Source organism: Candoia aspera, chromosome 3 (assembly GCF_035149785.1).
Source record: "Candoia aspera isolate rCanAsp1 chromosome 3, rCanAsp1.hap2, whole genome shotgun sequence".
Classification (NCBI taxonomy): Eukaryota; Metazoa; Chordata; class Lepidosauria; order Squamata; family Boidae; genus Candoia; species Candoia aspera.
This window is the reverse complement of record NC_086155.1, coordinates 36,053,572-36,197,750: the sequence shown is the minus strand read 5'-3', so window position 1 is coordinate 36,197,750 and position 144,179 is coordinate 36,053,572. Positions and strand designations below refer to the sequence as shown.

General features: G+C 39.7%; 3 protein-coding genes across 5 annotated transcripts; 2 read left to right on the top strand and 1 right to left on the bottom strand.

Moving 5' to 3' along the window:
• Nucleotides 1-27,786: 27,786 nt before the first annotated feature.
• TMEM9 (transmembrane protein 9) lies at nucleotides 27,787-47,549 on the bottom strand. 3 transcript variants are annotated; one of them, XM_063297372.1, is made up of 6 exons: nucleotides 47,441-47,549; nucleotides 35,924-36,018; nucleotides 34,486-34,577; nucleotides 32,658-32,766; nucleotides 31,838-31,969; nucleotides 27,787-29,661 (listed from the first exon to the last, which is right to left on the bottom strand). In XM_063297372.1, exons 2-6 carry the CDS (start codon nucleotides 35,987-35,989, stop codon nucleotides 29,512-29,514), a joined length of 549 nt encoding a protein of 182 aa, XP_063153442.1. In that variant the 5' UTR covers nucleotides 35,990-36,018; nucleotides 47,441-47,549; the 3' UTR covers nucleotides 27,787-29,511. The 3 variants fall into 3 exon arrangements, with proteins under 3 accessions (XP_063153442.1, XP_063153443.1, XP_063153444.1); XM_063297373.1 differs by lacking the exon at nucleotides 47,441-47,549 and adding an exon at nucleotides 37,362-37,411; XM_063297374.1 differs by lacking the exon at nucleotides 47,441-47,549 and adding an exon at nucleotides 36,362-36,787.
• Nucleotides 47,550-48,468: 919 nt separating this feature from the next.
• On the top strand, nucleotides 48,469-74,940 carry LOC134493096 (uncharacterized). Its single transcript, XM_063297371.1, has 6 exons — nucleotides 48,469-48,629; nucleotides 66,941-67,058; nucleotides 69,976-70,035; nucleotides 70,799-70,960; nucleotides 71,661-71,745; nucleotides 72,392-74,940. Exons 1-6 carry the CDS (start codon nucleotides 48,469-48,471, stop codon nucleotides 72,646-72,648), a joined length of 843 nt encoding a protein of 280 aa, XP_063153441.1. The 3' UTR covers nucleotides 72,649-74,940.
• Nucleotides 74,941-75,125: 185 nt separating this feature from the next.
• On the top strand, nucleotides 75,126-119,715 carry IGFN1 (immunoglobulin like and fibronectin type III domain containing 1). Its single transcript, XM_063299819.1, has 24 exons — nucleotides 75,126-75,201; nucleotides 84,804-84,926; nucleotides 85,298-85,437; nucleotides 86,924-87,023; nucleotides 87,463-87,507; nucleotides 88,071-88,116; nucleotides 89,012-89,189; nucleotides 89,582-89,698; nucleotides 90,756-90,927; nucleotides 93,500-93,586; nucleotides 94,407-98,066; nucleotides 98,207-98,331; nucleotides 99,888-100,029; nucleotides 101,667-101,963; nucleotides 106,700-106,999; nucleotides 108,045-108,218; nucleotides 109,564-109,692; nucleotides 110,885-111,187; nucleotides 111,368-111,451; nucleotides 112,151-112,239; nucleotides 112,882-113,077; nucleotides 114,516-114,815; nucleotides 115,773-116,099; nucleotides 118,918-119,715. The coding sequence occupies exons 1-24, from the start codon at nucleotides 75,126-75,128 to the stop codon at nucleotides 118,929-118,931; spliced, it is 7,224 nt and encodes a 2,407-aa protein (XP_063155889.1). The 3' UTR covers nucleotides 118,932-119,715.
• Nucleotides 119,716-144,179: the final 24,464 nt, after the last annotated feature.

The window sequence follows — 144,179 nt, the reverse complement described above, 5'->3', positions numbered from 1 at the left end:
CTCAATGAGGTGATGAGCTGCCCTTCACTGGTTGTATTCAAACAGATAAGGATATTAATTTTCATACAGGTGCTTTTGTCTTTTAAAACACAGACTGCTGCAGAAAGAAGCCAGGTCAAACATAAGGTTAGAAACAGAAGAAATTAAATAAAATTGAAATTGACAAGATTCACTCTTCTTTTATTGTAACCCCAGAGTGCAGGACTGCTCTACCTGGAAAGTAATTACACTCCTCTTCCTGAATTCCTTCAGCACATCTTCAGTTGGGGTTCTGTTTTTCTCCAGCTCTGCTGGCCTTTCCTCTTGTTTATTAACCATGTAAATTCTTTGAACTGTTTCTAAGCCTATTTGAATTAAGCTGACTGATTTGATATGGATTTATAAATGACATATTTTCAAACTCCTCAATATGAATCCAAAACTGTGTGCTGATGTGCAACTCAGTTCAGACATTCTTCTCTATTGTGCCTCATTTTTCCACCAAGTAGGATATTGGGGAACAATCTTGAATATGGACTAACATCCTTCATTGAATAGGGTTTGGACTAGATAGTTTAGATCCCTTCCAATTTCCTGATTCTATAAAATAATGTACAAATGACTGAAAGGCAAAGCGCATTCTACAACTCCCCTTTCCTGAAGAATGTATGCTGTGAAAATGGAATCTCACAAAGGTACCATTTAGTGTGGTACCTTTTTCTGAATGTTCTTGTATATGCGGAGCACCTGAAACAGAGGATATAGCACATATATTATTCAATTGTAATTTATACAAGAAGGTGAGAGATCTACAGCTTGGCCCATACATTAAACGAATGGCCCATTTAGAACCACATATTAGAACAACATATTTTATATGTGGCCAAGACCCCAAAATAACACATAACACAACTCTGTACTTAAGTAAATCAGTACACCTGAGATCTGCATATGTGGGGTTGATCGGGATAAATTGCAGGGGTGACATGGAAATATAATTTGTATTTTCACTTATATGTATATTTATCCATTGTACTTTTATCTACCCCTTACTTGTCTTTTCATATTAATTTTACATAGAGTTTTATTAATATTCAGTGTTTAAATTTTGTATTTGATAAGGCCTAAGGGCTAATCAATAAACTTTGTCTGACTGATTGATTGATGTTCTGAATGTTCATCAGCAGAACTCAGAATAAAATCCCCTCATGCTATATCATCAATATATTGTGGCTTCCCTGTCATGGTGCCTGCCTTATGGAACAGCTTCTCACCAGAGATATGGATGGCCCCAAACCTATTGCCATTCAGGAGAGCAGTGAAGATCTGGCTTTACCCTGGGATGTTGATGGCACTAGCATGGGGCGATTGGTGGATGAATGTGAGTTTTCTCAGGGCCTCAACATTGTTTATTGTTTTAAATGGTCTTTTTAGTGTACTGTGTTTTTTCTGTTTGCCACCCAGAGTTCCTTCTGGTAGATGGATGGCTATATAAGTTTGTTTAATAAACAAATTGAAGCCATTAGTGGACAGCTAGGACCACTGAATGGAGCAGAGCTTAATACAGCAAAAAGACACACAGAAAAAAGAAAATTATCTAAAATAGCATTAATGAGCATGTTAAAGAAATATAGGTTATTGATCTTACACACTTAGCCCACCCAAGCATAAAGAATTGCACACTTAGACAAAGAAGTTTCAAAAGTAAGCAAAAGAAGGTCTTACTCATTTATTTGGTCCAGTTACATCCATCCAGAAAAATAATTCTTGTTCTTCTTTCTTTCCCTAAACTGAATTAACCCTTAGCCCTCATTGCTACTAAAGGCAGCATGCAGAAAGGGGGAACCTCCTGACTCCAGGCCCATGCTTGGTACCCAGGATGGAAGGAGCAGCAGCCACATGCTTCCTTCCCAGATGGTGGAGGAGGAAGGAACTGAGGACTGTGGGAGGGACAACAAACAGCTTCCTCCAGAAGCACATAGAGAATTGCATCCTAGAACAAACTCATCCACATGCTAATGAGGCATGCTGATTTGCTGGGACCTCCAACACAAATAAGCCTCATGATGATAGAGAGATGCATGCAGTGGGACACGTATAGCTACTATACATAGTATAGGATGTACTCCCTAGCCACTGCTAGAAATAGAAAAGTTACAATTATTTTAAAACTGGAGGCAGAACTCAGGGAGAAGCTGTGAACTAAGGCCAGGAAAATAATTGAAGTGGCCTTTGATCAAAGTTTGGAATTTCCAAGAAACTGGGAAGCTCAGTTGATTGAAGCAGACAGAACATCTGTTTCAAAAGGATTCTATTTCTGAAAGAAATGGGTAACAAGTCTAGTGAGGAATTTGGATTAGGCTGCAAAATATTTATTTATTTATTTATTTATTAAATTTATGTCACCGCCCATCTCCCACAATGGGGGACTCTGGGCAAACAAAATGACACTAACAACATATCCACCTAATTTATCATTAAAATATAAATAGAAAATGAATATAAAATCCAAGTGGAGATGGAACACAATCACTAAGGGGTGCTATGGCACCAGCAATCCCCAGGTGGAGCTGTCACTCTCCCCCTCCCAAGCAAGGCGGCAGAACCAGGTCTTCAGTTTCTTCTGGAAGTCCGAGAGCGAGGAGACCCATCTCAACTCTGGGGGCAAGATATTCCAAAGGGCGGGCACCACTGCAGAGAAGGCTCGCCTCCTGGACCCCGCTAGATGAAATTCATTTGCTGATGGGGTCCATAGCATGCCCTCCCTGCCTGACCGGGTGGGGCAGGTCAATGTTATGGGGATGAGACGGTCCCTCAGGTACCCTTGTTCCAAGCCATGTAGGGCTTTAAAGGTAATAACCAACACCTTGAATTGGACCGAGGAGCAAACTGGTACACAATGCAGCTCGCGTAACAATCGTGTCACATGGGCTGATTTTACAGCACCGGTAACTGTCCATGCAGCCACATTCTGGACCAGCTGAAGCTTCTGAATACCCTTCAAGGGTAGCCCCATGTAGAGTACATTGCAATAGTCTATATGGGAGATGACAAGGGCATGAGTGACTGTTCAGAGGGCATCTCGATCCAGGAATGGGCGTAGTTGGTGCACCACCCAAAGGTGTGCAAAGGCCCTCCTGGCCATGACTGCCACCTGTTCTTTGAGCAGGAGTCACAAGTCTAGGAGGACCCACAGGTTCTGCACTGGTTCTGAATGGGGAGTGCCATTCCATCCAGAACCAAAGAAGACAACTTCCTGGAACCTGAGGGGCCATCAATCCACAGCCACTCTGTCTTACCAGGGTTCAGTTGAAGCCTGTTGTTCCCCATCCAGACCCCCACAGCCCCCAGGCACTTGGAAAGGGTGGAGACCGCATCACTTACTTCACCCGGGATGGAGATACCTCATCCCATGGTGACGGATGATCTCACCCAGCGGTTTCATGTAGATGTTAAATAGGAGAGGAGAGAGTACCAAACCCTGCGGCACCCTACAATGGAGGGGTCAAGGGCCGGATCTCTCCTCTCCTATCACCACCAATTTGGAATGGCCCTGGAGGAAGGAGGTGAACCAGCGCAAAACTACACTGCCCACCCCCAACTCCCTGAGCCGCCCAGGAAGGATACCATGGTTGATGGTATTGAAAGCCGCTGAGACGTCAAGAAGAGCAAGGATGGATGTACTGCCTCCCTCTCACTCCCACCAGAGGTCATCCATAAGTGTGACCAATGTGGTCTCTGTCCCATATCCTGGCCTGAAACCTGACTGAAAGGGGTCCAGACCACTTTCTCAACCACCTTTCCCAAAAAGGGGAGGTGGGAGACAGGGTGAAAATTGCCCAGTATAGTAGGGTCCAGGGATGGCTTCTTGAGGAGGGGGTATACCAGCGCCTCCTTAAAGGCAGCCGGAAATACCTCCTCCCTCAAGGATGGAGCTATGTGGCTCTGTGGCTATGGAGTGAATATGGAGCTATGTTGGTAGAGAATTCAGCCCTTCATGAGAAGGGAGACTGATCTCAGAAGAGATAAACAAAATCAAACTTCATTGTAAAAAACAAAGAAGAAAGACTGGTTAAAATGGTTTTTATAATTGTAAATAGCAAAATGCAAACATTTCATAGTAAAGGAGATAAAATATAGAGCTGTACAAATCACAGGCAGTGATTTAAAAGAAACTCCATTAAAAAAAATACAAAAGAAATTACAAGGCTCCAAGCAGACTATGAGATGGTGCTGATCTGGTATAAATGAGCACTTTCTGACAGGATCTTAGAATAGATGCTGACAAAAGGTTCCAAATCATTATTAGAAATCACAATATTCTAAATAAAACAATACATTTCTTGTATTTAAACTTCATCTTGACATCATCAAATATGCTCATACCGACCAGGAAAACTGCTGAATCCCTTAATCCAGACAACTGCAGTGCTTCATAGTTTAGATATCAATATGTAGTAATTAATTCTACATATTGAACCTCTTTTTCAAGGGAAGCACAGATTCTCTTAATCACACAATTGGACTCAATTCCTCTCAGCTGGTGAATGCATAGTTGCTGGCAAACCCAGGTTTTTTGCTATGCGATGTGTGAAGCTGCCCTCAGCTGCAAAACAGAGACAATCTTAAAGGCTGTAACAGGCGCCTTTCCAGGGTGTTTTTCTATTTTGTTTTGCCATCTAGAGAAAAATCACTGAATGACATCATTCTTCTCATTGTCTTCTAATTGTTGGAACTAATTTTTCAGATTAAATTGCAAGGCATGGATCCAATGCTAAGCATTAATCGTCTAACACTGCAAGCTTTATCAGCAGCCATAAAATAACCCCCACAGATCCTGGCCAGGCAAAAAGTGCTTGTCAAGTCGTGCTACTGATGACTGATGTCAGGGCCTGATGAAAAATGAAGTAATTGTATTTTGGAGGGAAAGTCCTTTAGAAAATCCATGGTCCTGTCTTTATCCTTTGTCTTTCGTTGGACATATTGTCCAGTCATAATTTGGTTTTTTACTTTTGCTTCTCTTACAATGTCTTTTTTGTGCTTTACTAAAGCTGGAGATTGACAAAAATATAGGGCAAACCTTTCCCTATTAAAAAATGTTATTAATGATATTTGATATCCAGTATTTTGCTGGCATCACGTTGTGTTCAACAGTGCATTTATACTGTGGTTGTGATGTTTTCCACAACAACTGCAACCATTACTCTTTTTAAAAAAATTAATTTCTTCATTTATCTTAACTGCTATTATTATTTCTCACCTTTTTTCTTTAGAGTTCAAGCTGACATACATAGTTCCTTTTTCATTGCAACATCATGAAAAGGCTGTGAGAGAGTACTGATCAAAGTCATTGAATACTTGCATGGAGAATTCAGCTGGAGTCTCACCAGCTCTAGTCCAGCCCATTGGCTGTTAATATGAGAGTTCAAAGCATAGCTCCAGGGAAAGGGAACATACCACTTAATGAGTCAAAACCTGTTCTCCTGGTTGATAGCTCTTACTGTCAGGAAATAACTTCCAATACCTAATCGGAATCTCCCCAGTATAATTTCAACCCCCTGGTTCTGGTTGTGCTCTCCACAGTGACAGAGAACAAGCACACTCCCTCCTCTATGTGACAACCCTTTATGTAGTTGATAGCTGTTATTGTATCTCACCTTGTTCTTCTGTAGGCTCAACATGCCAACTTTCTTTAACCATTCCTCATAAGACTTGGTTTCTGACGCCTCTCAACCTTATACTCCTCCTCTGAACTCAGTTCAGTTTTTTAATGTCCTTTTTTGACTGCAGTGCCCAGAACTGACAACAGTGTTCCAGAGGGGTTCTGACCAAGGCAGGGTAGAGTAGGACAATTATTCCTTGTAAGCTGGACTCTGTACTCCTATTAATACATCCCCAAATAGCATTTGCCTTTTTAGCAGCTGCATCACACTGTTAGCTTTTGTTCATCTGATATGCAGATCCTTTTCACGTGCACTACTGCCAAGCCCAGTCTTCCCCATTCTATAATTGTGCCTTTCAATTTTTCCCCCCAATTTTACACTTTACAAATTTCACCCTCTTTATTTGGGGGACCACCAAGCTTCAAGCCTATCTAGGTAAGTTTGAACTCCTCTTTCTCTTTTAAAGTGTTCAGCACACCTCGTTTGGTGTCATCTGCAGATTTTCTAATCATCCTTCAATCCCTTCATCCAGGTCATTAATGAAAATGTTGAACAGCACAGGGCCCAGGACTTTACAGAAGGCAAACATAATAGTATACTTGAAACAAAGGCTGAAACAGTTAAAAATATGAGCATTTTTGATATCTGGAATATAAATTAAGTAAATTCAGCTCAGTTTTAGTTTTAGTACCAACTTCAGTGTACATATAAAAATAGCTGAGTTGCCAGAGAGGACAGCTAAGGTCCTTGTGCCTTTTTTCTGGCTTCTCAGACCAGAGGTGGGCCACCAGCAGCCTGCAAGGCATGTGCATCTATCCAATCCCATTTGTACTATCCTCCTAGCATCTCCAGATCATACTTGCAGAATTTGCTAATATTTTTGTTCATACTTTTTTTTTCTGCAAAACATGTGTCCCCCTGAAATCCTCAAAAAGATCCCAAAGTTAGGACTCCCTATTCCAGTGACATCATTGCATCACTGGTCATGCTCCTTATGGTCCTTAATTACCAAAAATGAAAGTGGAACCACCCAAATTGCAAAACTGTTGCCTCCTCACCCTGGCCTGGTTACCTAATAGTTCTCTATTGGGAAACAGAATACTGAAGGTATTTTGTCATTTCTTATGTTCAGAATTCCATTTATTTGTACAGTGATCTGAGTACTGTCCAAAACAGCCAGCAGTTGATATTGCTGAATAGACATCTGCAGAATTCTGGGCAAAATCATAATGAAATGTGTGATTATATTGTCTCCAGCAATTTTGCTGAATGTATATTTTTGCAATTTAGGTATGTTGTTTGACTTGCAAATATATACATTTGCTGTTAGATCTGATCTTTTTGCTATAGGGTTAGCTGGTGTTTATAGGATCTTCCATAAAATAAAAAACAATAATGAACAGCAGCAGGAAATAAATGTTTCCATTGCAGATAGCAAAATTAAACTGACATGTTAACAATATGAGCTGCCATATGAAGACCTGAATCTGATCTTTCAGTACTATATCTGTATTTTTTGAACTGCATTGTCCTGGGTCTGCCAAATATTTATTTGGCTCAGATAGAATCCAAGGCATTCAAAAATGTGATTGAATGCATTTAGCAAGGGCTTGTGAACAGCAGATGGATTGATTCACTGAAAGGACTTGCCAATTTCCTTGCTGCAGTAAATGGTAGCTGAATTAAATAAAGCCATTCTTAAAATCATACATATAGCCTCATATCACATAAAAGAGAATGAAAATAAAAGGTTCTGTAATCGATTCAGTCCATGTTCAAAGATTATAAGTTAACGAAAATTGATTATCATAACTGTGTAAACATGGAATACACAGGGACTGTGCAATCAATTTATTATTAAGTTTATTATTATTAATTAATACTTAATATTATTAATTAATACTTATTAATATTATTAACTATTAATGTGTAATTGATTATACAAGGACTGAGTTATTATCCGCCATTTGGATTCTATTTTTATCTATAATTATTGTTTACTTGTAACTGTATTTTTAGATATTGTATTTTTATATATTGTAATTTTATTGTATATTTATTGTTTTCTTGATTATTGTTGTAAACTGCCCAGAGTCCCTCTGGTGGGAGGAGATGGGTGGTGACAAATTTGATAGATAGATAAATAAATAAACAAACAAACAAACAAATAAATAAATAAATAACCGTTTGTAGTGACTTTGAGTTAATTCTGCATATCCCTAAAATGATTTCCTTCTAGTTTTGTACCACAAGAAATCTCTAGATTCTCAACTACTATGAATAAAACTGGTTTCCAGGTCAGTGAAGGCTGCAATATATGTAATTATAATCAAATTTCTTCAAGTGATATCCTGATATCTCTGGATTTGTCCTGAAGAACAACAATATATTACTCACACATTGAGTCTTGGTCTACAGGAATATGATGGGCATACAAAGATAAACTACTTTATTTATTGTAGATTAATTGATGTAGTTTAATTGATTAATTGATGTAGTTTAATTGATTAATTGATCTTTCCATTCTATTATTGCCATGTTACATACAACTAGTAGAACGTAAATGTTGCATCCTTGTTTCAATGACAAATGACATAAACATAACATTTTATGTGTGAAGAGGTGATAGTAAAAAGCAACTGTGAGAGCTATGTTTCAGGGTCAAAGTACACATTATTTTATTTGCATAGCTTTTATGGACTTGAGTATAATCCCCCCCATCCCCCATTCCCACAAACACAAATGGCTGATACTAAGACTGGTTTTAACATTAGGCCGAGTAAGGAAGTCAGCTCCGGTACAGCATTGGCAATGTCCGTATCTTCCTTCTAAGAGCTCAGATATTCTCCTCTGTTGGAGGACAGAACTGTATATGAGTTAGACGGCTTGTCCTAGCCTAGTCTGTTGGTTTCAGGTAAAATAATGGACCTCATTCCACCAGCAGTGTTTAAGATTTATCTCAATTCAGCTTGGTTTTCTACGTATGCGTGTGTTCTTATTCTTTGGTTCAGGAAGCAGGTTTAGTTCTGGTTCTGGCTTCCATATGAAGCTTTCTGGTCTCCTAGTTCCACTGTCCTCTGGAGATCCTTCAGACTAGGCTGGGCTACAACCATGGGATCCCACTACCTCTACTTGTTCATAAGGACTACATGCTAATTTTAAAAAATAGCTGCCAAGAATGCATGCTCATATGTTTGACCTAGCTTAACCTAATCCATAGAAGGTACCACTATGGAAGAAAGCACATACTTATCTGATGAAGGCCATAGCTACAGATATCCTAGTGCCCTGATGGCCTTTTATTTTTTTTAAAAAACACATCCATGTCATAGGTTTCAATGAACACTAGGTTTATATTATTCCACAGTTTATCATATAGTTTGTAAGAGAAAAATGTATCCCATCATGACAAATGCTAGAAGTGTAACTGCCCCCCTCCAAAAAAACAAAGGCAGCAGTTCAGCCTCAAACCGCACTATGCTTAACTCACAAAATTCAGCTGCAACTGAGGCCTAACTGTGGTCTCTGGACTGCAGCCACTGGCTTCCACTCTGTGCACACAAAAATGTTTACATATAAAGGACAGCATCTTTATTGTTTGTATTTAACTGCTATGTATGTAATATTTTCCATTATGGAGGGGTTAAGGCTTATGCTCCTTTAGGGTATTCTCTCAATGCTGTTTTTATGAAAAACATGGTGCTGATTGCCAGGACTGGATTCAGCTGCAGAAACACCACTTTTCAAGGGAATGTTCCTTTGAAAATGGTTTGGCCTATATTCAGCAAAGGTAACATTTGGAAATCTAATCATACACAATTCTTAAATTAAAACAACCACCACCACCAAAAGATTGAAAGCATATAAAAGGATGGTGTGAACCAAACTTTCTAACCTCAAGGGGAGATCTAGTTTTTACAGATCAAACCTCTCCAAGACATGTATATAACAGATGCATAACTTCATATAAAATATATGAAAATTCTATGATTTTATTAAACTCAGAACAATGATACAGAGAATTCCATTACAAGAAGCTAATGGGAAAAGGATATCAAGATGCGTGAGTGAGAAAAAAATATATTGCAAACAATTCCAGTAAAGGGGAAAATGGAGTTACCAGAAGAAGCCAGTGGATTAAATAAAAAGTAGGCACAGCAGGTGCCACCCAAAAATCTGTTGGGGACTTCAAAATCAAGTCCAGTATTTCCATGCTTTGAACAACCTGAGTCTGCTTCCACTCCTATTAGCTTCTTACCTAGTTGTGATTGGCAAGTAAGAACGGAGGCAAGATAAAAAAGAAATTCATCTACAGTTCTGTAAGAAACACTGCTCAGGCATTACGGTATACTAGAACCCCCTTCAACTGCTACTGAGTTGTACCAGTTTGCCTTAGCGGAATAGACCACAATGCATGACCCTGATTCAGATCTTCCTACAAGTCTTCTATGTGAATTATGTCTGAACTTGGCAGTTCCAAAACACTAAATTTGTTCTTCAACCATTCTCTAGTATACTTGCTTGTATGTTTGGGATCACTGTCTTGCTGCACGGTCTGCTTGGGCTTCAGGTTTAGTGGATATGCCAATGGCCCAATATGCTGCTGTAAAATTCTCTCATATTAAGTAGAATTCATGCTTCCTTCAATGATCGCAAGTTGTCCAGATCCTGAGGCAGCAAAGCATTCCTGTCAGAGTTAAGCCTGCCTCTGACTCGGAAAGCAAAGCCCTTTCTGAGTCAGAGGAGGAAATAGAAATTTACTGGGCTGAAACCAGGAAAATGAAACTCCAGGATGAGCCAGCAGCATGGGAAGAGTCCAAGGTGCTGACTGGCCAGGATTCAGGGGAGGATTTGAATCCTCCAATCAGCGCACACCAACAAAGAGCAAGCTGCTGGAGACAACTGATCCTCCAAGCCTCCAGCTTCCATGGAAGAGTCCCTATCTGCATCGGAGGCGGTGTCTGTTGCTGAAGAGGAATCAATGCCTTTGCTCCGCTCTGAAGAGGACTTGAATCCCGCTTCTGCTGCCATCGAGGCTCCATTGCTTGCTGAGCCCAGCAGTCTTAGTCTTGCTTCCAGCCTTGAAACTCTGTGATCTTCCAGGCAGCTTCTTCGTGCCTTGAAACTCCAGTGCCTCTGCGTGTCCTCAGTTCCATCCAACTGCGTTTCATGTGCTCAGCCATGTCCAGGTACTTCACACCTATCTTGTTCGAGATCTGTGCTCCAGCCCAGTCCGGGGCTTCTAGCCAAGTCCAGTCTTGATCAGAGTTCACAGCCTTGCTCCAAGTCTTCAGTCCAGAGAACTCAGCCTAGTCCAGGGTATCCAGCCAAGTCTAGCCTCGCTCAGAGTTCCAGTCTTGCTCCTAGCCTCCAACCTAGTCCAGAGTTTCCAGTTAAGTCCAGCCTTGTTTCCAGTTCGTAGCCTTGCTTCGAGACTCCAGTTACTGGCCCCCAGTTCAAGACCTGCATTTTCAGCTGTAGCAGCACTTCGCACTCCAGTGTCCTCCAGCATCTCAGTTCCAGTTAGAAGTCCTGTTCCTCTGCCTTGTTGTGGCCCAGTTGGGCTTGTTGAACCCAATTCTTCATATATCAAGGACTTATTTATTGTAAATAGTTAATTAATAAAGAGTGTTTTTGATATTACTCTGCCTGGTTGCATAGTCTGAACAGGACAATTCCCAAACTATGGCATTATTAACTCTATGCTTGATAGCTAGTATAAGGTTCTTATTGTGGAAGGCAATGTTTAGTTTTTACTGAGCATAATGACACCCACATACTCAAGATTTGATTAATCCATCCATAGAATATTCCTCCAGAAGTCTGGAAGGTCATCCACATCATTTTGGTAAATTTGAGATGAGCATCAATGTTCTCAGTGAGCAATGTTGTCTACCCAGTTATTCTAATTCCATTTTTACTCAGTGTTTTTCTGATGGTGGAGTCATAAACACAGACTTTAGCCTGGCAAGATCCTTGGATGTTGTTCCTGGCTCTTTGACACTTCCTAGATGATTTTATCTTGCAATCTTTTTTTTATAAAGCTTTATTAATTTTCAAGACATAGTTAAAACACAAAATACAGAATATAGAACAGATAGAATGCAAGTCTAATAAAGAAACAAGAGAAACTAAAACAGTGCAAGAACAGACAGAAAAACATACAAGACAGGTGACTTCCAACCTTCTCCAACACAGATATAAAAGCACATAAAAGTTAATCTCTTGCTATTAATTAAACACTTAGTAACATTATTTCTCTAAAATCAAACCATTTAGTCATCAAAACCCAAAATCAGAATTTCATTCTTTTTCATTACAAGCAAACAGTCCAAAAGCGGCTTCCAAATACAAACAAATCCAGTCACAGTATTTTCTCTTATCAATGCTGGCAGTTTAGCCATTTGCGCCAGTTCCATCAATTTAATCATCCAGTCCTCCATTGAGGGAATTTGTGGATCCTCCATCTTTGAGCATTTAAGAGTTTTGCTGCTGTTATCATATATAAAAACAGAGTTCCATGTTGCTTCTCAAGCTGTTGGTCCATCAAATCCAAGAGAAACAGCTCTATTTTCAATTGTAAGTACACTTTGAGGATCTTTTGAATAATAATACATATTTGATTCCAGAATTTCTTAGCATTTCCAACAGACATTTGATACCCCATTATACATTTTGGACAACTTTTCAGGAGTTAAATACTAATAGAACATCATTTTATAAAAATTCTCTTTCAAATTATAATTCAAAGTACATTTCATACCTGTGTTCCACATACTCTCCCATTGTTCAAGCATAATATTATACCCAAAATTCTTAGCCCATCTAATCATACAATCTTTAACATATTCATCTTCTAAATTCAGTTGTAACAACATTTATGTTTTCTTAATAAGATGCTCATCATTTGTACAAAGTTCCTTTGCAAATTGTGGTTTTTCATTAACAAAATTATATACCTTCTTATCCAAACTGTTCTGACAGTTGTGCGTAATTAAACCAGTGACAAATATGACCTTCCAATTCTAGTTGTTCCCTTGTTTTAAGTTTAGGTATCCCTTCTTCAAAATTCAGCAAATCTTCATATCTCAACCAGCTTGGTTTGCCTGCCATCTTTCTTCTAAAAAAAGCTTCTTGATGGGACAACCACATAGGTACATGAGGAGACAATATTGGCTTGTATTTATTCCAAACCCTCAGTATGGCAGACCTAACAAAATGAATTTTAAAATCTTTATTAACTTTATCTTTATCATACCACAAATAGGCATGTCACCCAAATCGGAGATCATGTCCTTCTAATTCCAATAATTTTGTGTCCTTCAAATTCACCCAATCCTTCATCCATAGCAAACAGCAGGCAACAAAATACAATTTCAAAATAGGCAAACCTAGACCTCCTCATTCTTTGGAATCTTGTAACGATTTATACTTGATTCTTGGTTTCTTCCCTTGCCAAATGAACTTAGATATATCTTTCTGCCATTGTTTAAATGGTAAATCTGTTGTCAAAGTTGGTACTGTCTGGAACAAAAACAACATTCTAGGCAAAACATTCATCTTAATCACAGCTATCTAACCCATCATTAACAGTTGTAATTTTTCCCACCTTAACAAGTCTTTCTTAACATAGTTATTCTGAAACAACATACAATTCGTGTTTGATAATGTCATCCCCAAGCATCTGACCTTTTTTTCAGTTATAAAACCAGTCTTACCCATCAACATTTCTTGACTGTGTGTAGTCATATTCTTGATCAACATCTTTGTTTTTTGTTTATTTACTTTAAGTCTAGCCTATGACCCAAATTCCTTTAATTCCTTCATCAAATGTTCAACAACATTCAAAGGGTCTTGTAATATTAAAACTAAATCATCAGCAAAGGCCCTCAGTTTGAAGACCTCCTTCTTTATCTTCAAACCCTTTATTTGATCATCTTGTCTAATGTCTCTATTCAGGACTTCCAAAACTAGGATAAAGAGTAAAGGTGACAAAGGACACCCTTGCTATGTTCCTTTCTGTATATGACAAGGCTGTCCTGACTTAGAGTGAAGAACCATGCTGAGACAGTGACTTGGTCTCTAGTGTTTATTGAACTGCTCTAGTAGATAGAAAATCCTGCCAAACTGAAAGAGCATGGGAAACCCTCACAGATAAACCCAAAACTCAAGGCAGGCCTGCTCTGAGTTTCTTTGAAGGAAGGTTCAAAGCCTCTAAACTCCGCATGCATTTTCCCTCCTGGATAGGGCCCCCCTCCTTCTCACTATCAGTACTCATGACATTGGCTCAGTTAAATCACCATTTACAATAATATGGGCTTTTTGAGGCACATAAATTGATTTAATTCCTTGAATAAAATTATCCAAAGTCCATATTTTCCAAAATTTTGAACATAAAAGTCCAAATTGTCAAAGGCCTTCTCTGCATCTAAAAAGGTGAGAGCTGCTTGCTGTTCATTGTGGTGTTGTAGATATTCTATAATGTCCAAAACTATTCTCTCATTGTCTCTTAATTGCCTTTTCGGTAAAAACCCACATTGATCTTGGTGAATAAAGTCTGGTAAAATTTTCTTCATTCTTTCAGCCAATATTGAAGCAAATATTTTATAATCATTGTTCAACAAAGAAATTGGTCTATAATTCTTACCTTGGCCTTCTTTTGGTAAAAGTGCAATATTGGCTTCTTTCCAAGAGTCAGGCATTGCAGAGCCTTGATTTTATCTTGCAATCTTGAAGTGATTTTGATAGGATGGTGCTTGGGAACCCTCATTCTAGTCCCCAGTTTTCTCCATTTCAAGACTGTATCTTTGTGAATCATCACTGGAGCTTTATAGAGATTATAGTTTTGTAATCTGTTCCAACAAGTATCAATACTTTTTAATGAGGTCTTTAGAGATTTGTTTTGAGTGGGGCTTAATGTTCAAGAATCTGTTTAGTGAAAATGTTGGAGATTATTGCCATCTGTAATTGCCATCTCTGGCTGATAATCCAGGAGACAAAAGTCAGAGGGAAGGATTGTTTCAAATGCTGTGAGTGCACCTGAATGTAGGAGCTGAGAGGTAGGGGGAAATTTTGAAACCAACTGCAGTAAACAGATAGCTGTTAACAGAGCACACAGGCTTAGTTTATGATCTTAAAGCATGCCCACCTCAGGGACGGACTGCAGCATGGGAAAGGAGGTGTAGGAGGTGCCACAAAATCAGCATTAGCTCCCCTCCCTCCACAGCTTGATAGGAAACTGCTTGCTTAAGCCACTTCCTTCTGACTCTTCCACAAATGTAGGGAACCAGGAACTGGCTCCATCTACTCTCTACCCAGTTGGTTCCCCAACATCATCTCCTCCACCCTGTCTCTCAGGGAAAATGTCTTGCCCAGAGAGCACAAACTTCCACAGCCTAAGGAAGGGGGTGCCTCCAAAATAACAGCAACAGGTTTTGGAGGATTGGATTTATTTATTTAGGCAGCTTTCCCAATTATAGAATTATAGGATTATAGAAACCAGGAAAAGGAAGAAGAGAATGGGCAAAAGAAAGGGCTGCAAAGTAAAAATGGAAGAGCAGGAACCAGAGAACCAGTTGTTATTGATGGACAAGAGCTACAAAAAGAGGCAGGAGCACAATTGTCCAAGTAATAGCAGTGTGAAAGGAGAAGGAGAAGCCAAACTGGAGAAAGTGGAAGAGTTTAAGAAAGAGGCAGTGATGGAAGAAAATCAAGATGCCATGGTGTTGGGATCTGCAAAATAAGGTGTCATCAAAACTGAACTGCCACAGCCCAGGGGATGGATGAGACAGCATCCAAGCCTCTACTGTCCTCCAGTGGTCAAACTGGAGCAAAAATGATAATTTGTCTCAGGCTGTCAAGATAGTTTGTCTCAAAACGTTCTCGAGAACTGAAGTGTGCCATTCAGTCCTTCATAGGTCTGGGATCCATCTTCAGGAACTACCTCCATCTAAGATCATATGAGGAGATACAATGCTAGTGACACCATTCCCCTTTAAACTGCAGTCCTTCCTGGAGCCTTTCATTTCAGTTAAAATGTTTACTAAATAGAAGCTTTTCACTGTGCTTCTTAAATGCAGGTATTGACACTGAATGAGATCACCATTCAACTGTTCTTAGTAAACAATAGGATCCAACTTCTTATCCATTTAATAGTTCCATTATTGTTCATTTCAGCTTTCCTCTAAAGGTATAAGATAGTGTCCCACTAAAATTTCCAAAGTCAACAGTTCTCTCAAAAGATTGACAACTGAAGATTGTTGATTCTCTTTTAGAACAAAAGTTGTTAGATTGAAGGATGTGAATGCTATGAGGTGGACTACAAGCAGAAGGACAATATTTTCAATGCATCAGTTACTAGCCATTTGGAAGATGCATCAAATACAAATGGCCAACGTGGACAAAAAACAAAAGGAATGGTGGACTTTATGCAAAGTAGCTGACTGATTTATCACTTGAACTCTGCTGAAATTTCAGGGTCTCATTTCTATACTTCACAGCATGGACTTGGTGGTTGGATTAGTTGTGAAGATCTGCTGGCACATGCAAAAGAATATCAGTTATCCTGGTGAATGGATAAGAGAGGCTGTTCTAAAAGCCATACTACTCACTTAATTTAAGTTACGATAACTAGTTCATCATAAACAATTCATTCATCATTTTTTCCTTGAACATCCACAGAATAATCTCCTGGTGGATTATTTCTATTGATGTGTTGAACCTGTTAAAAACGATCGGTTATGACTGATGAAAAAATAACCTAACAGGCAAGAAACTAAAAAGGTTTGTACACTCCTAAAATCTAAAATTTTAATTATGAGGCTGAAGTAGATTCAAGTGAAAAGGATCCTGCTGATCTAGTATAACTTTAGGGACACCTCTTCAAAGGTTTCCATGCACATTTGCTGAATAATCCAACTTTACTAAACAGATTTGCTTTAATGAGAAATATGCAGAGACACAGTGGGAAGAAATGGAAAATGACACCGATGCTTTTATTTTTATTTGATTTGGGGGAAGTTGCATTGAGCTGTAATACATCTGTATACAAATTTACAATAATGTACGGTTTGCTCTATTTTTGTATAACACCATTCTTGCTCTGGGGTTTTAAGCTTCCTACCCAGCTTCAAGTGGCCACGTAGGAACTAGGTTTGTATTATTTGCTGTTTGATTGAATCAAAGATATAGACTGAGACTGTTGGGGCCAAGTGACTCAAAAGTTTATATGAATTAAACCACAAATGTTGCACAAATTAACATACTTTTTGGATCTTGAGCTCCGATAATCCTACAAAAGTTTTAGGGAAGATTGCTGGGTGGGGAAGGAGAGTATATACATGAGATGGGAACCAGTTTTCAAGGAAGAATGTATACAGGTAGCCCTGAATTGTAGGGAGGGTATCAGGAAGGCTAAAGTTCAAAATAACTTGAGATTGTCAAGGAACTAAGAACAACAAAAAGGTCTTGATATTTTCAAAATAAAAAGATGAGACAAGAATCAGTGAGGATGGAAAACTGCAACAGATAAAAATAAAAAAGCCAGTTATTTTGGTTCATTCTTCTCCAGCAAGAGTTGTGTTCCAAAAGAAAAAGAAAAAAGGAAGGGAGGGAGGGAGGAAGGGAGGAAGGAAGGAATGAAGGAAGGAAATAACTCCAAAGACTGGGATGAAGGGGAAGCTAGGAATGGATAGAAACAGTCAAGGAATATCTATTTACTTTAGAACTCCAGGTCTGCATGGATTGTCTTCTAGGGTATTGAAGATATACAAAGCTGCTCAGGGAATTGATGAAATGCCAAATGACTGGAGGAGGGCAAATGCTGTCTCTAACTTCACAAGGAGACAAAAAAGAAAAACCGAGGAACTACAGACTAGTCAATCAGTCAAATACTGATGATCCTGGAAAATGTTTGAGCAGATCATAAAAAGGTTGATCTGTAAATACTTTGAAAATAACATTCCTGGCATCTAGTAACTGTCAAGAGAAAGTTTTGCCAAATTAACATTATATTGTTTTTTTTTAAAGGGTAATGTCCTTAGTAGATTGTGGAAATGCTGTAGACATATTTTGTTTTTAGCAAAAAACAAAATACCCCACAACATTTTTATTAGCAAGATAGTTAAATGGGGGATTGAAGGATAAGAAAATTAGGTAGCTGGCTAGACAATTGTGATAAAAAAGTGTTCGTTGGTGGTTCTTCATCAAACTAAAGAGAGATATTTATGGTGGGCTGTCATTAAGTTCAATCTGAAGCGATGTAGAATGCAACTTTTTATTAATAACTTGAAGAGATGAAGGGAATTGTTATTTGCAGAAGACAGAAAACTAAGTTGGATAGCTAATATCCTAGAAGGCAGAAATATCTTTTATAGAGTCCTGATAGGATGAACTGAAATGAAAATTAACAAAGACAAATGTAAAATTCTTCACTTAGAAACAGAAGTAAAGTGTACAGGTATAGAACAGGATGTACCTATCTTGGTATTAGTGATTGTGAAAAAGATCTTGAAAATGCAAAATGAATATGATTCAGCAGTGTGATGTGACTGCAAATGCAATTTTGGGCTTCATTGACCATAATCAGGGGTATTATTTATTTATTACTTGATTTATATTCCACCTTTATTTTGTACAACTCACGGTGGCCTACATAATGATCCTGCCTCCTATTTTCCCACAACTACCCTGTGAAGTACATGGAAACAAGATTGTGCCATTACAGATACTCTCAGATTAGGTTCCTGAGTAAAGATAACTTGACATTTCATCAAGAGAAAATTTAACAGAAATAGAGAAAACATGTATAAGTCTCTTCCATCTCCATCAGTTCTACACTGAACTCTATTCCAAGTTTAAATTTGCCACTCCGTATTTCTTTTCTATGTCCATTTGATGGTAATGGGCTATTTTAAACGAAGAAAAGAAAAACATCCTAAATTATACAGTTTCAGTTAGTATCCCATCCACACCCTCTAGTAGTTCTTAACAGAATGTGACAGTATCAGCTGATCCTTTTTCTTTTGCTTCAAACTTCTTGTCAGCTCCTGAGAAAGAGTTTTCCAAAACACCAGGAAATAAACCAGAATCATGAGGAAGTTACAAAACATAGGGATTATTTTCCCCTACTGGTTGTCTTTCCAAACTTTTCACATATTATATGTTATTTTCAGATTATAGATGTATGCAAGTATTAAGAAAAACAACCAGAAGTAGCTACATTGGAGGCTTCTTTTCTGAACTCCCAGCCCTATATATGTATCTTGAAAAAAACAGATGTGTAGTGACAATATTCCATTTAAACATCATTCTTGAAACGGATAGCTTTCAGTTGTTTTAGATTAAGAAGACTTTAGATTTATAAGTGTAACTATAACCTTCAACATGGAATTCTCTAATTTATTTCATTGCTGTGCAAATTCTTAAAAAAAGGTGCTTCACAAATCATGGGAGTACATATGAAACACCTCTCTTTGAATCACTACAGCAGTCAGTCTCTTTTTCTAGGCTTGCCCAGTTGCTCCTGGTTCTGTCCACGTACATGAGCAAAGCTCAGCTGTGTGTATGCACATGAATGCAGTGATAGCCAGGAACAGCTTCTGAAGCAACCACTTGAGTCTGGAAAATAATTTATTTTAAAAGATTCTGTTTGTGCCTTGAAACACATGTTTCATATCTGCCCATATCTTAATCTCCATACCAGACTAGCCCTTCCTTCCTATGATGAGCAGCCAATGATGAAAAATAGGCAGGATTGTGTTAGGCATATGGGCAGAGGGTGGATCTTCTATTTATTTCCTGGTACTCGTGAGTAAGGTGTTTAAGAACTTTGTTTTGTTCTTCCTCCTGAGGGATTCCAAAGCCGTTTATGAAAGTGCAACAGAAAACCATATTTTAAAAATGCCAGTGATGATACTGTACCAACAGTTTTAACAATCACAGTACCAACATTAAAAAACAAGGTTCATTTTAAAAAGAATGATACTTTTAAAAAAGGCAAACAAGTCCTAGATGAGTTGCTATCCTATATATGTTTGGTCAACAGGCAAGACTCCTAGAAGATGGCATGCTATATTTCCTTGGGAAAGAGTTCTGTAACTGGAGTGTTAAGACATGTTTTAAAATTAGTTTTGGACTATTGTCTCCAAGTTTTTCGTACCTCAAAATGGCATGACACTATATTATTGATTTTTAGCAGTCATGGTCAGAGGTGGCTCCAGGAAACAAGAGGTTCAGAGTCTGCCTCTAGACTTCAGGTAAGGTCTCATAATTGTACTTAATATTGCTGTTATTTCTTCAGCAAAGGATCATTACCTTGTCGTGGTGCTGGAGCTTGAGCACCTCAATGATGCCATGAGCTAAACCGTGAAGGGCCACCCAAGACAGGAAGGTCATGACAGAGAGGTCAGACTAAATGTGATCCCTGGGGAAGGTAATGGCAACCCACCCCAGTATTCTTGCCATGAAAACTAAATGGATCAGTACAACCAGAGATATGTCGGTATACCATCGGAAGATGAGACCCCCAGGTCGGAAGATGGTCAAAATGCTACTGGGGAGGAACAGAGGATGAGTTCAACTAGCCCCAGACGTGATGACGCAGCTAGCTCAAAGCCGAAAGGACGGCTAGCAGCCGACGGTGCTGGTGGTGAACGGCGAATCCGATGTTCTAAGGATCAACACACCATTGGAACCTGGAATGTAAGATCTATGAGCCAGGGCAAATTGGATGTGGTTATTGGTGAGATGTCAAGATTAAAGATAGACATTTTGGGCGTCAGTGAACTGAAATGGACTGGAATGGGGCGCTTCACATCAAATGACCACCAGATCTACTACTGTGGACAAGAGGACCACAGAAGAAATGGAGTAGCCTTCATAATTAATAGTCAAGTGGCTAAAGCAGTGCTTGGATACAACCCAAAAAACGACAGAATGATCTCAATTCGAATTCAGGGCAAGCCATCTAACATCACAGTGATCCAAATATATGCCCCAACCACAGATGCTGAAGAAACTGAAGTAGAGCAGTTCTATGAGGATCTGCAGCACCTACTGGATGACACGCCTAAAAGAGATGTTATTTTCATCACGGGAGACTGGAATGCTAAGGTGGGCAGTCAAATGACACCTGGAATTACAGGTAAGCATGGCCTGGGAGAACAAAATGAAGCAGGACACAGGCTGATAGAATTTTGCCAAGACAATTCACTCTGCATAACAAACACTCTCTTCCAACAACCTAAGAGACGGCTTTATACATGGACATTCACCAGATGGACAACACCGAAATCAGATTGACTACATCTTTGCAGCCAAAGGTGGCGGACATCTGTACAGTTGGTAAAAACAAGGCCTGGAGCTGACTGTAGTTCAGATCACGAACTTCTTCTTGCACAATTTAGGATCAGACTAAAGAGATTAGGGAAGACCCACAGATCAGCTAGATATGAGCTCACTAATATTCCTAAGGAATATGCAGTGGAGGTGAAGAATGGATTTAAGGGACTGGACTTAGTAGATAGGGTCCCGGAAGAACTCTGGACAGAAGTTTGCAGCATTGTTCAGGAGGCGGCAACAAAATACATCCCAAGGAAAGAGAAAACCAAGAAGGCAAAATGGCTGTCTGCTGAGACACTAGAAGTAGCCCAAGAAAGAAGGAAAGCAAAAGGCAACAGTGATAGGGGCAGATATGCCCAATTACATGCAAAATTCCAGAGGTTAGCCAGAAGAGATAAGGAATTATTTTTAAACAAGCAATGCGTGGAAGTGGAAGAAGACAATAGAATAGGAAGGACAAGAGACCTCTTCCAGAAAATTAGAAACATTGGAGGTAAATTCCAGGCAAAAATGGGTATGCTGAAAAACAAAGATGGCAAGGACCTAACAGAAGAAGAAGAGATCAAGAAAAGGTGGCAAGAATATACAGAAGACCTGTATAGGAAGGATAACAATATCGGGGAGCGCTTTGACGGTGTGGTCAGTGAGCTAGAGCCAGACATCCTGAAGAGTGAGGTTGAATGGGCCTTAAGAAGCATTGCTAATAACAAGGCAGCAGGAGACAACAGCATCCCAGCTGAACTGTTCAAAATCTTGCGAGATGATGCTGTCAAGGTAATGCATGCTATATGCCAGCAAATTTGGAAAACACAAGAATGGCCATCAGATTGGAAAAAATCAACTTATATCCCCATACCAAGAAAGGGAAACACTAAAGAATGTTCAAACTATCGAACAGTGGCACTCATTTCACATGCCAGAAAGGTAATGCTCAAGATCCTGCAAGGTAGACTTCAGCAGTTCATGGAGCGAGAATTGCCAGATGTACAAGCTGGGTTTAGAAAAGGCAGAGGAACTAGAGACCAAATTGCCAATATCCGCTGGATAATGGAAAAAGCCAGGGAGTTTCAGAAAAACATCTATTTCTGTTTTATTGACTGTTCTAAAGCCTTTGACTGTGTGGACCATAACAAATTGTGGCAAGTTCTTAGTGGTATGGGGATACCAAGTCATCTTGTATGCCTCCTGAAGAATCTGTATAATGACCAAGTAGCAACAGTAAGAACAGACCACGGAACAACGGACTGGTTTAAGATTGGGAAAGGAGTACGGCAGGGCTGTATACTCTCACCCTATCTATTCAACTTGTACGCAGAACACATCATGCGACATGCTGGGCTTGAGGAATCCAAGGCTGGAGTTAAAATCGCTGGAAGAAACATTAACAATCTCAGATATGCAGATGATACCACTTCGATGGCTGAAAGCGAAGAGGAACTGAGGAGCCTTATGATGAAGGTGAAAGAAGAAAGTGCAAAAGCTGGCTTGCAGCTAAAGCTCAAAAAAACCAAGATTATGGCAACCAGCCTGATTGATAACTGGCAAATAGAGGGATAAAATGTAGAAGCAGTGAAAGACTTTGTATTCCTAGGTGCAAAGATTACTGCAGATGCTGACTGCAGTCAGGAAATCAGAAGATGCTTAATCCTTGGAAGAAGAGCAATGACAAATCTCGATAAAATAGTTAAGAGCAGAGACATCACACTGACAACAAAGGCCTGCATAGTTAAAGCAATGCTGTTCCCCGTAGTAACATATGGCTGCGAGAGCTGGACCATAAGGAAGGCTGAGCGAAGGAAGATCGATGCTTTTGAACTGTGGTGTTGGAGGAAAATTCTGAGAGTGCCTTGGACTGCAAGAAGATCCAACCAGTCCATCCTCCAGGAAATAAAGCCAGACTGCTCACTTGAGGGAATGGTATTAAAGGCAAAACTGAAATACTTTGGCCACATAATGAGAAGACAGGACACCCTGGAGAAGATGCTGATGCTAGGGAGAGTAGAGGGCAAAAGGAAGAGGGGCCAACCAAGGGCAAGATGGGTGGATGATATTCTAGAGGTGACGGACTCGTCCCTGGGGGAGCTGGGGGTGTTGACGACCGACAGGAAGCTCTGGCGTGGGCTGGTCCATGAAGTCACGAAGAGTCGGAAGCGACTAAACGAATAAACAACAAAATTGCTGTTATTTAATTGAAATATATATGTATAGCTGGCATCCCCATGGGAAGTTTTTATCTCACTTAAAATCATTTTAAGTCATACAATGCCAAGGTTGCATTTGGAAGCCCCAGATGCGGCTGCTCTTTTCTGTTTATTATTTTTTTAAAGTATTCTTCCTGTTTATTGTGATGTTATAAATCTGGATAAATTGTATTTTTTATTTTTTAAAAAAATAATTTTTATTAAAGAGCTTTTCAACAGAATAAAAACAGTACAAATTTTAAATTTAAGAAGAATAAAGAAAAGTCAAAACTGAAAAAGAAGTATGGTAAAAAGAGAGAAGTAGGAAAGAAAGACAAAGACAAAGGAACAGTTACAAAGAAGTGGCTTCCCATCTTTTTAACAGCAGTTATTTATGTTTTACCCTCTCTAAGGTTACATCATAATTTAATTCTTTCCATTAACCTGCTCTTTCTAATCATCAAATCCAAAAATCAAAAGTTCGTTTTTTGCTTTTTTCAGCAAAAACTTCATAAGGGGTTTCTAGTCACTAATGAAAGTAGTAGTTGATCTTTCTCTAAGCAAACAAGTTAATTTTTGCTAGTTCCATCATCTTTATTAACCATTCCTCCACTGTGAGTATTTCAAAGTCTTTCCATTTTTCTGCATATAATTTTCTTGCAGCAGTAATCATATATAAGAATAATCTTCCATGGCTCTTTTAAATACATTGTAAAATCTGTCTTTCCATTTGCAAATATTAATGCAAAAATGCAGATTTTAATGCAGTAATACTTATGTAATATGATTACAAATTATGAACATTCTATTATTTAGTAAGCTTAAAGTATTAAAGATAATAGAGAAATACTATCAGTATTGATTACAAATTAGGATATCGATATTATAGACATAAGATTATTTGACTTTTCATCCAAAGTTAAATACTGTGTAACATCAAAAAAGAACTGCTGCAGTTCATGTTGAAATATTAGTTATATAATAATGTTACCTGGAATTGTTAGGCTTCATTATTAGCTTTTAAGGAAAGGTGATATTGGCATTTCTAACATGGCAGTCTAGGCCTCTTTTCTACCTTTAGGAAAACATTTTTTCTTCTGGGCCAAGGCCATTTCTTCTGGTATGTGAGAACTTGCCTTTTCAGCAACTACAATAGGGAACGTATTCTGAAAGTCCTTGAATACACTTGCAAGTTTCAAAAGATACAAACCCCGCTAATGTAACTCGTAAATTTGCCACTTGTGGAATGTTATCTAGAATCCATGTTTTCTATTGTTCAATTCTCACATGTAATCAGTGTCTTGCATTGTTTGATTACTTGCTTTATGACGTATCACATGTACTGAATGTGTGTGTCATTTGTTTCTGCACCCTATAAATGGTCTTCACCCCCCTTAATAAACGCTTTTTGCTTTTGCCTGAATTGCTGTGTGATTCCTGTTTTCAAGTAGGCAGAAAGCTACCTTTGCAAAGGTTGTTCCTCTCCCAAATTCAGGGAATAGGTCTTCAGCTCCATGCCAAACTTGGGGTGCCTGAGTTTACCGGCAACAATAATAGTTTTGGTCTTGAACTAATTGCTTAATATTAAGATCTCCATTGTATTGTTAACTTTGTGTGTCTGTGTGTGTATTTATATATTAATAAAAGGAAATGAGAGAGACAAAGCAAATTTAACAAAAATTAAAATACCTAAAAAGTAGAAAAGAAAAAGAAAAAAGGGAGGAGGAGGGGGAGGAGGTGGGATTGATTTCTGACTCTTTTCCTCCTCTTGACTGCAGGCCAGGGAGAACTGAAGGTAGCTCTATAATTGAGGAGCTGAAGAACTCCATTACTGATCTTATGTGAAAGATTAAGATAGAAACCAGTTGCCAAAAAGAAAAGATACATGCCAAGAGGCACAAGGATGAGCAGGTTAGGGTCTTCCTGTTCTCTGAGTTTCATTGCCTTGATCTCAAGATGCCTATTTCTTCTGCTAACATAATCGTGGCTTGCTGTGACAAGGGGAAGGTATGATGAAAACATATGTATTTCATCTAAATTTATTAGATGTTTCCAACTCCCACCTTAAAATCCTGAAATTTAATCAAGCTATTCAGATTTTATTTTAGAATAAGCACAGCAGGCACATTTTTCAGGATTTGCATTTTAAGACGCAGTCTGTTGGGGTATGGTAGTAAATAGTATCACTTTAATTATTCAGCAATTAAATTTGACTAAGAAAATGGGCCATTTTATTATAGGAAACAATTGTTTTGCAGACCTGAGCAGAAACCACATGAGGGAGCATTTGAGTGAGATCAAAACAATGCAACTGCCAAAAGAAACAGAATAGAATCTGCAGGCAGATACTGTTCCTATAGAGCACTTTCATCCTGCCATTTGATTTCCTTTGGGATAAGAGCTGGGAGGGTGGACAAGGGGAAGGGTGGTGAATTTTTGGGCAAATGCCTGTATCAGACATCTAAATCTAACACCTAATGCTTTTTATTGTATTTCTTTTTTGCTGTCATTTATTAGAGAGGAATCTACTCAGAAAGCTTGAACACTCAAATTTTCAACCTTCCGTTGATTTGAAAGGTGGAGATAACTGTCTTCTCTAACTTCATATTGTAAGGCTGAAACCTGGTTGGCTCAACTCAATATTCTATATTTTTTTTAAGTTTTTAATAAAAGATGAAAAAAAGTTCTGAGTCTTTTCTCCAGTTTTTCTGCCACTTCCCTGGTGATTCAGGACTCCAGAGATAATTGAGAGATGTCCTGACGGCTCCTCACTCAGTCTCTCATCAGGGCTAGGGGATTGCAGAAGGTATTCAAATTAGCTAGAAGTTCCTTACTGACCTACTCAAATCACCTTGGATATAAAGAGAATTCCTTTCCTTTCCTTTGTCATCTGCTTGTCCATCTGAAGAAAGCAGTGAGCCTACCACCTCCATTGTCTTTTTCCTACTGACCTATTTGAGGAAACCCAGCTTGCTGTATTTTAACTCTTGCCAGTTCATTTTCTGCCTTTGCCTTCCTAATCTCAATCATACATTTCTGAGATGAAGCATAATAGGTTTCTTTGGTTGCATGTCCTTCCTTCTAGTAAGCATCCTTCTTTAGTCTTAGCTTCTTCATGAGCTGCCTATTCAACCACATTGGTTCTTTTAGATGTAGCCTAATTTTTTTCACTGACATTGTTTGAGACTGTGCTATCCTTAATTTTCTTTTCAAGAAGTCCCAGCTGACTATAACAGCTTTGTGTTACAGGTTTTCTTCCCATAGCACAGTGCTTCCCAAACCTGGGTAAATTACCCAAAATTGGGTAAAAGTGGCTTTTCTTTGGGTAACGACACACGGACCCATCAGCCAATCACTACAGGGATATTTAAACTGACTTAAAGTGTTTTACCTACTAAGTAAAAAGGACTTTCTGATAAGCCGTTTTGGGTAATGAAGGAAAAAGTTTGGGAAGCACTGCCATAGCATCTCCCTATTTTTCTTAATTTATTAAAATCAGCCTCTCCAAAATCCATGGTTTTAGTCTTTTTTTTTAAACCAAGCTCTTTGTTAAAATCTAGAACTCTAACAATGTGTTACCACATTAACATTCCAACCACTTTAATATCTAAACTTCCTGTTACTAAGGTCCAAATCCAAAACCTGCCATTTCTTTGAATATCCTACCAGATGACTTTGTGGAAGTTGGTGGGGCAGGGGAAACAAGCAGCAAACCTTTTGTGGGAAGTCTTTTCCCAACATACTATAAGACATTAATTTCTCTCCTTTAGCACTGGGGTGTAACCCAGTTGTAGAACACATTATTGGTCCACAAAAATGATCTCAGGTTCAATTCCCCAAATCTCTAGGCAAGACTGGAGAAATTCCTGTCAGAAATCCTGACAAGTCACCACCAACCACTGCTGTAAAACAGCCTTCTGTCTGCTTTCCTCCAGATGGCACCTTCCATCATCTCACAGTAGCATGGCTGTTGTTGGTATTGCATTAGTTTCAGCACTAGCATGGACAGCACGAAGCTACATACACCGGTGGTGTTTTGATGGCTTCTTATATTTAAGAGGCAAGTCAAGCCCAATAGTTTACAAAATGAACTACAAGTATTTGGAGTTATTATTAGTACTGTATAATATTGTTGGTATCACGATTCATTTTAGTGATCTTGTTTTATCTGATTTGATTTCTGACATATTAGAACATCTGTTATTTAGTCTTTTTTTCTGTCACCGATTTCTTCTTTTGTACATCATGCTGAATATTTGAATTAAAAAATGGCTTATAAGTTTTTTCAGTAAATCAAGTCAAGTGCCTCCCCTCATACTTCCATGTAAACAGCGGATAACATATTTTTGGCAGATCCATGCTTAGTAACCAGCTGGTGAGAAGTGTGCATACTATATTTTAGATATAACTGGGCTATAAAATATGGATGATTATATAATAGGCAACAAAGAAATACAGAAAAGTCTTAACTCCTTGCTGCATTTACTGGTCATCTGGATTTTTGCAGCCCAGATATGGTATGCCTTTAGGATGAATTTAGACTCTTTTCTTTCCATTTCTACACATTCTATGAACACTTGTGTGATATCGCTTTCTCAACAAAAAGTATCCAATCATGCCTGACATCAATGTTACACACATTTTCTTTAATGAAAAGATGCTGCATAGTAACAAAGATTGATCCAATCTGCCAGATACTTTAAGACAGATAAATAAAGTAGATTGTTTAATACATAAATATTTTCCCATGCAGAAAAAATACTGTCCATCCTTCAAGATCTCTTAGTCTTTTGCATCTGAGACCATTACAACATTACATTTCACAGTTACATACTGTTAATACTACTTTCCCTTAACTGGTGGCATAGACCCAGCTGCTACAGGTATCATAAAAACAAATTTCAATGTGATATCCCAAACATCTGGGCAAGCTGTTGCCAGATGTATTGTAAAATTACAATAAAATAAGTAATTGTAGCCATGTTGGCCGAAAACAATCCAAAATCCATGCAGGAAATTTTCTATTAAGCCAACTTAAATATTATTTGAAAAGTTGCATGTTTTTGACTTTCCAAGAAGTCTTCATCAGGCACTTGAAAGTCTACAACTACTCTGTAAAACTTCTGTCAGCCTAATAAAGGTACTGCCTCTGTAGATTTTGAATTAGTTTTTATAATGAAATAGCTACAACAGATTGCAGTATCAGTTGTGTAAAAATGCTGGGATATGAACTGGCACTGAAACAATATTAACATCTAAGGCTATACTGCTCTAAATATCCTTTGATAATGAAATCCAGTTCTGCATACTGAAATAGACTGCCACATGCAGAAGGGCAATTTTCTTTGCACAAAATAATCTAGCGAATCTCTTTCCTGTGTAGAAGAATAAATCTTGAAGGAAAGGACTTTAAATAGTTAACATGTGCAAAGCATTCTTCATTTGCATATGAAACTGTGAACAGCAATGGCTCTGCTTGTTCAAGGTACTGTGAAAACTGAGATCTAACCTAGCCAGCAATTAAGCTATCTATGTAAGCACTTGCCTGTTTAAAAATCTGCATGTGAAAGAGGCATCCACAAACCTCTTGGTCTGGTCTCTTTAGGAGAGAGGGAAGCACAGAACTCATTCAGAATCATTCTTGTGATGTGTTAATCATGGCTTAGCATAAACTATGACAATGCTAAATAATCTCTCCATATTTCTTTGGCACACAGTTAACTATCATGAAAAAACCCTTGAAGGAAGAATTTGTAAAAATTTATGAGCCAAATACAGTAGCTCCCTTGCGCTAAATTAATTTCCCTTATTACATTTCCATGTTGGTGCCAACTTTTCAAACCAATCTTTTGTAGATAGATCCAAGCCACTTCTAAGTATTTTGCAACAGCGAATGCTCATATATTGGCATACAGTCCATGGAATGAAAAGGATGTTCCTATTCCCATTCCATTAATAATACATCCACTTCTAGCTAAAAACCAAGCCACAGGTTTGTAAGCAATAACAAATAAAAGCATGCCACATTTTTAATCACTAAACCAGACCAATGCTTGGAAGATTATAAGTTGCAACTGTTTCTAACTTTTAAAGGCAAATAGCTACATTGGAGTTATTTTTTTTCCTGACAGCAACAAATAAAGCAAGTGGCAATCCTCATCAATGGGATGTGTAGCCAGAAGCTTGCTTCAAATGCAGCTTATTCTCTTGGGTGGACTGGGAGAGGAGGACAACAAGCAAAACCAATTGTAAACAGCAGGTACAAGAAATTTAAACTACAGGCTTGGGGTCCGTATTGGCTAACAGAACTTTGCCTAGCTAACCAGCAGCTCACACCTAGAACAAAAGCTCTAGCTTAGCATCTTGTGCCGATCAAACACAGTCTTCCGCTGCTCCTGCACCTGACGCTTCCATCTCTCCTGGGCTCCTTCCACTCTCTCCAGCACTGTATTTGCTCTGGCATTGGCTGAAGGACGTACCGTTGTCAAGAAGTGGGGATCCTGCAGTAACATAAGAAAAAACATCTCAAAGAAAAAGCATTTCGGATGCATAGTGGTAATGCTGAACCTTGGGCTACAGAGAAACATGAAAGAATTCTTGAAGCAGAAGATACAGGTATATGTGCCTACACGCCATGAATACCAAGATTAAATTACTGATCATTAACAACAGGGCTCCTTGGCCACAACCCATGCAAGACTTTGGGTGTTTGGGCCTCCCAGGAAGGAGATTTTTCCAACTTTGGTCCTGGATGGGGTGACCCTGCCCTAGATGGACCCGGTGTGCAATCTAAGGGTCCTCTTGGACTCACAGCTCCTGATGGAAGAGCAGGTGGCAGCTGTGGCTAAGAGGGCCTTTGCACACCTTCGGGTTGTGCGCCAGTTGTGCCCATTCCTGGACCAGGAGGCTCTACTCACTGCCACTCATGTCCTCATGACCTCCCATTTGGACTACTGCAACATGCTCTACATGGGGCTGCCCTTGAAGAACATTCGGAAGCTTCAGCTGGTACAACTGCCTGGGTTGTAAATAGTGTCGGCTACTCAGCACATGTTATACCACTGCTTCGGGAGCTGCATTGGTTGCTGGTGTGTTTCCAGGTGCAATTCAAGGTGCTGGTTGTCACCTTTAAAGCCCTTCATGGCTTGGGACTGGGTTACCTTAGGGACTGTCTTTTCCTAGTTCTTTCTATCCGTCCAATCTGGTCAGGCAGGATGGGCATGCTCTGGGTCCCGTCAGCCAACGAATGTCGGCTGGTGGGGACCAAGAGACGTGCCTTTTCTGCTGTGGCGCCTGTCCTCTGGAACATCCTCCCTCCTGAAATTAGGATGGCCCCGACCCTTCTGGCTTTTTGGAAGGCCTTGAAGACCTGGCTTTGTGCCAAGGCCTGGGGCCCCGAGTGTGCGAATGGCCCATTTCATGGTTGTGCTGACACTGATGGTTTTTAAGATCTCTCGGCTCTATTTATATTTAAATATATTGTTTTTATTGTTTTATTGTTTTTATTATTGTTTGCTGCCCAGAGTCACTGGTCTGAGATGGGCAGCTATATAAATTGAATAAATAAATGAATAAGTAAACAGGAAACATCTAGGGGTAGTGGTATTACTGCAGCATTCTTCAGTCCGTTAGTAATGGTTAGTTACATTCTATGAAAACAAATCCAAAGGAATTATGGTGAAATGTCCTGGTAATATTTTGTCCCCCAACAATATAAATTTCTCCTAAGCCATACAAGCACCTTATATTCCATTGCTGCAATATACTTTAAAGCAGAAGTAGGAGATATTCCTGAATTACAATTCCTAGCTTCCCCTCACTCTTGATCATAATAAGCTGTAGTTCAGAAGAATCTCCTGCTCTGAAAGAACCAGCCTTATTTTAGGCACTGCATTTGGCACTATGTGGTGTCATTAAACTTCAGCGATCAAATTCAAATGAATGAATGAATGCCATACTAAATAAAATCCTTTTGGTTTTGTATTATGGCTTAGTGTGATTTGTGTTGTCTGAAAAAACAGAGTTCATGCACAGTCCTCTAGGGTTTTTCTTCAAAGCAAAATGTGCTCATGTTTAATGTGCTTGAAGGTCAATGATGTAATCCACAATCTAGAATGAAACCCAAGATTCCTTTATGTCACTAATTGTTTAAAGCACCCTTCTCTAACCCAGTGACCTCCAAAATTCTGAAAGGTTCAGTTCCAACACATTTGCAGTGTTCCGGTTTAGAAATGTTAGTTCTGAGCGCTGATTATAGAAACAGATTGAGGCATATCTTAAACCCTCATCAGGCACTATGCTGTCTAGAAAGGATGAAGTTGTGCATGCACTGGGTAGGAGAGGTATTTTGAGGGAAAGGGCTGCATACTGAACAAGGTGTCGTCTGTGGATGGAGGGCTTCTGTCACAATAGATACAGAAAACTTTATGTGAATAAGTATGGCCTACGGCGACATGGAAAGTTCTACCTACCAATCCCTGTGCTGAACACATAGACTTAACAGCCTGATCACTGCCAAGATCAACCGTCTAAATCTGAGGCTTTCCAAATGCATTAACTTTTAATTCCCACAGTCTACTAAGCGAGGAATTGTGGGAACCATAGTCCAACATACAGAAGGCACCAGTTCAAGTAGTCTGAATGAAAGAAATCCCGTTTAAAGAGCATCACACTCACCTCTGAATCTTCTTCATTGTGCAGGGGCTGGGTATAGGGATCAGGTTTGCGGATGAATGGGTCAACTACCATTAAAAATGCCATGTAGAGTAGAAGAGCTCCAATCACTAAGAGGTAAATGATGATGATGATCTGCGTGAACAGAGCAGCAAAATGTCATCAAAGATCCTAGATAAAATAACATTTTTAAGCAAGGCTTCAACTTCTATATTGGAAAAAGGGAAATCAGCTAAAAAATCAGCAGTGCTGGAAAGGATAAGATCAAAGCACAGACAAAGGTTCCAGACTGGCTTTCCCCAATCTGATGCCTTTTCAATCTGCTGGAAGAATATGCAGGCTCAGAATTCTGGGTTGTCCAAGGGCACCAGATTAGGAAAGGTTGAATAAAATGACAACTTTCAGAGCAGAGTTAAACAGTCCAAAAGCAAACATCTATACACATAACTAAACACGACTTCAATTATTTCCTTGATCTGTTAATGAGAAATCTGGGATATGATTTTCAAAGGCAGCCAAAGACAAGAACTTAAGATAAGTGCACGTACTTGCCTCTGTAGAGAATATGACTCTTATGCAACAACATTTGTGGCCGCTCTATGTGTTCTGTAGCCAAAGTTTTAACTATAAAATAAACCTAGATGAGAACTACCAACTAGGCCTAACTACCAATTTAGACACTCTTGCCTCAGTCTCATAATGCTACTTCCCTTGTGAGTATATTTTTGGAAGCTCTTGCCTTGACAGTTGGCAACAGCCAAAATTCTTAGTTATATAGAGTGAGGACAGAAGACAGAAAAAGCTGGTGTATCAGGTATTTTACCTTGATGGTGGTGGTGCTTCGTTCTTCATACTTGCACTCACACAGCAGGCAATATGCCTCAACATCATGTCCTGGCACTGGCATAGGGTCCACCACATGCAGGCAGTTGCTGCAATTGTGAGAAACAAGAAGCAACAACAGGCATCAAAAACCTTCTATCACATGGAAATTCACCTGTTCCAAAGGTTAGAGAGTTTAATGTAGCATTCAGCTGGATGTATTGACTGCTTTTGGATGATCAGATATTGGCTTACTAAGTCAAGAAATGCATGAACCCTTTCTCCGAATATTCAGCTTTATCTTTTCCACTCATTACAGCATGAAGGTTCCCCAATTAAAAATATTTGAAATCCTGATCACCAGATTCAAATCAAATGTGGGTCTTAACCCATGGCCTGAAGTTGATTTAAGAGCCTAATTTGCTCCAAGTTTTAACTAGTATCCCAGTTTAAATGAAACAGAAAATATAGTTAATTGGAGACTGCCTGGTTTAATTGCTGTATATCGTGAATAAAAGGAGAAAAAGAGTCTGTACCCATTAAAAATAGTTTCATGTATCTCTTGGCTTATTTGGATTGTTTAATTTTAGACCAGTATTACATTTTATTGAGTCACTTCTCCTATAAACATGTTTCCAGAACTATTTTTTAAATACAACTTATACTTCTTACATAACAACCCCAAAGCATTCCCAGAGTTGCCGAATTTCATCTTCCAGCAGCCAAAGTAGTTAATAAAGAGAGACAACGGACATTGTAGTTCAGCTGTTGACTCCTGCCTAAAGCACTACTTCTTCCATCAAAGGTTCGCAAATACCATTAGGGAGACAACAGAAAGTAACTACAGAGGTAAAAAAATGTGGCCATTTCTAAAACATTTCTCTAGTTCACAGTCTGAGTCATTCATGATTGGAGTAGCCTATAAGCCCAGTAAAATAAATAAATAAAATAAAATAAAATAATAGTTAGGATATTGGATAACATAATAGCTCTCAGAAACACCCTAATTTTGAGACTATTATTGTTTCACTAAGTTAATTCCCTTGATCAATAATGACCGATATACAAATAGATAAAATGTACATGAGGAAAGTATCCAAGCTGAACAGATGGAAAGTGTGAGACTTTAGTTCATTTCGCTGAACTGTCTTCCTATATTGATGATCTGTTTTCAAATCAGCTTTTTATAACGATCACATCTTGCAAATATCTATATACTAGTAAAACTCTCATTGTGTTTATCTGTTGTTCTGTTTGTACCCTCAAGTTAGCCCAAACAGTGCATTATACCACAACAATTTTTGAATCAAGGTACCTCAAACCCGCTAACTTGAAGAATACATTAAAAATCTGGGACCCATTACTCCTGTGGAATTGAAATTTCACGATGTTCAGCCCAGTTTTATTCATAAAGTTGTGGCTGTCGCAGCATCCCCGTGGTCACTTGTGATTTCTGACACTCCCTGCCAGCTTCCCACAAGCAAAGTCAATGGGGAAGCCAGCAGGAAGTTAGAAGTCACTCCCACTCCCACTGCTTTTTTGCCCGCCCATGGTCATTCTGTTTATCTCTTTAAGTAAATAAACATTGATTTATTATTGAAGTTTGTTTGCCACTACAATTATCTTTCTATTTATGATATATACTCTTCTTAGATGATCATGGGACCATCCAGCATTGGGGTAAAAAAAACACGGTCAGCCTAAAATTTAATGTTCATGATGGTCACATCAGACTGCACTACCTTTCTCTCAAAGGATGACTCAAAGGGTCACACGGTTATCTAGTTCTTTCTATGAGCTTCAAGAATCACATTTGAAATTTGTCTCACCAGTCTTTCTGCAATACATTGTTCTTGTAAATGTGTCCACTTATATTCCGATATGGCGGGCAGATACACTTGCAGCGGATGTCCCCAAATTTCTACAGAAGAGAAATAGGATACAAATAGAATAAATGGTATGTGACCAATTGTTTTGCCCCTGCAACGTAAAGTACTTAACAGTCCCAATCACTTCATATCATGCTGGAGAACCTGTGAACCTTCACCCGTGACCCTGTGATGCTTAGTGAATAGTTAAACACTGAACAGGGATTAAGATAAGGATATATGTATGACATCCCCTTGGTTGTTTAATGTATTTATGGGAAAATGGATAAGGAAAGTTTGTCGTGACATTAGAGGTATGATGGTTGGGACCATGAATGTACATGTACTTTTGTATTCAGATAATACCATGTTGTTGGCTGTTAGACTAAATGATGCAATGATGAGCATGGATCTGAAACTATATATATGAAAGGCTGAGATAACTGTGTTTGTCAAGAAAAATAGAATGAAAAGATATTGAGAGCAAAAAATTAGAGCAAGTAGATGAATTTGGCTATCTCTGTAGAACATTTGTTATAGATGAGGAAATGGATTGAGAAATGTTAATGCTGGTCAAAAATAGTGGATATTATAAGGTCTGTTGGAAGGAAGGAATTTTTTTTTGAAAGAAGCAAAATGGCTGTACAAAACAGTGCGCTTGTCCCAAGTTTGTTATATGGAAGTGAGAATTGGGTATGTTAGGAGAAACATAACAGTATGTTAAACACAGTGGGAGTGGAACACTGAAGAAGTGTGTGTGGTAAAACAAGAAGAGACAGGATAAAAATGAATGGCTAATGAACGAATATGGGTTGAATACAAATGAGTGTGACCAGCATGAAATTAATTTAAGTATGCCGAGGTGGTTTGATCATGAGAGAATGGTGATCAAATTACAAAACAAATATATGAAGGATGATTGAATAGGTTGAGAGGAAGAGGAAGATGAGGAAATAGTGGTGGATGGATTTGATGAGATCTTCAAAAAGAAAGAGGTAAGAAGTTTAAGGAGTAAAAGAGGGTGTATGAAGTGGTATATGGACATGATGGAAGAAAGGATGGTTTGCAAGAATAGGAATGTATGAAGAAATGTAAGCTAATTTTAGCTATGCCTCCTCTTTTCCCTCTTTTACCTTATGCCTTTAATTTATTTGGTTTACCATTTACTTTTTTTCCTATTCTGTATAACACTGTTGACCAAAAAAGGAATAGCATAATGGGTATTTATGTATGTATAATATAGCTGAATTCCAGCACCAACAAATTATAACAAAAATAAACCACATTGGCCTGGTTTCATATGCTATGCTGAAACAGGCAGGTGTGACCACCCCATTAATCCAAAACCAAACCTTAAATGTAAACATAAGCGGATTTTCTCCCTGCCTTCCTCCCTCACCTTGCTGGTCTCAGACGATGGTATTAGGATACACAAGAAAATGGCTGCAAGTGACACCAGTTTCATGATTTCTCAGATGTGTGAATGAACATTACCTGGAAAGGGGGGTGGGGAGAGAACATAAATCAGCCAATTCTTTGTAGCATTATACACATTTAGATATCACAACTCCTCTGCTAAAATGTGGCTAGCTGGTTTCCTCAGCATATGCATAACCTTGAAGATACCGCCTCCTTTTAGGGGCTGAAAACCTAAAGTGTTAAGAACGTACATTAATAACCGATCCTTCAGAGCAGATTAGGAGGTTGCCCAAGGACTTGCAGCGGGTGTGGAAGAGAAAACCAGCCTCTCCCCATTCCTCCGGCAGAGGAGACAATTTGAATATAACCAATGCTGCATTAGATTGTACACATAGCTCATTACGAATTATCATCTTACCAGATGTTACACCTTGTGCTTTCTTGCAGTTATATTAGCTTTTTGGTTGGTCTGCAGAAAACGTATATTCAGTTTCAGATCATAATACGGAGCAAATAATCTGATGACAGTAAAAAAAAGTATCACGATACAGAGAAGATGAATTTATTTGAATCATAATTTCACTATTTCAAATTTCATACCCTTTTAATTAGCATGGAGGCCACAGTTTAACTTATTTCCCGTGTTCACAAAAGAATGAAGCTTTTCAGCTAAACTGGTTAAAATGCATCTTTATCTTATGACTTTAGTATGAACTGCACAGTAATGCAACTTACAGTTATAGAAAAAAATATTTATTCATTTTTCAAAGAAGCTGCTCTTAATGGTAGAATCTAAATTAATCAACCGTCAGTCTTAATTAAAAAGCAAGGTTGAGATCCCTGTAGCTATCTATCAAAATGCAAATAAAAACAAAAAGAGCAATTAATAAGCTAGATTAGATCAGTGTTTCTCAACCTTGGCAACTTTAAGGTGCGTGGACTTCAACTCCCAGAATTCCCCAGCCAGCCATGTTGGCTGGGGAATTCTGGAGCTGAAGTCCACACATCTTAAAGTTGTCAAGGCTGAGAAACACTGGATTAGATCACCTTTTACTAAGAAATATTTTTCAAAAAGTTGCAGTGTAAAAATGAGCCTTTTCCAAGTTCCATTTCACTGAAACATTGAAAAACAAAGGCCTTCTTAGCAAGACACTCGATCTTACATATGCAGACTACCACATCTATCTTAGGTGCTCTCCACATTTACATACACTTTGGAAAGTTTCAGGCTTTTAGGCAGCAAACAATCAAACAGCTGGACAGAGAAAAGCCAGTCCAGTCATTTAAGAGACCACAAAACTCTTGTGTCATCTACAAGGAATGTGAATTGAATGGTTCAACTATTAGAGCACATCAAGGGTGGGTCCTTTCTCCATAGTGTACAATTCTGTTCACGTAGTTTTGTTTTATTTACTCACTTGGTTGGGACTGCTCTGCTCCTTCTCAATGCTCTTTGGGTTTTGGATGGTTTCCCTGCAAGCTTTAAAAACCTTTTTTTTAAAAAAAGGGGTTGTGGCATCTCAAATTGCTTGCAGTTTATGCTCTAAATGTCCAGAGCAAACATCCACAGATGCATAAGGAAACTCTCTTGGGACCTAAGAATATATTCTGCTGGGGCAGAATGTATTTAAGTATTTAAGTAAGTTATGTCCAAGATATTCCTGGATCCCCAAGAAGCTCTGAATCTTGGATGGACTTAAAGGAATCATACTGAGCTTGATGAAACTTCTGAAGCACATCTAAGGAACACCTGCTTGATACATTACCCTTCTACAGTATGTGGACAAGATTTTGCGTACATGTAAAGGGTTCCTAAGTGATTCCCCTTCCTATGCAGTGCCTGGCATAGACTATCTTCATAAGATAGAGTGATGTATTTCCCTCCGCTGTGCTCAGCCACAATAGCCTTTGAATATTGTCACCTGGTACAAAGGCAGTACATAACCCACCCCACTTTGTATGTAGTGTATGTAACTCCTTTTTTGCTCACCAGAGCAATCTTCCAGGTATCAGACTCATTGCTAGAGGAAATACTTCTTGCACAGACTCAATTCAGAAGCCTCCAGTTATGTTCTTTCTAGGACTCCATGAGGTCTCTCTCAGCCTTTTTGACATCAGGAGCAGCCCAGTTCATCTTGTGTCAGTCCAGGGAATGCTCTGCCCCAATTTGTTCCCAATTTTGCTCTATAAATAGGAAAACCAAAGTTCTGCCCTCACACTGTATTATCCAATATGGAAAAAACATAAATGACTAATGGCACATACTGGTTTTTTGTTTCTGTTTTATCAGAATGGGAATGAAATGAAATTCACAGGAAAACTGCAACACTATGAAGAGATGAGGCATACCACATTTCATAGAAACTGACGCAGGATTTATGAAGATTGGTGGTTTTGTTATTTTTTTCCCTAGCTGCTGTGTGTTTTACTTTTTTTAATATGTATTTATTTTTATTTACCTTTTAATATTGTTAGCCACAGACAAAGGTATTTGAGATGGGCAGCCACATAAATTGAATAAATATTTTTTTAAATAATACAAAAGATACACAAACTTATGATTATACCAACCATTGGTTCAGTTCACTTCAGTAACATTCGTAAAGGACCCAGTAATATTTTGCCACCATAGTTCCACTGAGGGTCTTTCCCCATTACTGAGTTGAAATGCTATCTAGCCATCCTTGAGCCGGTGCAAAGAGTGCCAGCATCAATCCTGCTTTCCATGCTGCCAATCTTTATCCTGCCTCTAGGTCTATTCCAAGTCATTCTTGAATAGGGTTGTTTTGATATGTGAATATGCCAGTTGTTGTACGCAAAGTAACTGATTGTCTCCTTTGGCTTTGCTGTCATCTCTTTCTAACACATCACCAGCCAGCCCGGAAAGCATCCACCAACTGAACGAGATAGGCCTGATTTCAGAATTCTCTCTGGCGACTCTAACCAGTTTCTCAGCTCCTTCTCCCATCTCTCTATTGGGTAATGAAGTCTCTTGTCTCAAGAAAAGAAGAAAGGAGTGATTGAATATGGTTCACTCTTGGCTGTATTAGTGATTTGGGTTTGATGTTTCTCAGCTACTTTGTATTTTAATTTTTGTAATGGTTGTAATTATTTTTATTTTAGTTTAATTCTCTTCGCTGTCCAGAGTCACTCGTTGAGATGGGTGGCCATATAAATTAGATAAATATATAAATGAAATGACAAAATGCAGAGAAACTGGCAAATAAGTGCATACAGCGTATGCCCCCATCTCCTCTACCAGAAGGGAGGGGATGCTCCTTCTACCCAAGTGTCCCAAGACACACCTCAGTTATACACACAACAGGGCACCTAACATAACTTCCAAGCTAATGGGTGGCAAAGCATAATAGATTTTAGACATCTTGAGGGTGCCCTTTGAATAAAGGTTTTGTTGTTGTTTATTCGTTTAGTCGCTTCCGACTCTTCGTGACTTCATGGACCAGCCCACGCCAGAGCTTCCTGTCGGTCGTCAACACCCCCAGCTCCCCCAGGGACGAGTCCGTCACCTCTAGAATATCCTCCATCCATCTTGCCCTTGGTCGGCCCCTCTTCCTTTTGCCTTCCACTCTCCCTAGCATCAGCATCTTCTCCAGGGTGTCCTGTCTTCTCATTATGTGGCCAAAGTATTTCAGTTTTGCCTTTAATATCATTCCCTCAAGTGAGCAGTCTGGCTTTATTTCCTGGAGGATGGACTGGTTGGATCTTCTTGCAGTCCAAGGCACTCTCAGAATTTTCCTCCAACACCACAGTTCAAAAGCATCGATCTTCCTTCGCTCAGCCTTCCTTATGGTCCAGCTCTCGCAGCCATATGTTACTACAGGGAACACCATTGCTTTAACTATGCGGGCCTTTGTTGTCAGTGTGATGTCTCTGCTCTTAACTATTTTATCGAGATTTGTCATTGCTCTTCTTCCAAGGATTAAGCGTCTTCTGATTTCCTGACTGCAGTCAGCATCTGCAGTAATCTTTGCACCTAGGAATACAAAGTCTTTCACTGCTTCTACATTTTCTCCCTCTATTTGCCAGTTATCAATCAAGCTGGTTGCCATAATCTTGGTTTTTTTGAGGTTTAGCTGCAAACCAGCTTTTGCACTTTCTTCTTTCACCTTCATCATAAGGCTCCTCAGTTCCTCTTCACTTTCAGCCATCAAGGTGGTATCATCTGCATATCTGAGATTGTTAATGTTTCTTCCAGAGATTTTAACTCCAGCCTTGGATTCCTCAAGGCCAGCTTGTCGCATGATGTGTTCTGCATACAAGTTGAATAGGTAGGGTGAGAGTATACAGCCCTGCCGTACTCCTTTCCCAATCTTAAACCAGTCTGTTGTTCCGTGGTCTGTTCTTACTGTTGCTACTTGGTCGTTATACAGATTCTTCAGGAGGCATACAAGATGACTTGGTATCCCCATACCACTAAGAACTTGCCACAATTTGTTATGGTCCACACAGTCAAAGGCTTTAGAATAGTCAATAAAACAGAAATAGATGTTTTTCTGAAACTCCCTGGCTTTTTCCATTATCCAGCGGATATTGGCAATTTGGTCTCTAGTTCCTCTGCCTTTTCTAAACCCAGCTTGTACATCTGGCAATTCTCGCTCCATGAACTGCTGAAGTCTACCTTGCAGGATCTTGAGCATTACCTTACTGGCATGTGAAATGAGTGCCACTGTTCGATAGTTTGAACATTCTTTAGTGTTTCCCTTTTTTGGTATGGGGATATAAGTTGATTTTTTCCAGTCTGATGGCCATTCTTGTGTTTTCCAAATTTGCTGGCATATAGCATGCATTACCTTGACAGCATCATCTTGCAAGATTTTGAACAGTTCAGCTGGGATGCCGTCGTCTCCTGTTGCCTTGTTATTAGCAATGCTTCTTAAGGCCCACTCAACCTCACTCTTCAGGATGTCTGGCTCTAGCTCACCGACCACACCGTCAAAGCTATCCCCGATATTGTTATCCTTCCTATACAGGTTTTCTGTATATTCTTGCCACCTTTTCTTGATCTCTTCTTCTTCTGTTAGGTCCTTGCCATCTTTGTTTTTGATCATACCCATTTTGGCCTGGAATTTACCTCCAATGTTTCTAATTTTCTGGAAGAGGTCTCTTGTCCTTCCTATTCTATTGTCTTCTTCCACTTCCGCGCATTGCTTGTTTAAAAATAATTCCTTATCTCTTCTGGCTAACCTCTGGAATTTTGCATTTAATTGGGCATATCTGCCCCTATCACTGTTGCCTTTTGCTTTCCTTCTTTCTTGGGCTACTTCTAGTGTCTCAGCAGACAGCCATTTTGCCTTCTTGGTTTTCTCTTTCTTTGGGATGTATTTTGTTGCCGCCTCCTGAACCATGCTGCCAACTTCTGTCCAGAGTTCTTCCGGGACCCTATCTACTAAGTCCAGTCCCTTAAATCTATTCTTCACCTCCACTGCATATTCCTTAGGAATATTAGTGAGCTCATATCTAGCTGATCTGTGGGTCTTCCCTAATCTCTTTAGTCTGATCCTAAATTGTGCAAGAAGAAGTTCGTGATCTGAACTACAGTCAGCTCCAGGCCTTGTTTTTACCGACTGTACAGATGTCCGCCACCTTTGGCTGCAAAGGATGTAATCAATCTGATTTCGGTGTTGTCCATCTGGTGAAGTCCATGTATAAAGCCGTCTCTTAGGTTGTTGGAAGAGAGTGTTTGTTATGCAGAGTGAATTGTCTTGGCAAAATTCTATCAGCCTGTGTCCTGCTTCGTTTTGTTCTCCCAGGCCATACTTACCTGTAATTCGAGGTGTCATTTGACTGCCCACCTTAGCATTCCAGTCTCCTGTGATGAAAATAACATCTCTTTTAGGCGTGTTGTCCAGTAGGTGCTGCAGATCCTCATAGAATTGCTCTACTTCAGCTTCTTCAGCATTTGTGGTTGGGGCGTATATTTGGATCACTGTGATGTTAGATGGCTTGCCCTGAATTCGAATTGAGATCATTCTGTCGTTTTTTGGGTTGTATCCAAGCACTGCTTTAGCCACTTTACTATTAATTATGAAGGCTACTCCATTTCTTCTGTGGTCCTCTTGTCCGCAGTAGTAGATCTGGTGGTCATTTGATGTGAAGTGGCCCATTCCAGTCCATTTCAGTTCACTGATGCCCAGAATGTCTATCTTTAATCTTGACATCTCACCAATAACCACATCCAATTTGCCCTGGCTCATAGATCTTACATTCCAGGTTCCGATGGTGTGTTGATCCTTAGAACATCGGATTCGCCGTTCACCACCAGCACCGTCAGCCGCTAGCCGTCCTTTCGGCTTTGAGCTAGCTGCGTCATCACATCTGGGGCTAGTTGAACTCATCCTCTGTTCCTCCCCAGTAGCATTTTGACCATCTTCCGACCTGGGGGTCTCATCTTCCGATGGTATACCGACATATCTCTGGTTGTACTGATCCATTTAGTTTTCACGGCAAGAATACTGGGGTGGGTTGCCATTACCTTCCCCAAGGATCGCATTTAGTCTGACCTCTCTGTCATGACCTTCCCGTCTTGGGTGGCCCTTCACGGTTTAGCTCATGGCATCATTGAGGTGCTCAAGCTCCAGCACCACGACAAGGTAACGATCCTTTGCTGAAGAGTTATAATTAGCTGGACTGATAAATAAGCATTTTCACCTTTATTCACTTCAGCAAAGGATCGTTACCTTGTCGTGGTGCTGGAGCTTGAGCACCTCAATGATGCCATGAGCTAAACCGTGAAGGGCCACCCAAGACGGGAAGGTCATGACAGAGAGGTCAGACTAAATGCGATCCTTGGGGAAGGTAATGGCAACCCACCCCAGTATTCTTGCCGTGAAAACTAAATGGATCAGTACAACCAGAGATATGTCGGTATACCATCGGAAGATGAGACCCCCAGGTCGGAAGATGGTCAAAATGCTACTGGGGAGGAACAGAGGATGAGTTCAACTAGCCCCAGATGTGATGACGCAGCTAGCTCAAAGCCGAAAGGACGGCTAGCGGCTGACGGTGCTGGTGGTGAACGGCGAATCCGATGTTCTAAGGATCAACACACCATCGGAACCTGGAATGTAAGATCTATGAGCCAGGGCAAATTGGATGTGGTTATTGGTGAGATGTCAAGATTAAAGATAGACATTCTGGGCATCAGTGAACTGAAATGGACTGGAATGGGCCACTTCACATCAAATGACCACCAGATCTACTACTGCGGACAAGAGGACCACAGAAGAAATGGAGTAGCCTTCATAATTAATAGTAAAGTGGCTAAAGCAGTGCTTGGATACAACCCAAAAAACGACAGAATGATCTCAATTCGAATTCAGGGCAAGCCATCTAACATCACAGTGATCCAAATATACGCCCCAACCACAAATGCTGAAGAAGCTGAAGTAGAGCAATTCTATGAGGATCTGCAGCACCTACTGGACAACACGCCTAAAAGAGATGTTATTTTCATCACAGGAGACTGGAATGCTAAGGTGGGCAGTCAAATGACACCTCGAATTACAGGTAAGTATGGCCTGGGAGAACAAAACGAAGCAGGACACAGGCTGATAGAATTTTGCCAAGACAATTCACTCTGCATAACAAACACTCTCTTCCAACAACCTAAGAGACGGCTTTATACATGGACTTCACCAGATGGACAACACCGAAATCAGATTGATTACATCCTTTGCAGCCAAAGGTGGCGGACATCTGTACAGTCGGTAAAAACAAGGCCTGGAGCTGACTGTAGTTCAGATCACGAACTTCTTCTTGCACAATTTAGGATCAGACTAAAGAGATTAGGGAAGACCCACAGATCAGCTAGATATGAGCTCACTAATATTCCTAAGGAATATGCAGTGGAGGTGAAGAATAGATTTAAGGGACTGGACTTAGTAGATAGGGTCCCGGAAGAACTCTGGACAGAAGTTGGCAGCATGGTTCAGGAGGCGGCAACAAAATACATCCCAAAGAAAGAGAAAACCAAGAAGGCAAAATGGCTGTCTGCTGAGACACTAGAAGTAGCCCAAGAAAGAAGGAAAGCAAAAGGCAACAGTGATAGGGGCAGATATGCCCAATTAAATGCAAAATTCCAGAGGTTAGCCAGAAGAGATAAGGAATTATTTTTAAACAAGCAATGCGCGGAAGTGGAAGAAGACAATAGAATAGGAAGGACAAGAGACCTCTTCCAGAAAATTAGAAACATTGGAGGTAAATTCCAGGCCAAAATGGGTATGATCAAAAACAAAGATGGCAAGGACCTAACAGAAGAAGAAGAGATCAAGAAAAGGTGGCAAGAATATACAGAAAACCTGTATAGGAAGGATAACAATATCGGGGATAGCTTTGACGGTGTGGTCGGTGAGCTAGAGCCAGACATCCTGAAGAGTGAGGTTGAGTGGGCCTTAAGAAGCATTGCTAATAACAAGGCAACAGGAGACGACGGCATCCCAGCTGAACTGTTCAAAATCTTGCAAGATGATGCTGTCAAGGTAATGCATGCTATATGCCAGCAAATTTGGAAAACACAAGAATGGCCATCAGACTGGAAAAAATCAACTTATATCCCCATACCAAAAAAGGGAAACACTAAAGAATGTTCAAACTATCGAACAGTGGCACTCATTTCACATGCCAGTAAGGTAATGCTCAAGATCCTGCAAGGTAGACTTCAGCAGTTCATGGAGCGAGAATTGCCAGATGTACAAGCTGGGTTTAGAAAAGGCAGAGGAACTAGAGACCAAATTGCCAATATCCGCTGGATAATGGAAAAAGCCAGGGAGTTTCAGAAAAACATCTATTTCTGTTTTATTGACTATTCTAAAGCCTTTGACTGTGTGGACCATAACAAATTGTGGCAAGTTCTTAGTGGTATGGGGATACCAAGTCATCTTGTATGCCTCCTGAAGAATCTGTATAACGACCAAGTAGCAACAGTAAGAACAGACCACGGAACAACAGACTGGTTTAAGATTGGGAAAGGAGTACGGCAGGGCTGTATACTCTCACCCTACCTATTCAACTTGTATGCAGAACACATCATGCGACAAGCTGGCCTTGAGGAATCCAAGGCTGGAGTTAAAATCTCTGGAAGAAACATTAACAATCTCAGATATGCAGATGATACCACCTTGATGGCTGAAAGTGAAGAGGAACTGAGGAGCCTTATGATGAAGGTGAAAGAAGAAAGTGCAAAAGCTGGTTTGCAGCTAAACCTCAAAAAAACCAAGATTATGGCAACCAGCTTGATTGATAACTGGCAAATAGAGGGAGAAAATGTAGAAGCAGTGAAAGACTTTGTATTCCTAGGTGCAAAGATTACTGCAGATGCTGACTGCAGTCAGGAAATCAGAAGACGCTTAATCCTTGGAAGAAGAGCAATGACAAATCTCGATAAAATAGTTAAGAGCAGAGACATCACACTGACAACAAAGGCCCGCATAGTTAGAGCAATGGTGTTCCCTGTAGTAACATATGGCTGCGAGAGCTGGACCATAAGGAAGGCTGAGCGAAGGAAGATCGATGCTTTTGAACTGTGGTGTTGGAGGAAAATTCTGAGAGTGCCTTGGACTGCAAGAAGATCCAACCAGTCCATCCTCCAGGAAATAAAGCCAGACTGCTCACTTGAGGGAATGGTATTAAAGGCAAAACTGAAATACTTTGGCCACATAATGAGAAGACAGGACACCCTGGAGAAGATGCTGATGCTAGGGAGAGTGGAAGGCAAAAGGAAGAGGGGCCGACCAAGGGCAAGATGGATGGATGATATTCTAGAGGTGACGGACTCGTCCCTGGGGGAGCTGGGGGTGTTGACGGCCGACAGGAAGCTCTGGCGTGGGCTGGTCCATGAAGTCACGAAGAGTCGGAAGCGACTAAACGAATAAACAACAAAATTATAACTACTTAAGCCTGTGTTGCTCATTGGCTGGGAATGAGATGAAGGTAATGTCATGGGAACAAGGCAAAAATTTGGTTTTGTCAGGTTATGACTGAGCCTTGCCAAGGTGTAAGTAGGGACAGAATCTGAGCTTCATCCTCCCAGTCTTGATCTCACTCACGATACTGCCTAACAGGACTATGCAGCACTTCAGAATCAGAGGCAAAAATGTGCTTTGAAGCCCCAAGGGCACTGCAACTTGTCTGCAAGTCGTTAAAGCAGACACACCTTTTCCCAGGATCACACAACTGCCCTCCACAGCTGCCACGTGATCCCAGAGAAAGATGCATTTGGTTTAAGAGGTTGTAGACAAATTCTGCGCTTTTGCCACCAGTCATTATTTTTGTCTTTGAATCCAGTGTGCTCCACAGCCTAATATATGAATACACATACACCCTTATCCATAGGGCCAAAATAGGATAGAGAAGTTGATACTAATTATTTGAGCAAAAGACAGGAAGAAGATATTACTCCATAAAGCTTTGGTTTAAGAGGATAGTATCACCTGCATTCCAATTTCTACTTACACTCAAGAAGTCAGCGAATTGGAAATTAATCATGTAACAGCCACACAACAGAAACTGGAAAAGCTTTTGCTGAATCGTAGTTACTGATTTGGAAATGACGCCATCTCCACCCACAGTTTGAATGGGGGTTTCAGGTCAAGCTTGAACTGAGGAGGGATGCATCTGTGCAGGGACTGAAGAGGTGCACCTACTCCAGTCATGTCATGCCATAGCAATGCCTGGAGAGAAACCGGGTGACCATGAGGGGGGACTGCAGTAACCATGAACAGATCGACCCCCATCCCCTACCCCTCTCCGCACTCCTATGGTTTCTACCCTCCCACATCAAAAGCATGTACTGTAAAGAAAGACCAACTTCCTGATTCATGGACAACTTCCTCACTAAAGCAGTTTTCTCGAGCACCGATTAAAACTTTACACTGTTTTTCCTCTTTTTGGTGCAGGGTGCTCCAAATTTAAAGGAAGGGAAGATGAAGAGGAGGTATTTCCCCTCTGCCAAATAAATAGAGGGAGGGGAAAGGGGCATGAAGCCCTCAAAATCTTATGCAATGGCCAGCTTTCCCAGGCTGTCCAACTTTGATGGCCATCTTCAATTGAAATCAATTTTGGAGGTTTCTCCTCCTCTCCATCCTCCCATAAAAGTGTGCATGTGATACACCTGCAACGGACATAATTTTTGTCCATGACGTAGAGTTTGGATTTTCTATGTAAACAAAAATGTGAAGAGATAGTTTACCTCTAAACATCCCTAATTAAATAAGAGTGCCTTTTGGTATGACTCCTGAAGGAACAACATCAATTCATAACTACTTACCTGCCCGTTACCTTCTGCCTGGCCATTCAAATTCCATTTTCAAGCCATACCCTTTTCAGTACCTTAACCACCAGAGGAACACGCAGACCACTTGCAGAGATCGGATTCTTCCAAGCTTAGCTACAGCCAGTACAAAAGGCTGCCAAGGAAACTGCTCCCCATTTTCTCCCAAAATTGGGGTTTATATTATTGGCGATGGAACAAGAGACTCACCCAGCAGCGCCGGCTCCTAGAAACGGTCGAATTCGCTCTTATTTTCTGCTGACATCACCATAGTAGACGTTGCTAGAAACCAACCAAGTCCACTTCCGCGATTGGTGCTAAGGGACTATTAATAATTTCCACACCTTTTTTTGACAAGAAAATAAAAGCAAGTCAAAAGGCTGCACTCTTTGGAATCCAGGTTGGATGGCAAAACATTTAAAGTAGGAGAGGCGAAAAGGCTGCGCCGCTATTCCTGCCAAGATGTCAGGATGCGGGATTAAGACGCGGCGTCGTTTTGCTGATTTATCCCATAGCGTCTTGGGAAGCCCCAAGAGTGCGGTACGTTTGCTCAAATGATTTGGTGAATAACTTCGCAAATGCGTTGCACTACTTAGGGGCATTTTGTTTCCTTGTCGATTAATTATCTAAATGCATAAACCTGGTTCCAGTTCTGAAAACGAAGCTCACAAAATAGTGCCTTTGAACATCTGCAGAGTGCACTTCTATTACAACCGGAATCAACTTGTCTTAAGCTGTCTGATAGCTTTTATTAAAAGAATGATAGAAAGAGCAGCAATCTATTAAAACAGTGTGAGGGAGGAAAAGTTAAAAACAAAAAACCGCAAGCTGTCCCAAAATAGCGATTAAGAAATTGTTTGATGCTGCAATCGGCACTTATTTTTGAAATTCTCCCCAATTTCATTACACACACACACACACACCCCGCGCTGCAACTGCCAGGCTGTTGTACTAGACGTGAAGCAAGGCTTTCCAATCTTTCCTTCGTTACCCAAAATCGCTTATCAGAAAGTCCTTTTTACCCAATGTAATTAAAACACTTTAAATCAATTTTAATGTCCCTGTTGTGATTGGGTAATGGGTCCGTGTGTAGTTCCGCAAAGAAAAATCACTTTTACCCAATTGTGGGTAACTTACCCGGGGTTGGGCAGCTCTGATGTAAAGCGTTAACGAGAAATTGGCCGGATGTGGTGTCAGCAAGGAAGGCGGGAAAAGTCCGGGCGGCGAGTGCTGGCGCAATGGCCGCAGTAGATTGCATTCTGAAATTAGGAGGCAGCGCATTGACGCAGAAAAACCAGCTGGAGACGCTGAAAACGGAGTCTGTGCGGAGGGCGGCTGCTGTTGTCTCTAAGCTCTGGGAGGCTGGAGAAAGACGGTGCATAATCGTGCACGGCGCAGGGTACGAACGCAGTGCGAAGGATTCTGCTCCTCTGAGCCAGGATGCCAAACGGAGCGAAGCGTTAGCAGTTCCTCCTAATCTGGCGCCTCGGGCTGAATTGGACCTCAGCTCCCATCATTCCCAAACAGTATGGTTAATGCCGTCCTGGCTGCGGATGAAAGGAGCTAAAGTCCCACATATTTGGAGGGCACTTAGGGAAGACCCCGGAGTGATCCCTATTGACTTGAGGGGGCGATTGCACTGTGTTTAAATTTGCACCGGCAGCAAATAAATCCTGCAATGCAGCCTTGCATATGTTGCCTGGAAGGAGGTCCCGCCAATGCCCAATGAATTTTATTCCGGGATTGCAGCAAGGGAATGCGCTTTAGCTGCGTTTAATGGGATTTCCTGGTAAACGTGCGTGGAATCAAACTATGCAGCATGTACCGGCATCATGCTTTGAGAAAAAAAATAAATGGTACCTTTTAAAGAAATATGATAAAGATTTTTTAAAACTTTTCTAGTTTAGTAAGCTTTTGATAATCCAGCCACCTTTGTAATATTAATGGGGCAAACAGTGGAAAATACAGAGAGAAAAACCTCTGGATTATAGAGTTCAGAAGGTAGTAAACAAACATGTGGAAGACTATTGGTGCAAATCTATGCATGTTTTCTTATAAATAAGTCCTCAACATGCTCCATGGATTTATTCCCAGGGAATGTGTGGAATAATTTAGGGGTACTAATCCTTTTCTAGTCTTAGACGTACTCCTATGGGAATAACTCCTGTTGGATGCACTGATTAGGTTTACATGTTATGGTAAATTATGGTTTGTTTAACCATGGTTTATTGAAAAAAACACAGAGGGCTAGATTCAGAGAAGATGTTAATTCTAAATCATAGATTGCTAACCACAGTGGCAGGGCATGGTTAGCATGCCAGACAAAGCAAACCAGAGCAGGGCCAGCTAGCAGGGCTGCAATGACATATGCATTGCCTCATGCTGCCCATTAACACTAATGGAGTGTTCCTAAATGATGCTGGCCCTTCATTAGCATTAAACCCATGCAGTGTAGTGAAGTAAAGCTTTTTCACTTTTCATATTTTAAGGACTGTTTTATAAACAGGCGTGTGTCAGTTTTTATTTTCACATTAAGCTGTGAAAAACAATACTGGTAGTCAGAAGCTGTCCCATTTAGTTATTTATTTATCCATTTATTCATCCATCCATCCAATTTATATAAATGGAATAACCTTTTAGAATAACCTTGCTAAGATTCAGCAAGAATTCAAATCAGCTAGGTCTGTATGGAATGCTCTCTTCTACAGTAGCCTCCAGTATCCTAAGTGATGAAAAGAGAATTGAATTGGTTCTGGGTGTCTTCATCTTCTGTGTGGTGCCTTCAGTGCATGTCCTTTTTCTATCTGAGCTATCACTGAATGTAAAATTGCCCCAGTGTTCTTTTTCTCCCAGCCTACTAGAGTGGGTTATATTTCATGAAAAGTAATCTAGTCCAGTGTTCTTGATTAGATGAGGCACAGGATAAGTTAGGGGTCTGAAATTGTCCTGTGTGCCACATGAAACTAATTTATTAGTTCAAGGGCCACCTTGTTAAATCCTTTTCATGCACTGATAACAAATGTCTCAATGAGTCAAAAATGATAAAAAAGAAGAACATCATGGTATGCCATTGAATATTAATTTATTAAATAAAAACTCTTTATTACACCAAAGCTGCTTTTTTGCCATTTCAGTTTGGCCACTTACATGGCAAAGTAAGAACTCCAATATTTGGTTTGGTTGTTGTTGAATATCAGTATCAAACTCTTGAATCTAATCATATGAAACTTGATAGGATTTCAGGACTGTGCCTGAAAATTATTTCCACTTTTGCCAGGAAATAAAAATGACATCAGCAATTCTTTTTAGAGGAAAAAAAAAAATCTTGCCTTCAATTTGACATGAATCCCCCTCCCATTAGAGATAGAATTTCTGAATATTTAGCTTAATTTTAAATTACTTTTGATGGACATCAGATTAAAATGGATTAAATCAATACATTCTGTCACATGAGAAAAAAGCAATTGCCATTTGGTAGTTTCTCATTACAATTAACGGGGAAGCATGGAGGTTTGAAGTTTTAAATCAAGTTTACAATTTGAGCCTAAATTGAAGATTTTATTTTTGAATTACTCCAGTCTTCTCAAATAGCTCTAATCAGGGTCCAAGCCTCTAATAATACAGTTTCTCAGGTGACTCTATTTGGCTGGAAATTTTGTTTTCTTGCCAATAAATTGTTGTGAGGGGAATGAACTATGCTCCTATGAGCTAAACCCAGCAGCTCTAATTTAATAAATATGAAGCAGGGTTATATTTCATATAGAGAGCCAATTTGGTGTAGTGGTTAAGCCATCAGGCCAGAAATCGAGAGACTATGAGTTCTAGTCCTGCCTTAGGCACGCAGGAAGCCAGCTGGGTGACCTTGGGCCAGTCACTCTCTCTCAGCCCTAGGAAGGAGGCAATGGCAAACCACTTCTGAGAAATCTTGCCAAGAAAACTGCAGGGACTTGTCCAGGCAGTCTCCGAGAATTGGACACAATTGAATGGATTAAATAAATAAATATTCTGTATATAAACCTATGTAGTATTTGACCCACATCCTCCTGATGACCATTTATTTATGAGACAGCAGGAGAAGGACTGCTGGAAATAATGCAACAGCATGAAGATTTTGTCAGGCACGGTGGATCCAAGGTCAAGAAGAAACAGCTCCAAGGGACAGCTGTAGGCAAGGGATAGCTATACTCCTCACCATCCCCTAAGGCAGTGTTTCTCAACCTTGACACGTTTAAGCTGTGTGGACTTCAACTCCCAGAATGGGAATTGGGGAATGCTGGCTGGGGGATTCTGGGAGTTAAAGTCCACACAGCTTAAACGTGTCAAGGTTGAGAAACCCTGCACTAAGGTGTTGTCACAACTTGGGCCAGGGCTGAGACCTGTTCCAGTGGCACTGCCAAGTTGCTTCTTGCTGTGGATTTAGGGTGAAAACTAGCTGTAAACCTGGACTGAACAGGCCAAGAGAAGGCTGCAGTGAGGTGTCTTCAGTGTCCAAGCTTGGAGCCACATGAATAACCATGGTGGCCGTGATGGTGGCTGTGATGGCACGCTGGTGTAAGGCTAGGGATGTCTTTTGGCCTGCCGTGCCCAGGGACAGACCTTCATGCTGGCTGGGGAATTCTGGGATTTGAAGTCCACACATCTTTAAATTGTTAAGGTTGAGAAACAGTGGCTAACCTAAGGGAGGATTCATCGTGTGTATTCAAGTTTACCAAGGTGCTGCCCAACTTCTGTCCTTTGTTCTCCTGTTGTCTCTATGTAGGCTGCAGAAAATGACTTGGATGGCCACCTGCAGGCCACAAATTTGAGATCCTTGAACTACAGTTTCAACTATACTTTGGCAACTTTCTGCTTAAATGTTCCTTTGTGGAATAGATTTCTCTGATGTGTCTCAAAATATTTATTTTCTGAAGGACAAAAGTTAAATGATGTCTCCCTCTCTTCTCATATCCTGGTATGGTAGTAAAAATATAGAAATACATTAATTAACATTCTCAAAATGTTAATCATCTCATCCTGTGAAATGGTAAGAGCAGTCTGTCTGTTATTGTGTTTATTGATACTAAAATGAAATAAATGAATGTTTCAGATATTTTAAGCTATATTTAGCATATGGTTGGTTTGTTTACTGGCCTTGAGTTTCCTCCTATTGAAATTTACTTCTTGAATAAACCGCACAAAGTGGTGGATTATCTGGTATTGAGTTCTTTTATTTTATGACGCAGGATTAATGGCAGTAAAGCTCCTGAAATGAAAGAAAGAATTAACCTGAAACCTTTATAGAGACAGCAAGCTGCAAATTATGCTCTATAATCCCAGAATCAATGGACATGGAAAGTAAGTGGTGGTGATGGTGTCAAATTCAAGTAGCTGTTCCAAGCTTGAGCTGATTGGGATCATAACAAAGATGTTGATGACATTCAACTCTATTTCTCAGTTAGGTCTGAAACAACAGAAGCTAGGCAGGTTTAGATCAGGATGGGGCTGCCCAGGGGAATAGATGAGGACCGATAAACTGAAGCTCAGGCAAACAGAAGAAACCAAGCTTTATGGGTTGCTCCTAAATGTATTTATTTGAAGGAAGTCTGGTGTCTAAAAAATATTTGTTGTGAGGTAGCTTTGATGAAGTAGATTGACTCTTTCCCTCATCCAGACATGTTGAAACCTGATCAAGAAGGAAGGCCAATTTGGTCTATCCAAGGTACATCATTGAGGTTGTCCTTGACAATGGAAAATACTCTGAAATCCATTGAAAGTCATTACATACCTTCAAATAAATAGCTTTCTCACATCCCAGAAGACTTGGCCGAGAGACTGAAACTGAATCCTGGTAAGATTGGTGGATGGGCAGCTCTCAGACTTGGGAAATAGGCAACTCTTTTCTTGAATGATCAGTTAACTTGTTTGGGGGCCTTCGGGTGCTACTGAATTCTAATGCCATCTAGACCTAACTGGCATGGGCAGTGGTAAACAATGATGGGAAGTGTTGTGCAATGACATCTGGAGGATCTCACACATAATTTTTGTGAGATTGCCATTCTTCCTTGGCTTTCTGGAGTCCCAAGCTTATGAATATGAGAAACTTACATTGGATGCCTGTTGCCTGGCCTGAGATTCAGGAATGTAATATCACTTGTTCATTTTGTCTTGTTCTTAGGCAAATTTGTAAAGTGTTTTTTTTAAATAGGGTGAATTATAATTATGAAGTCTGAAATTCCTAGTTTAAAATCTGAAATTTTCTGGGATGGTTTTGCATCTCTGCTATTTAAAGAATGTAAATATGCATAAGATTCCCAGAGAAATTGTTATATTGGTTAGTTGTGATAAATCCAGCTTTTTCTTGCTTATTATGGCATAATCTTATATAGATGGCCTCCATGTCATCTTATATTGACCTAAAGACTTTGTTTGTTTTAATGACTGAAGTTTCATTTCCAGCAGGTGGCAGCAGTTGTCATCTATGATAAAATACATTGCTGTTAAGCAGAAAGGTGGAAGGAAAGAGAAGAGGAGGACAACCAGCAGCAAGGTGGATAGGTTTAGTTATAGTAGTGATGAGTGCACCATTGGCAGAGCTGAAGGACCAGGTTAGGAACAGATCATCATGGAGAAAAATTGTCTACATGGTCACTAAGAGTCAACAATGACTTGATGGCACATAATCATCAAAGGCATTATGAACCTGGAGTACCTACTACATGAGAAATTTAGATAACGTTCGTACCCTCACCCTTGCCAACAATCACCCTAATGATGTCATCTATCTACCTGCAGGAGAGAAACTTTGATATGACCTAGGACCCTGATATTGCAGAGTTCTGACTTCTGTGGGAGTCAGTGTGCATACAGCCAGACATGTGTAAGGCTTTCCTCCTGCACATGCTTGCATTAAACATGCAAACGCTACAGGGCAATTAGGGTCAGTTGGCTGACATTGATGGGAAGTGCAGCTTAACAGAAATGTTCACATGATGAGTGCTCTGGCTGCTTGAACAGGGCTAAAGACCCAAAGGAATCCACAGAGAGTGCAGTCCTGTGCATATCAGAAATAAGCCCAACCAGTTCAGTGGGGCTTATTCCCAGATAAGCATGAGTAAGATATTGGCTAAGCAGTAACGGCATAGTCTGTCTATAGGAAGATGAATTAAACTTCGTAAAAGTTGGGTAGATTCTGTTTACTCCTCTTTGGTTCTGGCAGAGTTTTCAGAACATGACTCATGGAATTACTGAATCAGAATATCCACATTCACCTGGAAGATCTGAAGGGTACTGTATTAGGATGGTTAGAACTTGAGTACAGTTCTCCACCTGATCCAGAACTCCAGAGTTTATGATGGCCCCAAATCACATGCTTTAATAGGTGAATGCTCGAAGAGGTTTGTTGGAACCACAGCATCTAGGATTCACCAGCTATGCGGACAGGAGATTCTGGTAGTTATGTCCAAATATACATAGTGGCTGCCAAATGTGGAGAAGGCTGGGCAAAACTTTTTTTCTAGCAAGTTACTCTTCCTGTTGGTTGCATATCAGCTTTATGTTTCCACTTCTCCAGCTTTCCACCCGCTAGCCTACTGTTTCTCATTTGCTGCTGATTGGCATGGATTAGCTTTGGAAAGAACAAAGCCATATGGTAAGGTCTATAATGAGTGGCATGCTGGTGGCATGGAACCAGCACAACATTGCCTGCTGTGATTGGATTACACTAAGGGTTAGTATTCAGGGGGTGGATCAGCACTGGAATAGAAGCATTTAAGGCGCTGAACTGGAGCCAACAAGAAGATTTCTAGCATGTTAGCTCTTGAGAGAAATGTGCTTTGATGCACAGGGGCTTAGCCCAACTTTCAGGGTATGCCTCACAAACAGGTGTGAAGATCTTTCAGTTACTGCCCCAAACATTTCAGAAGTTTTCAGAACCAAAGAATGTGCTTTTTCTAACTGGCTTTTGGGAATAGTATGCAGTTAGTACCAGTGAGTCAAAGCCTGGCTTCCTACATTGCGCTGTGATTTGCTTGATGTTGCTTTAGTTGTGTGAACTTAACCTTAATTGATAAGCAATGGCTTTTAGCTAGTGTGATGTACGAACCCAGCCCTTCGTGGGTTTGCTAACAAAAAATCCACCACTGTGCAATGTGTGAACCTAGTCTAGATGTCAATTTTTGAAAATGTATTTCACCTATTAATTCAATTTATATGGCTGTCCACTCACTAAACAACTCTTCTGGTTTTGTCCTGATGCATCTCAGCCAGCAGCATAGTGTGATATTTTGGCAGGAAATACCTCAGGCTAGATTATAACCTTATTTTCAATCCAGAGCTAGGGAGAATGCTCTCTTCCCCCTACCTGATATTAGCTTAACATCAAGGTAGCAACTTAAAATGTAATTACAAGCAGTGCATAATAAGAGAGATAAAAGATATAAGTACAGAATGGCTGGAGTGTGCTATCAAGATCTACCCTGTTGTTGTTTATTCGTTTAGTCGCTTCCGACTCTTCGTGACTTCACGGACCAGCCCACGCCAGAACTTCCTGTCGGTCGTCAACACCCCCAGCTCCCCCAGGGATGAGTCCGTCACCTCTAGAACATCATCCATCCATCTTGCCCTTGGTCGGCCCCTCTTCCTTTTGCCCTCCACTCTCCCTAGCATCAGCATCTTCTCCAGGGTGTCCTGTCTTCTCATTGTGGCCAAAGTATTTCAGTTTTGCCTTTAATATCATTCCCTCAAGTGAGCAGTCTGGGGAGGATGGACTGGTTTGATCTTCTTGCAGTCCAAGGCACTCTCAGAATTTTCCTCCAACACCACAGTTCAAAAGCATCAATCTTCCTTCTCTCAGCCTTCCTTATGGTCCAGCTCTCGCAGCCATATGTTACTACTGGGAATACCATTGCGGACCTTTGTTGTCAGTGTGATGTCTCTGCTCTTAACTATTTTATCGAGATTTGTCATTGCTCTTCTTCCAAGGAGTCTTCTGATTTCCTGACTGCAGTCAGCATCTGCAGTAATCTTTGCACCTAGGAATACAAAGTCTTTCACTGCTTCTACATTTTCTCTGTCCCATTTTCCTTTTTTTACCTGTGTGCTTCCTCTAGTGTGATGCAGCAGTTAAGGTGTTGAAGGCCCAGGTTCAAGTCCCTTTTTATCCATGTTAGCTCATTGGTGATTTTGCACCAGTCACTTAGTCCAACCTACCTCTCAAGGTTGTTACTGTGGGGGGGAAAGGGGAGGTGCAAGTGCTGTGTATGCCACCTTGAGCTCCTGAAGGAAAGGATATAAATTTAACAAGTGAAAAAGGCCTAAGTCCATTCCTCTGCATCTCCTCAGGTAAAGGTAAAGGTTTCCCTTGACTTTAAGTCCAGTCGTGTCCGACTCTAGGGGGCGGTGCTCATCTCTGTTTCAAAGCCGAAGAGCCAGCGTTTGTCCGTAGACATTTCCGTGGTCATGTGACCGGCATGACTAAACAGAACGCTGTTACCTGCCCACCGAAGCGGTACCTATTAATCTACTCACATTTGCATATCTTCAAACTGCTAGGTTGGCAGGAGCTGCATCTCCTTAGAAGTGTCTAATTCAACAGTGTAGAATCATAGCCCTCCAGATCATTGATCAAGTTGGCTGGGGCTGCTGGGAGATATCAGTCATCTAATCTATGAAGGGCTACAGGGTTCCCACCCCAGCCGTAATCCATTCCTGATCTAATAATAGAAAAGTGTATGTGATATCATTGCATTTGGTATATTTTTTCCCCAGTGGCCATTTCTTGTAGAGGGCAAGGAGCCATTACATGTACTGTCATCCTATGCTGATATTTTAATAAGGATAGTTGACTTGGGTCACATGCTATATTTAGTCATGGGTTGCTCTAGCACTAGTTTGTTGAATAAACCACAGTTGGCTTGTGACAGAAGTTCTGAGTAACAGAGTTATACAGTGAGGTGATGGAAAGTAGTTAGAGAAGTCACAAGTTGTTTGATATCATGGACAATTATTGGAGAGAATTGCAGCTGTCTAGTTTTCCATTTCTGTGAACCTTGTTTGGAAGGAGATGAGTGATTCCTCAGTTGCAATAGATTTGTGAATGTGTGGTTTTAAGAAGCATATACGGTATAAATCTATTGATTCTATAAATCAGAAAAAACTTTTTCTGAAAAAAATTTTCTTCCAATTTTTGAGTACTCAATTCTTTTTCAGTATCCAAATATTAGTAGAGTCTTATTGTTCTGAAGTCACTAGCACAGGCAAAACTAAATCTGTTCTGAAACTCTGAGAGCCCTGCGGGTAGAATATTTATCTGACCCATTGTCCTCCCTTCCTTCTGCATCCTTCCCTAATGCGTTTTTCTTTCATTGTTCTTTGTCCATTGAAATTAGTAGCCCCATAAATAAGAATGTATGGGGAAACCCCTGAATAAAAACCATTCACCCATCTGGTCATTTCAAATACTAAAATTAAAATAGTGAAATACTTTGATTATGCCCCTTCCTTGTATGGGGTCCAGGCCAAATAACCCCCTTAAAAAAGATAGTGGGCATGACTCATTGTGTGCTTTATGCCAGCTGCTAGGATCTCAGCGGTTACTACTTCATTATTGGGAAACCCCTTTCATGTTAACACAGATGCTGATTTCTTTTGTCTTCTTGATCTTTAAGAAACATAATTCTCTCCAGATACGAAAGTCTGTTGGCTTGCATATCAGTAAAGTCCAATACGATGTCCTAACTGAGAAGCATCTTTCTAAGACAAATACTTGTGCTTGTGTACCTGCCAAGAGGTTTGTGAATCTGGAAACACACATTGGGCTCTGTCATTAGCTCATGTGTCTCCTCTTCACTTTGGTTACTGGTGTATCTAGTTGCTAATGAAGATGCCGTCTGGTTCATTCCGTGTGCTTTCTTAAAGTTTTCTGACACCAGATGATGCTAGAACATCATGATATAGAGCTGCTCAAGGAAACAATGATATCTGTAGGCATACTATGTGTAAATGTGTATGTATATATTGTTTTGTTTGGTGCTTTCAAGTCAGTTTTGACTCCTGGCAACTGCCTGGACTAGTCCCTGCAGTTTCTCGGCAAGGTTAGCCATTTCCTGCTTCCTAGGGCTGAGAGAGTGTGACTGGCCCAAGGTCATCCAGCTGGTTTCATGCCTAAGGTGGGACTCATGGTCTCCTGGTTTCTAGCCTGATGCCTTAACACTACATCGAACTGGCTACCTATATGTATATGTGTGTCATCTTCTTCCAAAATTCACGGTTGGCTTGATCACATAATCAGTAAGAGAAGTCACATCTTGAATGTTAGCAGTTAGAAGTTGAAAGGGAAGAGAACAGAAGTGAGAATTAATTACAATTTAAAAAAAAAGACTACCACTTAGAGTTGTTGATTTTGTAATCGGCAGAATATGTGACCACAGCCAACTACTCTTGCTTTTACTGTTTAATCTTACTAGTCAGTTGATTCAAATCTATTTAGTGGGTAAAAAAACTACCATAGGCAACTTTTGTTTCTGGTTTGTATGCCATCAGCAGCAGTGACATTGTGGAAGGAGGCTTGTCATTCCCATGTCTTTTTCTCACTGAGTAGAGTGAACTTAGTGGGCTGCTCTACTTAGGAGTGGCTAGAAGGAATGCAGTCTGAGAACCAATATAGGTTGGGCTAGCTATGTGACAGAAATGCTACAGACTCAGTGGCAGTGTCGTCATGGGACGTGCCTGCAGATGGTCGTAATAGCACATGGAGCTATCTACAAATACCCCCCACCCCCAGCTTGCTGACCTCTCTTTGTGCCTTCTTCATACCACCCTAACCTTTCGGAACAGAACAGTGACAGCCATCCTGCCTGTCCTTTTGGGGTGTGTGGTGATCTCATAACATCTGTTACTTAAAAATAGTTTGAGACAAATATCTCCTCCGTTTTAAAAATGATGACTGGCCATGGATATGAAATCAATGCTTCTTTCAAATTGGTCTCCTTGTAAATGGCATTTACATTTTCCTCCTCTTTCGTATCTACTTTGTGTTTGACTCTATCATCAAGTATGATTTACATTAGTCATTTTTTTACGCCACCTTGAAAATTCCCCATCCTCATTTAATTACTGTTCTGTTTCGTGCTGTGTTCTAACTTCTTGCTACTCAGGGACATAGGTTTGGGCACTCATTCTCCATCCCTGTCCCTGAGGTGCCTAGTTCAGCCATTAGGTATGTAATTGAAAAATGTTAAGAGAGCCACCTCTGTTTGTGACCGTTGAACATGCTCTGCTTGCAATTGACCATTGTTGTTTTTCATTTATGCCTTTTTCCTTTTAGAAATTTTTACTTCTAGAGATCTTTAGTTATTCTTCTGACCCAAGAGAAATACAGGGAATAATAGTGATGTCTGCAGACCCAGAACTCCTGGTAATGTAGAGTTTGGGTGTTTTGGAGGCTTCAGCTTTCTCTGGTAAAATTGCATGGTAAATGAACTCTACTTGGGGATTGTCATCTCAAGCTGTTCTGCTGCTCCATTTCGAATGTTGAATTCTTTGTGCTTGTTCAGTTCATAACTCTACTTTCACTGATGGGCTTTCTTTCCCCTCCAAATATTTTAATAGAGTTGGAATACAGGGTAACTCAGAAAGCAGGGCATTCCTGTATGAATTCCCCTTGGAAGTAAGATGGCTGCACATACCAGCAGAAGGAAGGGAAGGGTATCACTGGCCAAAAAAGACAACAGTTTGCATAGCATGCAACTTCATATAGAGAGATGCTAATTTACAACAATTAGATTTATTAAATGAGAAATACAGTACGTTTCACTGTAGCAGAGAAAGCCCTGACCAGGTTTAGTCAGCAGTTGAGCTGCTAATTATTGACAAGCAACTTCAGGGCCCCGCTGGCCTTTCCTTTAAGCCAGACATAAACTAAACAAGCATCATGAAGTAGAAGCTGTGAGCAATTCTATCTCACTGTCTCGCTCGGTGTATATGATTCCCACCACTAAACACCATAAATCAAACACAATAAAGGTGGGGGGTGGGGAGTCATAACAACAAAATCAATCCCCTTCCACCTGCAGTGCCTGTTTAAACAAAATAGTCTTGACAGCCCTGTGGAACAGGGATGCTAAGTGCTAAATGCAGCCCTGGGGGTAAACATGGGGATCCCTTTTGTATTTTTATATCCCTTTTGTATATCTGTTTTTACTTGAACCATTAGCTTAAAAGTTTACTATTTAGCCATTTTTGAAATAATAGGATACTTAGTGTCATACTAGCTGTTCATTTCTTCTTCCCAGAATTGGGTTTTTTGTTTTTTTTTTAAAAATTGGCCTGTGATTATATGCTTTTTCTTGGAGATTTTCTATAATGCATTCATTAATATGCCCACCCAAATTGAATTGTGCAAATGGTGCTTCCCCGTCACAGCTTGTTCTGATGGTTCTTCAAACAGAATTAGCCTCTGTGGTCACACTACAGGAAACACTTATCTGAGCTGCTGAAATCTCTTTTCACAGAACAACCTGAAGGTTTCCTTGCATGTTCTGTATATTCAAGCAGATAATTTACCAGTGTTGTCCTTATGTCATTCCCACAGAAAACCAAAGTAACAAGTGAAACAGTTCTTTCTGTTGGTTCTTGGTTTTAGTTTTGGTTTTACGGTTTGAGGTTTTATTACTGTTGTGAGCCATCCAGAGTTGTGTTTTCAGATGGGTGGCCATGCAGATCTTTTAAACAAACAAACAGAGAATTAAGCTAAAGAGTATTACACCTGTTGCCACAATGTATTGGGGGGGGATGATAATCGATTACATTATCTGCTTGCTTGTAATTGAGGACAGAATGTGATGTTGATGGCAGTGGGTCATTGCGCCTAACATTTCATTCATTTGGTTGCTTAGAAAGGCCAAGGAGATAGGTGAGCAAATGAGAAACCTGGACCTTTTCAGCAAACTCTTACTGTAGCAAAGGTGTTTATCCCATTGACAAGCAGTCAAGCACATCTCCGCGGCCTTTTTGTAATTGTGGCATTAACAGGGGATCAAATAGCACATAATGGGGGCATAAAACATGCTTGAAAAGGAAGGGGCCCTTTTGGTGAGAGAATATTTGTGGTACTCTGACCTAAGACTTGGCTGCTCCTTCACAACAGGTGCCTGTTTTTAGTCCCTTTTTGGACATCCAGCATGTTCAGTCTTCAGGGCATCTCCTCTCCTTACTGCATGCCTTTGCAAATATTGGCAGAGAGGGTAGGTTAATATTCATAAATGATGGGCAGAAGCACAGAATAGCCAGCGCAGTGACTCTGTTCAGTATAGACCAGTGTTTCTCAACCTTGGCAACTTTAAGATGGGTGGACTTCAGCTATGCTGGCTGGGGAATTCTGGGAGTTGAAGTCTACCCATCTTAAAGTTGCCAAGGTTGAGAAACACTGGCATAGACCATCTGTTACTACTTTGCATTGCTGATTTTATTAGGCTAAATCTAACTACTGTACATCCATTAAGTGAAAATCACCCTTTCCATTCAGGCAACTTAACTGTCTTTTTTTTGCCCCCAACACCTTTTCAAACTGCTTTGGTGGGTTCCCCCAGTTCTCCAGAGGAAATTTCAGCAGGGGTAATGGACTGAAAATGGAAATTGTTCTAATGCTTAAGAGCTGTTGTTTCAATAACAATAGACCACACCTATTTCTTTGTTACTAAACTAAAAATATTTTGTAACTTTCTCCTTCACAGTATGAAGTGCTTTTTCCAACAGGAGTTGATCTCTGTGTTGCCATAATTTGTTCCATTCCTGAACCTATGACATGGTGCTTTTTACTCCAGGCAGACAATTATTCCTAAACAAACTCGGATTTTGTTGATAATGTATGCTGTGATGCACACATATATAAATCAGGAATAAAGGCAGAAATAGCATAACCATGTGTCTTAAATTTATATAGGACAGTCCTTTCTTTAAAGAACCATAGTCCAATTTAAAGTTCCAAGTCCACTTGAAACAACCATAAAAAAGAAAAGTAAGGACTTCAGAGCCCCCATCAATAATTAACCAGATAGCAGTCTGAGAAGGCATACATCATCTGTTCACAGCTGCAAAAGAAATAATACCAAGATAAAATGACTTGAGAATATGCAGTTTATCCACTTCTGGTACAGTCATTTCCTATTTGCAAACGTTATATTCCTTTTCTGTCCTTTTCTGTAACTGCAGTTTGTAGATTCCATGGTGAGGAATATAGAAGCTGGCATACTTCCATTTCCCATTTTTAAAATTATCTCTTGTAGCTTGTCTCTGAGGGTGAAGGAAAAGTAGATTTTTAAATGAACCTGGTTTATAGGCTTTCTTAACTGGTTTGGCTTCTGTCATCTTTCTGCAATAACCTGTTTGGAATTTACATCTGTCTCATTTGGCTGCACGCAGGAGTCATGCAAGCTTGTATGAAGGGTTGACAGTTCTGTAAATTTCTAATCAGCCTGACTCTGGATAGATGATTGTGTTTCAGAAATCAGGAGAGGGAAAGACCTTCAGAAGCAGCTGTTGAGAAACACTGATTATTATACTCCATCTATGAAAGAATAAGTATATGCTTTCTCTCCTCACAGCAACTGCTGTTTTTTGTATTTGGTTTTCCTGCTTGTGTGACTGCAGAAATATCCCCATCTGCACAGAGGCATAGACCATTCTTGCAGATAATTTAAAAGAAGTCACGCAACTATTTAGAGCTGCAGAGCTTTATAAATGCAACAGGGAAATACGTTATTGAAAATATTTCCATTTCCTTCCCATGAAGTACTAATCTCTTGTCTAAGATGAAACATGAGAGCAGAAAAAAAGGTAGAAAACCAGTTTCTGCAGAATGGATTCCATTTATAATACATTCTGTTTGTCCTCATAGAAGTCAGTTCTGTGAGGACAAAACAGTTAAAAAAAAAGCTGATACATTCCCATAACAGAATACAATGGATGAAATTGCATGGGTACCAAGAAAAATCCCTTGTGTAGGGCTTAATCCCATGTTGCTTCTATTTTTTCTGCTTTTCCCTATGAGTAGTGATGCTATTCAAGTAAGGCATCATTTCAGTGGTGCAGAGTAGGGCTGAACAAAACATTAGGAAAACTTAGTTAAGAGCTGCTCTGAATTCGCTGCTCTAAGAGTCTTAGCACTGTCCTGTCTTGAGAGTTCAGCGTAACCTTTTGAGGGCTTCCCACATCATGTGAAGCCTCCTTGGAGTGCTTTGCATACACCTACTGTGGACCATTGGGTGCGGAATAATCTCTCTCTGAACATAAATATGGGATCAAATCTACTACATGTGCTACACTGGTCTCCCTACCCTACCCTACCCCCCACAATCCATTCCATGCACCATTTCTTTCTCCAGCTCAATAGGGGAGAGGCTCGTTTAAGCCACACATTGGACATGTCCTTAAAATAAAAGCAACTGCTACGTGGAAAGAGAGAGCTTCAAGGATACAGAATAAAAAATGAGATGTGCTTAGAGAGGACATATGTTGAATGAAGCTGCAAAGCATATCACTGATCTAAAGCAGTGAGTGATTATCTATTCACTGTCATGAAGATACACATGTGAGCATCTAGGAATAGCAAATCCTCTTTAATAAATGAGATTGACAGGAGTCTGCTGGGCTTCATTAATGGCCAAGGCAGAAAACTGCCTCCCTTCAGAGAAGCGGGTTGGCATCAGTTTAAATTGGACAAAAAATGGGGGACGTTATCCCCCATTCTTTATTTCTTGTGGATTGATTTATACTACTCGGACTGTTAATTTCACCTAGAAATCCTTGACTGCCTCTTGCATACTTGAAGCCTTCTGTATTTTCTTCCTCCTTAGAGAAATCATTTATTTCTAGTACTTGCCCTGTCATATTTGATCTGTTTAGCATTTTCTACAATGCACCTTGTCTTCTTCATTTCTGTAATCTTAGGGTTAATGTGCTCAGTGCAATAAACTAAGTTGCAACTCAATTCATACAAATTGTGCATGCTTTTTTTATTGTTATATTTGCCTAAGCCAATTGCAATCATTTGCAAAGTTGTATGTGGTGATGGAAACTATATACTTTTATGGAAAGCATCCAAAGAACAAGCTTTTCTCTTTCAATCAGTTAGGATTAGGGAAAGAGTAGAGATCTTATCACAGATAGGATACCAACTCTAATCTTATCATTCTTTCTGATTGGACTAGAAAAGTTAAATTGTGCAAGACCTCAGAAGTATAGTCACTCTTATTTATTGTTAGTTTTAATGAGAACATGTATATATTGCCAACCTTAATGGCATAGGGTGGCTGAAAAAAATATACTTAGAACAACAAGAATATGATTAAAACAATCCTTCAAACATTATTAAAACCATACACTTAAAAGAATTAAATGTTTAACAGTTAAATCAATTAAAACAATTAAAAGGCCTGGATAAATAAATACATTTTGAGCTATCTTCTACAATGTAATAATTTCCACTTTTCATTCTTTCTTTCAGCTACAAAAAGTTAACTATATAGTAAGGCAAGCTGGAGCAGTTAAGTCTCTCTCCTTTTTCCTTCCTATAGAAAAGAAAAGTGGGGTGTAAATATAAAACAAAAAACAACTGAATTCTTCCTGTCATTGGGCCTCATATGCCCAATCCTCAAGTTATATTCTAAATAATGCAGTGTGCAGATAATGAGGTTGGGTGGGGGCAGAGGATTTAGCAGTGTGAGAGAGGGGAATGGAGCCCTAACCCTAACCCAGATTCCTCCTTGAGCAGTTGTTAACTCAGTGACAGGAAACAAGTTTGCTGAATTTCATTGTCTGAGCGTGGTGTCCAGCAACCTTAGTGAGGAGGCTTAGAAAGCTTATGAGATGTTAGACTGGACTGGACTTTTCAGTAGAGATGCCACTTTTGAGCATTTTGCATTAAAAACCAGCCCACCAACCATTTATTCAATGAGGGAAAGCTGTGCAACATCTGCTATGCTAGTGTGTGTGGCTTGTATGTATACACACAAGCATACATATAATTTCTCTACAATTTGTAAAGTTCCATTCCCTCATCTTCAGTCTGAACAATTTCCATTCTCTCACTTAGTTATACTGAGTGTGTAGACCAGGCCTTAAAACTGGCTATTCAAAAGAACTGAGATACTATAATGTTGGAAAACAGGAAAATATTACATATGCAGCATGTTGTATCACACAGTGGCCAACCAGATGCATCCAAGGAGCTTACAAGCTGGACATGATAGGCCTCTTCTACTGTTGCTTCCTGGCAATTGGTATTTAAGGCATGCTATCTTTAATTCTGGAGATAATGTATAAGCAATGAAAATTAATAACCCTTTGAGAAGTTTCCGACCAACTGATATGCTTCAACAAAAAAACTAAAATAGAGCTGGTTCTATTCAAGGGTATAAAATAGTAATTCCTATTAGCCGGTCTAATGGCTAATTGCGACTGGGTGCTCCAGCCTTACACAGAGCTGAAGAAGACTGACAGGGAACAAACGAGTGCGTTTGGAGCTGGAGGCGTGAGCAGCCATTAACTGTCAGAACGAACAGAACAAGCTGTCACCACAGAGGAGAGCCATCAAAGAAGAAGAGAGGAAGGGGCGGGACAGAAGCAGGAGGAGGGAGGCTTAAAAGAGAAGGTGGGAAGAAGTAGGCCCCATTCGTGGCTTTAACAGTTTGATACTGTCCCAATAAAGAACTACGCATATCTCTAGTGGCTTGTGCTGTGAGTGGCTGGCTTTGGGGCATAAAGATCAAGAACCTCACATGCAGGCTGCTTGTTGGTTTTACTTTAGGGTGCTGAAAGTACAGAAATAATTTATCCAAGAGTTCTGGAAGTTTAGTGGAGTATGAAATCCTCACTGAAAAGGGGGAAGAGAGATTGCTGGTTCCAGGGCAGTGCTTGGTGGATTTGTTTGTTCTGTGTGGTTATAATCCCTCTCCTCCCATTTTGGAAGTTCTTAGCTTTCATTGCAGAAAATGAATAAACCTCATGCTATGCATCATATTGTGATGTACCTTATAACTTGAGCTGTTAGGTATTCATTCATTCTTTGGGCCAAAGTAGATGTGACATACCAGACACAAAGTACGCTTTACTGGTATTTGTTTATTTGCTGTAGCTGTTGTAGCAGGATGACATCAGGTGTGGTTGGAGAATATAAGTAGTACTTTTGGCTCTCCCATCTGAAAGCCATCTTTCAGGAAATTTCCCCTTTCCCCCCTTCACTGGAAAAAGATAGCTTTCCTTGATGAGGAAGAAATTAGTTAGGAGTTGAAGATTTTGAACAAAGGGTTTATCTGGTGTTCTCCCATGTGGGACAGTCTATCAGATCAGTGTTTTCACAAGTAGCAGATTTGTAAGGGACAAAATAATGCTATTTGATATTTTAAGAGCTTTCCATTCATGCTGTTTGGAAGTGTGGTCTTCAGCCCATTTTCTTTTTCAGCATGATAACATTTTCTTTGAAGGTTTCAGTGATGCTCAAGAAGCCAGATTCTACAAGTAGATGGTCATGTGAATTGAGGCACAGTTTGTTTATAATTTGCAGTTACAGCAAAGCAAATAAAAAAAGTAATGAGCAACTAGTGCAAACTTGCCCTTCATTAATTTATAGCCTTTCTCTTTGGTCAAAAGAACAGTGCACAAATGTTGCTTTTTTAACAGCTTTGCTGAGAACCAAACATCTTTCTAGTTATAAATCACTCCCTTTTGCCATTCCAGGTCCTTTGGGCATTTCCAAGCAAGAGAACATGGTGTTGCCTTGGGGACATCAGGAAGATCAGCTGCAAGTGACAATTTGAGACAAGGGCTGTGTTTGACCAGGCTTTCTGTCACCAAGGTATTCAACAAGCAGTATGTAACAACATCTTTGAGCGTCTTGTAAATGTTCTCAGATCACCTGTTCATTCCTGGGTTATGCTGTAGTCCCTGCTGGGTTCCTTATATGAGGTGCATTGAAGTCTGACAGATGGATGAGTTGAGAGCATGTGGTGTGGAAATTCTTAAATGATATATAATTTCACAGACACATGAAATCAATGCAAAATATGTGTCTTGAAATACATGTCTGCATTCTGTATGCATGCTGATTGCTACTTGCTCTACTTCAGAACAGATTTCCTGTTAAATAGTTTTTTTGCAATGGTAAATAGATCCTGGAGGCTGCACCCCCACCCCCAATTTTCTACCAATTCCAGTAGCAAGGAACACGAGAAGAGAAGAATTCTGTGAGAATTCTCATAGTTTCATGAATCACACCTTAATTTCTGGTTCAAAGCTGAGAGACAGAAAACTGAACACAAGGCTCAGAAGTAATGAGGAAGATCAAGCTGCTTTACAGTTTTCTTGCAAAACTGAGCATTTTCAGTCACTGGAGGGGGAGCTGACAGAAAAGCGTTAACTATCTAGCTATAGGGATGGTTTAAGGCTTTTTCCTGCCTATGCAGGAAACCTTTGTCTCGTCTTATACTCATCCTTTAGAGGAAGCATGGCCTTTCCATCAGGTCCATCTTGGAAGCTGAGAATAAGAGAGAGAGAGAAGAGAAGAAGACCAGTGCTCCTCCACCATTCCAAAGGACCTCCTGGTAGCCTTGAGTGAGCCACTGATGGATATTCCAGCAGAAGGCTGCATTTGAGAGAGCCACATGGCTTAGCTGAAGGATTGACCAAGGAGGCTAGGGAAGGAGCATCAAGAGAACAGCCCAACCAGGTCTCCAAAAGCAGCAGAGCACAGAGGAGGTAGCAACAACTCCCACAATATAGCAGGGCAGAAATCCACCCTCACCCCGCTGGACTAGACAAGTGGTGCCAACTGTTGTAACCCTATGGCAGCCTGAAAGAACGTTCCCCCCTGCCCCCGATGTCTGCAAGAAGGAATGCCAGCAGAGAGTGCTTGATTGAAATCTGAACCCTATTATAGGACAATTCTCCAGCAATCAGCTCCAGGATGGAGGCTAGAAAGAGAGAAGTTCCAGCTCTCATTATCTCAGAAGAAGCAAATCCACCAGATCTCCCTTTATTCCACCATCAGAATGGCAGGAAGAGAGCCAGAGGATACTGGATCTGGAGACATGTTGAATGGGGGTTAAAATTGTGGGAGAGGGGCAATTTAGCTTTTTGATGCCCATGTGGCAACTCAAGTGCTAGGCAGACAAGATAAGATTTGCTTGGGAGCTGGCTAGCCATACAAGCGTCTTGCCCATCCCCTAGTGATGCTTTTTTCAAAGCAGAATTATACCCAACCTTTGTTTTATAGGGAGTCAGCTTCTTCCACTTCCAGAAGCCCATCCAGAGACATTCTGTTCATCACCCACCTATTCACAGGAAAAGAGAGAAAGCCAGAAGAAGGTCTTCAGCCTCAGATACCCAAGTGATGAGAAACATCCCTAATTTTCAAAATAAGTGGTTCTGAAAGAAAGTGTAGATGCTCACAGATGCCAGTGACTTAATGAGAGTCATGAAGTGTCTACCTGGGAAAAGGGCTGCAGCTATCTCTTCCATCATCACCATAGCCTCAGGATACCATGCAAGACTTCCCTAAGTGCTAGTGGAAGTCTAACTAAGGAAAAAAAATCCTTTATCTGCACCCAGTGATGGAGGAAAACAGATCCAAGAGAAGTCCTGTATTGTCTTTTCATACCAAAACCCAAATACCCTACCTTATTTCAGATAGAAAGAAGCCAAGCTCTCAGTCTTTCAAGGTAAACAGCAGGGATTTCAGGAACGATATTTATTGTTGAAGGATAGAATAAGAGAATCTTGAGAGACTGTCAGAGTGTCTGTCTACTTCATCTTCTACCAAACAAAATCAAGGTGGGGTTTTTTTGAGGTTCTTTGTCATGCTATCCTCTTTCTTGAGATGGAGTAATGTTTTCTGAAACTCCCCTTTAACGGTTTGCTCATTCCTTCCCCATTGTCAAGGCCAGGTCTACATTTTTTCACACAAGCACATGGAGGATACCTCTCTCTGGAGCTTTCAGCCTCAACAGTGCAAACCATCAAGCCAAACAGAGTAGGGAAAAACCAATATAAATGCCCCTCTGGATGACATTATAACAGAAACCATCCTGCTTGACAACTTTCTAAATTTTATGGAGCTGTGAGAAGCCCATCCACACATCCTAACTAGGACCCTGCAATCAGATGCTCCTCAGGTTGCATACAAAAGTATTTAATTTCATTTCAGAACATTCCCTTTTGGTCTGGCATCAGCATTCAGCAATCAAGTTGAGGATGGCTCTGACACAGCCTAATTAGGTGGAGAGCCCACTTCCAAACAAATCAGTGCATGGGAACATAGTTCCATTATAAATCAACACTGCCAACCAGCAAATTGGAGCAAATGACAGTACAACTGGACTCAAAAGCCAAATCAGACCAACTGAATGGGTGCCAATTGATTGGTGTTATGAGCGCACAAACACTTCTATTGAAAAACAAGAGCATTCTCTTTCATCACCAACATATCCACAATATATTTTCTACATGGTATTAGGATGGTTTATTGTATGTCCATTTCATTTAAGAACAACACTGTTTTCAAAATAAGATGATCTGATGCTTAAGATATTCTCTATGTAGTATCTGTAAAAATGCACATGCCATACCTGATTATCTGGTTGTTTTTTTTGCTCTCACCCTGGGTCCTACTTTTGTTATCTAAGAGCACTATCACTGAATGAAAATGGAAATTTAAGAAAAGGAAATTGAGGCAGGAAAGCTTCAAGATATTCAGACTCACTCTTTTCCCCCTACAGTTGAACCATTTGGTGACAGAACAATTGATTAGTGTTGGAGTTCCAGCAGTGGGGATTTCGGTAAGGGACCTACAGTTTTGTTTGCCTTTTTTAGGAAGGCAGTAGGTTTTGAGGAATTGCCTAGGGTAGAAATGTTAAATTCATTGCTCTTTGAATATGAGGGGAAAAGTTGGGAATCTGCCTTGAAAGTAGATGTTGGAAAATTTTCTTGATCATGTAGAAACCTCAATTTTCTGCCCTTGCTGAAGTTTATTGTTATTGGAAGTTCATAATATATTAACCAATTGTAGTAGTTTCTTTTTGTTGTGGTTCCCTTTGAGTCAGTGTTGACTCCTGGCAATTGCCTGGGTAAGTCCCTGCAGTTTTCCTAGCAAGATTTCAGAAGTGGTTTGCCATTGCCTTCTTCCTAGGGCAGAGAGGAAGTGACTGGCCCAAGGTCACCCAGCTGGCTTTGTGCCTAAGGCAGGACTAGAACTCATGGTCTCCCAGTTTCTAGCCTGGTGCCTTAACCACTACACCAACCTGGCTCTCGATGGCAGTTTCTTACCTGTATTTTAATTTGAGAAACAAATTTAAATACCTTTATATAATACCAGCATCTCTAAATTGTTGCCTTTCAGGCTGCCATTGTATCTGGTAAATTTATAGTTTAATAAACAGTTCTATATCCGTGTTAAGAGGCAAAGGCATTTCCTGAATATAGTAACATACCAGAACCAAAATAGCTTAAAGGTGTGTTAGTTTTCAGGATTTTATCATTCTTATTTCAGAAATAGTAACTCCTTCTGACTAACAGAATTGTTTGTCTGCTATTTCTCTCCAGCCTTTTGGAACCTGGAAAACAGCATGCAAGAATGTCACCCAGGCTGGCATTGATGCAGTGAAGGATGTTCTAGATGCGGGTTATGTCCCTGTATTACATGGTGATTGTGCCCTGGACTCGGAACAGCACTGTTGTATCTTATCTGGAGATACAATTATTGAGGTGAGATAGGGGAATGACTTTACTTGTAAGTTCACCAGTGTACTTACAAGAAATTTGAGCTCTACTCTTTAAATTTAAATGCTGCAGATATACCTGATTATTTCAGATTGATTTTTTTTCTATTAAATGAATATTACCAAGTTGAGGTTGGTTGCAGTTCACAGTAATTGAAACTGAAGTTGATTGAAAAATAGACTGTGTGTGTGTAAACAGACCTACAGGTATAGTCATGTTTCTTAAAATATGTATCAATGTAAGAAGTAGCCTGAAGAAATACAGAGCTGTGTGCACACTAAGACAAACCCTTGATACCATCAGCCAAATGCAAGTAAAAGCAGTCCTGTTGTATGTTGTTTTAAAGAGGTAAGTATTCATGTCACACCTGGATGACAAAACATATAACTCTTTTATGTGAAAGACATCACAATCTCAAATAGTATGAAGCCTTTGCTACAAAGAAGTCATCCTGTGGCTCTGAAGCAGACAAGTCTCCCTCAAATTAATCCTCGCATTTCCAGGACAATGTGACTTTCAGTGCCTTCTCTGGCATCTCTCATTAATAGATACTAGTTTGTAGAAGGTCACTGTAGGAAGACCTAGAGAGCTGATGCCAGTCAGTCATGGCAGAATTTGGAGGCTAGAGGGACCAATGATTTGACTTAGCATAAAGCCGTTTCGTGTTTCATTTTTCCTATTACAGATTCTAGCTAAGAAATTCTCTCCTAGGCGAGTTGTGTTTCTCACAGATGTGAATGGAATTTACAGTTGTCCACCTGATACTCCAGGTACAGAACAAGTAAGCTAAAGTTGTCAATGCCAGGAGAATAATAGGTAATATCCAAATTGGCATGGTTGGTTGTACTGCTCACTGCATTTGATTGTAGTCAAAAGGCCAAAAATCAGGGAGGTAAATAAATAATTACCTGTCAGCAGCTCCTTAAAAAAATTGTATCTTTTCCTGGGCTTGCACTGTAGTCACGCAAAGCCAGAAAAATGCACTCTTCTGTTAAGGAGATAGTGATAGGATGGTGAGAGATGGTTGCACTCTTTTGCTGTATTTAACTCAGTCATATATTCTACTGGGACTGTGCTTGGACTAGAAGTGAATGTGATGGAAGTGAATGAGACAAGATGTCTAATAGGATTGGAAGAACTAGCATATGTAATAGCCACACATGGATCTTGGTGAAATACATTCATGTTTTTAAAGTATAAGGTGGAATGATATGAAATCTTGACAAAAAGACAAAAAAAAAAGGTCCATTTATCTGAAGCATTATGCCAACCTTGTTTCTCTTTGGAATCTATCAATGGAAATGAAGTCTTGTAAAATTTCAAAATTAAATTAGTTGTTTCCATGCCATGGTGCTCTTATATTTAGGGCTAGCCTTTGTATGTTGCAATTCAAATCCCTTGTTTGTTCTGGAACAGGTGCCAGGCTGGTGGATTCCATTGTCATTGGTCCTGAAAGAACTATGGAGCCAGCTGTACTCACATCTGCACTACCACATGACACCACTGGAGGAGTGTCCTTGAAGCTACAAACTGCCATAAATATAGTTTCTTGGAGTCATGGAGCCATTCCTGTTCTGATCTGCAAACTGGACAGTAAAGCAGCTGTAAAGGCTTGCTTGACAGGGGAACTGAAGGAGGGTGAAGGCACAAAACTCTCTTTTGTGGATAGGTGAAGCCTTTTGTAAAGAAACCTTAAATCATATGCAGAAGAATTTCTGGGACAGTAATATTCATAGATCCCTTACTGTCTTTTTTGTTTGTTTCAATCATGTGTGTGTATTAGCTTTATGTTATTTTATGCACCTCACGAATTCAAATCAAAACATTTTTATCAAATTTTTACAAAGCAGTGACATTTTTAATATCAATGTACATATATTCATTTCACATTTATATCTTCCTTACTCTCATAAGGTCATCTTGGTGGTTGATTACTGTTTTCATTACTAGAGTGCTTGAAAAAACCATATCAAAATCTTAACTTTCTTCAGCTAAGTCCAAATTATATGTTCATTTTCCATCAAAGAAATAAATCTGTCATACCATTTTTTCTTCAGTGCCCTTTTTAGATATTTCCAATATTTTGCTATTACTAAACTAGCAGCTACTAATAAGAATGTTAACAATGTCTTACTTTTTGCATAAATATAAATATTTATATAAAATATGTATATTCTTACCAAAAAGTAATGATAGAAGGCAACCCCCCAAATGCTTTTATTATGTATGAATTTTTTAACTGGAATGAGATACCAATGGTACTTTTAAGTGTTTCCTGCAAAATGGAAACCTAGGTATGGATATTTCCATACTCACTCCCATTCAACTTTTAGGATTTGTCTCTCAAAATCTAATTCTTGTGTCTTCTTCAAAATTTTGCATCCCCAATTTCTAATGTTTTAATAGTTTTTCACGAATGTACCATTATAATATATATTAAGTATGTGTTAAGCTCTCATCTTACTCCATATCCAACTAGATTTAGTTTTTACTCTTCATCTTAATTTGATGCAAGTACTACCACAACTAATTTCACAGGGCATCCTGTCACTTGCTCACACTGTATGCTATCTGCATAGTGCTATGCATCACTCTTTCAAAGTTTATGTGATACCCATAAGAGGGAGTCAGTAAACATGTAGAAAAATGCTACTTAATCTTTTTAGTTTATACTGGCAAAATAAAAACCGTCCTAAAATATATCAAGCAAATAATCATTAAGGAATATATTACCATTATTAAGAGAACCAGTTTGGTGTACTGTAGCGGTTAAGGCACCAGGCTAGAAACCAGGAGACCGTGAGTTCATCCTGCCTTAGGCACAAAGCCAGGTGGATGACCTTGGGCCAGTCACTTTCTCTAGGAAGGAGGCAATGGTGAACCACTTCTGAAATGTTGCCAGGAAAACTGCAGGGACTTGTCCAGATAGTTGAGATGAGTCAACAGTGACTCAAAGGGACACACATACATACAAAACCCATTATTAAAAGTAAGATCTTGTAATCAAATTGTTATAATGTGAATAATTTTAGTTTAGTTCCCAGCCATTTAGTTTAGTTCCCAGTTTAGTTCTGTTCCACTGGTCCCTTGTTCTTCCCCACTGTTCACTAATTGTCATGCCTTCTGAGCATGTTCAGTTCTCACTGGTTGGTTTGTGATTTTTTTCTCTTTGGTGGAATAAATGGGTGCATGCTACTGTCAACAAAGCTAATGTGGAAGAGGAGGTAATATTTATATATTAGTCCACTGGACACCCAGGAACTCTTAAGTTAGAAAGGGTTCCATTCTTGGTCTGATCTACTTTTTTCCCCTTTCTCCTTTCATTTGATCTCCGTCCTCTCATTAATTGTTTCTTTATGTGTGTGTTTATGCACATATAATATTTCAGTAATTAAATATGATCAGATGCCTTGCAGATCCTTTGGTTCATCTCTTGGCTGAATTTGGGATAATATTTTAATTAATGAATATAATAAGTTAAAAACGAATGTGTACATTTTTATATGAAACATGGCATTTGGCTTAGTAATACTACAGTATTCTTCCCAAGAACTTAAAGAAATGGTACAATGTGTAGGGAAATCCTTGGGATTAAATTCCTCTACTACACACAATAATTTCTTCAGCAGCTACATCCAAAGGACACAGAAATCGATTCAGGAAAGAGCAATTAAAGGAACTGAGGTCATCAGAAAAGAAGCTGTGAGAAGTGTCTGAGGGAAGCAAAAAATGACTGCCTGAACTGCCAAGTTGCTTTTGAGTTCACACATGGCATTTCATTTAAGTCCAATTATCAATTTTTGTGTATTTCTCTTAATGGTGTCCATCTTGGGGTAGGACTGTTACGACTGCTGTTGGTGGTTATTTAGATTTATTCCTATCAGTGCTTTTATTGTTCCAGCACATAATGATTTGGACAGCTTATATAAACATAAAATACATTAATTAAATATATTCTTACGGAATTACAAGTACTTTTTTGCTTCTTAAGCAGGGTTGAATTTATCATAGAAATACAGACAAAACACTTTAAGAATGAACAAGGCAAGGCAAGACAAGATTACCCCACAGACCATTCACTGAAATGTTTGTGTTTCTCTAACAAGATACAGTTTGCCCACAAGAAAACTTTAAAGCTGAGTGCTTAGTGATGAGAAATCACAATACGGTACATGGTGTGGACACACTGGATCTGGATGATGATGATGATGATGATGAACCAGATCGTGTGAGATGCTACCTTCTTGAACTCAGCTGAAGTGAATTTACATAAAATAGTATTCGCGCTCAGAACATTTGTACATTCATACTAAACAAGAAAGCCTGTAGATACAATCTCTTTAACAGAGTTAGATTTCACAGACATATTAGCTTGGGTATGCTGATTTTTCCTATGAAAAGGTCATCACTTGGCATGCTCTAAGAATTCAGGATTGTTTAGATATAGTCCTACGTGAGCCCTATGGAGAAGAGAGAAGCTGAGCCAAACTGGCAGGCAAAAACTTGGTTCTGTACTTTTGTAGACATTATTTTAACTGACAGTAATCTTGGTGGTACCAAAAACTCCAGTACCTCTATGTATTTATTCCAAATTAGGAAAAAAGAAGGGTCTTCGTTAGGCATGAGTGGACCTTCATTACAGCAAGGTTGACAGCTGTTTCCTTCCATTGCCCATTTCTCTGTCCAGTGGGATGATTCAGTAAGCATGAAAGTTTTACATACCTGAGCAGGTAGCAACACGTAGCCAATCTTGTCTCATTTGGGAAACTCGGTGACATTGGCCCCTCTAGAAATGTGTTTTGGAAGGAGGTAATGTTAAATCACTTCTATAACTATCAATAAAACTGCATAGATGCAATCACCAAAAATCAAGCTCAACTCAAGGACATCTTTTTTTCCAAGTTAAGCTTGATTTTATATACACATTCATGTAGCTTTCTTGCCAATAGGAGGGGTATTTTTCCATCTTTTTCTGGGAAGCTTTTTTCCAATTTCCCAGTTTCTTGAAGATCTCTCATTCAAACACTCAGCCTGGTTCAGCTTCTAAAGTAATGCAAGGCTGGCCACATGCTGTCAATTGCTCAAACTATATAGAACACTTCTGAGATAATAGTTCTAAACCTATGTTGTAGAAAAAATCTGGCAGCTTTTGTTAAATTACTTAACTATGAGCATCAGTATTTACTTGTGTATGATTAAAAAGTAGGGACACAGATAAACTTTTTGGACAATCCAGGTGAAAGTCAACACCAGATTTTTAGTGCGGTACTCTGTGCACATATGTAGAGTGTACAAAACTATGTCTTGAAATAAATTTTATAGTCAACGTATATCAACCTGTTAGATTCAGGGCAGACTGTAGTGCAATGTAGAGAGTATAGAGAATGACCCTGATGGAGACAAGTAAGATCCGTTACCAAGGCAATGAACAGATAAACATGGCCTCAGCCCACATGAAGACGAAGTTTATGAAAAAAAACCCTAATTCTTCAGAACATAAAAGGGATGAGGGGAAGTGCATTCAGACTTGCAAGATTCTGTTCTATAGTCATTCTAATAAAAGTAGTTTTAGGCCTGGTGTCTATTTCTTGGTCTGGTCTACCTTGTAGGGCTGATATGCTATTTAAAATAACTACAAATGAATACTGCTGCCCTGGCTCACATGTTGCGTGGTCTTTTGTGTGCACCTGTTGAAATGTGGAAAATGACCTACAAGCCAATGGAGCATATTGTGGTGGCCAATGCACTTCTACAAGCAGTCATATTAGACCCTTCTCTCAAGTCAAAATGGGATATGCAAACGTTTAAAACTTGCTCTATGTAAATTTCCTTTACAGTCTCATTCATAAAATAAACCCTTTAATGTCTCAGTTGTTACACGCTTTCTTAAGAAAATAGGTAATAAATGAGAATATTAACTCTTCTGTTCATCCATAATTTACAAGTGTGCCTTCTGATCTCCAGAAATTTGATGCTGCTGATTCCAATATATTGTGGCTGCTCCAGAGATTTGAAAAGTCTCCAGAAGTCTTTCCTTTCTGTGCAAGCAGCAGTGTGCTTTACAAGGAAATATTTTAAAAGTTTTACAAGAGGAAAGCTCTGAAGGCTACACTGGTAGAAGAAATCAGATTGGCAGAAAATTAACCCTTCAAATTGATTTATGAAATGTCAAAAATTAAGTTAACTTGGAATTTGTGCAGCACTCTGGCATGAACTGAAATAAGAATGTCCAGAGAGCATATGCTGTTTCCAGCAAAAAAAAAAAAGGATATATTACAGGCCAACCACTCTGACAAGTTTTCACCTATGAAAGGGAGGGGGCAAGAATGAGAGAGAGAGGAGTCAGAAGGCTTCTACCAATTTACTTCTTAGATAGTTCTTCATTTACACAGCATTGGCTGTAACAGAAAGTCTACTCAGCAGCAAAGAGGAAGATGCTTGTAAGATAAAGGGAAGAGTAACAAGGTGAGTCACAAATTTTAGAAGCTCCTACCTGACTTCTTATAGATTGCTCTTGCATGAGAGTGGAATTCTTTAGCTGATGATCTTAATTTATTAACTAAATCCCCAGCAGATAATGTTACTGTTCAATAGAGAGAAAATGCATGGATTTCGAAACAGCCTTTTCAAAGTTTCTGAATCCGCAGGGGGCATATATATTGAAAAGAATAAGGGAAGAGTCACTTTCTGGTTAGTATTGGTATTATTTGAACTCTATAAGAATTCACATTGATGGCCCATTATCCCACCCACTCCTGTTCCAATTTAAAAGAGGTTTGGGGAAGGGGGAGTACAAAGCACTGAAATAGCTGCATATAAAGTCCCTGGTCTGGATTCTCCTGATATTTTGTTGCCCTTATCAAATATTGGTTCCTCGTAGTCAAAACTCTAAAGTTGGACAGTGCAGCTGCTGAAAATGAATTGAAAATAACATTTGGTCAGACACCATGACATACACAACCACAGCAGTTAAAAACTGTTAGATTCAAAATACAAAAGTAATTCTGTAATTGGATTTCAGAGACCTACACTTGGATTTCAAGTGTAGGTGTCTAATGAAGGATGAAGATTTGTCCAAAGGGAGACATGAGGGCTCTTGTAAATGTTGAGTTTAAGAATCTCTATAACTGCATTATTGCAGTACACGAAGCCATGTGCTCATAAATTCTGGTGAAGGCAAGGGTGCTTACATTTGTGAGTCTAGAAGAGCAACAGGATTGACAAGACCATCCCTTCTTCCCAAAGGGTGAAAAACAGTGGTTTTAACGATACTTATATTTTAATTTTTTTAAAGCTTGTATTACCGTTTTATTAAGATATATGCCAGTCCTATTACACACAACACATTTGGAGTATGCAGTGTTAATTTTAGCTGGCGCAAGAAGCCATATGATCAGGAGTGGCAACCATATAAGGTTATATGAAGCAGTTTAGTAGAGCATTAACTGAAAATCAACCTAGGTTAATTTTCAGAGCACTTTCAAACATTTTTGCCTAATGTTTTTACTTGTTCTTGCAAGGGAGGAGATGAGGATGCATTTAGCATGTTTTTGAACCCTGCCTCGATGTCACTTGTTTCTCTAGAATGAGACAAGAGTACGATAACTTGTTTCAGAGGCATCAGAGCTTGCTCAGACACAAGCAACTGGAAGTAATAAGAGCAAGATGTTTAGGGCAGAAGTTTAAGTGCCAGATTTAAAAGCAAACCTGTTTTTTTAAATTATGCATCAGTTTAACAAGCTGCTGACCAGTCATTTAAATCAGGTTTAACTGAGGGAAGGGAAGGAGTTAATTTATAACTGGGAAGCTGTATGTTACTGCCTTCTATATTTGTGAGGTTAGATTTTAATCCCCGCTGCATGATGACCAACAGGCAGACAAATACAGAAACTACTTAAACTGTGTAGAGATATTCAGATGCCAACCATTGCTTGCTGGGAGAAAAGACCTACAGAGTAAAAGGCATGCAAAAATTTTAGAACTCTTTAAATAGATGTCTCTTGCCTCTGGTCTATAAGTTGCAAGTTGGCCACCTGTTTTTCAAAGTGTGCTGAATACTTTATAATCAATGTCAAGAGCATTTTCAGTTATTTAGAAGCTATACGCAAAGGTCTTAGTTGAAACACACAACATATGTTTGTCAGTTGTACACTGGATGCAATGCAGAATGCACATTTCTTGTTATTTAGCATTTCAGCCTGTGGACTTGGAATAAAATTCAGATCTATTTATCTCAAAGATGGTTCCATCCTAACTACGAAACTGGAATTGGGACGAACTCACCAGCATTCTAACATCACCCAAACTGTACTCATAAGTAATTCCTGTACCTGGATATCTGAACTAGATTGATTCATATGTATAATATCTGAATTGGTAAAGCCTATACCAATTACTCCCACATGAAACTGGAAAATAGACCACAGGAAAAGAAGTGTTAATAGCTTTGTACATAAAAACTGTTCCTCGGATAAAAATGAACATAGACTTTATCCCATTGGACGTAAGTATATGAAAAGGTTCTGCAACAATTTAATTTTTAGTCACAAAATATCAGAATGAAAATCTGTATTCAGTATGATGCTTTTACTCCTAATCAGAGATAAAGTGAATATTATCTCAACTAATTAACTGAATAAAGCTGCAATTCTATGTGTACATTGGATTATTTAATCAAGTAACAACCATGGTTTGACCAAATAACTTTTTTCAATAATGACATCTTACCATACTTTCAAAAGACAAATGAATACTTTTCAACTGCATGTTTTGAGATAATAAGCATGTAATAAATGGCTGGTGCATTAAATCTTTTTCAAAAGAAGATGTATCTCCCTGGCACAATCAATTCTTACATTTTCAGATAAAGGGCTCACTTTTGACAGGAGCTCTCTATCATTTGAAAGAATTCTGGAAATAGTTCTCATAGTCTACAAAGAGTTTCATAAGGTAAGCTACTGATTTGTAGCTGCCAAGGAAGTAATCACACTGAAACCAATAGCACATGCAGAATGTTGAATTCGTTTATTTTTAGCATGTCTTCTAAAGCTGCCTAGCTGTATGCTAAAATCTGTGTTTGCATTGGAATGGTCTAGGCAACCCATGAACAGCACTACTACTGCTGCTCACTTGAGCTTCTACAGGGCACAGGGTTACAAGTCACAATGAACAATAGCTGCTACTCCAAGAGAGAGGAGATACAGAGTAGTTGTAAGACTCAGCTCTAATCTCAATAGTCCATCAACATTGCATACACTTCAGGAGAATGTCCACCTGCTGTAGTGGAAATATACGGAAGACCTTTGTAATTTCGAGGAGTTAACTGACATATGATTTTCTCCCTCACACAAAGATGATTAGTGTTTATGTTGAGTTGTGCTGATGTTTAATTGGCTTGTTTCTATTTCTGCTTGGCATGGGGGGGGGGGAGATAAAACCACAAGATTGTTTTTTGTAAGAATAAGCCCACTCCTCCAACAGCCCTCCAGAGAGTGTGAAGTAGGAAGGGAGAGATGTGAGAGAACCCCCACCCCACCCCATTGTTTTTATAAAGACCAGCTTATCTGTAAACTTCCCAGGCTCTTGTAGACAGGTGTTTTTGGCCTGAGAAACGGCCAGTCAAGGTCAGGTCTCATAGCCTGCAACCATGGAAACATGGTCACGAGGTTGGAGGGCCAGACTTCGATAAAACTCCTGGGCTTGCTTCTGGGGTTGGGGGATCCTGTGCACAGACCTGAGCACTGGGTGCTGTGTATATCAAGCCACCCTGGGGTATCTCTGCTGTCCTTATTAAAGGGCTCCTGGCAGCATATGGGAGATAGGGTGTCACCTTGCTTAGGTATGTTACGATTTCTTTCTTTATGCTATGTTTTTTATGCTTTTGTATAATCTGCCTAAACTGTGTTTCTGGTTTAAACTGTGTTTCTATTTAACTTTGTTTGCTTGAGTTTATAATAAAGCTTAAAGTTTCTTTATCCACTGGCGTGCTTATTATCTCTGGATCTAAAAGAACCAATTGTCTGAGCACCTGATCGCTGCTTGGACACTTGGCAGAACACCTGCCCATAGACGTTTCTAAATTCTGCACATTAGAATCCATTCAGCTGCCATGGTGTTTATTGGATGCTAATTACCACAGTAAAAATATGTGTGTAGATTTTGCAGGAAGACTTTGTAAAACCTGTTAAGCATCCAGTTATGGCATCTATTACAGATCCTGCAAATTTATGCTAAAATATTAATTGGCTGTCATTTACAAGAGTATGCTGTTGAGCATAAATCATGACCAGTTGGGGTAAAAGCTGGCTGATCAAAGTCTGGAAGGCGCTATGAAATGACACATAGTATTAGCTTAGATCACTAATCACGTACTATTTTAGCTCAGCACTGCTTGTTCAACCTAGAAAGATTCCTTGATACTTTGATCACATCAAATGACTCAATATATGATTCTCAAACTTTCAGAGTTAGGAAAAAGTAGTGAATGTAGAGAATCTAACCTCCTCCCCAGGAGCATAGCAAAGTTAATCCTGAAATGACTGAGGATAACAGGGCTACTGTGTGGCAGTTGTTTTCTCTGATCCATTTTTATTAACTCTGGCAAAATGTGCTTGGTCATATGAAAGAAATAGGCTGAAATTCACAACTGCTTTAAGCAGGTAGGATCACACCACAAATAGACTGGGCTCAGAGAAAAAAAAAACTGGATCTAGGCCAAAAAGTAAAATTGGTTTACAATTGCACTCCATGTACTCTTTTGTCCGATTATTTTTTTGGAATGGCTAAGACGCTAGCTTACCAGACCCAGGCTGTTTGTGTATATGTCCATTTGTATTGGACAGATGGTAATAGCCCTGAGGCTTCATGTTGTGCAGCAGGTGATATTCATGATACTCACTGAGAATAGTTAAAGAACCAAGACATGATATGACATTCCTTTAAGAATTTCAGTCATGTGGATGGGTTGATCTGGTACATACTGCCTTTGAAAGCTTCTGACAGTCACCAAAGGATCTTGAACAGCAATAAGAAACATAAAACAGGCTGCTTTAATAACTGGTTAAAGAAAAGAAGCAGAGACGATTTAACAGGCAGGTCTCCCAGCAGAGGGATGTAAAAACTGTCCTTTTCCAAAAGGTCTGTATCTTTTTTGTTCATAAATTATTTAGTGGTGACAGTGAGGTGGTTGAGTTTGTGGATGATACAGCTTATTCAAAAAGGTAAAAACAAAAACCAACAAACTGTTCCCTGCTGTATGTATTTCCAAACTCCATTAATGGGCATTAAGCTTACAATTATAATTGGTGGAAAGTGATGAACCCAGAAAGAATGGTTTATTTGCCTCTGGCTAACAAAAAAAAGGAGCTTGGATCAAGTTAGATACCTCAGTAAAAATATTGGTCCCCATATGCAACAGCTATGAGAAATCCAATTCTTTGTTGAACCAATTAAGAAATATATCAAAAATAATATTACCAATCTTTTAATGCCTTTAAAGAAAACCTGTGCTGAATCTCTCTCACTGCCAGTGGTTGACAGCCAATAGAGACATTGCCTTCATATTCTGCTTGTGGGCTTCTTATCTGCAGTTGGTTGAACAGCATTGAAAGAGTAGCCTTTTGTGTTGGTAGCTTTTGATGTGACCCTGGAGGGACCTCCTTGTGTTCTTTGGTTGCTATTGATGATCTTGAAAGAACAAATCAAATTATGTCATTTATCAGGAAGTTTCATTTCGAGCCTGTGTCTTGAACTGTTTTAACCCATTTATATGTGAGAATTAGCTTAATAATACCAGAATGTCTTTATTATCATCAATATTGCTCTACAAACATCACCTAGCATTATCTGATTTATATTTAAGGTTTGCATAAGTTTCACAGTTTCTTTCCAACTGACTTCACTGCTTCCTTGTTCACCTGTAAATTTGTATTCATCAACCAGCTTAGGAAACACTCCATAGTTTTCATTATCTATACTCCACAGAACTTTGTGCTTTAATAAATTTGTTAGTTTCTAAGATGCGGATGTTCCTACAGAGATAACAGGGCTACTGATTTTGAATTGTCTCTAGCACCACCTAGTGACTTTATTTGCTAGCTATTCCCAATTCTTTTCTCCTTACAATACAAATCTGTCCAAAATAACAAAGAGCAGGCATGAAAGAAAAACATTCAGAAGTTTCTGGCTTATTAAACTATGCTAAATATGAAATCCACGAGGCAGCATGAAAACAGTTTCTCTATTTATAAGCTACATTAGCATTTCTGCAAATCCAACTTCCCATCTCAGTGCACAGGAAATGGTAATGGCAATAACATAAAAAAAAAAAACCCTGAAGAATATGAATAGTTAGGTCAGACTGGATTTAAAACAATGTATGAAAAAAAAATTGAACATCCCAAAGCAATTGCTATCAAAATCAAGTGACAAGGTTGGTATCAGTGGAATTTAATTGTAGTTAGTATATTTAGGACTGCAGCTTTAGAGTTTTTGAATTCTGTAAGCCCGTCTTCCCCAGCCTGAGCAATTTCCAGATATGTGGACCCAGATAACTAAAATTCCCAGCCAGCACAGCACTGCTAAGAATTCTAAGAGTTTATAGCTCTGAAAATGTCCAATTGTGGATAGGATGCTATAATCGTTTTCGGTTTATTTAGTATGGTTATTTGTACATATATAATCCCCAGGATATCTTTTAAAACAGTTTCTCCTAAATGTTGTTGGTTAGATATTTCCACTAACCGTAATGAGGCATTACCTTTGATTTGCAGGTGGATTTCACCAAACTGCTGAATTCCAATTGTTGACAGAAAACAATGGCAGGTTGGAGAGGAGGTGAGGCCTTCACTGGAAGCTTCGACAATTAGTTATTTCAGGAAAAGATTAATGTTTTCACTCAACATTACTTCAGTGACTTGGATATACATATAGTTCTTCAAACTCCAGTTTGTGTTTTCATCCAGTTTGGTTAAATTTGAAGTAAATGGTTGGAACTCACATGCTTCAAAATATGTGATCTACTTAACAAAACATTTCTAGAAACTGTTGGAGTATAAGTCCCTTGGACTTCTGAAATTAAATATATTTCATCAATCATAGGCTAGAAATCAGGAGACTGTGAGTTCCAGTCCTGCCTTAGGCATGAAAGCTGGCTGGGTGACTTTGGGCCAGTCACTCTCTCTCAGTTCACGATGTCAGGCTTGGGTGACAAGCCAATCAGTCAGTTCCTGTCACAACCAATGGATCAACATTTGGTTGATCCAAAAAAGCTGGCCCTGCACTTGCAGGAAAATGCTAGGAAGAAATTTAAAAAAAAAAAAAAATGACTGAAAATTAGGTTCAGTTTATTTCTACAAGCCTCACTTTCTATAGACTTTTGGTAGTGCAGGAGTAGAATGGAATTTTATAAATATTCCCAATATAATGTCACAGTTCCAGAGTTTTGATAATTGGGGGTGATATCTATGCAGAGGTTAACACCTGATAAAGCTCAAAGAAAGCTTTGTACTGGACTTAGAGGTGGAAGATGTTGGGTGGTAATGGTAGGAATGGAAAGAATAGGAGTGGGAAATGTCAAGAGGCTGAAGACTTAGGAGTTTCATATTTTCATTCACAACTTGGGCTTCAAGGATTCTAGAACATCAACTACTGTAACAATACATAATGAGTTAGCACATTTGTAAATTCAGTATATATTTTCGTGCATGTTATTCCCTTAACAGAGAACAGTTTAGCAATCTTGCAGAAATAAATATCTGGAAATTTGAGCTGTCAATCATTTTTTGATTAGTAGATTTACTTTTCCTGGTCAACCTTTATTACCTTCCAGTTAAATCTTTGAAGAAATCTGCCATCCCTGGAGTGGTCATTACACAGTTTGTAGAAGATATTCCTAAAGGATACAGCACACCTGACTTTGAGCAGAAACCAATTACTGTAACATTACAGGAAGGTGAGATTTGTTAAGGACTTGTTATCTTCTTCCTTAGTTTCTAATTGAATAGCAATTCTTTTAACCAAGTTATTATAGATCAGTGTAAAAACTCCTGATAAATGCTAAATGCTTTTGTTTGTCCCTGATACCTGATTTAGAGCAGGGGGATCTTAAATGCTAGAAATGAAACAAGGTTCACTGCTGGCCTTTTGGTATGCCCTACGCTATGCTTTTCCCCAACCTGCTCTTTGAAAATTTGATTTCTTTTTAATATGCACAATGGGATTTTAGAACCCAAGGCCAAAGTTCCATAGGGAAAAAAAAATTATTTTAGATTTCTACTTCCCACTGAAAAGCAGTTTATATTTTTCTTGTTTCTTTTTTGTCAGGTAAAAATGCCATTTTCAGAGCTGTGGTCAAAGGTGAACCAAAACCAAAAGTGTTATGGAAGCGCAATAATAGGGAAATGGATACTTCTCAGAAATACCAAATTTCTTTTAGTTCTGGAACAAATGAATTTATCTTGCAGGTAAGGTTTAGCAACTATAGAGAGCTACACGCTGATATATTTTCACTATTTAGTTTTCAGTAAAGTAATACATTACAGACTGACAACTCTGGTCCATAAATACTCATTTAATGTTGTAGATGAGGTATTACAGTTAATGTAATTCCTGAACTAAATGTTGCAAAATCACTTTGCTTGCAGTGCTCTTGTTTACAAGAGCAATATCTCTTCTGGATTAATAATGAAAAGTGAGATTAACTATCTAATACTAAAGCCTGTTGGAACTCGTTGGTTTAGCCAGGTGATTAATTAAAATATCTAAGCAATAAAATAATGGATGAAATACCAATGAAACTCAAAAATATGATAGAATTAGAAGGCACATAATGCACTACTAAATTGCCAGATTAAGTGCATCTTTACTGAGAACACCATAAGAAGGAAAGGCTATATAAAATTATAACTAGAAATAATAACCAGCTGATTGAACTTGTACAGTAAGGATATTAATAAAATCTGATATAAGATTATATTATATATAATTTTAAAAAGAATTTGAAACATTGTAATCAGCTGATAATTATATTATGATATACCACTTTCCATTCTAGGCCATTCTAGGGAGTGGTAGACTGTCTCACAAAGAAATGAGGGAAAAATACCAGAAACATTTTTCTCACCACTGTGAGAATGATTCCATCTATCCTTTAGGTCAAGAAAAGTAGCAAGCAAAAAATGATATATTGTGGCAACTACCTTTACTTTCTATTCAAAGCCAGTCTAGGAAACTGTGCTGATCTGCACCAACCCATCATGAAGTTATGGCAGCACATATCAGCCTTCCCATCCTTTCTACTCTAGCACTAAGGACTACCACTGACCCCAGCTCCAAAGAATGAGAGAAGAGAGGTTTGGTCTAGTTAAAATAGATCTTTCTTATATTCCTTCTTGGATCTGATTTTTCTTAGATTCTACTCCTTATTAAGGAGTATTTTCTGGTCCAGAGTTCAGCACTATATTGTCTCTCTTGATTGCTCAAGAACAGTTGGTCTCAAGAGCTGAAGTGTCTGTAGATTCAGAGGCAGGATCTCAGACTGGGACTACTTATTCAACATGCTCTTAACATCAGGCTTCAGTCTAGGGTTTCCTCAGTCTATATTACCTCTTTGTGGCATATTAGCTGCTGCCAGAAGTCAGCATTGCATGGAGACCAGGCTTAATCTCCATTAGATATATTAAATAAGATTTCTTATTTTGAGTTTTGTACTGTGCATTGTTTTAAAGATAGAGATAAAGGGGATGGACACAGCTTTATGCGTTACATTAATGGTTGTAAGCCGTGTGTTTAATTTTTAATGATCGAAGAGAGAGAGAGAGAGAGATTCCCCAAATTCAGCAGCTCAACCTTTTTACTCAGGAAAAAGAAGAGTGAGAGATATATTATACCAGTCTAAGAAACTGTCATTTTATTCATGGTCCTGATCCCAATTTTATTCTCTTTTTGAAGATAAACAAAATAACTTCAGATGATGCGGATTTGTACCGTTGCATTGCTGTGAATGAGTATGGGGAAGCGGCCTGTACTGTTGGTCTCAAAATTATAGAGGGTAATTAAATCATGTTAGCATGCTGCAATCTGTCTGAGCAATAGATCTGTGAAATGCTTTACTTGGGCTGAAATCAGGGGCATCCACAGTTTGTGCGTGTATTTGTGTCAAAAAAGCAAAGAAGTGGTTCATGACCACATGACCAAAGCCTGCTCCTTTTTCACATTGCCTAGCCTCATGTGTTGCCTATTCGTTAACTAAAATCACTATTTAACATCCATATAAGTTGTCTAAAGACAATTTCCAGGTGTTTTGATATACGTGACATAAATTTGTTTCACTGAAGACTGTGTAAGCACTAACTATAATCACTATGAATCTTGCATGGCATGATTATGTTGCAAGTATTCCTACAGTGGTGGTGTTAATTAAGGATTCTCTTTTCATCTCACTATCTCTTCTTCCTTTTCTTTCATCTCTTATCAAAACTGATCACCAGGCTTCAAGAAGAAAACGAAACTGCTTCCTGTTGCACAACAGGCAGGTGGGTTGTCATAAAATGTTGACAAAAAAGCCATAATAATGGTGATCTAAAAGGCCAAACCCAGGTCTTTAGCAACTACTTGGCAATTTTGAACCAATTTAAAGTTTTAGTAAGTTTTAAATTATGAGCAGCTGTGCACCCTTTAAATATGATTTGGAACAAGTGGCTTTTTTTTACTTCATGCAAACAGAGCACATCTCTCCTGTTCACTAAAGGAATCTGACTTTTTGCAGATTTCCACTAAAGCCTGAAAAAAATATGCTGCTGCTTTAAGGAGCTGACTTTTTAATGCAGCTCTCTAAGAAACTGCTATCATTTTAGGCTAGTGTTTTTCAAACTTGGCAACTTTAAGATGTGTGGACTTCAACTCTCAAAAGTTGAAGATGCTGGCTGGGGAATTCTGGGAGTTGAAGGCCATACATTTGTAAAGTTGCCAAATTTGAAAAACACAATTTTAGGCTCACATGCAGATCCAAAGCATTTCTTCCAAATCATTTTTGAAGCATGCACATCTCTTGTTATGTAAGCTCAATTTTCATGCCAGTGTTTAAAATCTTTTATAGATCTAAAGAAAGAGATTCAGGACTTCAGAAAAACATTAAAGAAACGGTGAGCTTTCCAACAATGGCTTACATTAAATAGGTGTATTTCTTTTTTTGTTATGTGCTGGCAATGATAGAACAACAATGGCAGGCAGAAGTTCCAATTCCAGTAAACTAAATTGTTGTTTCTTGCTGTTTTGCTTCTGCTAGTAATGGGGAGCTGTCTTTAACAAAGGGTTCTTCAACAATATATGTTCTACTTGATGGCACATAATCAATCAATCAATCAATCAATCAACAATAGAGTTTATTTGCAATTTAGGAACTTTTCCTCTTAGATATTGATTTTCTTTGCTTCCATTGATTCTCTCCCACAAAAGATTCCATGATCACACAATTTTACTATCTAGTTAAATAATATCTAAACTGTGTATGGATAAATGTTAAGTTTTTATGTCAGAGTTTTTGGATTGTAACTTGTGTGTTTGATGATTTTGTAAATTTTACTGTAAACTGCCCGGAGTCCCCCTATTTGGGGGAGATGGGTGGTGATAGAAATTTGAACAATAAATTAAATAAATAAATAAATAATTTTTTGGTAAAGATTTAATTGCTGTTTGACAATTCCAACTAGTAGAAAGCTCATCACCTCCCCAAGTTAGGTTTTCAGTAGAGTTAGTTTTGCTTCTGACAATAAATCATAATTAATATGTCTGCCATATGACTGCCATTGTAAACATTGCTAGTAAACAGCTTGCCAAACAGTAGACAGTGACATAACATTTTTGCAAAATATATGAAATTTCCTAGTGGATTTGCATGTATTTGCAAAGAGAGGTTATAATGAAAAGCATCCCTTCAAACTTACCCCCCACATGCTTCTTCCACAATTACATGAGGAGTTGTAGGTCTCTTGCAATTCATGTACACTCTGGGTTTGTCTTTTGGGGACTGACCTGTAGAGCACCTTCAGCTGCTCCAAAGAAAAAACTGGATATGGAACAGATCGGACAATTGTTAATAAATGCAGAGAAGAAAGATTATGAGAAGATTTGCTTAAAGTATGGTGTTGTTGATTTCCGTGGGATGCTGAGAAAACTTCAGGAGATGAAGAAAGAGAGAGAGGATAAGCAGGCTGAAGTAAGACCAATGTTTTTGATACTATAGCCAATGTTAACTCATCCTTCTCTTGTTTCATACCCTGTGACCTGATCAGATAAATATTCAATAAGTTATAATCCACATGTCATTGTTAATTAATCTATCAACAGAATGCAAACTTTCACTGCATTTTAAGGACAAAAGCACCACTAATCATTAAAAAGGATCCTGTCCCAAGACTGGATTTCCCATAGTGTATTCTACTGAGAAAGAATTGTATTGAAACCTGTCTTAAAAGCTTCAAATTAAGTTTAGCGCAAAAGTTTTGTTGCTTTGACAATAATGATTTAGTTCCGTTTTGGCAGTGAGAATACTGTATATAAAAATTATGTAATATCTGTAAATGATATGCCTCTCTCTGGTTCTTACAGTATGTGTACAGTCTTGCAAATCTGAAGCATGTGAAAGTCAATAAAGAGCAAAGAAATGCTTCTTTTGACCTAGAGATGGAACTGAAAAACCCAGAGAGCAGAATTTGCCTCTACAAAGTAAGGAAGGAAGGATAGTGGTTTGGCTAACTCAACACACTAACTTTATGAGAGAATGGCTTGGCTGAACTGGAGCTAAACAGCTAAAGAAACAAACCGATTAACATGGAGCCACTTCACTTGACAGTAGCAATTTTATCTCAGGAACAACATTGATAATATGGTTTTATATATAGGCTTCCTTTATGGTAGTAAATGAAACAAAAATATTGGAAGAGAGAACAGGTCAAAAAATTGGATGGAGGTGAGAGGGAACGAAATAAATGAGCAGAAGAAAGAAGGAAGAATAGAAAGAAGGAAAGAAAAATCCAATTTAGATGTTACAAAAAGGGTTAAAATTCAGCAGGCCAGCAACACTGCCAAATGGTTGGATAATGGTCAGTCTTCAAGGGCTCAATAGCAATCTAATTCTTGGGTGATTTGTACTCCCATGCATTCATTTCTTTTCAATAGCAGTCTTCTGTTCTTCTTAGTAATGTAAATTGACTACTATCCAATTTCATAAGTTCACAAGTTCCTATTTTGGGAGGAAAGCTTCTACTGGCAGATTTGACAATTCAGATATGGCTAATAACAAATTAGGGCACACTATGTTTTTTTAAGGGATGCGGTGGCGCTGCGGGTTAAACCGCTGAGCTGCTGATCGGAAGGTCGGCGGTTCGAAACCGCGCAGCGGGGTGAGCTCCCGTTGCTAGTCCCAGCTCCTGCACACCAAGCAGTTCGAAAACATGCAAATGTGAGTAGATCAATAGGTACCGCTTCGGCGGGAAGGTAACGGCGTTCCGTGTCGTCATGCTGGCCACATGACCCGGAAGTGTCTACGGACAACGCCGGCTCTAAGGCTTAGAAACGGAGATGAGCACCGCCCCCTAGAGTCGGACACGACTGGACTTTACGTCAAGGGAAACCTTTACCTTTACCTATGTTTTTTTAAAGTAATTATAATTCAGACTGGTTATTTTACATGTTTTTTGTAAAGTAATTACCATAAATCAGATTAGTTATTTTACAAGGATGTAGTTTTGCCTGTACATTTCTTCTCTCATCTTACTTCTAGGATGGTCAGAAGATCGATTTTGGATTTAATGATGACAACTTAAAGCACTGCCTGCAGCAAGAGGGCAAAAACTATCATTTTACCATCAATGATCTGCAGCCAGAAGATGTTGGCATTTATCAGATCAAAGTAGAAGATGTAGTTATCTTCTCCACTGAACTGGAAGCAGAAAGTAAGACTTCCTGACCAAAGGCTACACATGGGTGTGCATTTGTTTCATAACAAATGAAATATGAGACAAATTAGGATCAATTCATTTCATTTGTTACTAGTGAAGAAATAAATGCTAAAGATGTAGATAAATTCAAAACTTCATATATTCATTTGTTGCTCATGCTTAGCATTCATTTTCTCAGATTGAAATTACAATGATAGATGAGAAAAAAGAAGGAAAAAGCAATTGGTAATTTAATAATGACATGGGGAGTCCAGGAAGGGCAGGACAACCGGGTGCTCTGAAACTGCCAGAGAATGGCACGAGGACAGGCTTTTTTGTTCTGTTTTGGTTTTGTTTTTAAATCAGCTTTTAATAAATATATAAAACAAACAAATAGTCTTCTGAGTCAGGCTTAGCTCCTGATGATTTCACAAACAAATCTGTGTAAGGTTTTTGACAACAATATGAAAGTGATTTGCATTTGCCATTGCTGCTTTCTATAACTTTTTGAAAAACTTCCCAGTTTAGCCTAGAGCCCTGGGGGTTTCTGGCAGTAAACCATTCAAGTCCTAAGCAGGTGGGATCCTACTTAGCTTTTTGTATCAGCCAAAGTTGGATTCCAGAGAGCTCACTAAAAATACAGGATGTGTGAAAAGGTGAAAGGTCCCCTGTGCAAGCACCGAGTCACGTCTGACCCTTTGGGGGGACGCTGCTTTCGCGACGTTTTCTTGGCAGACTACAGTGGGGTGGTTTGCCATTGCCTTCCCCAGTGGTCACCTTCCCCAGGAAAGCATTATTTAGATTGAGAGATTCTTAAAATCTTACATGCACTGCTCTTTGGTATTTCAAAAACACTCTCTGGGTGCCCCCACTTCTGGAACAGCTATTGGCAAATGTCATGTAACATCTGCCCTTCAGTATATCAAAGAGACCAGCAAAACTTCAAAGCACATCAAAAAGCAATGGTATTTTAATATTAAAAATAATATTCATATTTCTCTGAGTTACCAAACATTCTTTTTCCTCCCCTCTTTTATGTTTGCTATCATAAATGTACAAAAAGTTAATGCCAAATTGTGAGATTGCTACTACTTCTTGTTTCACATATTACATTAAGCCAAAGTACAGTTTGCTGAGCACAGTTGTGAACAAAATCTGCATTTTCCCAACTTCATTGTGTGTAGTTTAGATATACACTAATCTGACAACTCTGAATATTTCTATGCACTTTTTTTTAATGACCTTAAAACATAGACTTTCCTCATTTTTTTCCTTGAAATTTGTCATGTTTCACATCTTGGTCAGCTGGATAGAAAATATAGAAGTCCAGGTAGTAAACATTTCAGCTCTGTTTCCCTCTGAAAGCAAAAAACAGGATGATGAACAGAATAATAATGAAAATGAATGTGATTTTAACAAATGAATGACTCTATGAATGATTTAATATAAAAACAAATGGAAAAGCAATCTTGCACAACTCTAGACTCATCTGTAATCAAACTTATGCAATCTTATGCATGTAACCTGGAAATATATCCCACTGCGTTTAATGCCAGGATTGTAGGATGCATAATACTGTAGCCTGACTGGTATTAAAGTGAACAATTAAAAGATTCAAGCCAAGGTTTTAGGGTATCCTTGTATATTAGTTCTTTAGGTTATAAATTATGAAAAATGTCACATGAACAAATTATATGTACGTGCAATAAACATGCCTTTTCAGCGCATACAGTAAGTATATATGACCAGAAGTGTAATTCACTATGTACAAAATCAACATTTAAATTCCTCAGAATAAGTGAAATAACCTTCCATCCCATAAATGAGCCCAACATTAACAGAAAGCTGTTGTATAAATTGGGAGCTTAATTTAGGACAGAAAAGATTGGTTTCAGGCAGTTTCTTATTGCACAGTTGTGGATATTTTTCTCAAAGTGTGAGCTTAAAGCCTTTTTATACACATTAATATATTATGCAGTTAAAATTTGAATAAGTCACCTTCTTAATATAATATTTGTAGGATATAATAATATGCTTCCAATTTTAAATATAAAAATGAGACAAAATAATGTAATTTAAAACATTTCTCATTGTTTTAAATCCTGATTGTGTGTGAAACGAGTTATCAAAATGCCATTTGAAATAATGAACGTGTGCTGATTTTTTGTTAGCAACATTATCAGGAAGTCATTTCACCACTACATGAAAACCTACATTATAGGTTGTGTGAAAACCTACATTATAATTCTGACTATTGTCAGCAAAGTTTGAAAGGTAGATAAGTAACCTTCATCCATTGCTAAATGAAATTGGTATTTGCCATGTTTCTTCCACCTACATGCTTCTTTTGCCCCACATTTTGAATCTGTTATGTGTCTATTTCCCATTAATTCAATATTTCAGACATTCCTGTAAACTTTGCTCTCCACCTAGTGAGAATGAAATTCCACAAGAAAGTAAATGCTGTTCTCAATGCACCTTCTATGAAGTCTGTATCAATGCTGTGTGGTTTCAAAAAACTATCATTTAGAGTCAAATGACAATTATGATATCTCAGTTTTGAATGATGGCCTTATTCACCATCTAGGCAGCCAAAACCCCCAGCCCTCTGACAAAGGGACTTACACCATTGACACTGGAAGCTGTTCTTCAAGTACTTGGCTTGAGGTCGAATGTGAGTGATGATCTAATCTTGATTTCTCACAATGTAATCCTGCAGATTTAGCCCTTTCCCTTCTAACATCTAACAGTACTATATTCGAGATCTCATTGAGAAATGTCTAATTATGGGTTAAAAAGAGATTTAAATGAGAAAGATACTGGAAGGAACTTTAAGGTTTCTTAGTCATTATGACTTATTCTAGATACTTTACACTGTAACATTTGCTTAGGAATTGCTGTCCAGCATGCTTTGTGAACATTATTAATGTACTGGTCTTAAATAAATTGTTTTCTTTGAAATCCTTTCTTTGAAGGATTTCATATGCTTGTAAAAACATTAAAATAATCATAATTTGCCTGGTGCAGTGCAATGCTTCCAGCAGTACTGGAATCACTGTATATTTCTAAACTATCTGAATATGGAAACTATTGTAAATCTGACAGCTGTGGTCATTGATAAATTAATCCTTTATTAATTCATAAAAACCATTACTTCTCTTAATTCTTAGAGAAGTAATACAGAAGCTATAGCATCTTGCAATTTGAACATCTGTATTTATAATAAGTTATTTTGCTATTTTTTAAATAGTGTAATATGCTTATAAATGAGAAATGCTCTATAATTTCATTCACTGTTTAAAGAACTAATTCTTGTATGCTAATGATCATGATATGGCATTAAAAGGCCCTCACAGTATCATAATGCGAAACTAGGAGGAGTGATGTTTATTTAAACTGTGTTTCATTCATTAAATTGAATTATTTTGCACTAAATTACAAGAAATAAATGGCTTTGCCATTTCAATTTAACCATCAGTATATTTGTAATACAGCTTCTAAAGGAAAGAGAAAGCAATCGGAAGAGGACAGTAGTGATAAAGATGGACAATGGAGCAAACCATTAGATGAAGAGCATGCTAAGAAACTTCACCAAGGAGAAAGGCAGAAAGATCAAGATCTCCTTGCAGACTTCAGCATGGGCAAAGATGCCCAGTATGCGAATGGCCAAGATAGCAGTGCAGAGCTTTATAGCTGCCTGGAAAAAGATGGATCTTTAGGAAAAGATGGGAAGATAGGATTTGATCAGAATGCAGTGCTAGACAGAAATATCAGAGTAATAGGTAGTTTGACTGGCAAGGCCCCCCAATATGGGAAAGATGCTATGCTAGCTTTCAACATTGAATCTGAAGGTACAAATGGATGGCAAACTTCAGAAGGACAAGTTTCCACACTTAATGGAGAAGATCCTGGGGACAGATTTAACAGAGAATCAGTTTTGGGCCAAGGTTCCACATTAGGCAGTGCAGCAGTCAATAGCAATCAATATATCATGTGTGGTCCCGGAAATGGATTTGGCATAGCAGGAAAGGTAGAAGGACTTTATGACAAGAAGGGTATACTGAGTAAGTCTGATCAATCAGGAGCCAGGTCTGACAGTACTGGAAGTCTCTGTATTAAAGATGGTGGGTTACGTGGTGCAGGTAAGCTTTATTTCAAGGATAATATACTCTCAGAAGTTGGGGAGAGAGGTACACTGTATAGAGATGGTTGTGTAATAGCTGAGTCTAGTGTAACAGAAGGTGATACAGGAGTTGCAGGGAAAATTTGTGACAAAGATAATCATTTAGAGGAAGCTGGAGCTAACAGGTTTAGACCTCAGCTTGATGACACAAAAAGTGGTTGTGGCAATACTGATACCACATCTGGAGATTGTGATAGTGGGACAATGAGTGGGAATTATGTCAAAGATGTAGTGCTAGGTGAATCTGAAGTGGTTGCTAGTAGATTTCCCGGTGTTGGAGGAATAGTTCTCTATTGTGGGACAAAAGGGATGTCAGCTGGATCAGGCAGTGATAGGCATAATGATGCTAAAAGAATAAGAGAGCTGAATAGCAAGGATGGTATAATAGTTGATGCTGGTGCTTGGGGCATAAGTGGCAAGAAGGATATACTAAGAGGAGCTGTTAGACCTGATGATGTTGTGAGCATAGATGGATATTATAGTGTGGATGTTGTACTACGAGGAATAAGTGCTTGTAACCTTGGTGACTCTAACAACATAGATAGACTCTATAATAAGAATGAGGTATTAGGAAGCATAGGCGCTGTTGGACAAGATAGTGCTGGGAGTATAAGCAATCTATATGGCAAAGGGGGACCTGAAACTATTAGGGGTATCAATGAACACCATGGCAAGGAAGTTGAAATAAATGGAGTTTATGAAAAGGATAGTGAGCCAGGGGAAACAAGTGCTTATGAACTTGATGACAATAGGGAGATAGGCAGACTCAGTGGGGAGAACGGTATAAAAGGTGAAGATGGTATTACTGGATCTGATGATGCTAGGGGTATAAATGGACTGGATAATAAGAACACTGCACTAGGAAAACCTTGTGGACCAGGTGGTGCTGAGGGCATAGCTACAGTCTGTGGCAAGGATAGTGCACTAAACGGAGTTAGTACTGATAGACCAGGTAGTGGGGGCATACATGGGCTATATAGAAAATATGATGCATTAGGAGGACCTGATGGTACTAGGGGAATAGGTGGACTCTATGAGAAGGATGGTTATCTAGGTGGAATTAGTTCTCATGGACCTGAAATTATTGGGAAACTAAGACTGAATATTAAAGATGGTGAGCTAGGGAGAGCAGAGGGCATTGGTGGACACTGTGGCAAGGATGGCACGCTAGGTGAAACAGACACTAGTATAGCTGGTAATGCTGGTGGAATAGGTACACTGTATGGTAAGGGTGCCCTGCTAGATGAAATTGGGGCTAATGAATATGGTAATACTGTGAACATCGTTGGACCCAGTGACAAGGATGGCATGCCAAATTGCATAGCTAGTAGATCCGGTGGTACAGAGGGCACTGGTGGACTCCATACCAAGGACAGCATGCCAGGTAAAGCATGCAGTTGTGGAGTTGGTAGTTCAAGTGGACATGATATGGTTCATGGCAAAGGTTTTAGTGATGCTAGGGATACTGGTAGATTCTACGGAAAGGATGATATACCAGATGAAGCAGTTACCGCTGGACTGTCTGGCCAGGATATTATGCCATGTGGGTTTTATGCAGGTGGTGGTAGTGCTAGGGAAGTTGGTGGGCTCTATGTCAAAGATGATATGTTGGGTGCAGTAGGTGCTAGTGGATCTGGAATCTTTGACAAGGATAGCATGATAATCAGTACTACTGATGATGAGCTTGGTAGTGATGAAAGATTAGCTAGTAGAGCAAATGGTATTCGAGAAACACCTGGAATTTATGGTAAGGATAGAATGTCAAATGGATTTGTTAGTCTTGGAGCAGTATCTGGGCTCTGTGATAAAGATGGCATGCTAAGTGAATTTGGTGCTAATGGATCCATTGGAGCTGGAAGCACTGCTGAATTTTATGGCAAGAACAGCATGCCAGGTGATTCAAGTACTGTTGGACTTGTTCCTGTTGAGAAAGAAAGTGGATTTGGAATGGGTGGTACACTGGATGGAGTTTGTGCTGGGAGTAAACTCAATGGCAAGGGTGATATGCCAGCTGTCACAGGCAGGAGGGAACTTGATGCTAGAGGCATGGATGAATCTTATAATAAGGATGGCATACCAAGTAGAACATGCACTACCGGATGTCATGGCTCAATAGTATGTAGTCTCTATGACAAGGATGGTATTGAGAGCATTGGTATGCTTGGTGACAAGGATAGCATACCATTAGGTACAGGCACTAATAAACCTCATGGCATTGGCAATATAGATGGAAACTATGGCAAAGACAACATGCCAAATGTAGTAGACATTTATGAACTTGGTGGTGTTGGGGGAGTAGGTGGACATAGTATTTTATGTAGAGGAGGCACAACTGGATACATTATTATTGATAGAATCTATGGCAAAAACAGTATACTTGGTGGAGCTGGTGCTGGTGGAGCTGGTAATATTGGAGGAATAGGTGGATCTCTTTGCATGGCAGGTGGAAAAGGTGCTGGATTGTGTGAAAGGAATGATATATCAAATAGAGAGGTCTTAGGTAAACCTGATGGTGCTGGTGATGTAAGTGGACTTTATGGAAAAAATGGTTACCTCATTGAAAATGATGCTGTTGGAGGACTGGATGAGCTTTATGGCAAAAATGGAGTGCTAGGTGGTAGAAGGGGAATAAGTGGGCTTTATGGGAAGGATGGTGCATTACCTAGCACAATTGCTGGTGAGATAGGATGTAATAATGAAGGAAAGTTCAATTATCACTATAACAAAGATGGTGCACTTTGTGGAGATGGTACAGGAGTTAGAGGTACTAATGGATCACTACATGAGAAAAAGTCAGACATAACTGGTGAAGAGTTCCTGGGTTATGGCCAGCCTCCTGGCCTTTATGATGCTGTATCTTATGCTGGTGACAGAAGAAGGCAGCTGTCTGATTTAGAGGCCAGTGGATCTACACCAGCTGATCTTGCAAGGAGAGGGAGAGGAGAAAGACTGCTTGAAGAGGACATGAGAGGTATTTACATATTTATGAATGAATTCTTGTATTCTTTTTTAATGTGCATTTTAATGTGCATTTGTAACACATGTTGTATAATATTTCTTTTAAAAAATCCATCTTTTTAAAATGGGTGTTTCTGTCTCTTGACTATTCAGAATCACTTTGCCATTTGAACCAAGGTTTATTTGATGTCCATGCTCAGAGAGGAAAACCAACTGAGTTGTCTTGCACTCTGAACAATGATCAGCTCAAGGGAACTTGGTTTAAAGATGGAGTCAAGGTATGACATTGTTAACGTGTGACAGATTTCACCTGAAGGACCCCTCTTTTTACAATCATTGTATCCAATGAAGTTTTATTTTGGAATGAAATTGATAGGCAATAATGAACAAGCGTACTAACACAATAATACATCATAATTTGAAACAAAGGAAAATAAAACTAATTCATTGTTTGTTTATTAGTTCATGCTTTGTTTATTCATTCAATTTATATTGCTGCCTCATGTTTACATGACTCTAGGCAGCTTACAATAAAATGAATAAAATACGCAATATAAAAAAATAAAAATAAAGCACATAGCAGCCATGCATCATCCAGCTGATCATCCACATAGCCAGGAGACTGGCTTTATCCCATGCCCAGGGCCTCAGGCTCAAGCACAAAGCCAATTTTTCAAGGCCTTACGAAAGGCCAACAAGGACGAGGCTAATCTAAACTCGGGGGTATGATGTTCCGAAGGATGGGTGCCATGACAGAAAAGTCTCTCCTTCTGGCCCCGCCAGCTGACACCCCTTAGCTGACAGTACCAGAGGCATGCCCCCCATGCTGGATCAGGTAGGGCAGGTAGAGACAATTGGGGAGAGAAGGTCTCATAAGTAACCTGGTGCCAAGCCATGAAGGGCTTTAAAAGTGACAGCCAACACCATGAATTGCACCTGGAAGCACACTGGAAGCCAATGCCACTCGCAGAGCAGTGGTGTCACATGTGCAGATTAACTGGTTCCATTAACTGCCCATGCTGCCATATTCTGCACCAGCTGAGGCTTCCAAATAGACTTCAAAGGCAGCCCCATATAAAGCACATTGCAGTAGTGCAGTCTGAAGGTCACAATTACATCATTCTTTTACTAGACTTCTTGGCGAATATGCATAAACAAACAAATAAATCCATCAAACTCAAAACCAGAAACCATAAATAAAACAATATCTAACATAGGTATTTAAAATGCCAGTGGAACAGCTCCTTACTACCAGTTTAAAGTACAGTAATAAGAGACTTCTCTCTGGATGGAATTCCGTAATATGGACATTGCTACCCAAAGACTCCTGTCTCAAATACCTGCTACCTAATCTCTGTGGACAGCCGAACAAATAGCAATGCATCCAAGCATTACTGTCATACCGCTTGAGGAGATGCTGGCTAATTGTGGAAGTTAGGGAGCTGAATTATCGACAGCAAAAATGCATTTGATTGGAATGTAATCTGAAGCAAGAAGAGTTACAATTGTGCAGTGACACTATTTTTTTCAAAAATGGTATTCATGATTGAGTGAATGAATGAAACTATTCAAAAATATTAATGCTTTTTGTTCTGAAAAACAAACAAAAAAGATCAGTGAAAACTGTCCCTCCCATGGGCACATGTACAAGTGTTAAGACTTGTTTGAAACCTGTTCTGTGTTTGAAACCTGTACAGGAAAAATGTCTGACTTCAGGGTTCTCTGTGTCTGTCATAAATTTAGCTTTGAATTACACTGAAATGTTGCTTTTGCAGTGCTTCATATACTTTTTGAGATAAAATATTTTCCTGCATTCTTTCAACTTTCCCACAAGGTAACAGGCTCAGGAGGACTCTCCACTGAGAAAAATGGCCTAGTCCACAAACTGATAATAGACAAGGTAGAAGATAGTCATGCTGGAAAATATAAATTTGAAGCTGAAGGCATCTGCACAGAAGCATCTATTTTTGTTGAAGGTAAACTTAGCCAAGTTAGCATTTAATAGACCAAATGGCAATGGCTAAGTGCCATTGGTTAATCCTGCTCTTAATACATGAGTGGGCAATCCTTTTCTCCTTTCCTTTAGAAGCGATCAGTGCCAGGGGGCATAATATGTTGGTAGAACTTAAAACAGGGGCACTTCTGGGGAGACCCATTCCAATCCTTTCTAAATCACTGTTTATCTTTCTTGCTTTCTGACATGCTCTTCGTTTTCTCTGATGCTGTCCCTGCACAGCAGGCTCACATAGATTGTTCTTGCCAGAGGTTGTAATTGATCCCTTGTAGAGGATTTTTTAATATGAGATTGAAATAAATATCAATTGAATTGATATTTCCCTCTAGTGTCCAACCTTCGAAGTCCCATCCTAACATGTTTTTTTTTTTTTAAGAATTCAAAACAAAAGCATTTTCCCACGGGAAGGATTCTTACAATTAATTCCAAAATCTGATTTCCAATCCATCTGGACCTTTAGTCCATTTGTAACTTTCAAAAATCAAAGTTCTAATCAACCTTTTACTTTTTATTCCAATATATATGTGTGTGTGTGTGTGTGTGTGTGTGTGTGTGTGTGTGTGTATATATATATATATATATATATATATATATATATATATATTTAAAGTCCTTAAACTTGTATTTAAAAGTACTTAAACTTATATTTAAGGATTGAAGGAAACTCACCTGGTATTTTTGGACGTGTTGATCTAGAGGATCCTAATAGCTGAAAAACAGATAACAAGCAATTTCTGAAAGTGATTAGAAAAGGAAGTATGCGAACCCAGTGTCCTTTTAAAGGCGCTGACCATGGTTTGAGCAAGAAGACTATTCCTCATCTCCCAGAGCACTAAACTTGCTGGAGACTGCTCTCTTGCGGTCTCCTTGTGAGAGGCAACTGTCTGGAACATTTGTGGGCGATCCCAAATCCTCTCCTTCTCCAGTCTGCTCTTCATTCTACCACGGGCGTCAGCTCCACTTTTAGCGGAACTGTCTTCAGTTCTGTCTTCAGTTCGTCAGAAGTCTGGGGAAAAAAAATTGAATTCCTATAGGAATTTACCCCATTTGCATTTCCCAGACATATATGCAAAATGCAATTCTGTCAAGTACTGACATTTTTCAGAAATGTCAGGTGCATTTCACAACTAAAAAAAATGTATACAAGAAGACAGATATTAACCAAAAGGGTGCACAAACATGCATATATTATTGAAAAGCGTATTACTGAAAAACTCAATTACATGAGATAAAATTGCTTGCAAAAATATGAATAATGGTAGTGTTTATAAGAGTGTGTATCTTGGAAGAAAAATGATTATCATCACATGAACTTAAAATTTGTGAACTAGGAAGAATAAATGGAGATAAACAAGATTGGAATCATTAGAAACTGGGTAGAATTAAAATTGGGGGGGGGGTGTCACCCGCTCCTAGCTTTCTTTCAGATTTCACGAAGGTTTATTGTGAAAGAATTTAAAAATTCCATGGGTAGTAAAGTTCTGGCAGTCACTCACTGAATATCAAGTTTTGCCAGGTGATGTCTTCAAAAATGGTCAAAAGTAGCAAGCCTTAAATTTTGTTCACATTCAGTGTCTTATTCAAGATGTCGTTTTTCAGATCCTCCAAATGTTGACTCCACACTTCTGGAGAAACTGAAAAAGGAACCTATCGTGGTAAAGGCAGGAAAAAGTACCATGGTCAAGATTCCATTTGAAGGTCGGAAGCCAATCAGAGTAACTTGGTTAAAGGATGACCATGAACTTCTGGATGATGGCAGGATAAACACAGATTCTTCAGACAACTTTACTCGACTCTCTATATCCAGCACCAACCGGAAGGATACTGGGAATTATAAAGTGAAATTAAGGAATGAGTGCGGAAGCTCTGAAGCTCCTCTCAAGCTGGAAGTGATAGGTGAGAGAACCATAGTATTCAAGCAACCAGTTTTATAATATTTAGTTATAAGGAACTCAGATATCATAGGTACTGTTAAAACATTTGTAAATGGAAGAATTTTTATTGCTTCTTCAGGGGAAGCTGGATATAAATAAGTAGATGTGAAATAAAGTATACAATACTTTTGAATATGATCAACAACAGATACAACAAGTTTGCTTATAGCACTATAGTGTACAGCAGTGGTTCTCAAACAGGGCCATATGGCCCCCTGGGGGCCCTAGGATATTTCAAGGGGGCCACAGGTGAAAAACATGCCGAGGAGCCACAGAAAAGCAAAGACCCTGAGAGACTGTAGGACTGTGGTGGGCCTTGGCACAGTAGGCCTTAGGGGTGAAGGGTGACGAGTGTTCTCCAGGCCCCTCTGCCGTGTAGTGGCGCCAAAGAGGTTTTATACCCTGCCAGGTTATCCCCTCCCTGCCTGCTTAGTAAGAGTGGGGGGTGCGGTCATTAAGGGCCCTCTAGTGTGACTGTGGAAACACCTACGCCTTGAGTGAGAGTCAAGGGGTGGTGGAGTAATGGATGGGGTGCCCTCTGCTGACTGGAGAGAGGGGCTGAGCAGGGGGCAGAGTGGATGGAGGGGCGATGGTTGGGTTCTGACAGTTCCAAGAGTGAGAGCTGGTACGCTGGGGGACCCACCATCGCCCTGTGGTTGACTGATTGTATGAATGAATGGGGGGGGGGCCTTAACAAGCGAATGTATGGGCCCAGGGGTGGGAACTGGATCTGTCAGTTCTGGGGGTAGCGGGACAGGTCATGTGATTGAGTTGGTGACAGGCCGGGGAAGTTATGGTGGGAGCCAGAGGGTGGGCCACCTTTGGGGAAGACGCCCCCGGTGTTTGTTACTGGTGGTGTGTTCCAGCCCCCTGTGCTCAAACCCAGGCCCTGGACAGCAGACTCGTGGGGGCCCTGGTCTCTGGCTGTTGCTCCTTAACACCAGGTCAGTTAACAACAAAGCTCCCCTCATATGTGATCTGATCACTGAGGCAGGGGCAGACCTGGCATGTATTACTGAGACCTGGCTGGGCCTGGAAGGAGAAGTGGCTTTGTCAGACATGTGCCCAGTCATGTTTCGGGTTTGGCACCAGCTGAGACACCAGGACAGGGGAAGAGGGGTGGCTGTTGTCATCCAAGAGTCTCTTGTGGCCTTCAGGAGCCCTGCTCCACAAGTGGCGGGCTGTGAGACCCTGTTCTTCAAGTTGGATTCCCAAGAACAGTTGGGAGTGTTGCTACCGTACCAGCCTCCCTGCTGCGTAGCAACCTCCCTGCCTGAGCTGTTGGAGGCCATCTTGGGGTTGGCAGTGGAGTTCCCCAGGCTTATGGTTCTGGGGAACTTCAACCTGCCGTCCCTGGGGCATGCCTCGGAGGCGGCTCGGAAGTTCATGGCCACCATGGCAGCCATGAGCCTGCCTCAGATTATTCGGGACCCAACTTGAGACAGCGGCCTCACCCTGGACTCGATTTTCTTGTCAGAGCAGTGGCAATGTGACCTGAGGGGAGAGTTACAGCTATCCCCATTGTCATGATCAGATCATGTCCTGGTGGCCCTGAGATTCTCCTATGCCACCCCCCTCCACAGGGAGGCAGGACCAATTCGACTGGTCTGCCCCTGGTGACTGATGGACCCAGCAGGGTTTCAGAGGGAGCTGGGGCGGGGGGTCATTTTATTTATTTATTTATTTATTTTTCAAATTTCTATCACCGACCATCTCTCCTGAAAAGGGGACTCTGGGTGACAATCTGCTGCATGGTCCTGAGGATCATACCCGAGGATCTGCTGTATGGTCCAGCAGAGGCCCTGGCTGCTGCCTGGAATAGGGAAGCGGCCGGGGCCTAGGACAGGATCGCGCCTGTGCGGCCTCTCTTGTCCCATCAAACCCAACAGTCCCCATGGTTTACAGAGGAGCTGAGGGTTCTGAAGAGATTAAGAGAAGCCTAGAGCACCACTGGGGGAAGACAAAGACCAAACCCAACACAAACTACAGCCGCTATTAAGGCCTACCTTGTGGCGGTAGGAGCAGCGAAACATCAGTATTTCTCCACTCTTATTGCATCTGCAGAATGCTGCCCAGCGACCCTGTTTAAGGTCACATGATCCCTCCCGGGGAAGGTGAGGTTCAGTGGCCTATCTTCAGGGCTGTGCTGAGGAGTTTTCAGAGCATCTGCAGGATAAAATCACTTGGATCCACTCTAAGTTGGACTTCAAGCATGGGGCAGAGTCTGGGGAGATGCCAAGGGAACAGGCTTACCCTGTTATCTGGGAATAGTTTGATCCTGTTGGGCCCGAGGAAATGGACAGGACCCTCTGGGCTGTAAATGCCACCACCTGTCAATTAGTTCCATGTCCCTACTGGCTAGTGAAAGCTGCCAGAGAGGTGACATGTGGTTGGGTCCAGGCAATGTTTAATGCATCCTTGAGAGAGGGGGTATTTCCAACAGCCTTCAAGGAGGTGCTGGTGCACCCGCTCCTCAAAAAGCCATCACTGGACCCTACTGTTTTAGACAATTTTTATCCAGTCTCCCACCTCCCCTTGGTGGTTGAGAAGGTGGTGGCACTGTAGCTCCAGAGGCTTCTGGATGAAACAGATTATCTAGACCCCTTTCAGTCAAGTTTCAGACCCGGATGTGGGACGGAAATGGCATTGGTCGCACTTATGGATTATCTCTGGTGGGAGAGGGATGGAGGCAGTACATCCATCCTTGCTCTTCTTGACCTCTCAGCAGCTTTCGATACCATCGACCATGGTATCCTTTTGGGTCAGCTCAGGGAGTTGGGGGTGGGTTGTGCAGTCTTGCACTGGTTCACCTCCTTCCTCCAGGGCTGGTCCCAATCGGTGGTGATAGGGAACGAGAGGTCCGACCCTTGGCCCCTCCTTTGTGGGGTGCTGCAGGGCTTGGTACTCTCTCCGCTCCTACATGAAACCACTGGGTGAGATCATCCATCATCATGGGACAAGGTATCATCAGTATGCTGATGATACTCATACATCTCCATCCCGGGTGAAGTAAGTGATGCTGTGACCGTCCTTTCCAAGTGCCTGGAGGCAGTGGGGGTCTGGATGGGGAACAACAGGCTTCAGCTGAACCCTGGTAAGACAGAGTGGCTGTGGGTGGGGGGCTCCTCGGTATCTGGGAATTTAACATCTTTGGTTCTGGATGGGGTGGCACTGCCCCAGACAGACCCAGTGAGGAACTTGGGGGTCCTACTGGACTCATGACTCCTGCTCAAAGAGCAGGTGGCACTCGTAGCCAGGAGGGCCTTTGCACAACTTCATGTTGTGCACTAGTTACACCCTTTCCTGGACTGGGAGGCCCTTTGCATAGTCACTCATGCCCTGGTCATCTCCCATATAGACTACTGTAATGAGCTCTACATGGAGCTACCCTTGAAGAGTATCCGGAAGCTATGCGGCTGCACGAGCAATTATTGGTGCCCCTAGATCGGCACATATTACACCACTGCTTCGCGAGCTGCATTGGGTACCGGTTTGCTTCCGGGTGCAATTCAAGGTGTTGGTTATTACCTTTAAAGCCCTACATGGCACGGGACCAGGGTACCTGAGGGACCACCTCATCCCCATTACATCCATCTGTCACACGCAATCATGCAGAGAGGGCATGTTACAGACCTCGTCTGTAAGAGGGTTCCATCTGGTGGGGTCCAGGAAGTGCACCTTCTCTGCAGTGGCTCCCACCCTTTGGAACATTCTTCCCTCAGAGATAAGGTAGATTCCATCTCTTGTGGCTTTTTGTAAACAACTAAAAATCTGGTTTTGCCACCTCACTTGGGGCAGGAGGGGAAGTAATCACTCCTGGAGATGGTTAGCACCCTAAATGGCCTCTTAGACATATGTGAGTGATTTTCCAACTAGCATCGTCATCTGGATTTTATACTGTATTTATTTTATTATTATATTTGTATTTATACTTTTTATGGTATTTTAATGTTTTATCCTTGTTGTAAACATTAAAATACCATAAAAAGGGGAGATGGGCAGTGGCAAAATTTGATAGATAGATAGATAGATAGATAGATAGATAGATAGATAGATAGATAGATAAAGAAAGTGTAGTATATTTCAAATACTGACTTGCATCAGAAAATGCATCAGTTACTGTCCTATGTCCATATCCAGTAATAGGACCTGGACAGGGGGCTACAGGTGAAAAACAAGGTCAGAAGGGGGCCATGTACAAAAAAAGTTGAGAAACACTGGTGTACAATATATAGTATATATACCATATAGTATACAGTGCTATAGTTATACCAACAATTTTCTCTATACTCTTCCTTTGACCACATGTTTCCTTTGTTTGGCTGTTAGTGTTGCATACTGTTCTTTCTCAGGGAAAGAGGACCTCATACTGGGAACCTGAGATGGAACTTTCTTCCATTTTGGGTAGAATACTTTTGTTTCCCAGATAAAAGAAGATTGCAGTAGTAGGCAGATAAGCAAGAAGAGATGGACAAAAATGAGATGCTAGTATTTGATTCATTAGCATCTGCTTCACTAGTTATGATACAGGGAGCAAATAGTACATTTATAGCATTGTGAGCTCTCTTTTTATAGTTTTTCTGTCTTCAGCCTTAGTATTCACACAAGATGAAGGCCATTGTGTTGATTCTGCCAGCTTCCCTCAAGTGATCATAACAAAGACCTTGTCCATGTTCTCTGTTTTGGTCTTTCATTCAGATAAACCACAATCACCAACAGGACCCATAGAGGTTGTAGACAGTTCCACAAATGGCATAACTATTCAGTGGAAGCCCCCAAAAGATGATGGTGGTAAACCAGTCCAGAGTTATATTATTGAGAGACAACAGGTTGGTAGAAAGACCTGGGTGACACTGGGAAAAACCAGTGGAAGCTGTACTATTTTCACTACCAACAAAGTGGAACATGACACAAGCTATTACTTCAGGGTGAAAGCAGTGAATTCCTTGGGTACTAGTGAGGCCCTGGAATCTGATGAAGTCATGGCTGCCGCAAAAGGTGATTTGTCCCTTTCTTTTTATATGTTTGTCAAACTATTATGACAATGTCTAATGTTCTATCAAAATCCCAAGAATTTGTCATTATTTTAAATGTATTCTACTGCATTTAAAATGCATTCTACTGAATGTGAACATTGCCATTCAATCTCATGAGTACTTTGCACGTATGTATTATTTCTTAAGCATTTCAGGCAATTCATCAGATGCATCATTTTGGCAGTTCTTACAGAAACCTCCTAAGATAATATCAATGTTATTATCCTCACATCTCTATGTTTATGAGGTAAAAATTGACCTGGTAATAGGTGGTTTATTCTCTTTGCTAATATGGAGCCAGTGTATATCAGAATCAATTTTGAACTGATGCTACTTCTTGGGATAGGATGAAACAAAGCCCTTAAATTCACAGTTATAAGCAAAACCTCTATATCTCTTGTCATGGCCAGATCTCTCTCTTATAGTATTGGAAGTCACTGCAGCTGCTCCCCATCACAGGGAGAAAGGACCTATTTGATCAAATCCCCCAGGCATTTGATGGATCCATCCATCAGAGGGAATTTGAGGTGGTTCCTGAGGCTCTGATGCATGATTCAACAGAGGCCCAGTCAATGAAAGGGCAATGATGTCCTTGTATTGGATTACTCCTATGTGGACTCTCCCTGTAAGTGGATCCTGGGGAGTTCCCTGATTTTCAGAAGAACTCCAGAGATGAAATAGCAGAAGAGACTCCTAGGGCATTGCTGGAGGAAAATTCAGGGCAAACCTGACCAAGAATGGCTTAGGATTAAGTATTACCTTATGGCAATAAGATCAACAAAACCTAAGTATTTTTCACTCTAATCACATCTTCAGACAGTCAGCTGGCAGCCATGAGCAAGGTGACCCAGTCCATCTTGCATAAGGGGGGTTGGGAAGAGGAATTTTGTGAGGGCTTTTTGAGGCATCTGTCAATTAAAATCAAATCCTCTCTGAGCTGTTTTTTTAAAAAATGTCTTAGTCTTCTGAAACAACATAATTTTAAAATCTTGGAAAAAATTCCTCAGCTTCTCCGAGCCCTCCTGCTCCACCTAAAATTATCAGTGCCAACAAAGACGCCATCACACTTTCATGGTCTGCACCACGTAAAATAGGGACTTCCCGGATCTTGGGCTACACAATTGAGAAACGCAAGAAGGGCAGCAACATATGGACATCTGTCACTGATTTGCCCATAACAGGTAAATAATTCATAAGTTTCTAACAGAGCAAGGAGGAGGCTAAAAAATTTAATCAAAGGGAATTGGAATACTCACCTATATCTTATAGTTAACAATATAGCTTTGGGAAAGTATATTAGTAAATTAAGTTCTAGTACATGCTGAAATAGATAATAAGTTATTGGACAGATATCACAGGCATCTTCACTTGAAAAAGTTTGGTCTGGGTAGACTTGTCCAAAGAATTGCTTTTTTTCCAGTGGTCTCTAAAAATGAATTTTCCTTCCCTTGTAGGGACTGCCTCTGCAAAGATTAATCAGAATAAAGTATTTGGGTTCAAATCAATTCATACTCCTCCTCTTGGCGGGTATGGGATTGTGATGTTGTCACAAAGGTGAATTTAAGTGGCCAGATACAGTTACATTTACTGTTCAGTCTCTGATTAGCTGGGATTATATAGAGAACAAGAAAGAAATGGCACTAAATACACCATTATATTGGCTCTGTGAATACATATTTCCTACCTCCCACCTTTAAAAAATCTGGAGATTTTTCTTGGGATTATTTGCACCCAGCAGAACTATATTTTTTGTATATATGTTATATCTATCTATCAGCTGTAGTTTAGCACTTTCTTCAACTTCTGCAATCATAGTTTAGTCCCAGTCCCCAATCCCAAAACATGCTTTCTCCCTGCCATTCTGGTCATACTCCTCAGCTACCTTTTACATCTCTATGTCTATTGGATCTTAAAGTCAGAAGATCACTGATGATCAGATAGATAATAATGTGTTAAAGTCATAGTAGAAGTTTCCTATTTGTGTAACTGTCCCCTCCCCCACCAATCTTGGAGACTATTTTTACATTTCTGTTTCAATAATCACAACACTGAAATGCTATTATTCTTCTATTTCTATGGTACATCGATGCTACAGAATCTTATTTATTATTCCCCAGCTTTAAATTTATTGCAATTTGGTCAGAATGGATCGTAAGAATCAGATGCAAAGAATATAGAATATTGTTGTTATCTGATCAGGAAAGTTGTAATTCTGTATGACAAAGGAGTTATATTTCATTCCGACCTTAGAATCCAAAGAAAGACACCTTTAGGAAAACAGCTTGCAACCCAGCTTCATAGATAAGTCAATATGCATAGATATTTCTTACTTGGCCAGTTTTTTCCTCTTTATTAAATTCAAAACACCTCACAATAAACCAAAGGTGAAAAATATACTTCAATTAATTTCAAGTATTAGAGAAGTATGTGGTCTAAGTTAACAGAATAATTACAAACCCAATTAGACACACACACACACACACACACACGAGTATATATGATGAAACTAACCCATTTATGCTATAGACAAGAAATATACAGTGAATAATTTGAAGGAGGGACTGCAGTATGAATTCCGTGTGGCTGCCATCAATAATGCAGGCGTGGGTGAGGCCAGTGCACCTTCAGAAGCTGTTTGTGCTCAAGATCCTATGAGTAAGTGGTTTAGTTCCTCTTTTATATTTATTTCTTTATTATTCAGTATTTATGTCTGCTATTTCCCATACAACTGTGTCTTTAAGCAGTTTACAATAAACAGTTTATTGGCCATGGCACTGAAAAACTGCAAAGGTAGTAAATGGATAGAAAGAGATATTTCACACAAAGTAGTGGCATGCGATTACTTCTCTCACAGGTATGTGCTAAAAGGAAAAGTCCCTTACAAAAGCATTGTGCATTTCTCCAGAAAGTTCCCTTAACCCACACTTTGCTGGTTTAAGCATCCCAGGGTAGTTTCTCCATTTCTAGAAGGGTCTCTTCTGAAACAGTTCTCAGTGTTCTGGATACTGTCAAAGGCACTCTCCACCTTAAACATTCCTACTCTTCCAAAGGACAGGATAATCATTAACCACATTCTTGAGGAATTGGTCAGGAGATGTATGAGTGAACAAATACTATATACCAAATAATTGTAATGATTTCCTATTCAAAATCACTATCAGACTCACACAAGGCTTTCATGGATATCTGATTTAACAATGAATAGTATGCAGGATCACAAGCAAAGCTGAGAATAGTAAAAGCGTGGGATGTCTCCCAATAAAACCCCAAGCAACTCCCAGTCCCTCCCCCCATGTCAGCACAATTCCATGCCCCAGGTGCCCCTAACGGTTCATGCCGGTCGCGGGAAACGTCCTTGGCAGGGCGACATAACCCAAACATGCATTTGTCATTCTTCACTCCTCGCATCGCAGCCTGATACAAGGAACAGGAGCAGCCCCCTCCCGTACAAGAACTTGTGTCAGCACCATGGCATGGGAACCCGTTACGATGTTTTCCAGGGACATTGGGACAGGAACCGTGACAATAATAATGTACTGTAACTGGCAATCTATATATAAAATTGAATTTGCCTGGCTGCTGTTGAATAGATGATATTGGGTTTTCAGTAAATTGTAATGCAGAAGCTATTCCATAGGCAGTAGGACAAAGTCAGTTACTAATAGAAAATGTACTGTGGTGAGGGAAAGAAAGAATGAAGAACAGGGATTTCTGCTGGTTTTTAGTAGACCAATACGCTACAAAGAGTTAATAGAGCAAAGGGGAACAATGGGAAACAGAATGTAAAGAAAGTAACTCCAAAATGTTATTGAAATTTAGACATATCATTTAATATACCTCTTTCCAGAACCTCCAGGTCCAGTGAAGGATCTAAAAGTGGTTAATGCTGACTACTGTAGCATCTCCTTATCATGGATGAAACCAGGTTCAGCAGAAGGAAGTTATGTCAAAGGATATATTGTTGAGATTCGACACTCTGATACTCTGAAATGGACCCGGTGTAATGCTCTCCCAATACCAACAACTACATATACAGTTAGAGGACTAAAAGCCCGGGAGACATATTTCCTACGTGTGAGAGCAATTAGTGATGGTGGTCTGGGTGACCCAACTGAAATTGATACTTGTGTCCAGGCAGTACCTCCTCCTGGTGAGTCAAACTATGTAATTTCTGCTTTGGAAATTAAACATTTATAGAGATAATTCTGGAATATCTTATTTATATGAAATTCTATGACTGCTACTTCTATTTACATGAATTTATATTAAAAGAATAGTGAAAGGAGAAAGAAAAGCATATGAAATCTATGATATAGCTGTTGTTTAACAGGTGGGCAAGAGGCTGGAGAACAAAATGATTTGATTCAATGTAATGAGGATGAGGAGAGAAAGGTCAGTTCCAGTGGAGGACCAGGTAAGTTGAGGATAGTCCTATAAATTAATTATTAAAGAATTAGGTTTTATAGAGGAACTTGAAGGAGAAAAGGAAACAACTTGATAAATCATAGATGGCAGCTGTTTTAGAAGGATCTAGAAAAGGCTAGCATTATTAAAAGAAAACAGAAGGAGACTTCTGAAAGAAAGCCAGAACCAAAGGACATTGTGTCCAGTACAATGCAGAGAGAACTGGAGAGGACACATCACAGTTAAATTGAAGAAGAAACTAAAGAAGAATATTTGGGACAAATTTAGACCAACTGTCATACTTAGAGCATTTCCCAGCTTGAAACCCTCAAGATGTATTGGATTATAGTCCTCATCATTCATGGCTTTGGAAAGTATTTTAACGGAGATTATTGCAGATGCCTGCACCTGACTCTGAAGAAAAGACATAGCATTGCTCTTCCCAGTAATATTTAACAAGTGTAAAAGGGTCATATATTTAACTTATTTTTTTCACAATGATTTTAAAATCAAATGGGATGTTAGATAATTTGAGAAGGTGATACCCAGCTGTTGTGCATACTTCTTAGATGGTGAAACATGTGTGGGTCCTGTAGAATTTGCCGTGGGGAGTGGGTTGAACATTTTATATACAGTATTGCAATTACAGTACTGAACTATACAATATGATACCAAAACTTTATTTACTTATTTACTTACTTATTTCCAGTTTATCCCAAGTTCTTAGTGAAGGATACTGTTGAAAGCTTCATGAATGTGAAAGCAGGGGATGCCATTCATGTGCGTATTCCTTTTGAAGTAAGTGTAGTCTTTGCAGGAAATTTATCATATAAGAAAACTGTGCTTTCTTATATGTCAGCAAATGTAGCTATGTAGAGATCTGGCATTTCTTTAAAAATCAATTTTTATATGTTACTTTACAGTAATCCTTGAAATTAAAGAGAAGCTATCACCATTCGAACCATTTTCCATGGCATCACAACATATTTGCTAGAAAACAAGTTATCTCATTTAGACTTACTTCTAATTAAAGAAACTTATGACTGAGTTGCTAGTGACAATGCATTAAAAATCTGTGTGCGTGTGCATTAAATTATCTTTTTTTAGAGGAAGCCTTCCATGCTTGGAATTCTAGATTTTGTCTGTGGAACATTCCTTTGCTGATATAAGTGAATCAAGACACTCTTGTTTTTCCTATCTAAGTTTAAGCACCTATAAGCTCACTTCAATATGAATGGAAGAAAGTAGGGTCATATCTCCAGTCTGTCCATCATCAACTGCTATTATGCCACAGTAAAGAAAAAAGAAGTAGAGAAGCAACATAGTACAAACTGTTATATTGAAGTTGGCCACTTCTGACCTATATTTTAAAAAAAAAACACTGCCGTGTATACGCATTAAAATCAAGCCTGGGTTTAATGTCTTTTTCCTGTTTATCAGGCATCCCCATCTCCTGAAGCGGTTTGGCTGAAAGATGGGCTTTCTCTGCCAACAAAGGCCACAATTGCCACCACAGAAAGACTGAGCCAACTCATCATACCAAAAGCTGAGCTTTCTGACAGTGGACATTATGGTATCAGCCTCCAAACTGAGCATGGGAAAAAGGAAACATTCAGCTTCCTAGTCCAAGTCCTAGGTAAAGATCATACAAGGGAATTTGCAACTACATATGTACTGCTTGTGATCATCTCTCCTCACCTGGAAAACCAGTCAAATATCATAATACTCCTTAAATAACAACCCAATCAGCACAAAGAGCACCAGCTATGCATTGCCCATAATTGCATACAGGCCATAGGACATTTAGAAGTTGCACATCAGCATATCTAGCTGTGCCAAAAAAAGGGTCACGAAACAGATAGCATGAAAAGCCTTTTTGGATAACTGTCAGCAATGGAATCAGACACCTACTGCAAGCATTCAGTCTGACAGCCCATTCATCTGCAGTTCACAAAAACAGCTGTACCGACTGTCAACAGGTATTTCTGTCAAAGAGGCAAAGTTGGCACAGTTGGCTCCTCTGGTGGGAGGAGATGGGCAGTGACAAATTTGATAAAGTAAGTAAGTAAGTAAGTAAGTAAGTAAGTAAGTAAGTAAGTAAGTAAGTAAGTAAGCAGATAGATAGATAGATAGATAGATAGATAGATAGATAGATAGATAGATAGATAGATAGATAGATAGATAGATAAATTGGCTTCTTTCCATATGAAACTCCAAGCTGAGGTTGCCTATTTTATAGAGAGCCTTTGCCCATTCAGATTAGATTGGAAGTGACTTGCCATCTACTACAACATCACTGTGAAGATTTTGAGACTGTTACTTGCCTCACCCTTTAAGAAGTGATCAAGTAGCTAATTAAAATAAAGACTATGGTAACTTGTTGTAAACAATACTTTGAAGCCATATGAAAATAGTCAGTCATACAGACAACATAGGCAGAAGTCATACAGAAACATATTTTTAATAGGAATGAAGTTTAGTTCACCCTAAATTTTGTACCTTCCATATGGATTGGGATCAGAGCTCTCAGAAATTCCTGTCCATACTATCTGGGAATTCTGAGAATTGCAGCTCCAACACATCTGACAGATACAAGGTTGAAAAGGCCTGACTTACTATGTTCAAGAGAAGAAAGTGGCAGTTTTATCAAATATCTTATTTTCTCTTTTAATCACGGCAAATATCAAGTCTTAATACCAGATTTACAGTTCATATTAACCCTATCAAGATTGGTTCCCCATAACTTACTTTTGCCTGAGAATAGTAGATGAGACCAAGTTGGTCATACCCTTCCTTATGCCATGTTGCTGGCTTCATTTAGATGGCAAATATGTGCTGAAGCTTACTTGTAAAAGTGCCTCAGGTGATTTAAAGCATTGAAAAACAGGACATAACAGCTGAAGAGAGCTATTTTTATCTGATTAACTCCATCAAGAGGAATCTTCAGGATGAGAGACTGAGGACCTCTCTTCATTCCTCAATATACTTACATCCTTTCTATTCCATATATAATCAAATTGCTCCACTTTAGAAACACTTTAGAAATTCTTCCTGGTTTTGGTTTTATTTTGCAGATATTCCAGAGTCTCCTGGTCCTATACAACTCATTGAGAAGGTCCCTGGGACAGTGACTCTGATATGGGAGCCCTCACCAACAGAGAAGAGAGAGAGTAACCTAACCTATGTGGTCATGAGATGCGATGCCAGCAAAGGATCATGGCAAATGGTGGCTGACCACATCTACACCAACAAATATACTGCTGTAAATTTTATCCCAGGTCGGGAATATTTCTTCAGAGTTCTGGCAAAAAATTGTATAGGGTTCAGCAAGCCTTCTGAAACAGTGAAGCCTTGGACTGTTCAAAAAGAAAAAGGTAAATATAGATAAGTTTAATTAGGGGAGCTGTGCATGCTTCAAAAACAGCATCTCTATTCATTAAAGTGCATTTTTATGTGAGCCTGGAAAAAGATGCTGTTGCTTTAATAAATCAAATTATTAAAGCAGTTCATCTCTAATATGACTCTTAAAACAGCATCCTTTTCAGGCTTGGGTTTATGTGGATTCACTGTATCATAAATGAAACCATGTGCAGTATGACCTGGAGTATTCCTAAGGCAAGTTTAGGGTATCTAGTATCTTCCTAATATTGGACAAGTTTTGATCATTTGGCATGTTCGCTGGAACTTCAGTACAAAGTGACCAGTCAGCACTTCCCAGATTAACAATCTCCAATCTGGGTTCCTCTAGCTGTGCTGTGACTCCAGTGACTACAATTCCCAGCCAAAGTAGCCAACTTTCTGGCTGGGAATTCTAGGGGTTAAACTGCCTGTACATTTAGAAGGAATTAGATTGGGGAAGGCTTTTTAGAGAAAAGTGCTGATTGACATGTAACTGCGATTTGTATGTAACTGTGTAATTAAGATTTCACACTGCTCCAAAATATCAACATGCATTTTTAAAATGCATATTTTGTGAAATGGGTACTTTAGAAATGTGTATTTGGGATAATGCATGTTTTAAAAAGTGTATTTTAAGAGAAACTATGTTCAACAACCTATTTATAAATATAGATGAAAATATGATGTTATAAATTGAAGATAAATATAGAATAATACTGGAATGGACTTACATGGTTTATTGATGGAGGTCCAGTACTTTTCCTAATAGGATCAGAAATCGCAGATAATTGATTGTAATTCATCATTATTAAGCCAATACTGCCAACTGTATGTCAAGTAGAAATAACAGTGAAATATAGGGTATAAGGATTGTCTCTTAATTATTAACTTAATCTTTTATTCCCCTGGTTTTATTTTTGCACCTCTTTCAGATAAACCTGAAATCAGACTTCCAAGATATAGGGGGATCAACCGAGCTCAGCCTCCAAGATTTCTTGTCCAACTGAAACCACATGTGGTGAATTCAGGATTTGACTGTCACATGAGTTGTGCTGTGACTGGATATCCAGCCCCTCAGGTCACTTGGTACAAGGGTAACAAGAATCTCTCTCAGGATCCTTCCTTCCTCTGCAAAAATGATTTTGGGGTCTGCTCCCTTATGATCCCAAGAGTCACACCATTAGATGGTGGCCAATACAAGGTGGTGGCTATCAATGAACTAGGCCAAGCAATCAACAAAGCTGAACTAACTGTGAAAGGTAAAAATTAAAAGGTAGCTGAAGTCCACTTCTCACATGAAATAGTGGATGTATTTTGCTCCAAATTAGAATCTTTTCATGAATCCAGCTATTAATCTAAGATGACAATATTTGAAAAGTAGTGATAAGAAATGGGTAAGGCTCATGACAAAAGGATCATGGCTCAACATAAGAATAAATTCAGTTCCAGTAATTACTTTGTTCATTTCCCAATTCCTCTCTCCAAGGTCAGTCATTAAAAGAATTTCTGATGAGGGCCTTTGACTCCACCATCAATGATGACTTAATCATCAGTGGCAATGGTCCTCCAAAAATAATAAGAAATGCAAATGACTTATTTCTTCTGAGTTTGCAAAATAAATGTGAGCATGGGAAGAAATGTCAGAATCTTTTTCTCCCAAATGCATGTGTGCATGTGTATATGCGTATATGCATGTGTGTGTGTGTGTGTGTACACACACACTATATACTATATATACTCTATATATACTATATACATATATACATATGTATATATGTACAGTATATATGTATATATATATATATACATACACATACATGCATACATACATACATACATACATACATAGTCCCTTCTAACTCCAATCTGTGCTGTTAGGCATTCATGCACCGTTGTTAGTTTCTTTAGCCAATAGGTGTGGATCATGTCCAGGCCAGGTGCTGTCCAGCTCTTCATGTTCTTGACCCGCTGTTGGATGTCTGCTACTGTGACAGTGACTGGTTCCTGCTCTGGGATATTTCTGTGGTCTGCTCTCAGGTCCTGCAGCCACTTTGCACTGGTGTTATGTGTCTTCTCTGTCTCCCATATGTTCTTCCAGTACTGTTCAGTTTCTGCTGTTGGTGGCTTTGCTGTTACTGTGTTGTTGCCCTGCAGCTGGGAGTACACCTTGGATAGTTCTTTGGCAAACAGAGCATTTATCTTCTCAGCCTCTGCTTCTCTAGTGTATCTCCTTAGCCTGGTAGCCAATGCTGTGAGCCTTTGTTTAGCAGTCTCTAGGGCACCAATCGAAGCAAGGACTCCACAGTCTCTACGGCTTCCGATGGAATCAGGCCCTTGTATTTTTTCAGTATCCAAGTCTTATCCTTAATCTCCACACCCTTCTATAGTTCCACAAGTTGGGTAACTTCTCTCTGAGTTGTCTTGATCTTATCCTCCAACCTCATTTTCTGGGGGTTATATACTGCATTCTTCTTGATCGTGTAGCCAAGCATCTCCAGGATTACAGTGGCTATGGTGTATACAAGATGGATGGATGATATTCTAGAGCGTATACAAGATGGATGGATGATATTCTAGAGGTGACGGACTCGTCCCTAGGGAAGCTGGAGGTGTTGACGACCTACAGGAAGTTCTGGCATGGGCTGGTCCATGAAGTCACGAAGAGTCGGAAGCGACTAAATGAATAAACAACATAATGTATACTACTTCATTGGTTTGAGTTATGGTGGTAGTAGCGATTATGGTGAGGGCTGTATTGGCATCTTCTAGCATACTATCTGATGGTACTTCTCCGTTGAAACTTGGTAATCAATCTCAAGAGTTATCCATGATCTTATACCTCATATCAGGTGCTGTGCTCTGTAATGGAGGGAGTGGCAGTGAGGTTTCAGCTTCAGGGGTTGGCTGCACCTCCAGTTGTTCTTCCAGGTCTTCTTGAGTCTGGGATGTAAAGTGTAGTTGGTCTATCTCAAGTTGTGAGAGCAGCTTCCTCTTCACTATTTTGAAATGTTGGGTAACTATCTGTTTCTCAGTTAGTGTGGATGCAGGTCTTCTGTCCAACCATAGTTCCCTCATGCATTTCTTATATCCCCTCTCATTAGGTCTACTGTTGTAGTAGCATTCCATCAATTCCAGGTTCTCTTGTCTTGTCCATGTATGGTTTGTTCCAATAGCCCACTTATCAGATTGTCCTGGGTCCCCAAATCTGGCACAGACCTTGTTAATCCAGGCGACATCCGAGCCGGCATGACTCTCTTAGTTTATGTCACTTTCATATTCGAGGTAGGCAGGTGAAGCATTAGGGGGTCTTTGCCCAAGGACCCCTACTGGTAAGGTAGGTACCAGCCGGGATTTGAACCCTGGTCTCCCATGTCAAAGGGTGGCATTCTAATCACTATGCTATCCAGCTGCTTGATATCTCTGTCTGTCTGTCTGTCTATCTGTCTATCTTCTTTCTTTTGAAATTAATTAGCTATTTAAAATGTTTAGTTTTCCTTGATTGCACCTTTGAAGTAAATCTGGATTGGAAAAGTTATTCTGATAATCTCAAGGCTAAACTGTCCTGATATTAGTTGATGCCATTGGCATCTGCATAAAGAATGCCAATGGCATCAATACCCCAACTATGGTGGGGTATTGGTACCATGCCAATTATTATTGGAGAATGAGCAAATATGAGATTAATTAACCCTTTTCATATGTTGAAGTTCTTGGTGGGAAAAGCCCTCTTATAAAACTAGTGTTTGCTTTGAAGAAAGATCACCAGTGTTCTTAAAATTAATATCTCAAGCCAGAGAGAGGGAACCTCAAGAGTTAGTTAGATTACATGAGATCCCATCAGCCCTAGCTATCATGAGAAGATAATTGAATACTTTATGGAATATTACAGAAAATTTGCTAGCTTAAGAGGTTTAGGATGCTTAGCAGCTTGATAATTTTAAGTAATTTATAGATTTTATCCCATTTTTCTAATAACAAGTTCAATATATGTAATCATCTTTTTGTTCATTTCTTTAATGTATATAAAAATCTGAAATGTTCAACTATATTTCTCTCTGTTTTTTTCTCCTATAGAAGAACATACCTATTAGTATAGTCTGCACTGAACCAGCTTCACACAGCCTGCAGCATAATAATGGCTTCCTGTAGAAGTAGCTGTGTGACCAATAAATACAGATTTATTCTTACATCACAGTTCTGAAGGATTGGCCTACTTAGTGCCACAAGTATAAGGAAAACAGCAACTTTTCTTTCCTGCTATCTTCCACAATATGAAAGCTTTCTAAAATATGCACACAGTTATTCCAAATAGAAGGGACAGCATCCAAATATATCATGGACTTCAATGGAAACTAATGGAAAGTCAGAAGTATGAGTGGAGAAGAATCATCATCCATCATGATGGGTCACAGCAACAAAGCCATTCATTCAACCAGACATAACAGGTTACTTAGGTAGATCCAGAGTGCCGCAACCCCCCCACCCCCAGCAGAAAGTTATTCTGGAATTCAAATGCTTTGGTTCTACCCACAATGATTCTGCTGGAAACTATGATCTATGTATCTTTTAGAATTTTAAATGTTTGGAAAACTTTCTTCTAGAAGAATAGCAAGGCTTATAAGATATATTTCATTAGCTTCAAAAGTTGCTTTAGTTATACCTAACTTTGTATTTAATTGCAGAAAGATTAAAAAGTAATGGAAGACAAGAGTATAAAGCGGCTGAAAATTTTCATCAGTATTTTATTTATTTATTTTGAGCTGACAATGTTAGCTTCATCAAAAGAATCAAAATAAGACTATGTTTTAGCTGTTTCTGGAGACAGAGTTGCATTCTGATTGTTTCCCAAATGTCTCAATAAAATAACATCCCTTATCCAGGAAAGTGTTGTTACGTTTTTTAGTAAGTTATGAATTTAGTTCCCTTTTTTTAAATTGTGCAGTTAACTATCTTTGCATAGGATATCTTAAATCAGAATAACAAGAGTTATAGAAAGCCAAGAGAAATATTTTCTTTCTTTCTTTCTTTCTTTCTTTCTTTCTTTCTTTCTTTCTTTTTCTTTCTTTCTTTCTTTTTCATTCATTCATTCATTCATTCATTCATTTGATTTATATAGCTGCCCATCTCACAATAGCAACTATAAGTGGCTTACAACTTTTGCAAACATCACAACAACTTTATATATAAAACATAAACAACAGCTGAGGAACCAGAGCAATCTAAACAAACAACAAATCATACTATGGGCTCTAACACTCTGACCCCTGTGCTTGGGAATACATATGTGTGTGACTGTGAAATACAGATCTAAAAGTAGATGAAATGTACAGCATAGAGGTTCAAGGCTGACTGACTGAACAATTTGATGACACATCTTCAGGTAATAATGCAAACTTTTGGTTTGCATTCAAAATTAAATAAAGGTGTACCTGCTCCTGAATCCTTGCCAGTTTTCAAAACATGACTGTGGTGATTTTAGCAGGCATTATTTGACATGAATGTTTGATCAAGCCGCACCAAATGCAACATACTGAAATTGGGGAAAAAACGGCATAAGATATGCTCAGATGCGTGAGATTTAGAACCTTAATACCTCATTTATTTCCTAGGTAATTATATCATTTCAAGGAGAGGGCAAGAAAGCAAGGAACTGCCCTGGCTTCAGATTGTTGTTCACTTTCTTGTCAATAGCTGATATTAGCAACAAGGATTTGCATAGTTTTGTTTTAGCATTTTCCTTCTTGATATATTGAACTTTGTGGACCAAAGTAAATTCAGTACCAAAGCAGAATCAGAGTGATCTTCGGTTCTAAAGAAAATATCGGCAAGACCTAGATCTGTACCATTAATTCAGACCACTGACTCACAGGGGGTACAAATAATCTTCTTCCTCTCCAACTTAGCTGTCTGAGACCCTTTAAGTAGAGATGCCAGGGGATGCACATATGCTCTACTGCTGAGTTGTTGCCTCTCTTGAAAAGTCATAACTGCATTCAATAAGACTATGCAGTAGGCAAACCTCGGAAAAGAATCACAGACCGGTGCTAAGGTATTTGCCCCTGTGTGCTCTGAAGCATCTTTCTGGAATCCTTTCTGGAATCCTACCCAAGCACAACTCTAGGATACAAATGTGTTATGGAAATACACTGTGTGCATCGCAGATTCAGTGCATCAGTTTATCTTCACATTATTTCTACCAGGGCAATGACATGCAGAATCTCCAGAATTTATATTAGAAGAGTAAGATTCAGTGATAGAACCTGCTGCCTCAAAATGTTACAAAGTACTAGAAAAAAACAAAGAAAACAAAAAATCTGGAAGAGGGAAAATATCCACATTTTACCACTAGGGGGACTCTCCCTAAATTCCTGACTGCCTACAATTTCAAAAGCTGCATGGGTAACTCATGAAAGAATGAATATCGCAGAACAATTTGCTTCTGTTCTTTTGATTGATTGTTGTTAAAAGAGAAAGGAAAACCTTTCCACATGTGCATTAACAGGCAAAAACTGTATCTTATGGATATGAAAAAGTTACAGCGTACTGTATCCAGCTTTAAAAAAAAAAAACTGGTATCGTTTTGACTACCATAACTAAGCTCAATGAATGTAGCATGAACAAAAAAAGCCCAGGCTGAAATCATGCCAAATATTTTTATCTCCATTGATCCTTTCTTGTATTTGAATAATGCAGATTTAACAAATGCATATGGATGAGAAAGATTTAGTGGCAGAAGTTGTAGAGTTAGTAGAAACAGAAAGGCTAGCTATAGGTGTACTTCTTCTGCAGCCTTCCCTAAACTTAGTGTCCTCCAGGTATGCAGGCTTCAACGCTCAGGATTCCCAGCAATGGCCATGGTGCCTGGTGAGCCCTAGGAAGACACCTTGTCTGAGGAAGTTTCTTCCACTGTATCAAAATCTAGTAGCTCTCCTATCTCAACATAATGCAAGAACATAATTAAAAGAGGACACTGCCAGACATTTTGGATGTCCGGTATCTTAATTGTATGCTTGAGAAACAGCTGCAGATAACTTTCTTGACAGTGTGATATTGCTGTGTGTATCTCATCAGGATTTATTCTTTCAAGTGCATACTTGTATGAACATTGCATGAATGAAATCTAGTATAGCAGATGTGAATTAGTCAAAAGCTAACCACAATGCACAGCCATTTTTGCTGAAAATGTCTATTTGGTAGGCTAAATAGGTTTTGCCTGCAGTATGACCAACTAAGCTGGAAATGAGAATTATAGATAATATTGAAGAAAAATTAAGGAACTGAATATAATGCATCTACTGGGTACAATAAGGTATTAGAAAGTCTATCCCAAATTTATTCTAACACCAATAGCAAAACAAAAAACAAAACAAAAAAAATCCATAATAAACTAGATTGCCATTCCAGTGAAGAGCAGCTAGTGCTTAATTAATTGTAATAAAGCACTTTTTCGCTTTCTCTACAATATTCTTCTGTAGCAGTTGTAGAAAAATGGTGTGGTTTGGTTCAGCAGATGCATCCAACTTTCTTCAAAAGGATGCTATGTTCCACTTAAACAAGATCCCAAGCTATTAAATAATCTAGTAGTTTACAACAAACCCACATTTATATTTTTAAAAAATCCTTGTTTTTACAGAAGATCCACCACCACCTTATTACTGCTTTGGCTTATACACACCCTTTATTTAGCCAAACGCACATCACATGATATACTGTATGTTAAAGAGATTCATAAAAATCTAGCAGAAAAAAAACAGCAATATTTTGCAAACATGTTATGTAAGTGTCTTAACATGGAGTTAGAATTGGCTACAGCTCCCCAACAAGTAAACATTTATGGAAATAATATTTTGTCACCAGGGAGAGTGTAAATGCCTTCCCTGGTGGAAATGCTGGACATGATGTTTTGTTATGCAGAATTCTTGGTAAGTTGATGTTTAGTAGCTTTTTAGCCCATTTTTCATGATTTACTCTTACAAAATCGATTATGCCTTCATGAGGAATCATTGGAGTTGGGTATTTTTAATCCAAAAAGAGAAGACTGGAGGGAGACATGATAGCTATCTTCAAGTGTCCAAATAGCTGTCATGTAGAAGAAGTGGTAGATTGTTCCATGTTGTTATAGAAGGCAAGGCAAAGAAACAATGGTTGAAGTTACAAGGAAGTAGACTTTAATTAGGCATCAGGAAGAATTTCCTAATAATAAGAGCTGTTGAACAATGAAACAGCCTGCCTTGGAAGAGAGTGGTTCTCCTTCATTAGAGACACTTATACAGAGGCTAGATGACTATCTGATAGAGATGATGTAGTAATGGATTTCTGCTCTGGACAGGGGTTGGACTAGATAATCTCAAGGTACAGTCCAACTCTCACATTCTATGATTCAAATAATGCACAATATATTTTCATATGAGACATATAGTGCTGGTTATGACCTTGAAAGCTCCATATGGTTTGGCTTCAGGCTACCTATGAGAATGCCTTCTTCTATACGACTTGCAGTTTTTATGGGGCAACTTGGAGCAGAGGCTTCTCTGTTGCTGCCACAAATCTCTAGAATGCACTCCCTGCCTGGGTGTGCAGACTGACCTCTTTGTTGGATTTTTCAAGGCTTTGAACAGGCTTTTAATTGCTGAACTTCTTAATTCTTCTTTTTTAATATCCCTGGTTTTATGGCTTTTATTATTGTACATTGCCAGAAACTTGAGTAATTGGTGATATGAAGTAGTAGCCCAATAAAATTATTTTCACCTCTCAAGTAAATGAGATTTTCCCGCAGTGGAAATGGAAGCGTTAAGTAGTTTAATGTAGAATTGGTAGGTAATTCTGTTTGAGATTCAACTGAGTATCAGGAAATTCAGGGAGTGGCCCCATCCCACTACTGAAATTAACTTCCCTAATTTTTCTAATTCATTCTCCACCCAAAGAATGTCAATCAATGCTTTGGCTTCTTCCGTCTGTGCGATGCTACTGTTGGACTAGAGAAAGCCTTCTCAAGTGCAACTCCCTTCTGACTCCACTCTGCTTCCCATCTTTGATCTTGCAGACCCAAATGGGTCTGCTGCTCCACCCTTTCATCTGGCCATTCCCTAATACTTTGCAAGCAGCTAATTACACCCATTGCCAATCCTGTGAAAGAGGCCAGAGGTTGCATCATAAGTATCCCATGGCAGCCACGTGAGGTCTTTCACCTTAAATCAGGACATGCTCAATGAGGCCATAGGAGAAGATGTGAAACAGTTCTCCCTGATAGACACTTCAAGATGGGTGGAGAATCCTCACCAGAATTCTAAGAACAATGGTAGCTGCCGCCCAACCAAACTTGAGAGCTGGTGTATCCCTAGCATTCCAGAGACAAAATGTATGCAGGGAGTTTCCCTGGCTGCTTTTAAGTAGCATAGCCCATAGCTAGACCAAGCTTCAGTTCCTGCCATTTAGTTCTTGCCATTCATGCCAGCATTCCAGCTCAGACGCTGGGTGTTGGCTCTCATTATTTCAGACCCTGCCTTGTTCCTCTTCTCCTCCCCACATCGCTCAGGCTGTTGCTATCTTGGCTTGGGCGACTAGTATAAAGGCCTGAGAATAAAGCACCATGTCTCAAGTAGCTGAGATTTCTCAGCAGTGGAAATGGAATGTTAAGTCATTTCTCTAGAACTGATGTCACATTTTAAGCATATTCCCTGCACACTTGCAGTCTCCCCTCCCCCACTGTATGGGCCTATTTATTTGAAATAAATTGTTACTCACTCCATACCATCATCTGGGCTTATACTTTACTGGCTAGTTGAATGTGTCAGTGGTCTGTCTCTCTAGATCAGTGCTTCTCAACCTTGGCAGCTTGGAAACGTGTGGACTTCAACTTCCAGAATTCCCCAGCCAGCATGGGAGTTGAAGTCCACACATCTTCAAGCTGCCAAGGTTGACAAACACTGATCTAGAGGTTTTTCTGCCATGTCCCAAGTTCTGTCCCTGAATGCACCATCTCATATGATCATATATGATTGGTGGAGCCACTTTTTCCACGTTCCCCCTCCTTGGTTTCCCTGGGAACAAACGATTGCAAACTGAATCTCACTGGCTGCTGCTAAAACAAGTAACACCCAAATGATACATTAATTAAGCATATCAAAGCAGTTTGATAGCCTAAATAAAGTGGGGGTGGGGATCAGCACCCTATCTCCCTGCCAAAAATCACCTCTTTAATACTCTGATGTCTATCTCAAGGAAAACTTCCACTGGTATCAATGGGAACTTACTTTGAACTTTAAACAGCAGCTTCAAAGGAGCACTAAGGGAGGATAGGTCAAAAAAGAGTTAAACTTCCCTTCCCACCTTTGCTTAGATTTATTCCAGAATGTGATCAGTGCTGTGCCACTTGTGCTCCTAAATACCTAAAACTGCTATTTTGTATTCACTCCCTGAATGCAAGTGCCGCTGAAATGAATGAAGCTTTGTATGAAATTTTGCTAGACTCAACAATCTTTGGGTTATTTTTTTTAATTGGATAAGCTGTTTGTTCGTTTTATTTAAACACTATGGCAACCCCAGCCTGTTGTTTAGCAAACTCTTCATTTAATTGGATCCACTTAGTTGTGGAACAGCAATTAAGGAACCAAGGCAGATTGCTCATGCATTATGCCTTTCTTTGTACTTGTTTCACGCTACTGCAGGGAGCTTGCTAAAATGTCTCATCTAGCAGAGACCAGACGAGGAAGGGTGGGTCATCCTAACCACTTAAAGTTCCCTTTCCTCATCTTAGTAAGGTGGAACTCTGTGCTCTCCTTTCCTCAGCTTCAGGCAAGTGTAATCTTTGGCATGCTTGGTATGTTGTAGCTAATGGTAAATATTTATACAGTATGTGGTATTCTTTGTGGGTCAGTGCATCAAATTTAATAAAAAAATTCAGGAATAAAATTAATTTGCGGCTTCACATGGAAAATGTCTTCTGCAAAAGTTATTCTGGAACCTTCTTATTTGGGCCTGTTCTTTCATTAGGTTGTAAGTCTGAAGTTTTTATAACCTTTTCTGTTTGGGATGCTGTAATAGTAGATTCCTGCACTGGTCAGCCTTTGGTCTAGATGGATCTCAAGATACCTTTCATATAATTCTGTGTTCTAGTGATTAGAAAACCAGTGGTTGTTGTTATTTTGTACTTCCTAGAGTGACCTATCATTTTCAGATGCCCACTGCTAATCAAAGAACTTAGGCTGATAGTGTCTCTTCTTTCCCTACTTCAAAAAGCATTACTTAGTGTTTTGGACTCTCCTTTACACCAATGCATAAAAGAAAAGCAATTCTTAATTAGTGATTGGCTAAAAGATTTTCCACTCCCAAAGAAACCACAGGTCCTGCTGTTTGGTTATGACAAAGGGATGTGAGTACCAAATGACTGCATTCCAGGAATGGCACAACATCCTCATAAATGATACAGATTGCAGCAAATACTTAAAGAAGGATGTGAACATCAATATCATGAAAAGGGTGGTACCTTAATCAATAACAAGGTTTAGACCAGCTACTTTTCCTTTCTCAAATCTGATATATGGGACACTTGAGAGCCTTATGCTTTTCTAATTATAAAATAAAAATGCTATTGAAATATTAGCTTGCCCAAATTCAAGCCATTTCATGATTCTAATTCTGGATAATAAGTGAACATAAAATATACGCAGATTTATTATACAATCTCACTTTTTGAAAGAGAAAAGCAGAATCTGGGAATTGTTTTAATGATTTTGTCCAAAACAGCAATGAATACTGTCTTGTTATGTTTAAAAAGCTAGAAAAAGAAGTATCCTTCTTTTGCCCCCCAATTTATACTCTACTGGAAATTAGAACACTCCTTCAGCAGAGTCATCTGAAATGTGCAGGTTAGAGATAAAAATGGTTTGGCCCAAATGTCAGACTAATGGCAGGACTAAGCAACAAACATAGCAAAATCCAGTTCCTCCTTTGTTCTTCTTTGTTTTCACAGTTGACTTTTTCGAAGATGTTTCTGTTTTTTCTTTTCTTAATATTCATGGCTCTCCACAAAGGCAGGGCAAGTGACATCCCATGCATCATGATGTGAATGGTCTGTTACTGTGAGAGGAGGGGTTACAACAATATAATTAATATAGTGAAAAATGGTTAATAATCGTTCATGTATTTATTTGGTATCTTCAGCAAAGGATCGTTACCTTGTCGTGGTGCTGGAGCTTGAGCACCTCAATGATGCCATGAGCTAAACCGTGAAGGGCCACCCAAGACGGGAAGGTCATGACAGAGAGGTCAGACTAAATGCGATCCCTGGGGAAGGTAATGGCAACCCACCCCATGAAAACTAAATGGATCAGTACAACCAGAGATATGTCGGTATACCATCGGAAGATGAGGCCCCCAGGTCGAAGATGGTCAAAATGCTACTGGGGAGGAACAGAGGATGAGTTCAACTAGCCCCAGACGTGATGACGCAGCTAGCTCAAAGCCGAAAGGATGGCTAGCAGCCGATGGTGCTGGTGGTGAACGGCAAATCCGATATTCTAAGGATCAACACACCATTGGAACCTGGAATGTAAGATCTATGAGCCAGGGCAAATTGGATGTGGTTATTGGTGAGATGTCAAGATTAAAGATAGACATTTTGGGCATCAGTGAACTGAAATGGACTGGAATGGGCCGCTTCACATCAAATGAACACCAGATCTACTACTGTGGACAAGAGGACCACAGAAGAAATGGAGTAGCCTTCATAATTAATAGTAAAGTGGCTAAAGCAGTGCTTGGATACAACCCAAAAAACGACAGAATGATCTCAATTCGAATTCAGGGCAAGCCGTCTAACATCACAGTGATCCAAATATATGCCCCAACCACAAATGCTGAAGAAGCTGAAGTAGAGCAGTTCTATGAGGATCTGCAGCACCTACTGGACAACACGCCTAAAAGAGATGTTATTTTCATCACAGGAGACTGGAATGCTAAGGTGGGCAGTCAAATGACACCTGGAATTACAGGTAAGTATGGCCTGGGAGAACAAAACGAAGCAGGACATAGGCTGATAGAATTTTGCCAAGACAATTCACTCTGCATAACAAACACTCTCTTCCAACAACCTAAGAGACAGCTTTATACATGGACATTCACCAGATGGACAACACCATCTATTTCTGTTTTATTGACTATTCTAAAGCCTTTGACTGTGTGGACCATAACACATTGTGGCAAGTTCTTAGCGGTATGGGGATACCAAGTCATCTTGTCTGCCTCCTGAAGAATCTGTATAACGACCAAGTAGCAACAGTAAGAACAGACCACGGAACAACGGACTGGTTTAAGATTGGGAAAGGAGTACGGCAGGGCTGTATCCTCTCACCCTACCTATTCAACTTGTATGCAGAACACATCATGCGACAAGCTGGCCTTGAGGAATCCAAGGCTGGAGTTAAAATCTCTGGAAGAAACATTAACAATCTCAGATATGCAGATGATACCACTTTGATGGCTGAAAGTGAAGAGGAACTGAGGAGCCTTATGATGAAGGTGAAAGAAGAAAGTGCAAAAGCTGGCTTGCAGCTAAACCTCAAAAAAACCAAGACTATGGCAACCAGCTTGATTGATAACTGGCAAATAGAGGGAGAAAATGTAGAAGCAGTGAAAGACTTTGTATTCCTAGGTGCAAAGATTACTGCAGATGCTGACTGCAGTCAGGAAATCAGAAGACGCTTAATCCTTGGGAGAAGAGCAATGACCAATCTCGATAAAATAGTTAAGAGCAGAGACATCACACTGACAACAAAGGCCCGCATAGTTAAAGCAATGGTGTTCCCCGTAGTAACATATGGCTGCGAGAGCTGGACCATAAGGAAGGCTGAGCGAAGGAAGATCGATGCTTTTGAACTGTGGTGTTGGAGGAAAATTCTGAGAGTGCCTTGGACTGCAAGAAGATCCAACCAGTCCATCCTCCAGGACATAAAGCCAGACTGCTCACTTGAGGGAATGATATTAAAGGCAAAACTGAAATACTTTGGCCACATAATGAGAAGACAGGACACCCTGGAGAAGATGCTGATGCTAGGGAGAGTGGAAGGCAAAAGGAAGAGGGGCCGACCAAAGGCAAGATGGATGGATGATATTCTAGAGGTGACGGACTCGTCCCTGGGGGAGCTGGGGGTGTTGACGACCGACAGGAAGCTCTGGCGTGGGCTGGTCCATGAAGTCACGAAGAGTCGGAAGCGACTAAACGAATAAACAACAACATGTTATAATTAATTTAACTTGTAAATTAAAGTGTGGTTAATTACAAATCATAAAATAAAATAAAATTTCATAGTAGTTTTCAGCTACTACGTCTTGGCTATTTGTGTTTTATTCAGCTACTCCCATTATCTATTCGTATACAATACTGGTTTCAGAAAGAACAAACCTGGGTTAAATAATAATTTAAATGTCTGATAATTAAAGATACAGAATCTTTAAATCTTGTATTAGATCTTCTTTTTAGATTGGATTCCAGCTTATACTAATCATATGAATAGCCCAATTTCGCTGCAGAATAGCACTGAGCAATGCTTCACATTCCAGGACCACCCCTCCCCCCTCCTCCCCTCCCCCTCCCCCTTCCCCTCTCCTCCTCCTCCTCCTCCTCCTCCTTCTCTCTGAAGCAATCTTCTGTGATGAATCTTGCAAATTTTCCAGCATCTTGGAGTTGTGGAAATCATACTATTGACTCTGTAGGTCTGTATGTAACTTCTTGCAACCACTTCCTTTTCTGGTTAGAATGTGGTTTCTCTGTTTCTCTACAAGTGGCTATATGTCTTGTTGGGTCTTGCCCTTACATACTCCAGCAAAACTGTGAGGATCAGTTGGTGTGTGATATATTCCACCCTAGAATTCCCAAGATAATACTATATTGTGCTTCTTCCTGGGAATGTGATCTTGCTCATTCACTTCCTCTGTTCCTTAGTTATTAGAATCTGAGTGCTCAGATCTGTTATTTGCCCAGTTTATATAGATTTATTAGGAATCTCTTTACTTCCTAGCCCTAAGCACTTTGCTCTTGAATTAAAGGCAGCTTGTCCTCTGATTGAGCAATTCAGCCTCCTAAGAAATCTTAGTGGCTTTCAGGAATTAATAGATAAATTATACAGAGTTAACTCCATAGACATTGCTACATCTGTGCTAGCTTGTTGTATTCTGCCCCTCTGAGCTCATATCTTGGGACCTCTGCTGCTTGTATAGGCTTGATTCTCCCTGCCATGCAACCAACAATAACAAATGTTGTCACACTGAGCAGCAAGAGGAACCAACATTAATAAGATATGTGGCCTTTCTCCACTTGCAATTATAACATCTTTTTTCTATCATGGTCTCATGCCATTGCCTTCCTCTCTGCCATGGCCCATGAATTGAGGCAGGCTTTAGGGGTATTTTCACCCTTTCTCTGTCATGGTGCAAGGGTAGCCTCAAGGTGTATAAAATCTGCCATTTGGGAAGACATTAGGTGACTCCAGTTACTTGAAAGAGAAGCAACAGAGGCCGGAGAGGGATCCACAATGGGAACAGCAAATTGCATAGTTCTCTGCTCACTCCAGGGTAAGTGGAGAAGAATGGCCCACTCATCATCATGTAGCATACCCAGGGGGCTTGGGAGCACCTGAGGATAGGAAAATGAAACACAGAGGCAAATGCAGCATTTTTATCATAGGTTAGTTAGGCATCAGCTTTCTAGCTTGTGTCATTCTGAATAAACACAAGATTAATTGTGCACTAACTTTACATTATTGGGTAACCCAGGCCAGTGGTATACAAAATGGTTAAATGCATGGTTAGCTGCCTACATGCCTTCTGTATTCTGCCATGCCATTAACACATGGTGGGGTCTCGTTTGTAAAGGTTGCCTGGAATTAAAGTTATTGATTACTGTTCTTTTATACATTCTAATGCATCCTAACCACTGATCAAGTTCTCCTGGATATTCTTTGCACCTGCATCTGTTCTGCTTTATGTTTATTTCACTGTGATTTCATGCCAATAAGGGATGGCGCTGTGGGTTAAACCGCTGAGCTGCTGAGCTTGCCGATCGGAAAGTCGGCGGTTCGAATCCGCATGACGCGGTGAGCTCCTGTTGCTAGTCCCAGCTCCTGCCAACCTAGCAGTTCGAAAACATGCAGATGTGAGTGGATTAATAGGTACTGCTTCGGCGGGCAGGTAACAGCATTCCGTTCAGTCATGCCGGCCACATGACCATGGAAGTGTCTACAGACAAACGCCAGCTATTCGGCTTTGAAACGGAGATGAGCACCGCCCCCTAGAGTCGGACGCGACTGGACTTAATGTCAAGGGAAACCTTTACCTTTACCTTCATGCCAATGGTTTTATTACTGTATATTATTGGATGCTGCTATGAATAGTTTAGCCTATATAATAAACAACTAAATAAATAAATAAGCAAAATTGGATATATATGGTGGGCTATATACCAAATAAATTGTTGTTTATTCGTTTAGTCGCTTCCGACTCTTCGTGACTTCATGGACCAGCCCATGCCAGAGCTTCCTGTCGGTCGTCAACACCCCCAGCTCCCCCAGGGACAAGTCCGTCACCTCTAGAATATCATCCATCCATCTTGCCCTTGGTCGGCCCCTCTTCCTTTTGCCTTCCACTCTCCCTAGCATCAACATCTTCTCCAGGCTGTCCTGTCTTCTCATTATGTGGCCAAAGTATTTCAGTTTGGCCTTTAATATCGTTCCCTCAAGTGAGCAGTCTGGCTTAATTTCCTGGAGGATGGACTGGTTTGATCTTCTTGCAGTCCAAGGCGCTCTCAGAATTTTCCTCCAACACCACAGTTCAAAAGCATCTCTCTTCCTTCTCTCAGCCTTCCTTATGGTCCAGCTCTCGCAGCCATATGTTACTACGGGGAACACCATTGCTTTAACTATGCGGGCCTTTGTTGTCAGTGTGATGTCTCTGCTCTTAACTATTTTATCGAGATTTGTCATTGCTCTTCTCCCAAGGATTAAGCGTCTTCTGATTTCCTGACTGCAGTCAGCATCTGCAGTAATCTTTGCACCTAGGAATACAAAGTCTTTCACTGCTTCTACATTTTCTCCCTCTATTTGCCAGTTATCAATCAAGCTGGTTGCCATAATCTTGGTTTTTTTGAGGTTTAGCTGCAAGCCAGCTTTTGCACTTTCTTCTTTCACCTTCATCATAAGGCTCCTCAGTTCCTCTTCACTTTCAGCCATCAAAGTGGTATCATCTGCATATCTGAGATTGTTAATGTTTCTTCCAGAGATTTTAACTCCAGCCTTGGATTCCTCAAGCCCAGCATGTCGCATGATGTGTTCTGCATACAAGTTGAATAGGTAGGGTGAGAGTATACAGCCCTGCCGTACTCCTTTCCCAATCTTAAACCAGTCCGTTGTTCCGTGGTCTGTTCTTACTGTCGCTACTTGGTCGTTATACAGATTCTTCAGGAGGCATACAAGATGACTTGGTATCCCCATACCACTAAGAACTTGCCACAATTTGTTATGGTCCACACAGTCAAAGGCTTTAGAATAGTCAATAAAACAGAAATAGATGTTTTTCTGAAACTCCCTGGCTTTTTCCATTATCCAGCGGATATTGGCAATTTGGTCTCTAGTTCCTCTGCCTTTTCTAAACCCAGCTTGTACATCTGGCAATTCTCGCTCCATGAACTGCTGAAGTCTACCTTGCAGGATCTTGAGCATTACCCTACTGGCATGTGAAATGAGTGCCACTGTTCGATAGTTTGAACATTCTTTAGTGTTTCCCTTTTTTGGTATGGGGATATAAGTTGATTTTTTCCAATCTGATGGCCATTCTTGTGTTTTCCAAATTTGCTGGCATATAGCATGCATTACCTTGACAGCATCATCTTGCAAGATTTTGAACAGTTCAGCTGGGATGCCGTCGTCTCCTGCTGCCTTGTTATTAGCAATGCTTCTTAAGGCCCACTCAACCTCACTTTTCAGGATGTCTGGCTCTAGCTCACTGACCACACCGTCAAAGCTATCCCCGATATTGTTATCCTTCCTATACAGGTCTTCTGTATATTCTTGCCACCTTTTCTTGATCTCTTCTTCTTCTGTTAGGTCCTTGCCATCTTTGTTTTTGATCATACCCATTTTGGCCTGGAATTTACCTCCAATGTTTCTAATTTTCTGGAAGAGGTCTCTTGTCCTTCCTATTCTATTGTCTTCTTCCACTTCCGCGCATTGCTTGTTTAAAAATAATTCCTTATCTCTTCTGGCTAACCTCTGGAATTTTGCATTTAATTGGGCATATCTCCCCCTATCACTGTTGCCTTTTACTTTCCTTCTTTCTTGGGCTACTTCTAGTGTCTCAGCAGACAGCCATTTTGCCTTCTTGGTTTTCTCTTTCTTTGGGATGTATTTTGTTGCCGCCTCCTGAACAATGCTGCCAACTTCCATCCATAATTCTTCTGGGACCCTATCTACTAAGTCCAGTCCCTTAAATCGATTCCTCACCTCCACTGCATATTCCTTAGGAATATTAGTGAGCTCATATCTAGCTGATCTGTGGGTCTTCCGTAATCTCTTTAGTCTGATCCTAAATTGTGCAAGAAGAAGTTCGTGATCTGAACTACAGTCAGCTCCAGGCCTTGTTTTTACCGACTGTACAGATGTCCGCCACCTTTGGCTGCAAAGGATGTAATCAATCTGATTTCGGTGTTGTCCATCTGGTGAAGTCCATGTATAAAGCCGTCTCTTAGGTTGTTGGAAGAGAGTGTTTGTTATGCAGAGTGAGTTGTCTTGGCAAAATTCTATCAGCCTATGTCCTGCTTCATTTTGTTCTCCCAGGCCATACTTACCTGTAATTCCAGGTGTCATTTGACTGCCCACCTTAGCATTCCAGTCTCCCGTGATGAAAATAACATCTCTTTTAGGCGTGTTGTCCAGTAGGTGCTGCAGATCCTCATAGAACTGCTCTACTTCAGCTTCTTCAGCATTTGTGGTTGGGGCGTATATTTGGATCACTGTGATGTTAGATGGCTTGCCCTGAATTCGAATTGAGATCATTCTGTCGTTTTTTGGGTTGTATCCAAGCACTGCTTTAGCCACTTTACTATTAATTATGAAGGCTACTCCATTTCTTCTGTGGTCCTCTTGTCCACAGTAGTAGATCTGGTGGTCATTTGATGTGAAGTGGCCCATTCCAGTCCATTTCAGTTCACTGATGCCCAGAATGTCTATCTTTAATCTTGACATCTCACCAATAACCACATCCAATTTGCCCTGGCTCATAGATCTTACATTCCAGGTTCCAATGGTGTGTTGATCCTTAGAACATCGGATTCGCCGTTCACCACCAGCACCGTCGGCCGCTAGCCGTCCTTTCGGCTTTGAGCTAGCTGCGTCATCACATCTGGGGCTAGTTGAGCTTATCCTCTGTTCCTCCCCAGTAGCATTTTGACCATCTTCCGACCTGGGGGTCTCATCTTCCGATGGTATACCGACATATCTCTGGTTGTACTGATCCATTTAGTTTTCACGGCAAGAATACTGGGGTGGGTTGCCATTACCTTCCCCAGGGATCGCATTTGGTCTGACCTCTCTGTCATGACCTTCCCGTCTTGGGTGGCCCTTCACGGTTTAGCTCATGGCATCATTGAGGTGCTCAAGCTCCAGCACCACGACAAGGTAACGATCCTTTGCTGAAGAATTATAACATAGATTAGCTTTTAGTAAAGTACTGTATATCTGTATATATTTAAACCAAGAGTGAAATTGGGGGAAAAAACTTTCCTTGTAAATTTTCTTTTTGCTTTTTAAAAGTGGGACAGAGATTTAAATCATGTTATATATTAAAAAAGAAATAATAGAGGTAAGCAAATCAGGCAAATCATATTCAAACTGGCAATTTGGTTCAGATTTGTGATTTAATTCTGGCTTCCAATTCAGATCCAAATCACTGAAATTAACTGAAACAGTGCAGGCTTCAAATAAAATCAAACACTTTCTACACATGTGTGAAAGTCATCCAAACTGTCCACAGTTTGGAAGCATCTGATTCTCTATTGAGAAATCCAATTTAATTTGGTGATTTGATTGTATTGGCATCAACCCTCCAAAGTGAATATTCATATACCCCCAGTAGACAAAATTGATTGTTGAAGGAATATATATTGTATTTAAACCAATTTATCGACACTCCCATTGCAACCCAACAAATGTTATGAATTGGAGCATTGGTGTTTAGAATACTTACATCCCATTCTGCCTTCTGATTGGTTCACCATTTTTAAAGCATTCTATCAGCATTTGGTGCCCAGAGAACCTTCCTAACACTATTTTGCCTGCCCAGCTCCCGCTGAGTGGCTTCCAGCTAAAGATTTTTGGAATATCTGAAAATCTCAGGGTTTTATTTTTCTCAGTTTGCTTCAGTTTTGTGTCTGTTTGCTACTAGTTTATCCACAACCAAAGACAATTTAAATCACTATTAGTATGTCCCAATGAGATCTACAACAAAATCCAGCTGCATAGAGAGTATCAGTTTAATATTCCAGCCAACCATGCACTCCTTCAAAATGTTCATTGATTCCATTCTCCATCCCACCTTGTTCAAATGTTTCATTCCCAACAAGTCACCCTTCCACAGTTGCTGCACATACGCACTGAGCCATTTAGTGGGTTCCCAGTCTTTTTAAACAAAATTTTGAAATCCTTATGGTTCCTGTAATCTATTGATATATTTATTGCTTGTATATGTATAGAACAAATTTGGCAGCAAGATTAAGGGTAATAAAGTCTGAACAATGGAAATAGAGGAAATGAGGATCACTGATGTCTATGGGAGATATCATGCACATTCATCTGAATGCATTTATTTTGATTGTCCAAATACTGAAAAATATAGGAAATATATTCTATTTAAAATCTATATACTTAGTGGACATTGTATTTATTCTGAACTTAGAAGAATCTCATTATCTATTGAAGAAAATAATCGTAATTAATATTAATGTACTGGTAACCACAAGAATTAGGCATACTTCTTAACTGGAAAACTATACATCCCTATACATGTAGTATTAAAGACACAGAAAAGCTTAAAGACCCCTTAGACAGCTTTACTAATAAAGTTTACAGATTTTAGATGACCATGCAGTGTGCTTCCGATGTATGTATAAACTGACAATCTTTGCTTATCAATTTTTAGAATACCAATTTGCATGGTAATTTGCAATCATTTTAATTTATTAGCCTAGCCTAGCCTCCAGCAGTTGTGTGCCCTCTGGGTATGATAGATGGGAATCCTAGGAGTGGATGCATAACATACCTGAGGACACAGGGCTAAAAAAGGCTTCCCCCTCCATTATTTTATTATACCATTTATCTTTTTTATAAAGTTTTAACTGTAAGATGTGGATACATAGAGTGGTTTCTTTTTGTGCTCCTGATAAGTTGTCATCTTCCTATATAATAAATGATAAGACATTACAGCCTTCTCAAACTACTGTATATATTTGTTCACGTTTCAGTGCCTTATGTCCATCATCTCTTACCTGGGGCCAAGCACAAAAGCCATCTAAACTAAAATATGTATCTAAAATATATAGATTACTGACAGTCAAGTGATTCTAAGAGTTAATCCATTATCCTAAGAAAGAGATACACTAGAGACCATTGTAAAGTAAAATGGTTTGACATTGCTGATGCTACCAAAATTAGGGTCATGAATATGTTATGGTGTGGCACAAGGAAACATCAGAGAAGCCTTTGCCCAGCACAGTTCTGAGGGGGAGGATGCTCCAGGTTCCCCCACCATTGGAGGTTTATTTATTTTATTTATTTATCTAATTTATCCCCACCCATCTCCTCCCGTCGGAGGTTAAAGGGACTTGGATCAGGAGACTTGATGTTAGCACCTACTCTTCGGAACACACTTTCCTGGAAGTGAGATTAGTTCCTATCCTCCTTACATTCCAAAATACCCTCAAAATTATTTTTATTTCAGCAGGCCTTTGGGTCCTAGAGTGTTTTTGATGCACATTTGTGTTTAATTATTTGTGATAGCTTTTTTATATGGTATGTGGGTCATTTTTTATATATATATATGGAGATAATCATTGTTTGGATTGGTCATGTAGAAAGAGAGATGCTAGAAAGAGAGATATAGAATGTCATCTCAGTCCCTGATTAGTCAGCGCTAACTGGACATCTTCAGAGAAGCATGTCACCTGTGGAAAAATAGCAGAAAGCTAGAGTGGTGCAATACTTGTTTACTATCATTCAAGCAACTTTAAAAGTTGGTCAGTAATGGCTGAGGCTTGGGCTGCACCATTTGTGTCAAAAAGCAAGACAATCTTTCTAATACACCATTCACTGCATGTGGAAAGTCATAGAGTTATGGTAGTGATGAAACGTTCAGAGACATGCAAGTAAGTTAATGCGTTCATAAATAGGCATGGGGCGATCAATGGTACTGGGATAGCTGGTATGCCTTTTAGAGACAAGGAATTATTTTAACTTTTCCCAACTTCAAAAACAATGAAGGGATGCTATTTCCCAATGTGTAAATCAGGGATTTGGTTTGTTTTCAGAAAGGCAGGGTGGGTTAACAACGTAATCACGTATTTTTTTTTCCCTTCTGTACTTTGCAATGTTGTTTTGTTTGGATGAAATCATTTAATGAGTTTTGTCCATGTTCTAAAAAGAAAAATAAAAGCAAAGAGTTGTACTCCTAAGCAGCCACACTAGCATCAGGCAGGCAGAATATCTGGAGCCTGAGCTTCAAAAAGAGGAACTATATCAAGACCTGGCTTGCAAATTTTCTTCACCCATGAAAGAGGCTTCTGTTTTTATACCCTATTCTCAGAGCTTGAGAATTTCTTTCTTAGTGGATTTTTTCAGCTAATATTGTTACGGATAGCAGAGGATACTTCTGCCAGTTTTTTTTTTAAATGTAACTTTTGTTCACTCTTCAGGCCCTCTGGCTGTGGGAGGAATTCCCTTATAAAGTCTTCCTGTCGGATTTAATTGAAATGTGGGATGCCAGGGAGGCTGCAGGCTGCTGAGCAGATGATGTTGCAATGAAGGCCCACTCTGTGACCACCTCAAAACTGAATAAATTGAAAATAAATTGAAAACTTCATCCCACTCATGAGAATTTCACCAACATCTCTTCTTTGAAAGAAATTCTGAAAACAAATTGTCATCAAGCTGAATAAGAGTAAGTGCTGTTAGGAAGATTTTTCTGCCTGGCATAAGAACTGAGCCACTGCAGTCCAGCAGTTAGGTTTTTGGATTAGGAATCGAGAGACTCTTGTTCAAGTCAAACCTTAGTCATGGAAGCTAACTGGTGACTTTGGGCCAGTACCCAGCCCTAAATATTGAAGCTGAAATGTCAGAGTTTGAAAGACTGAAAGTTGGCTCTGTTGCCTAGTTACCAAGATCATGGTTTGCTCAGGAACAGCCATGATCAAGATGCATGACACAGTGGAGAGAAGGGCATCAGCAATATATTTTTGTAATCTCTTCCCACCACACCGAAATTTGGATACTAGGCAGCACCAGCTGACAGACTGCTTCCTGTTTAATCATTGCTCTTCTGACTGGCAAATCACCAGAACCCAGCAGGAGATTTTCAATTAAAAGGGGCAACATTCTAATAGATAAGTTATATAAATATGATCACATTCTTTGCTAGTGAATGCTACATAGCAGCATGTCCTTCCTACTTCGTTATTACTCCTTTGGAAATATCCTTTCATGAAACTTCTCGTCCCAAGAGCCAGACGGCACAGTTAGCCATATTTCTTTGTAAGGTGAGTGCTTGGTTGCACAATCAGTTGGATACTTACCTTCCATTTTTGGCTGCAGGGGGAAGGGAGAGAGATAAGAAGAGAGAGCAGTTGTTTGAAGTTCTCTACCAAATCAGTGAAACTTTATTATGTACCACAGTTCTTGCAGGTATACTCTTATTAAAGCAATAAACCAAACACCTACATCTTTTCTTTTTTTTCCTGTCACATGCATTCTGGCAATTTTTCATCTGATGCCAAAATTGCATCACCAATGGCAGAGTCACCATGCTGCTATATCTTCATTTTCATTAATGTAAGATGTACAAGTAATGATATAATCATCAACCAGCAGGCATAGTCCAAGCACAAGCAGTCTGTTTAGTTTCATTACCTAAGGTATTGAGATTGTTTTTGAGATTCATAGCACCTTTCTTTATGATATCCCAAATTTACATGTGTTAACATGTTGCTGAAAGTGCAATTCACACACAGACACACACATGCACATATGCACACACACATATGCATATACTGAAAAAAGAGATGAGAAATGCAAAAGAAATATTTTAACATTTCAGACCATTGAAGAAATCAAACCAGAATGAGGTTTTGGATATACTGAAGAGATGTACAGTATAAAATGTAAATTAATTCTGATGGAATTCACATGGTTTTAGCCACACCAAATCTTGTGGTCAAGGTCAGAAAAGACTAATGGCTTTGGGCACTTAATTTATAGAAGTGGACTCACTAATTTATAGAAGTGGTAAAGGTAAAGGTAAAGGTTTCCCTTGACGTAAAGTCCAGTCGTGTCCAACTCTAGGGGGCGGTGCTCATCTCCGTTTCTAAGCCTTAGAGCCGGCGTTGTCCGTAGACATTTTCCGGGTCATGTGGCCAGCATGACGACACGGAACGCCGTTACCTTCCCGCCGAAGCGGTACCTATTGATCTACTCACATTTGCATGTTTTCGAACTGCTAGGTGAGCAGGAGCTGGGACTAGCAACGGGAGCTCACCCCGCCGCGCGGTTTTGAACCGCCGACCTTCCTGCTGTGAGTGCGAAACCAAGGAGGAAGCTAGTATTTTGCAGAATACAGTACACACATTTTTGTTTCTTTGTTTAATTCTAATTCTGATCTGTCTAAAAGGCATTCCAAGTGGCTAAGGAAATGTTTACCAGATAGGAATGGGGAACTATTACATTCCACTTACTTTTTCAATATGATATTTCTAATTTCACATTTTTAAACCAATACAAAAACTGAAATAGTGTGAAAGTTACATAGCTCCAAATCCATTACCTTAGGGGAAATGGGAAAACACAAACAAAAATGCAATTGTTTGGAGAAATGTGCACAAATATACATACTTAAAAAACCTCAAGCGAGTGGAGGAATGGGACAAAATTACAAATGGAAAATTGAGATACTGAAGGAAACTGAATTGCCAGATTGATAAAAATTAGAAACAGAAGCTGAAATAGACTGATCCATCCATCCCTGTTATTAGGTAAAGGTAAAGGTAAAGGTTTCCCTTGACGTAAAGTCCAGTCGTGTCCGACTCTAGGGGGCGGTGCTCATCTCCGTTTCAAAGCCTTGGAGCCGGCGTTGTCCATAGGACACTTCCGGGTCATGTGGCCAGCATGACTCACGGAACGCCGTTACCTTCCCGCCGAAGCGGTACCAATTAATCTACTCACATTTGCATGTTTTCGAACTGCTTGGTGTGCAGAAGCTGGGACGAGCAACGGGAGCTCACCCCGCCGTGCGGTTTCGAACCGCTGACCTTCCGATCGACAGCTCAGCGGTTTAACCCACAGCGCCACCGCGTCCCACTGTTATTACTCAATCAAAAATTCAGGAAACTGAAAATGGCAAAAATCTGCTTAGCATATGGTGAATTATTGCAAATAACTAGTTCTCCAGTTAGTTGTGTCACTCTAGTTCCTGTATGTCTCATCTAGAATATGAATACATCTAAGTCAGACTGCTTAGTTCATGCGAAAACAAGAATAATTTTCTTCAAAACTTCCACAGCTCAGAATACAATGAGGTCTTATGCGTCAGGAATTCAAGATCACATGTTTTTAGATAAAGTTATTTAATACTAACTCTTTATTCTCAATGAAATTCTTATCAACTGCATGATTTTCATAGCCAGATCCTGAGAACCAGCACTGTTTGTTCAGCAGACATTTCATTAGAGGCAATTCATGCTATGCCCTGTCTCCCAGTTCCTATGCGCAGCTTAAACCAGGGTAGATGCGGCATCTTCTCACCTGCCATCCACCCAAAGGTTTACCAGTTTGTTCCTGGTTCTTCTAATGTTTTGATTTTCCTTCAACATTCTTTGCCCTCCCTCCACTACTACTTAGAAATGCTTCTGTAATGCAGGCCTAACACCATAGCACCAAAAAGACTTCCAGATGAAGATTTGTCATGATGCTGCCATGCCACCATAACTGCAGCAACTCAGAAGGGATTCTGGATGCGCATTAGCTGCTCTACTACTATGGCTGTAGAGCTGCTGCATTCTGGGCATGCTGACATTTTTACAATCTATTTTGCCTTATCAATAATGTTCATTAGAGCAATCTGTTAGAAGTGGGGGGGGTGAAATCTCCAGATAAATATACACAAATAAAGTATATGTCTATGCAGATATTTTCTAGATCACAACCAGGGAGAAGAATGTGTGGTGGATTAAAAGGAAATTCATCTATTAGCTGTTTGAAGGCAACTATTGGCTACTTGAATTTCTGTGCGAGCTCACAAAAATATAGGCATGTCTTGATTATACTGTTGTCATATCATCATACATCTGATAAAATTAAAGGGAACATGGAAATATTCCAGATTCATTTACACATGCATCATGCATGCTTGGAAAATAAATAGGATAGTGAACTGGAAAGCCTCTAACATTCCTGGCACTAGAAATTGTAGTTCCCGGTAAGCAATAGTTGAATGTATCAGGAGAGAACTTGCACAGATTAAATTTCCCAATATACTGCTGTGAAAGATCATAATCACTGAATCAAACCAGCATTCTAGATCATTATTTTTTTTTTTCTAAATGGAATCCTTTGCCTTTGATTCTCAGACTCACAGAGATCAACTGTGGGAATGAGGCCCTGTGGGAATGATTGAAACATTTTTAATTTTTTCAGGAAGGTTTAGGGATTTCCTTCCCTCCCTCCCTCCCTCCCTCCCTCCCTCCCTCCCTCCCTCCCTCCCTTAATTCTATTTTAGGCTTTATACTAGTTTTCATATGTTTATGATCTCAAAATGGTGGGGAAATGTTTGGAGTTAGATTCATTTACATTCTGAAATTTAAAAAAGAAATTAAAGTTTCTGTAATAGAATAAGTTGCATTTTGCATGCTTCCTCTGTGGAGATGAAGCCTATTGAATTTCATTCTGGGTAGGTCCAACATTTAGGGTGTGTGTGTGTGTAAGAGGTGTCTTTAGAAATGTATTGGAAGAGAAGAGGGGAAAAAGCTCAATTAATTCTATATTATGATATGTAATGTTTACACTAACAAAGCAGTTCCCGTCACTATGATATCTGACAAATTATAGCAGAATAAAGGTAAGGATTTTAGAGCTAGGCTGTTTCCAATTTTGTTTATTTGTCTGTCTGTGTGTGTGTGTGTGTGTGTGTGTTTGTGTGTGTGTGTTTAAGACAACGTGCATATCTCTTTTGTCTTTGGACAAAATTAAGTTACATTCCCAGTAAGTTCTGCATTCATCTTCCCATCCTGGAGCAATCCAAGTTGAATATCGATTGTTGGAAGAGAGACAGTTGCAGGCACACTCAGAAAAGCCAATGCACTCATGAAGCCTCAGATATCCTAACTCAGTTTGAGAGGCTTCTGCTTAGCCAAGCTACAAATTCACCACATTAAAGAAATAGCTGATGCACAACTATCAGTAGGAGTCAATATTGTTGCTGTTAAGAAGAGAGAAAACAAGCAAGTGTCCTCCCCCATATTTACTGAGCCACAGTCACCATGAGTCCATCACACTGGGGTACCGCCTAAACACCTACCTTATTTTGAATTGTTGCTTACCTAAGCACAGCTTATATTTCAGCTGGTACATTTCCTCACAAGATCAATGCATCACCACTCTATGTGCTATTGCAGAGGTTCTTACATTGCATGGCTTCCTGCAATGTTCTTCTACCTATTTATGTGCTGCAAAGGCCATTGCCATGCTCACCTCTCCTGTGATGCTTCCCTTATGGCTGGAACGAAAGTTTCATGAAGCCAAACCAACCCAGTGAATAAGTTGGGGGCAATTCTATGAGCATGTCAGCTGAAGCTACATACGTGCATTTCACTGGAATATTCAGAGTCTAAGCTACATCCATAGAAATGAAATGCTGGGAAAAAGGGCCTATGTATGTATGTTTCAAATACTTTGTATACAAGTGTATACAAAGATCAAGAGGAAGGTAGATATTGTGGTTATTGGACTATATTGCGATAATTAGATGCACTCCAAATGTTTTGGACTTCAGCTCTCATTAGCCACAGCCAGCATAAGCAGGTGTGAGAAATAGATTTTGTTATATGGAAGACACAAGGAACGTGTTACACAGCAAATCAAAAGCTGAAAAATGCAGGTGCAGGCATGAGTGCACATACTGCTTCAGTCGGTGCTTCCTTACAGAAGTGGTGTCTTTTCCTGGGTTCACACAGAAGCTTCATGATCCCAGGAAAATATGCCTTCATTCAAGAAGGTGCCGAAAGCAAGTCTACACACCCATTCCAAAGAACTTTGTCACACCCTATTGGTGCCTCCTTAACTCTCATGCATGTTATCACATAGCTACTGTGAGAGCCCAGAAAAAGGAGCCAATAGGTAGGACACACATGCCCACACCTCTTGCAAAACTTTTTTGGCTTTGGTTTGTATGTGTGTGGGACTGCCTACATGCATATGCATGTATTGTATATGTTTTGTGTCCCTGCATACATGTAGAGTTACCCTACTGGAACATTCAAAAGGTAATTTTTATTTAATATATTTCTGGTAGCATAGCACAATAAATGTATTTACTTTTGCATTTGTAACCTGCCTTTTCTTGAGAGTTCAAGCTGGCTTATATGGAAGCTATCCCCAACTTATCTCCACAACAACAACCCTGTGTAGATTGGGCTGAGAGGGATGACCAGCCAAAGTCACCTAGTGATCCCTGATTTCAGGTGGGGACTTTAATCTATAGTAGCTCTCCCTGGTCAAAGTCCAACACATTCATATTGTCATACTCAAATGAACAGTTTTGCACATACAGCATTCAGATAGTTCTACACATTTATCCATCTCATTCTTATCTTCCATTGCGCTCCTCCTGAGCATTCTCCTCTCTTCCCTGCCCATCCCCTGTAGTAGTAGTAGTAGTAGTAATAATAATAATAATACCCTGAAACTAAGAAAGTTGACAGGGTTCATGAGGAACACAGTGGCTGAGTCCAGGCAGAGGAGAAAGACCGAGGAAGATGGAAAGAAAGAGCAAGAAGCAATGGTGGGGGAGGAAGTGGAGAGTCGGGACTGAGAGGGAAG

Bases quoted from the DNA above. Each gene is read 5' to 3' on its own strand.
- TMEM9 (XM_063297372.1), bottom strand. From the start codon at position 35,989: ATGAAACTGGTGTCACTTGCAGCCATTTTCTTGTGTATCCTAATACCA. The intron at 32,767-34,485 runs GTGAGACAAATT...TCACAATTGCAG, and splicing joins AATGTATTGCAGAAAGACTG to CAACTGCCTGCATGTGGTGG. The intron at 31,970-32,657 runs GTAAAATACCTG...CTGTTCACGCAG, and splicing joins GAAGCACCACCACCATCAAG to ATCATCATCATCATTTACCT.
- LOC134493096 (XM_063297371.1), top strand. From the start codon at position 48,469: ATGGCCGCAGTAGATTGCATTCTGAAATTAGGAGGCAGCGCATTGACG. The intron at 48,630-66,940 runs GTACGAACGCAG...TTGCCATTCCAG, and splicing joins ATAATCGTGCACGGCGCAGG to GTCCTTTGGGCATTTCCAAG. The intron at 70,961-71,660 runs GTGAGATAGGGG...TTCCTATTACAG, and splicing joins CTGGAGATACAATTATTGAG to ATTCTAGCTAAGAAATTCTC.
- IGFN1 (XM_063299819.1), top strand. From the start codon at position 75,126: ATGAGAAATCACAATACGGTACATGGTGTGGACACACTGGATCTGGAT. The intron at 85,438-86,923 runs GTAAGGTTTAGC...CTCTTTTTGAAG, and splicing joins CAAATGAATTTATCTTGCAG to ATAAACAAAATAACTTCAGA. The intron at 98,332-99,887 runs GTATGACATTGT...CTTTCCCACAAG, and splicing joins GGTTTAAAGATGGAGTCAAG to GTAACAGGCTCAGGAGGACT.